The 144,179-nt window shown below is 43.9% G+C and overlaps 4 protein-coding genes across 7 annotated transcripts; 3 read left to right on the top strand and 1 right to left on the bottom strand.

Annotated features, from left to right (window-relative positions):
* The first annotated feature begins 12,396 nt into the window (after positions 1–12,396).
* Positions 12,397–28,887, top strand: SKIC8 (SKI8 subunit of superkiller complex). Its single transcript, XM_054041590.1, has 11 exons — positions 12,397–12,447; positions 18,199–18,244; positions 18,327–18,354; positions 19,404–19,509; positions 19,894–20,066; positions 21,317–21,465; positions 22,231–22,324; positions 23,110–23,203; positions 24,636–24,728; positions 25,509–25,587; positions 27,468–28,887. The coding sequence occupies exons 2-11, from the start codon at positions 18,233–18,235 to the stop codon at positions 27,555–27,557; spliced, it is 918 nt and encodes a 305-aa protein (XP_053897565.1). The 5' UTR covers positions 12,397–12,447; positions 18,199–18,232; the 3' UTR covers positions 27,558–28,887.
* A 697-nt stretch (positions 28,888–29,584) lies between these two features.
* DNAJA4 (DnaJ heat shock protein family (Hsp40) member A4) lies at positions 29,585–42,398 on the bottom strand. Of its 2 annotated transcripts, XM_054041586.1 has the most exons (8): positions 42,306–42,398; positions 41,858–41,995; positions 37,582–37,762; positions 35,547–35,651; positions 34,541–34,768; positions 34,130–34,360; positions 33,355–33,455; positions 29,585–33,266 (listed from the first exon to the last, which is right to left on the bottom strand). In XM_054041586.1, the coding sequence occupies exons 2-8, from the start codon at positions 41,987–41,989 to the stop codon at positions 33,054–33,056; spliced, it is 1,191 nt and encodes a 396-aa protein (XP_053897561.1). In that variant the 5' UTR covers positions 41,990–41,995; positions 42,306–42,398; the 3' UTR covers positions 29,585–33,053. The 2 variants fall into 2 exon arrangements, with proteins under 2 accessions (XP_053897561.1, XP_053897562.1); XM_054041587.1 differs by lacking the exons at positions 37,582–37,762; positions 42,306–42,398 and having other exon boundaries at positions 41,858–41,940.
* A 29,778-nt stretch (positions 42,399–72,176) lies between these two features.
* Positions 72,177–143,971, top strand: ACSBG1 (acyl-CoA synthetase bubblegum family member 1). Of its 3 annotated transcripts, XM_054041583.1 has the most exons (15): positions 72,177–72,365; positions 76,748–76,840; positions 81,253–81,335; positions 104,541–104,758; positions 108,508–108,596; positions 110,290–110,410; positions 113,612–113,692; positions 116,805–116,954; positions 122,326–122,502; positions 123,380–123,561; positions 128,283–128,516; positions 131,265–131,482; positions 136,473–136,612; positions 138,155–138,401; positions 143,659–143,971. In XM_054041583.1, coding segments are annotated over exons 1-15 (2,112 nt in total). In that variant the 5' UTR covers positions 72,177–72,363; the 3' UTR covers positions 143,736–143,971. The 3 variants fall into 3 exon arrangements, with proteins under 3 accessions (XP_053897558.1, XP_053897557.1, XP_053897556.1); XM_054041582.1 differs by lacking the exons at positions 72,177–72,365; positions 76,748–76,840 and adding an exon at positions 79,136–79,361 and having other exon boundaries at positions 128,286–128,516; XM_054041581.1 differs by lacking the exons at positions 72,177–72,365; positions 76,748–76,840 and adding an exon at positions 79,136–79,361.
* Positions 93,235–104,253, top strand: LOC128844145 (uncharacterized). The gene is made up of 3 exons (XM_054041584.1): positions 93,235–95,597; positions 102,143–102,266; positions 104,156–104,253. Exon 1 carries the CDS (start codon positions 93,496–93,498, stop codon positions 94,852–94,854), a length of 1,359 nt encoding a protein of 452 aa, XP_053897559.1. The 5' UTR covers positions 93,235–93,495; the 3' UTR covers positions 94,855–95,597; positions 102,143–102,266; positions 104,156–104,253.
* Positions 143,972–144,179: the final 208 nt, after the last annotated feature.

Below are 144,179 nucleotides of genomic sequence, written 5' to 3'. Positions count from 1 at the left end.
ACCACTAGTTTGGAATTCTCTGTGGCCACCCAATATACTAACTCAGACACTGCACTGTTTAGAAAATGAACTTTCCCATCAGAGCATTCACAGGACCAAATCCTGGCTTTGGATAAAACAGGAGGTGCAATGTTCATTGATGCCAAACTCTGGAGTGTCTTGTGCTGCTGGCAAGAACTCTCCACTCACTAGGGCTAATCCAAAGCCCAATGAAGTCAATGGCACTTTTTCCATTGACTTCAATAGGCTTTGGATCAGGCCCATACAGCGCAGGGACCCATGTACAAGAACTGCAATCTCTTTACACCTTCTCTCTCCCTAGCACACAGGGGTAGCCACCACCTGGCCCAGAACACATAAAGCCATCACTTTCTTCATGGTCAGGTATTTTATTAATTTTATAAACCTAAAAACAAACTGCAGTGGCCACCACGCTACTGGGGATGATTGAAATGATCCTGGCAAGAACTCACATTAGTGGGGACAAATGTACAACACACCAATATGTAGTATTTTAGGCACAGATTCAACACAGCATTTAAACACGTGCTTGAGTCCCATTAAAATAAATAAGATGTAAGTGCATGATTTGCTTCACCGGGATGGTTTGCTGAATCAGGGCTTTAAACAGTGCTTCCTATCTCCACATCCAGAGAAGGATAGCATAGGCATATACTAGTCCTGTAATAATATGTTTTGACGCAAGCACCTCATCTGAAGGCAGCTTAACATAATGGTATGTCGATGTGCTGAGCTCAATCTTGTTCCTCAGCACATCGACATACCATTACGTTAAGCTGCCTTCAGATGAGGTGCTGTCGGGAGCTTTGCCACCGACTTCAATGGGAACCAGAGCAGGCACTGCATTGGCATTTATCCTACACGGTAGCTCCTCTGTGCAAGTTTAATACTGTCAATAAAATTCACAAAGATGTGCAAGCCAGACAAACAAGCTGGAGAAGAATGAGCCTCTCTCACTTGGGGATGAGTACATGGAAGTGGTGGTTGCCCAATAAAGTTATCAAAGCAGACAGCATGAATGAGACAGTGTTGATGGAGACAAAAGTGGCATTGAAGGCTGCAATAATAAAGCAGTGCGGTGACACGGAGTTAAGTGGCAGAGAAACTGGCTGGTTGAGCCAAGTGTGTCTCCTTATATTCAGACTGCTAGCAACCTACAAAAATGGGCACTGGGTATTAAGGCTCCCTAGAGTCTATTTACTCTAGAAATAACCCACGTGTTGGCACAAAATACTGAGTTTACCAAATAAAACTGGGAGGCTTTTGATAGTGGCTGAGCTAATTATTGCAGCCTACCTTTGCACTCACTGCCAGTCAGTGATGGGCTCTAATTGAGTTTTTCTACACCGATCTTGATGTATGGCACATGCTGTGTGTCTTGGGCTGCTGAAGAGCGAGGTACTCTGGGCGCTGCACACAGATAGTCCACTGAAGTCAATGAGATGCCATGTTTGTGGGGTCAGATTCTGGCCCCCACCCTCAGCTGCTTTATACAAGAGACATGATCACATGCATTAAGTCACCCTATTACAGGAGAGTGCTTTATGAAAGGGACTCCCCAAGTGGCACAGAGCTAGTGTAGCTGCTCTTATGCTAGGATCCGGACCCAGCATCCAGGAACTGTAAAGGTAGCAGAAAACTACTTTTGCCTTCCTTTCCATTCCTGCGCTGAGTGCAGCTTGGCCAGACAGAGAATCTGGCCCAGGGTGGTTACAGGACTGCCCCAGATCCAGTCTAGTGTTTTAAGCTGTATGCCTGCAGAGGTCAGGCAATAATTCTCTCACTCTCTCCCTGCCCTCACCAGGACCCTACACATACAGGACCATGGGACCAGCCTGGCACAATGGTCCTGGGGGTAAGGTAATAGATTCACAGTAAAGACTGCTGGATTCTATCCCTATGTCTACCACTGACTGTGTCTGACTTCAGGTAACTCACTGAATCTCTTAGTTCCCCATGTGTAAAATGGGGATAATACTTTACCTCAGATGGGTGATGAGAAGACATCATGTAAGAAGCCAGCATACTACCTTCCGATACATGAAAGTTCCTTTAATGTCAATGCACATAAGACTCATCACAATGCGGGGATGTTTCATGATTAGTTTTGGATCACAGGCTAACATCTTGTGCCTTCTAAGAGCGAGTCACAGACACATTCCTGACATTTTCTTCTTCCAATACTAACAAATAAACACCAGATGTTTCTTTGAGAACTATTGCATTTTGCAGCAGTTCAGCATTTCAGGGCTAGGGTAGGGTGACCAGATGTCCCGTTTTTAAAGGGACAGTTCTGTTTTTTGGGACTTTTTCTTATATAGGCGCCTATTACCCCCCACCCCCGTCCCATTTTTTCACAGTTGCTATCTGGTCACCCTAGGCTAGGGGAATATTTTAAAAACCTTCTCCAAACCCCTTCTGCAAAAGTGGCTTTAAGTGAGAACAAAACCAAGTACACCCCCCCACAAGAAAGGACCATTCCTATCAAAAGCAATGAACAATGGAGGGAAGGTAAGAACAGAGGAAGTCTCCTTCCAGAAACCAATACTGGAAGGAGAGAGAAGCTGGGGAGAGAATGTTAGCCGGGCTTAGTTATCAGTAAGCACAGACTAATAGCTGGAAAGTATCTCACAAAGGAGAATGCTGCTCTTGGTACTTTTTGATCCTCTTCCAAAACAATTCAGCTCTTAAAGGCTCCCTGTGACCTACAAAGGCCATTAAACAAAAGAATGAAAGGCTTGCACTTCTGTCTGACCCTTTTGTTCTCCCTGTAGGAAATATTGGGGATATGGATGCTTCCACTGGAGGATGGAGTTTAGTTTCTAGGATTTATTTGTTTAATTAACTGTTTTATTTTCCTCTTTTCTTCCCAGGCCAAGCTGTTCAGTCACTCCAATTCCACTGTCCACATCAGTCCCTCTGATGGAAGGGACTCTACAGGCCAAGTTCTTCTCAGAGTCACACCCCATGCAACTACACTGCAGCAGGATTGCACACAAAGCCAGTCAGAGAATGATTTGTCCCAAGTGCCAAATACTGTGTTATTGTTGTCATCATTAGACACAGCTATCAATTTGTAGAGGAGAATGCTGGGGGGCGGGGGGAGGCAAAATGGGGAGAGAGGGGTAGAACAAAACTGTATCCAGCCCCAAATTCCTGGGTTCAGGGGTCCAAATATTTCATGCCTTCCCAGACAAGGTTCCCATCTCAATATAGTTTTCTGATATTATCATTTGCTAAGTATATTACAAAATGCTCTTCGTGGAGCTTCAGAACTTCTGGATAGTGGCATCCTATCATAATAAACCTTACTAATATTTTCCTTCCCCTGCCTCAGTTCCACCACCTGTAATATGGGCATAATGGTATGAAAAGTGCTTTGAGATCTGCTGATGAAAAGCATCATGTAAGAGTTAAGTAGTATTATTATTGTCTTGCTTCTGCCAGTCTCAGCGTCTGGGAGGTTCATTTTCTTTTTCATTGCTGTCTGCCCTATGTACTTGTAACTGCTTATTGATTGAATGGGAGGCAGGATTTGTCCACTGGCTGGAATCCCAATTCAGTAATCACTACAAAAAACCCAAACATATGCTTAAAGTTAAACACATGCATAAGTGCTTTGTTCAATCAGGGCCTAAAGCAGGAGACTGAGAAAAAAGACTCCTAGATTCTACTCTTGGTGCTGTCACTGACTCACTTTGTGACCCTAGGTATATCTCAAGCTTGATGGGCCTCAGTTTTCCCAATCTGTAAAATGGGGATAATGATACTTCCCTACCTCACAGGGTGAGGAGGCTGCATTGACATTTGTAATGTTGTTCCAGATTCATGGAGGAAAGGTTTCTATTATGTCATACTCCTGTTTGGCTGTGCCAGAACTTGAAATCGGAGAGCGACAATGGCTGTGGTTTCAAATCAGATCCTCTAGTATTCCATAATGTCTGTTATGACTGGACCAGGCACCACCATATGGAAGGTGTAGCCGCTTTGGCTAGTTTTAATGGTCTTGTGGGTAATCACAAGGTTGGGAAAAAGTAAGAGATGGGCTCAAAGCAAAACCCTAGTTCTGAACCTGCTTGAGCTTTAGAAAACTTCAGATCTGAACCTGGCTGCCAACTTTGTAGAAAAATCCTATAATAAAATAGCCTGGGAATTTTGAATGGACAAGGAGGGAGGGAGAAGAGTACAAGAGAAAAAATGTAGAGGAAGGAAGACAAAAAAAGTGAGCAGAGAAAGAAACAGGAAGCAAAGCCGCAGAAAAAAATTGAGGTTATTTTACCTCATGTCTGTCCCAACCAGCACATTTCAAAAGAGGAGCCATGGCTGGAGATTATGTCTGCATCCACAAAAATCTTCCTATTATTTTCATTTCCCTTGCTTCCCAAGTGTGTTGCAGTGCTGCTGGCTTTATGCTTGTACTGCACTTGTCAAGAAAGACACACGCTCTCTGCGTGACTATCCAGTCCTTAGATGAGACTTGCATGAAAGGGATAGATACCACTGAAATGAATGAGAAAGCAGTGCTAAATGTTGCCTCAATTCATTCCCAAGATGACAGCTCCTTACCCAGCAGGCGTGGGTTCCCTGGGGGCACATCAGGCAACTCCAGCAGAGGACTCTTTCCACCTGCCACAACTGGTCACAGTCTGCTTCTCCACTGCCAGAACACTGACAGTCTCGGAGTGATTAATGTTTCATTGTGAGGGCTGCATATGTGCTACCAGGGACAGCCTGAAATAATCTTGATAGTGCTGCCCCACAATGGGCAGCTGGTATAAATCTGCACTGTTTCTAAACATTGCATTTAGGAACCCTTTGTCACTGCCGTGGCTCCAGGGCTGGCTCCAGGCACCAGCTTAACAAGCAGGTGCTTGGGGCGGCCACAGGAGAGGGGCGGCACCTGCGGCAATTCGGGGGCGGCAGGTCCCTCACTCCCTCTAGGAGCGAAGGACCTGCCGCTGAACTGCCACCGCCGATCGCGGCTTTTTTTTTTTTTTTCCAATTGCAGCCGCTGATCACGATTTTTTTTTTTTTGCTTGGGGCGGCAGAAATGTTGGAGCCGGCCCTGCATGGCTACAGGTGCTACAGTTTCTGTCAATGGCCCCTTTCTGGTACGCCAAGCCCTCTCTAGGTAGGGAAATTGAACTTGAAACTGCTGGAATAGTTCATTGATTTTCATTGTCCGAGCTGACAGGAATGCAAGAAAGCTCACTTCACTCTGCTCATGTGTCGTATCCTTTCTCGGCCCCGACCTTCTCTGTCTTATCTATTTAGATTCTAAGCTCTTCAGGGCAGGGATTGCTGATGCTTGCCTCACAGCACATCCAAGGTGGTGAAAGTGACCTGGATGTATGGAGCGCTTGGTGTTGCTCCTCGCTCCCTTCTTTACAGCCCCCTAGGGGGGTGCAGAGGAATGTTGGGATGTGTGTGTGTGAGCAGTATCTGTATATCAGCACTGCTACTCCCATCCCACCAGGAGGAAGCAGGGAGAAATCCGGCACCCCCCCACGCGGCACTCCCCTGCCAGCCGGGAGCAGTATGACTCTACACCAGCAGTGCGCACCTTTGCGCTGCCGCACAGCGCCCCCTTGACCATGGCTCCCCTGGGCAGTTGGCTGGGTGGCCCACCCCTAAGGCCGGCCTTGCTCATCCCATTTACTCTCCACTGTATCTCTATTATGGGCTACACATTCATACAACCCACCACTCACTCTTCCTGGCCCACAGACTATCCTCTAGTTCACCTGCCCATTATTACCAATATAGCTCACATTTTACCTTTTGCATAAGAACCAGACTTGGGCCTGCCCAATCTCAGTTTCTGGTGCTGGTCAAGATGCTGTAGAGCTCCCCCTAGTGGTGAATATATATATAGCAAGTTACAGGGTATTCTTAAAAAGAACATGAGTACTTGTGGCACCTTAGATACTAACAAATGTATTCTTATGCACTATTCTTTGCATTTGTTAATACAACTTGTTCTAGTTCTGTGTGTCACACAGACATACCTACCTACCTCACACTGCTGTTCTCCCCACGGAAACCTAGAGGATGCTCCAAAGCTCACAACATATTTTACACACGTAGCCCAAAACCAAAATGTTCCCTAGCTACGCTCCTATGACCAGAATTTTCAGAAGAGCTGTGCTCCTATTAAGGTACCAAAATAAACAGCCAAAATTTCAAAACATTTCAGCACTTTGGGTGCAGAGCTCCTTTGAAAATCTGGTCCTTATTTTTAGGTGCCTTAGTGGGCCCAGAGCAGTTCTGAAAATCTGGCCCCCACTGTGAACCTGAAAATTTGCCCCTATCTGGACCAGATTCCCCACTCTATCCTTCATATTCACCATCCTGATAAACCAGAGTGACTGTGCCTTCCCGATACAAATCACATCCGCACTTCCATCCAACCTACACGGAGCTTCAAGCGCTATGTACATCGTTCAGCAAACCCCTTCACTAAACTAATTATTTACTATGGAGGAGAGAAAGGAGTTGACATGTCAGCTGAGTGGCTCTGCAGGGGTTGAGTTTGAATCCTGCGCACTTCAGCCAACCCGCAGAGCTGAAACTCCTGCGCACTTCAGCCAACGCGCAGAGCTGAAACTCCTGATTATCGAACCTGCTGATTTTATAAAGATTTCAGATACCTCCAAGACCTTAATAAATCAAAGTTATCTGCACATTTGTCATCTGATAAAGGCTAGGTAGGTAATTGTGATTGTTGCGCCTGTGTGGCGAAGAACTGCACATATCCTATTGTTTTTGTCTCCTTGTCTTCCTCAGCCCCAACATGCTTGTTTCTTTCAGCTATCTTTATGTCTTGTTTTCCAGAAAGTAAGAGCTTTTGGCCAGAGGCTGCCATTTGCTATGTTTGTACAGCACCTAGCACAATAGACCACAATCTATGGGGCCTCAATGTGACAATATACATGTTGAATAACAATTATAATAATACGTTTAAATGCTTTGGGTTTTTCCACTGTAACATTCCTTTAAAAATTGGCAGTTGAACACTCTGACAGTCCTAAATTATTATCCTCACTAGATTGAAAATAAATATCCATCCAATCACAGAACACATAGGTGCTCATGAATAAAGATAAAACAGATATAAAAATACCTCCAAACTCTGATATTAAAATCACCACGCTCTCAACAGACAGTTATAGCTGCAGATCAAATACATGACACATTTTGCTTCAGATTATCCCCTGATGCACCAATACATCCTCTAATCAGCTTTCACTGTAATGAATAGAGAAAGGATATCTGTATCAAAAAAGATATAAGAAACATCCCATGATCTCACTCCATGTGTACAGGGGAACACTAACAAACATTTGAAGAGGTAAGATTTCTTGGGTGTAAAGTGAATACCTACAGTAGGTTGGTAGTTTTCTGTATGATGAAACATATCTGGAGAGATTAGAAGTATCTGACTCCTGAGCATTATATTTTGATTCTGCATAACAATTGCAAAACCCAGTCCTGGTCATTTAGACAAAGGATAGTAACAGGATATTTTAAATGGATGATTTCTCAGATAGGAGAATCCAGGTTAGAAGAAAAGAACTATCCACTGCTCTGACTTTAGAAATACTAGATGAAATTAAGATTTCCAGTAGATTTATTCAGTATCTGCTGAAGAGGAAATAAGCCTTCATTAAGGATCCCTAGTCAGGGGCACCATTTCAGATGGGCGGGTGGGGGTGGGGGTGGAGGGCGACTTTAACCATGATTCCAGAGGCTACTTGGGCACCTGAAAACTCTCTTGTTTTTTTACAGATAATAACGTAGGTACAGTGCTCCTGTCAGATAATAATTTCTAATTCCTATATAAAGAAAGAAAATTAAATAAATATTAGACCCACTCAGCTCTAATACTAACATGTTCTGACCTCTTGTGTCAATTCACTTAAGGGACACTGGTTAGGTTTAAAAATGTAATGTATATTCCTACTTTGTTACTAACTCTTGAATACAACAATTGAAACAATTGTAGAAAAATCTAGATTACTTCTATCACTTTTTTGCAGTTCATCAAGCTGGGAATAGATCATTTAACTTTGAAAAACATCCTTCTGGGGCAAGGCCCCTTGAGTTTATACTGCACCTGCCTGGGGCTTTAGGGGTGTTATCTCACTACAAATAATGGACTAGAAACTGACTTTAAACAGGAGTGAAACTGACACTTTCAAGTCACTTTCATAGTATTGCCAACCCCAAATGGAAAAAAAATCATGAATCAGGCTCACCAAAATCATGAGATTATGTAAAAATAATAGATTTGGTGTGTTTTTTTATTTACATTCTGCTTTTTGAGCCTTTAAGGTGCACTGGGATCACATTTTGAAACTTTCTCCACAGCCACAAGGGCTAGAAACTTCATTTTTCTTTAAGGATGAAGGCTGAAATCATCATATATCCACTTGACTCCAGGAGCTGGGGCTTTAAGGAAACAATAATTATCATGTATCAGAGGGGTAGCCATGTTAGTCAGGATCTGTAAAAAGCAACAAAGAGTCCTGTGGCACCTTATAGACTAACAGACGTATTGGAGCTTAGGCTTTCATGGGCGACGAAGTGGGTATTCACCCACGAAAGCTTATGCTCCAATATGTCTGTTAGTCTATAAGATGACACAGGACTCTTTGTTAATAATTATCATGAGACTCATGACAAAATCATGAGAGTTGGTAACACTGCTTTCACTTCTGTTTAAAGGCTAGTTATTTTCCAGAAGGGTCTCAAACACAACACTACAGTGATTGAGTTGCAGTTTTCACAGGAGAGTATTTTAAATCAAATACCAAGAAAATTCCACGTTTTAAAGTTGGGGGGAAAAATTGAGACTTTTGAGGTATATCAGGGCCACTGCAGGCAGGAAAGGAAAATAAATAGGCACAGGAGCTCTGCGCAGCTCTTGCACTTGAAAGAAAGTTGGAGGGTCAAATCTTCTAGTCCTTAATCAAGTAAAACTTCTATTGCCATCAGCTCCTGCAGCCATGGATATTAACATCACAGTGAACATGTGATAACATGTGTGGTCAATAACTATAGGAGGTGGCACCTCCTCCTCTTTGTTTTTGTGGTTACAAACTAACACGGCTACCCCTCTGATACTATATACTTCATACTTAAATATCTGAGCCATCTTATCCCGAAAAAAGAAAAGAAGTACTTGTGGCACCTTAGAGACTAAGTACTCCTATTCTTTTTGCGGATACAGACTAACATGGCTGCTACTCTGAAACCTATCTTATCCAGAGTTACACATCTTATATGCATTGGCTCAGAGACTACATTTTCTGTCATATTCTGAACAGTGCTGAGCACACAGATGATGCCCAGTGAATAATACAAATCATGACAATAATTGTCGACTTTATGGACTCTGTGGATGCAATTTCTGTTCTGGAATTGGTCTGAGTACAGCTGAAACCCTAAGAATTTAATGTATAATCATATCTGATATTCATATGATGCTTTCTCATTCCTTCCTTTTCTCAAACTCGGAACAAAAAATGACAAAACAAAATCATTTTCAGTTAAAATCACACAGCAGGCATTGCTGTACAACCCAGCCCGGGGCAGAACCTGCCACCAATTGGCGGTTAAGTGCTCTCCTCTCATCTGACTCTCTCATTATCTTTCTTTCTTCATCCTTCCTGACCTCTGTGCTGCTTTTCATACTGCCAGCCATGACATCCTTCCCAAACACCTGGGACCAATTGCTGGAATCTGAGAGAACTGGTCTTCTTGGTTTTGCTCCCATCTGAGTCCTCTTTTTTGCAGCATGCAGCAGAAAGGCTGGTCCAGTGGATAGGGGGCTAGCCCTGAGAGACGTCGGGTCCTTCTCCCCCCCACCCCATGGACTTCTTGCATGATCTTAGGGAAGATTTTCAAATATTTTTAGGCACCCAAAGATGCAGCTAGGCATCTAGTGGGGTTTACAAAGCACCTAACCTTCTAGGTGCTTTTGAAAATCCCACTAGGTGCCTAAATACCTTTGAAAATCTGTGCCTTGCATAGTGACAGGTTTCAGAGTGGTAGCCATGTTAGTCTGTATCAGTTGTTTTTGAAAATCTGGCCTTTAGTCTGTGTGTCCTTCAGTGCCCCATCTATACAATGGGGATAATAGCACTGCTCTATAACCGAGGGGCTGTGATGTGTGGCGCTCAGATACTACGGTGATGGGGCCATATAAGTACCACAGGTAAAGTGGGAATTTCTCTATACTACTACTATCCCTTCCCTGGGTTTTGGCCTCTTCTTTTCATACACCCTTGGATCAGAGGGCTTAGCTGTATTTCTTCTGAGTCCCCTGCCTCCTCTCTTCAACACGCCCCCTCCCCCAGGGATTCCTGTTTTTCTGGATTCTTTTACTGCAGTATTGTGTTGGGACTAGGGTGACCAGGCAGCAAATGTGAAAAATCGGGACAGGGAGTGGGGGGTAATAGGAGCCTATATAAGAAAAAGACCCAAAAATCAGGACTGTACCTATAAAATCGGGACATCTGGTCACCCTAGTTGGGACAAATGCAAAGATCCTGCCTCTGTTTTTACTTTGCTTACTCAGGCAAAATTTGACAAGTAAAGACTGATTACAAATTGCAGAATGCTATTGAATCTTATCCAGGGGTTTTAACTTAATGTCCCAGTATAAGTTAATTTGGACAGTTTTTCCAGAATCTTAACACATGGGTGAGAGTTAGTAAACAAAATTTGGAAATGATCCAGCTTGTTAGAAAGAGTAGCATACCTCTTCTGTATGATCATAGATGGTTACCAAGGAAACTTCCTCTTCCTTCAGTAAAGTTAAAGAAGCGACAGTATTTTCCTTGGAGAAGCTGTCAGGTGCATGGATCCCACTACTAGAACATTTAAAAGAGTATGTGGAATCTCTATAGGGTGAACAGATGTCCCAATTTTATAGGGACAGTCCCAATTTTGGGGTCTTTTTCTTATATAAGTTCCTATTACCCCCCACCCCCTGTCCCGATTTTTCACACTTGGTGTCTGGTTGCCCTAAGTCTCTACTGCACAGAGTAATCAAGGGCAAGAATGACAGGTTTCAGAGTAGCAGCTATGTTAGTCTGTATCCGCAAAAAGGAGTACTTGTGGCACCTTCAAGACTAACAAATTTATTAGATCATAAGCTTTCGTGGGCTACAGCCCACTTCTTCGGATGCAGAAATTTCTGGACAAGTTCCTCCCCAACCCTGATCTTCACTACTTCCCCCTAACCATGACAAAAGGCAGCCAGGTACAACTCACAGCCAGCAACTCCCCAAACTGCTGAGTCAGCCTTTTAAGAAGCCACTCCCAAATCCTGCCAATTATGTCCTAATGAGGTTTAATTTTTGCTACTGTTTATTATTAACAAAAATGATTAGTTACTTTATTTGGAGCCCAAAATGTGCTAAGGGCTTTATGGTCAAATATGAGGGCAAGGTCCCTGCCCCAAGGAAGTTACAATCTCATTTGCAATATTTCAATGGAGAATGGGGGAAGGGATGTGGTGCGCAGCAAGTGACTAAGCAGTTAGGTTCAGCAGGAGTCTGGGTAGTACCACCGGTTTCACTATCATTTTTTGGAGAGGGTGATTAGGCCTCATTGAAGAAATGTTTTGCGGGGGGACTTACTTGACCAAGGAAAAGGAGGAAGCCAGGCCAGGGAGGGGTTCCAGGAACGGGGCAGACATAGAGGCAGGTGCAGAGAGGAGAGTGGTGGGACAGCCGTACCTAGCTAAGGGAGCGGTGAATGGCTGGAGGGAGCAGGCTGCTTGGCAGGTACTATGTGGGCAGGAGGCCAGGAGCAGGCGTCTAGGTGTGAAGTGGAGGCAAGGGGCTGGGATTGGTGAGAAGCTGGATGTGGCTGGGGAGGATTTTCACGGCAGCATTTTGGCTAGACTAAGGGGGGGGGGGGGGGCAGAGATGACAGGACTTTCCTGACTGGCCACAGCCCCGCATGGACCTGGCTGGGCCTGTGCGCAGAGGCACTCGCCTGGCACCCTGGATGCCCACCCACTGCGCCCTGCGGGCCAGGCCAGCCCCGCCTGGCTGCCACGCGGCCCTGGGCTCGGGGGAGTCACACTAGGGGCGAACAGGGCCCCTGCGCTGCTCTTCGAAAGGAGAGAGACCAGGCGAAGAGGGGCCAGCGGGGGCGGGCGGGGCGGCGCGGCGGGTAGCCGCCGAGGCAGGTGGCGGGAGGCTCAAAGGGCCTTCTCAGCTACAAGGTGGCAGCACGACGCTCTGGCCCCAGCTCCTCCTTCCTCTATGATCACTGCGGGGAGACAGGCCCTGAAGTCGGACGCTCCAGCCTTTCTCTCTATGGTAAGAAACCTCATCATAGGGCGCCGGCGTCGCTGGTGCTGGTTGGGTGGCGGCGAGTTCGCGTGGGAGGAGCAGGAGCGGCGCCCAGGTAAGAGATGCGGGGTCCCGAGGGGGTGGGGGCAGGGTCTCGGGGCGGGCGTGGCGCCAGCTGGGGTGTTAACTGGTGCGGGAGAGGGGAGCTGCCGCCGCGGACGGGGGGTGCTGGGGGGCTGCCGGGGACCCGGGAGGGGCGCTAGGGTGGGGCCCTCAGGCGGTTTCCGGGGAGGTGCAGGATGTCTAGGGTCGCATGTCCTCCGTTCCTCTTGGGCAGTGCCCACCAGCCTGCTGTTGCTCCCGCCCCCAGGATCCCAGTAACTGGCCTGGCCCAGACTGGTCCGTTTCCCCGTGCAGTTGGCAGCGCTCTGCGTAGTGGGTGTCACTTCCCCCCGTTTAGTTAGCCAGTTCCCCCTCTTTGCGTGAACCTTTCACCCATAGATTCATAGATTATAGGACTGGAAGGGACCTCGAGAGGTCATCGAGTCCAGTCCCCTGCCCGCATGGCAGGACCAAATACTGTCTAGACCATCCCTGATAGACATTTATCTAACCTACTCTTAAATATCTCCAGAGACGGAGATTCCACAACCTCCCTAGGCAATTTGTTCCAGTGTTTAACCACCCTGACAGTTAGGAACTTTTTCCTAATGTCCAACCTAGACCTCCCTTGCTGCAGTTTAAACCCATTGTTTCTGGTTCTATCCTTAGAGGCTAAGGTGAACAAGTTCTCTCCCTCCTCCTTATGACACCCTTTTAGATACCTGAAAACTGCTATCATGTCCCCTCTCAGTCTTCTCTTTTCCAAACTAAACAAACCCAATTCTTTCAGCCTTCCTTCATAGGTCATGTTCTCAAGACCTTTAATCATTCTTGTTGCTCTTCTTTGGACCCTTTCCAATTTCTCCACATCTTTTTTAAAATGCGGCGCCCAGAACTGGACACAATACTCCAGCTGAGGCCTAACCAGAGCAGAGTAGAGCGGAAGAATGACTTCTCGTGTCTTGCTCACAACACACCTGTTAATACATCCCAGAATCATGTTTGCTTTTTTTGCAACAGCATCACACTGTTGACTCATATTTAGCTTGTGGTCCACTATAACCCCTAGATCCCTTTCTGCCGTACTCCTTCCTAGACAGTCTCTTCCCATTCTGTATGTGTGAAATTGATTTTTCCTTCCTAAGTGGAGCACTTTGCATTTGTCTTTGTTAAACTTCATCCTGTTTAACTCAGACCATTTCTCCAATTTGTCCAGATCATTTTGAATTATGACCCTGTCCTCCAAAGTAGTTGCAATCCCTCCCAGTTTGGTATCATCCGCAAACTTAATAAGCGTACTTTCTATGCCAATATCTAAGTCGTTGATGAAGATATTGAACAGAGCTGGTCCCAAAACAGACCCCTGCGGTACCCCACTCGTTACGCCTTTCCAGCAGGATTGGGAACCATTAATAACAACTCTCTGAGTACGGTTATCCAGCCAGTTATGCACCCACCTTATAGTAGCCCCATCTAAATTGTATTTGCCTAGTTTATCGATAAGAATATCATGCGAGACCGTATCAAATGCCTTACTAAAGTCTAGGTATACCACATCCACCGCTTCATCCTTATCCACAAGGCTCGTTATCCTATCAAAGAAAGCTATCAGATTGGTTTGACATGATTTGTTCTTCACAAATCCATGCTGGCTGTTCCCTATCACCTTACCACCTTCCAAGTGTTTGCAGATGATTTCCTTAATTACTTGCTCCATTATCTTCCCTGGCACAGAAGTTAAACTAACTGGTCTGTAGTTTCCTGGGTTGTTTTTATTTCCCTTTTTATAGATGGGCACTATATTTGCCCTTTTCCAGTCTTCTGGAATCTCTCCCGTCTCCCATGACTTTCCAAAGATAATAGCTAGAGGCTCAGATACCTCCTCTATTAGCTCCTTGAGTATTCTAGGATGCATTTCATCAGGCCCGGGTGACTTGCAGGCATCTAACTTTTCTAAGTGATTTTTAACTTGTTCTTTTTTTATTTTATCCTCTAAACCTACTCCCCTCCCATTAGTATTCACTATGTTAGGCATTCCTTCAGACTTCTCGGTGAAGACCGAAACAAAGAAGTCATTAAGCATCTCTGCCATTTCCAAGTTTCCTGTTACTGTTTCTCCCTCTTCACTAAGCAGTGGGCCTACCCTGTCTTTGGTCTTCCTCTTGCTTCTAATGTATTGATAAAAAGTCTTCTTGTTTCCTTTTATTCCCGTAGCTAGTTTGAGCTCATTTTGTGCTTTTGCCTTTCTAATCTTGCCCCTGCATTCCTGTGTTGTTTGCCTATATTCATCCTTTGTAATCTGTCCTAGTTTCCATTTTTTATATGACTCCTTTTTATTTTTTAGATCGTGCAAGATCTCGTGGTTAAGCCAAGGTGGTCTTTTGCCACATTTTCTATCTTTCCTAACCAGCGGAACAGCTTGCTTTTGGGCCCTTAATAGTGTCCCTTTGAAAAACTGCCAACTCTCCTCAGTTGTTTTTCCCCTCAGTCTTGATTCCCATGGGACCTTACCTATCAGCTCTCTGAGCTTCCCAAAATCTGCCTTCCTGAAATCCATTGTCTCTATTTTGCTGTTCTCCCTTCTACCCTTCCTTAGAATTGCAAACTCTATGATTTCATGATCACTTTCACCCAGGCTGCCTTCTACTTTAACATTCTCAACAAGTTCCTCCCTATTTGTTAAAATCAAGTCTAGAACAGCTTCCCCCCTAGTAGCTTTTTCAACCTTCTGAAATAAAAAGTTGTCTCCAATGCAGTCCAATAATTTGTTGGATAGTCTGTGCCCCGCTGTGTTATTTTCCCAACATATATCCGGATAGTTGAGGGGAGAGAAGCATTTTTTAACAATCAGGAAAACATGATTATCAAACCCAGAGAAGTGGCTGGGGGGCCCAGGGTAGGTGTAGAACTTAAAAGTGTTTTAAGCTCGCTTTTAAAAATCAGCTTTTTCAAGTTTCTCTGCCCTGAAGTGTTTACAGTCTAAGGCAGGGGTGGGCAAACTACGGCACGGGGGCCACATCTGGTCCTTGAGTCGTTTTAATCTGGCCCTTGAGCTCCCGCTGGGGAGGGGGTTGGGGCTTGACCCGCTCCGTGTGTGTTGTGGCTCTGCGCGGCTCCTGGAAGCAGCGTCATGTCCCCCTTCAAGATCCTACAGGTAGGGCAGCCAGGGGACTCCATATGCTGCCCGTGCCCCAGGTGCCAGCTCTGCAGCTCCCATTGGCCAGGAACCGCAGCCAATGGGAGCTGCAGGGGCGGGAGCTGCGGACGGGGCAGCATGCAGAGCTGCCTAGCCGAGCCTCCGCATAGGAGCGGAGGGGAGACATGCTGCTGCTTCTGGTTGTTGCTTGAAGTAAGCACAACCCAAAGCCTGCACCCGTGGTCCCCTCTGCTGCCACAACCCCCTGCCCTAGCCCTGATCCCCTTCCTGCCCTTTGAGCCCCTTGGTTCCAGCCTAGAGCACCCTCCTGCACCCCCAACCCCTCATCCACAGCCCCATCCCAGAGCCTGAATCCCCAGCTGGAGCCCTCGTCCCCGCACCTCAACCCCCTCCCCCAGTCCAGACCCTCCCACAACCTGAACTCATTTCTGGCCCCACCCCAGAGCCCTCACCCCCTCCTGCACCCCAACCCCCAACTTTGTGAGCATTCATGGCCCGCTATACAATTTCCATACCCAGATGTGGCCCTTGGGCCAAAATGTTTGCCCACCCTGATCTAAGGCCTCAATCTTGGAATGAGCTCCAAGTGGGTTGACCCTCATTCCCATAGGATGCATATTGCAGGATCCATTGTCCTGGTCCCATGAACCTGTACAAAGTCCAGTTGATTTAATTGGGATGCCATACAGGTGGAGAGGTATATGGTACTGGATCCTGATGCAGGACTGTGGCCTTGGGGAAAAATAGTATCTCACTGCATATCAGAACATGATATGATTACTAGAGACTTCTTATTGCTGAAACTACTTTATATGCCATTGTTTGAATACCAAGTAGGTCTCAGTGGCAAGTCTTGCTTTGGACTTCTGCCATTTTAATTTGTTCTTGTGGTAAACCTGGGGGAAGAAAGGGGAAGGGTAAACTGTCTCGTGAAGATTTATTTGTATTCGTATTAGGACTATCAATTAATTGCAGTTAACTCACGCTATTTACTCAAAAAAGTTAATTGTGATTAAAAAAATTAATCACACTTATAACAGAATACCAATTTAAATTTATTAAATATTTTTGGATGTTTTCTACATTTTCAATATTGATTTCAGCTGTAACACAGAATACAAAATGCTCACTTTATATTATTTTTTATTACAAATATATGCACTATAAAAATGATAAAAGAAATAGTGTTATTCAATTCCCTTCATACAAATACTGAAGTGCAGTCTCTTTATCCTGAAAGTGTAACATAACTGCACTCAAAAACAAAACTATGTAAAACTTTAGGGCTACAAGTCCACTCAGTCCTCCTACTTATTCTGCCAATCACTAAGACAAACAAGTTTGTTTACATTGACTGGAGATACTGCTGCCTGCGTCTTATTTACTATGTCACCTGAAAGTGAGAACAGGTGTTCGCATGGCACTTTTGTAGCCGGCATTGCAAGGTATTTACATGCCAGATATGCTAAACATTTGTATGCCCCTTCATGCTTCGGCCACCATTCCAGAGGACATGCTTCCATGCTGATGATGCCCGTTTAAAAAAAAAAATAATGCATCAATTAAATTTGTGACTGTACTCCTTGGGGGGGAGAATTGTATGTCTCCTACTGCTTTTTACCCGCATTCTGCATATATTTCATGTTATAGCAGTCTCGGATGATGACCCAGCATGTGTTCATTTTAAGAACACTTTCACAGCAGATTTGACAAAACGCAAAGAAGGTACTGATGTGAGATTTCTAAAAATAGCTACAGCACTCGACCCAAGGTTTAAGAATCTGAAGTGCCGTCCAAAATCTGAGAGGGACGAGGTGTGGAGCTTTCTTTTAGAAGTCTTAAAAGAACAACACTCCGATGCGGAAACTACAGAACCCAAACTGTCAAAAAAAAGTCCAACTCAACTTTCTGCTGGTGGCATCTGACTTAGATGATGGAAATGAACATGCGTCAGTCCGTACTGCTTTGGATCGTTCTCAAGTAGAACTCATCATCAGCATGGAAGCATGTCCTCTAGGATGGTGGTTGAAGTATGAAGGGACATATGAATCTATAGCGCAACTGGCACGTAAATATCTTGCAATGCCAGCTACAACAGTGCCATGCGAATGCCTTTTCTCACTTTCAGGTGACATTGTAAACAAGAAGCGAGCAGCATTATCTCCTGCAAATTGTAACCAACCTTGTTTGTCCGAGTGATTGGCTGACCAAAAAGTAGGATTGAGTAGATTTGTAGGCTCTAAAGTTTTACGTTGTTTTATTTTTGAATGTGTTTTTGTTGTTCATAATTCTACATTTGTAAGTTCAACTTTCATGATAAAGAGATTGCACTACAGTACTTGTATGAGGTGAATTGAAAAATACATTTTTTTTGTTTTTTTTACAGTGCAGATATTTGTAATAAAAAAAATCAAGTGAGCACTGTACACTTTGTATTCTGTGTTGTAATTGAAATTAATATATTTGAAAATGAAGTAAACATCCAAAAATATTTAAAATAAATGGTATTCTATTGTTTAACAGCGCAATTAATCGCAATTAATTTTTTTAGTCACTTGACAGCCCTAATTCTTATTTCTGATCCTAACTTTTTCTTTTTGTTTCCAGAGTATTCCTATGCATATTCAGCTTATATTAAGAAATGACCACACAGGTAAATACTCAGGAGTAATTAAACTAATCTCTCTTGTTTGATTTGTGACCATTTTCATAACGTGGATGTTTTTTCATTTCAGTACAGTATTCTCTTCAAGCAAGAACAAGGTGAGGAGATGCTAACATGGTATTGTGCTGTTAATTTTTCTTACCTCACATCTTTATTTCCTTGGGTGATTTAAAATGAATGCTAACAGTTTTGTGAAACATTGCATTCTCGGTAAGTCTAAATCTGAGTGGGTTTTTCGGTGTTTTTAGCTGCAGTGATCATGGTAAATAAAATTGGATTTAATGTTGCATAGGCATGATCCAGAGCACTCCGAAGCCAACAAAAGGACTCTTATTGACTTCAGTGGGCTTTGGTTCAGGCCCTATGAGAACATTCCCAATCCATGTTACTTTTTCTAGACTGGTTCAGGTGTACTTGAGAATGCATGGATTCATAGGCAAGCCCATGATCCATTAGGCTGTTTACTGTGACCACGGCTCCCTGGATTCTGTGGTTCTACAGCATGTGCCACAGAATCTTGCAGCAGAATCCCATGCTTTCATGAGTGACAGTATTCCCAACTGCAGATACCATGAGCTTCCTCCCTGACAAATGTTCCATTGTAGTTATGAATTGTCAATACAAACATCTGCATCACATTTGGTTTACTGAGCTCCTAGATTTCTAACACAAAGAATACTATACGGATTTATTTTTCATTTTTGAATCTGATTGTTTTTGTTAAATTTCCCTGTTTTGTTTTGTAAGCTACCTGAACCTGCCACAGAATTTCAAAATCTGTTGCACTGAAATGCCACGGTAACCAGAAGCTTTGCTGCAGAATTTAGGTCCAGCTGGCTACATGGTTCACATGGCCTTGACCAGGACTTGCATTTTGCTATGGGTAGAGTCTAACATGGCTGCTGCTGTCAGATACCATGCGTGCTAGCAGCTTTCCATTCTGTTTTTTCTATTATGTATATGTTCTCAGAATGACATGAGAATTACAGGTGAGAGGGGAAGGTACTGTTAGTGGATTCCGCACGTTATTAGTGCTTTCTTCTGCTTACAGCAGGAAGTAAGAACAAGCAACTGCTGTGAGTAAAGACACCTGCTTGATTCCAAGAAACACCATTGTTTTCTCTCTAATATTTGTGCTCTCTTCCAGCACATGATGATGCCATCTGGTCAGTTGCATGGGGAAAGAATAAAAGAGATGGTTCTGAGACAGTAATCTCTGGATCTTTAGATGATCTAGTGAAGGTCTGGAAATGGTAAGTGAGGGGTTCGATAAACATTGGTTAAACTGATTAACAGTTGGAAATACAATGTAAACTAGTGCAGAAATACAGTATTCTTTCCTTCTTTAGCCCTCAGAACATCAGTAGCTGTGCACTGCACAGTAAGTAGCAGAGCACTTTGCTTTGCTGAAATGGGGGCTAGGGCTGGGGAAACAAGCTGGAAAAAAAGGTTGTAAGTAGTGCTACGCACAAACTGTCTGCTTTCACTCTTCACCTGCAGTCAGTTCTCCCCTTTTGCTGTGCAAAAGGTAAGAAATACTTTTTAAGAAAAAGAAAAGGGGGTGGGAAGCTGGAGGTGGGTGCAATACCTGAAATTACTCTTAATTAGTTTGTTTTTGTTTGTGTTTTTAACAAAAGGACTGATGAAAAATTAGATCTACAATGGACTTTAGAGGGCCATCAACTGGGTGTGGTATCAGTAGATATCAGCCATACAGGTACCATTGCAGCATCCAGTTCCCTAGATGCTCATATTCGTCTTTGGGATTTAGAAACTGGCAAACAGATCAAGTCCATAGATGCTGGTCCCGGTAAGATCTTGGTGGTTATATGTAATCTCTGCAATGTGTGTATTTATACAGTACAGTAGAGAACGAACATACTAGCTGGGAGTGACTAGCTTTTTTTATAGCGTCACAACAGTCTCCTTCCTTTTGCAAAACAAGGATATGAGATTAACAGGCATTCCCTTGCATATACTTTACCAATGCACGCTATACTGGTATAAGCCAGTGTTAATCTGATGTCTCTCTATTTGTTATCCGTGCAACCCCAATCTATTTAAAAACTGATTTTAGTTAAACTAGTGCAACTTCTAGGTGTTGACAAGGCTTTCATGTAATCCTGCTGGCTTTATTCACTGTCTCTGTTGTGACTATTTTTTGTTGAGGGTGCATAAGGCAGAATCGCATCCAGTTATCTCATAGGTGTAGTGATCAGAAAGTCTAGTGGTGGCAAAAAAAAAACTATTCAAATACACAGTGATGGCTGAGATTTGCATATTAAGAAGGCCCCAGGTTTGCTGCAGGTGCACTTTGAAATTCAGTACTGTGCAGAGGGTGCTTGTTTATGGAATGCATGGCTATGTCCAAAGGTGCAAATAAAAAAAAAAAAAAGGGTTTAAGTCTAGATAAGCCTTGACCAGCACTGAATTCCAATTTGGAGGGCACAAGATCTTAACCAAAGGATTTAAATATTATAGTAAGGAATGTTGGTAGATCAACCTTGTAGGGTCAGAGAATGAATGACTAAGCACATATGTAATAAATCTGTGAAGCACACAGCACCAGGCTAAGTAGATAACTGTAAAAAGTCACCATGTAATTCTATTTCAATGAATAATCTGCCCTGCACTCTTTCCTTCTATCTGTAAGTGCTTTCTGTCTCTGTTGCTGGGCCAGCTCTCCAGTGCTGCTTCTGACAAAGGCAACAGTTCTTTCTTCTAATGGTTTTCAAGCAAATGAGAGGATTTTTTTTTTTTTTTTTTTTTTTGCAAGGTCGTGATAGCTAATGCCATTTAACACTATTAATGTGCTGCTGTTCTAGGAGGATGCCCTAGACTTAAGATCTTCCTAGAAAATGTCATCTGTGATTAAGCTGAAAAACAAATACCTTAAGCGTTTATTCTGTCAGCTTTTGTTAGCTTGGTGTGAATTTAACGTTTGTGGCTGAAGCGCAGGGGAATAAACTATCTGTGAACAGGTATACGTGGAATTAACATTGTTGGCTAAAAACTATAAACAAGATTAAATATACCAAATATTTTTTCTTTTTTGTACAGTTGATGCCTGGTCGTTGGCTTTTTCACCAGATTCCCAGTATCTTGCAACAGGAAGTCATGTGGGAAAAGTGAACATTTTTGGTGTTGAAACCGGAAAAAAGGAATATTCTCTGGACACTAGAGGGAAATTCATCCTTAGCATTGCATATGTAAGAACTTAACTGATATTCTCTTCTGTTAAAGTATCATCCTTGTAATCTGCTGTAAATCACTCATTTTCTGATACTATATTCACAACCTTAACAGGAACTCTTATTTAAAAAACAACACCACAGACTTCCTACCTACACATCATTCACTTCTAGGCAATAACCTCCTAAAGAAAGCACTTTACTTCTGCTTATAATTGCCATTGGCCTTTCCTGTATGTATAATGGTCCTTTGTTCCAACTTAACTGATGAATTGGACCAGCCTTAAAGGTAATACAAGCTTTCTATAGTGCTCTTGCTCTTCCAGCAAGGATATCAGACCATTACAGATACCAATTAAATCTCTGAATTCCCCTTTACGAGGTATCTTTGATGGTGAAATTGAGGCATAATAAGTTTAAATGACTTTTCCTAGGTGAGACAGAAAACTATTGAAAAGCACACACTCTTCACTGTAAATTATTACAATAGAAAGTCCCCCATTGCTGTACATCAGAATGAATAATGCATCTAGTAAAAGAATCAGGCAGATAGTTTTCAAACTGCATGATGTCCTTAATGTCTATCTGGAAAAGTCGCTCCTGCTCTTGCTCATGTGCTGCTTATGAATTTCAGTCTTAGATTTTCAGATTTTTCGGAGCCCACCATACTAAATATCTTGCATGGCAGATTATTTTTGATGTCATCTTGTCTCTTTTCACCTTCCCCATCTTCCCAATACAAAATAAGAGTAATTATAAAATGTGTAACATATGTATTGTTAGAGTCCAGATGGAAAATATTTAGCCAGTGGAGCAATAGATGGCATCATCAATATTTTTGATATTGCAACTGGAAAACTTCTGCATACGCTAGAAGGTAAGTCTTGGAATGTTTGCAGTGTGCAAGTTATAGCTTTAGTCCTGATTAAAATGTTAATTAAGAAACACTTTAATATTGTATGATGGGCTGAAATGTCAGGTTAGTTTGTCCATCTTGAATGTTAGCTTACACCGATTGACAGTTTTCCAAGACAGTCCACCTATATCCGTGCTCTGATTTAGGCACCATCATTTTTATGGTTCTAAATGCTGAAGTATGTGTGGGATCCAATCTTAAATCTTCAACATGCACGATGGATGTGTCTTAGAAAGTATATCCAGTTATGCTTAACTGGATTCTTCCTAACAAATCAGTTTAACTTTCCTCAGTGCTAGCAAATGAAGCGGGTCTGTCAATGCTGCCTTACTCCTTCTCCCGTTCTCACCCCCCCCCCCAACATTGTATTGATATTAAAAAGTTAGTTCCCGTGGCTAGAAGAGGGATGGAACACCTTCCCTCTTGTTATAGAACGTTGCAACTCTCTAACAGGGATGAAGAGACTCTCTTAAGTAGTTTATGCAACAACGTGAGGGAGATGAGTGTTCAGGAACCTTCCAGATTCCTGATGCACTTACACTGACTGTATTCAGAAGAGTTTTGGGAGGCAAGGGCGGAAGTAGCCTAAGAATGAGGAGCTTAACAATCGTTCAAATATATAAACTGAAGAGTATCTCCTTGCTTTTTTTGAGGAAAGATATTATCCTGACTTAAACCCTCTCTAATAATTCTTCTTACCAATGATAGAGTATTTACAGATCAACCATGCCTATTCTGAATTTCAGGCCATGCGATGCCAATTCGCTCATTGACATTTTCTCCGGATTCCCAACTACTCGTTACAGCTTCAGATGATGGATATATCAAAATCTATGATGTGTAAGTTGTTTCACAAGACATGTGATGTAAAACTAATATTCTAAGAGGCTGTAGTGTCCCAGAACAGACCACTCCTGTGGGAATTCTGCACTACTGCGGGGCTCATTAAATATGCGCAGATTTCTAATTTTTCATACAGAAAAGCTTCTGCCATTATGTTGCTGCAGTGCTGTCCTTTGCCCACCAGAGGGCGCTGTGGCGAGAGAACAAAGTTGCAGCTCCCTGCAGCGAGGGGTCATCTAGGGTCTGCATGGGGGAAGCTTCCTAACAATCTATCCCTTGCCCTCTCTCTTCCACGCCCCCCCCCCCCCCCCAAAATGTTCCATACTTTTCCCACCCATACCTAACAGTCTTCCAAGTTCACACCCAGGCTCCTTCCCAGCAATTTACTTCCCTCTCCCTCAGCTCCTCCGTTATCCCTGACTCCCCCAAGCCTTTGCTCTGCTTCTGAAGGGTGTGGAAAATACAGTTCTGTATTGTAGTTTAAATGAATTATTACTCAGAGTTCTGTTTTCATATGCCAAGTAAGGAATCTATTTGTCAAAAAACATTTTCTGAATTTTTGTTGTTGTCTGTATTGTTACAGACATACTTGCTGACAGGTATTTTGAAATAACTGACCAAAAATAATTGAAACTGGTGTGATTATATTGTGTTATTTTGACAAATAAAATATACAGAATTTTGCAGAATGTTAAAATATTGTGTGCAGAACTTTAAATTTTTTGGCGCAGAATTCCACCAGGAGTAACAAACCAAGCATTCCGGTGTATGGAATTATCTTTAACTGTGTAGTTGAATTAACTATTTTTTAAAAATCTGACATTTTAAACTGTAAAACACTAAATCTGTGAGCTTGGACTCTTTTAAAAGGGTACAAATGTGGATGGCAGATCTGGCTCAGAAAATTGATGCCCACTTGCCATATTTGGTAGTTCAGTGTATACCTACCAGCCTCATTCTTATCCTGCATTCTATTTTTTTTTTTTTTTTGGTCCACCTTTAGAATTTCTGCTTTATGCCTAAGATCTGCTGCCTCATTCATTGACTTCACACTCCACTTAAGGCCTTGGCTTTCTCCCTATCGCTGCCCTCTTTTCCTGTAGTCTGTCACTCTCCTGACACTCTGTGGCAATACCTTCTTCCTCCTGCTATCTGGGCTTTCTTTGATTTCCACCAGTCTGGCTTCTGTCTTTCCCCTCTGCTGAAACGTCTCTCAAAATCACTACCTTCCTTTTCCTAGCTAAGTCAAAGGTATTTTATGCTCAAATCCTAGGCCTTGTTAGTTCAAGCATCCTGACTGGGGGAGAGGCTGTGTCTCAGATAACTGTGACCTAAGCCCCCAAGAACTTACCTGAAATTAGCACATGAAATGTTAATGCATTTTTTTTATTATATGGTGGCTTAACGCTAAACTTTTTGTCTCCCATAGACAACATGCAAACTTGGCAGGCACACTAAGTGGTCATGGATCCTGGGTATTAAATGTGGCATTTTGTCCAGATGATACTCATTTTGTTTCCAGGTATTTAGCATTTTTAATTTTTGTAGATTTTTATGAAGGAACTTAATCTTCCATTTATAAATTGAGGTTGATCACACTACCTACATAACTTAGAGTGGAACCTAGATAACTTGTATTAATGAGTGAAAGATCTGTTATAAATTACTATGGGCCAGACTGATATCCTTACTTACATAATAGTGCCTTATACAAACAATCTAATTGACATCAGTTGGGCTTCTTTTGCAGTTGAGGTACTTCTGCATGTAAATAAGGGTATCATCATCTGGCCCTAAATTTTTGTTAGGTATGTTCACTTACTTGCCACTTAACTGAAGGCAAAGATATTGATTCTCAAAATGCATGTTAATTTATTTTAATGATTGTAGCTTAGCTTCTCATTATTTAATTGATGCTTCATCCCATTGTACTATAGTATATTGTAAAAATAATATCTTGGTAATATTAACCCTTGGAACAGTGCAGACTAGTGAGAGTCTACTCAACTGTGCTTTCTTTAGCTAACTAATATGCTTCAGAGAACTGGTGATTGCTGTGTTTGGAATGCTCATTTATTTTACACGCTGTTCATATTAAAATAATTGCTAATTGAGGCCAGTGTTTCTAGAATCTGCTGGTAGATCTTCATTTGTTCTGTTGCTTTCCCCCTAATTTTGAGGTGATGTGTGTTTTTTTTTTTTTTTTTTTTTTTTTAAATACTGTAGTATTAGATCTTTGGTCTCTTAATTATAGTATAATCAAATTGCTACTAATTCAGATTTGATCTAAAATATTTTCCAGTTCATCTGACAAAAGCGTAAAAGTTTGGGATGCTGGAACAAGGACCTGTGTTCATACCTTCTTTGATCATCAGGATCAGGTATATTAAGAATGTAGAACATGTATAATTCTCATATCCAGTCATCTTATCTAGATAGATTTACTAGTATGAAACCTTCACTTAGGGCTTGTCCTTACAAATGCTTAGGTTTGCAGCAAGTTGGAGTGTGAACTTGCTGCACGCTAAGTGTCTGTGTGGACCCTGCTGCCATACACCAGAAGTTTCCTAGTGCGCTTTAATCTACTCCAGTTTTGAAACAGGCTAGGGTGGAGTTGATTTACACCCTGTCTTGCTGCAAACTAAGTGTTTTTATAAGCAGGTCCTTACATTTTTTAATTGAAATCCAGGCTCCATTGACGTCAAAAGCCCATTGAAATCAATGGGGCCAGGATTTCACCACTAGCCCTTGGGATACTGCACTAACATTTTAAAGCTTTGATGGTATTTGAGAATTCCTATCCTAGAATCCATTCCCCACCCCCAAACTCCCAGGCTGACCTTTTCTAAGTACTTTTTACAGCCCCAATCAAGAGGCACACTCTAGGGTGGTGAAATGGAATCTCATCAGTCTACATCAAATCAATACATCTTTGCTACCCTCCTATTTTGGTTCATAGCAAACAGGGTGTGTGTGCTCTGAATGTAAAGGAAAAAATATAGACGGTTAAAGGCAGTGGGTTGGTGTCTTTTTCCCTAATTATGTAGGAAGAAATCCTGAAAGCTTATTTCTTCTTGAGGTTTTTCCTCAAAAATCAGGATTATCAACTCGTTTGCTGGGAGGCCTTCTTGGAATTGGAGCTCTCACTGAAGTGGTAGTTGCCTTTGAGACCAGGCTGGAGCTAAATCTTTACCAAACTAACCTCTTTCCTCCCAAACATTTTGGGCATTTGAATTTGTGTTAACAAAACCAAACCAAAAAGGGGGAGGGGCGTGTATTTAATTTAAAATAAAATAATTAAAAACAAACCAACTCTTTCTTCCCTATTAGTCAGGTTTCACTTCCTTGGTAATTTGTGCTGTCAAATCTACTAATTACCCTGTTTTCCAGGGAGTCTGAGGCTTAACGGAGTTCTAATTTTAAAAAAAGTAAAATAAATGATATTTTTTTTCGTTTTGAGAACTGTCTGTATTGATGTTTTGCTCTCAGGAGGCTATCACAGTCGTGCCCATCCAGGTGTGTGAGAGGAGTGTTAATGAAAAGTGGTGGTGCAACTGACAAAGACTTCCCAAAATAGACTATTGAAGACAGAGCCCTTTTGGCAATAGCAGGCTAATGTGCTATTTTTAATTTTTTATCTTAGATCTTGTAACATGACTAGGAATAGTTTAAGGACTGACCAGATCTCTCTAGGGTTTGTATTAGTACTTAAGTCATTAGTTAGCTGTCTGGGTTACCTTCTGCTGAAGGTGGCCATCCTTCAGCCTGGTGCAACCCTCCATTTCCTTTCAGACTCGCATTTCTCATGCTTTGTTTCTTTTTCCTTTCCTTTCCTGAAATTACTATAAACTAGTTTGGCTTGCAATGGAATAGGCTAACACAGCTACTGAGAGAACCAAACTTGTTGAAATTGATTCACATTAGAATGACCATTTTGTACATATCACCTTTCATTCCTTACTCATCCAGGCTGTTGGGGAACAAACTGTATATTCAGCTAGATGGGTGCAGTAGGAAGATTATTGGGTTTTCATAGTATTTGACAATATCAGGGTTCAGAAGATGGAAAGTGAGGCTAGTGCCTTTTTCAGACAGATGGCAGTCTCGACTGTGCCTTGGTTATCTCAACAGCTTTGCATTAGCAGTGGAACTGATATATTTAAACTACCATCCCCACTACTTGGTGACTACTTAAAATGTGAAACAGTGGCATCTTGTTACCCACTTTAATGAGCTATTGTTTGCACTTTTCTATTTGCAGGTCTGGGGAGTGCAATACAATGGAAATGGTTCCAAAATTGTATCTGTTGGAGACGACCAGGAAATCCATATCTATGACTGTCCAATTTAAATATGCCAAGTCAGGTGTATTGGTTAATTATGTATGTACAGGTTTTCAGGATTACTACACTTCTCATATGTTGCCACTTACTTAAAGATGCTTCTGATTATTTTGTTAATGTGATAATGCATTTTAACAATGCGGAGCTGAATCTTGGACTCTATTGATACAATAGAAAAATCAAAATATACATAAGGTTTATATGTATCTTTATCACTTTACGTTTGGCATGAAAGAACTCTACATTTTAAAATAGAAGTTACTATTGCAGCTGCATATAACTTTACTGCTTTCTCTTACATACTGTTCCAGAGACTGCTTATTTGGAAATATGTACCCATGTGAAGTAACTGCTTACTTAAGCTACCTCCGTATTTTTCTTTCCAGAACTATATAAATAGATTTGAATCTGAAATTGTTGACTGGCTCTGGCTGAGGCTTAATTTAGGAAACATTACTGGCTCTTAAATCATGTCTACATGTCAGACATGGCAACCAGCATGCTGGTGCTAAACAGTTGTCCTGGTGATGTGGGACAGGGTCATTTAAGTTAAACATACTCTAGCACCTGTGCTCAAGGCACATGGTTCACTCATCATGGTGTATCAACTTTAAATTAAAAAAAAAAAAAAAAACCAAAACACCCCAAACTTAAGTTTTAGATTCTCTCTTTACTGGATGTGTATTAGCTGTAAACGTTTTAACCCATTTCCTAGCCTGGTGTCCTGACTGTGAACTGATTCTTGAGGGGTGGGGAATTCAATATGATACATGGAAAAATATTTCCTCAGTGTTCCAGTTAAAATTCAACTTTTTTTTTTTTTTTAAATCCATAAAACCAAAGCAAGCTGTGGAGGGGAAGTTTCCTTTCATGTCACTGCTTAGATGACCTGTTTCAGGGAGCTCTTTAAATACAGTCTCATTGTAGGGCATATGGTAGGTAAGCCATTGATGCAGAACCTCTGGATTATTTCAGCTTCAAATTTCCCTCCTGCTGTAGGTTTTACTCGAGTTTTTTCAATTCTATCTCCATGTAGAACAGTTGTATACAAAGTGTACCATTTCTTGCTTTCTAAGGTTGATGCTACCATTTGCTACTTCTATAAAATAAAAGCTTAATTTCATACTTTCTCCTATATCTTCTAGACAAGGAGAAATGTGTGGTCATATCCTGTGTGCTATCTACCAGTATGAGGAAATGCTAACAAACATTTAAAGGTGAGATGCTCTAACAGTTCCAGGCAGTATGTAAGACCATTTCTCAGTGTCCCTGTTAAGTTTAATCATTGACCCTAATGCTGTGAGTGTCAAAATCTTTACAGTAAAATAACTTCCATAATTTGCGTTCTACATATGTTGTTGTTATTCCCCCCTCCATGTAAAAACCCTGTTCCTAGCTCTATTGCAGGATTAGGTATAGGTTTTTAAGTGTAGCATCTATCCTGTGTAGTCTAATAAGTAGCAGCCTGCTTACAGTTCATGTTACAGGCATAGGCTATTCCAAATGTGTAAGACAGCTACTTAATTATAAAGTATAAAGTGGGCCAAAAGTAAAAGTTATAGTGTGCTTCATATAGTGGTAGACAAGTATTTACAAGCAAAGTATGGCACTCTGTGGTCAATGGACTGACTTTTTTCTCCTCTTCCTACTGTAGGGGTGGGCAAACTTTTTGGCCCGAGGGCTACATCTGGGAACAGAAATTGTATGGTGGGCCATGAATGCTCACAAAATTGGGATTGTGCGGGAGGGGGTGAGGGCACTGGTTGGGGGTGCAGGCACTGGTGTGGGAGCAGAAATGAGTTCAGAGTGCGAAAGGGGGCTCTGGGGTGCAGGTTCCAGGCAGCGCTTACCTCAAGTGGCTCTCAGAAAGCAGCAGCATGTCCCTTCTCTGGCTCTTATAAGGTGTGGCCAGGTGGCTCTGCATGCTGCCCTGTCCGCAGGCACTGCCCCTGCAGCTCCCATTGGAGTGCCAGAGGGAGCCATTGGAGCACATGAGCCAGAGCATGGCCATGCCGCAGCTTCTGGGAGCTGCGTGGAGTGGCCCTGACCCTGCTCCCTAGCTGGAGTGCTAGAGTGGAGCCATGTGGCTGCTTCCGGGAGCTGCATGGTGCAGACCCTGGCCCTGTACCCTGGAGCAGGTCCATGCAGCTGCTTCTGGCAGCCATGTGGAATGGCCCCCACCCTGCTCAAGTGCTGGAGCAGGGCAAGTCTGAGACCCCACTTCCCAATGGGAGCTTGAGTGCTAGCTTAAGACAGCTGGCAGGCTGCATCTGGCCGATGGGCTGTTGTTTGCCCACTTGTCCTAATGCAAGCAAGAGCTGAAGGTTCAAGTCTTTATTCTGCAGGTGGAATTCTTATGTAAGATCAGCTCTTGTCTTGTCTGAAGCTAGGAATTCCTTTCATGGAAAAGGCAGGTAAATAGAACGGAGTAGGGGGTTATACAGAAACTAAATCAAATTGTGTACAAGGGGTTGCCTTTTTATACCACACTGGCATACGGCCATATGTAGTGGTGAGCTGGAGCCGGTTTACACGAACCGGTTGTTAAATTTTGAAGCGGTTTTAGAACTGCTTGTTAACTGGCTTCCCTGCGGTGGGGGGTGCTGCAGCTTTGATGGGCTCTGGCCCCCAGGGAGCGCTGTGCTGCGGGAGCCATGTGGGTTGCCGCCTGGCCCTGTTGCTGCTCCTTGGACCTCTGGCCCTGGGGCTCCCGCTGCTGCCTGGTGGGTCCCTGGCTGCTCTACTGGAATTGTCCTGCTGCTTGGGCTGCTCTGAGCTGCTCTCCCCATGAGTGTATGCCACCCTACCTGCAGGCTGCCAGCCCCTGCTGAACCCCTTTGCCCAAAACCAGCCCCACACTCCTCTGTCTGCAGCCAACCCCTGTGGCCCTGCCTGAAGCCAGCCAGCCCCGCACTCCTCTGTCTCCAGCCCTGCCAACCCCCCCTACCCCAAGCCAGCCAGCCCCTGCCACACTCCCCTGCCCGCAGCCAGCCCCACACCCCTTGCCTTGAGGTAGCCCTGCCCCAGGCCCCTGTCTGCAGCTGGCCCCATGTCCACTGGTGCCCTGCAGTTCCCAGGGCAGTAACCCTAAACACCTGCTTCAATGAGGGGGGCAGGGAGCAGCTGGGACCTGCACATGTGCAGACCCTAGGGTGACCACACAGCAAGTGTGAAAAATCAGGACAAGGGGTGGGGGGGTAATAGGAGCCTATATAAGAAAAAGACCCCAAAATCAGGACATCTGGTCACCCTAGCACACCCCCAGGGAATGATAGGGACCCACACATGTGAAATAGAGCTCAGTTCTAGATCAGGCCCATCTTTTTAAAAAAGAACTTTAGGTAGAGTTAACATACATCCATATTTTCCCAGACATGTCAGGCTTTTTGGGTCTTAAATCGCCTCCCAGGAAAATATGTATGTATGGTAACCCTATTGGTACAACAAATACATACTGTGGAACATCCCTTAAATCAGAACTTTTTATAGGGAACAGTTTGTTAAAATTTTGGCAGCTCATCACTGGCCACATGCTTTTATGTAAACAGCAGCTGTATGGTAACCTCTAGTGCCACCTCAGGTCTTGCTAATTCTCTATACAAATACCCTTGGACCGAGCTGTATACTACTAAAAACACAACAAGCCCTATCAGCTGCATTAATAAAAACAGCTAGCTACTTTGAACTTAAACCTGACTGCTGTCATTCTGTGCTTGTAAAATTATGTATGAGGCCCTGCACATTGCTGTTAATTTACTACTGATTTCAATGAAATTTGAAAAGCTCAGCTACAGGAAGCATCCACTTTTCCATTCAGCAGTAGCCCGTAAATCCTACACTGATTTAGACAATAGAGCTCTCATGTAGCTACAAACTGCTAATGGATTGTAGTTACAGTGAGTATGAACAGTCTCTACTACTCAGAAATATAACTGACAAGTGCTGATAGCCCCTGTGCATTTAATCTGAATACAGTCTGGGCTTTTAGAACCAAGGGATTCTGAATAGGGATTTGTTTGATATGATTCCCCCTTCAGAAAACTAACTACTACTTCACGATAGGCTGCTGTAATCGGAAACAGTCCTAGCTTTGAGAGTGTCACTGAGCTAAGGAAGGACCTAAAACACAGGATAGGGAAACATCATCCACCTGAGGCTGGCACAGTAACACTAACATTTTACAGTTAATTATTTTAACTTGGTGCTGGAATAAAATCTAAAGAGATCACTATGCCAGGCAGGCTACTATAGTTACTCTACAGACTAAAGGAAGAGAACAGATCTTAAGGTGGAAGAGTAAATTTGACAGTATGGGGAGAAAAAAAAATAGGTACCTATTGAAAATACAGCACCTAAGTTCCCTTGGCCTGTTAGGGCAAGTAACAGATAAACCTAATTTCTCCACTCCCTCTAAAGGTACTGTGAATTACAGAAGGGATTGGGGGATGTCTCAGGGCCTTGACTCACTGTTTGAGGCAGGAGAGTGGAGGAAGTAGGGTCTTGTACTTGGTTTGTGGAAAAGAGAAAGCTGAGTTCTGGCTATAATGCCTCCTGTGGGTACTTATTCTGGTGGAAGTAGTCTTTTTTCCAATTTAGCTCATCATTTTGTAAAGTGTTTCAGCTAAACTGACATCACTTACTAGACTAAGTGTATTCATCACAAGGAATTATATTAGTAAAAAGCTTTTCCTAGTAGACTAACTTTAAGGCATAGTATGCCTTATCTTATTTGAGTTTTTGCTACTCAACCATACTTATGGTAGGTGGTAAGACAGGCAGACCAAGCTGGTGTGCAAGTAAATGATTAATGAAAAGCTTGTTTTGTGTAGCAGTATGTTTGCCCAGAATCCATTATACTTCTGGAAATTCCTGAGGCGGTAGAAAAATAGTATTATACTAAACAGTCTAATGGCTTATTTAAACTAAACCTTAAAGCCCTAGCCTGAACTGCACAGCAACAGAGGGAGAGATTTAGTTCTGAGATTGGCTGCTGGACAAAGACAGCCTCAGCTCAACATTTGGTTCTGGGCTGGCATACGGAACAAACATTTATAGACTCTTATAACAGGCTTAATGATGAAAGGAGCATAAGATTGTACTTTTCAGATAGATTTCTGCTTGGACCGAAGATGGTTTTTATTGTAGGAAACAAACTAACTTTACCATATGAAAAAATGTTTACATAAGACACTAAGCTGGTACTGCAAGAGTCTTACATAAATAGTACTGTTGAAGTCACTCTGCTTCTTGAGTGGTACTTCACTAAAGCTGTGGACCTTTATAACAACTTAGATATGCACAGTCAATTTTCTCAGCTGCATAACTAGGAAATGCTAAGTTACATATAAAGACTACGAATACTTAAATATGAATTGGTTACAAACATATGGGCAACACAGCAACTCAATTTGCTGAAGACAAAAAAAGAGGTAGTGGCTATTAAAGCCATGCAGTTTTCATTGTGAAAATTTACATTCCAGATGACTCATCCATTCCATGTCATTTTAAGAGGTCTGGCATTGCACTCCTGTTCTGGGGCCTTCATCTTCTTCATATACTTCTCTACTATTACGGCAAGTTTGCTCTTTTGGATCAAACTCTGTAAGTTCTACCTGATCCATGTCCTCTGTAATCATGACTTCTTCTCGTGGAGGAAGCAAAGCTTCCAATATAGGCAGTTTCTCCCTGGGAAGCCACTGATGCTCTGGAAACATGACCTACAAATAAAAATGTTTTCCCTGTAAGTAATTCCTTGCCTTAAATATTCCATTAAATATGAAGGTGAAGAAGAAGCAGTGAACTTACCATAAACTGTATAATTAAATAACCTTTGTCCAGTGGAGACTTGTAGATAGGCATCCCTTCATTAAGGATACATTTTAGATCACCATGCTTTATCACTTCACCTGCCCACAAAGAGGGATCTGGAATCAGTATACATTTTGGTATCTTTACATTTGGGTTTACAGCCATAAAAGCAAAGCTTTGTAACAGGAAACAATCCTGGGTTTATGAATTTCTCTTCACCATTGCTGTGAAAGCCCATACAAACACAAGGGACAGCTGACTGTACACAAAGTGTAATGAAAAAAATGAAGTCTGTTCTCCAATCTTAAAAGTAACCCTTAAAGAACAGTAGGTGAAAAATCCAAGGGGGAGAGTTTAAGTTGGTTTCCCTTTCTGGGATTTTCTTGCAGAAAAGTGTTTTAGCTCCACATGGAGTCAGGAGCTTCCTGGTTCTTTACTCCAATTTTTAACTTCATAAATGTTTGACTCCCATTTTAGTTTTGGCAAAATTATAAAGCAATCAAAACCAGGATCTTATACTGGAAAGTGTCAAGCAACCTCACCTACAGGCAGTGCTATCTGCTCCACCTGTAATAAAGGAAGCCAACAAGTTGGAGTTTGAAATAGAATGGGAGCAAGAACTGTAACAGAAGTAACTCAATCAAATCAGGGTTGACTGATTTCTAAAATCCCATTCCTGTAACAAATTCAGTGGAACCTTAAACAGTGAAGTGTGACTTTTGCCAACTAACAAGGAATTTCTAAAAGAACAAGCATAACTTTGAAAGCCTACCTGGTCTAGAAGTTATAATAAGGACTCTATTATCCAGAGTTTCAATGGTCCGTTTGAAGCCACATAAAGACTCAGTGAGGTGAATTTTCATTTTCATAATTAAATCATGTCCTCGCCTCTGAAAGACACTATGATCCTTCTGATCCAGTACAATTATAACATCACCAGGTTCCAGGTCAGGTTCCTGATCCCCTTCTCCATGAAATACCAACTTTTGCCCATCTTTCATACCTATAAAAGGTAATTTAAATTAATAGGCTTACTCTATACCTGTTTTGTTAGATACATATATTGTAACATGTTTTAAGAGCTCATTAGAACTTTAACACAACTCAATTTCTGGGACAAATCTGTATACTTCAAAGATTTACACTAAATTTGAGATTGAGCTACTATTTTAAGTATTCTTACCTTTATCAATGTGAACTTCTATGATCTTTTTCTCTCTGACAACTTTACATCCATTGCAGTTGTCACATCTGTCCTTTGGGTTTATTCGTTCACCTTGGCCTTTGCATTCTGAGCACATAGTTTGAATTTGCTGTACCATGCCAGGTCCAATCTGCTGAACAAGAACCTGCATTCCTCTTCCTTTGCACATGGGGCATTTTTCTATTGCTCCTTTCTTTCCACCATATCCTTGAGGCAGAAAGAAAATCTAAGGTCAACACCTATGGGAAAGCTGTTCATTCAATACTATTCTGGAATAAGATTGCTTGAACCCTAGTTCTAAGCATTAGAATTACCAAATTCACATTCTGAATTTAGTTCACACTCTCCCTCCCCATCCCCCCTTCCAAGTGTTACTGTATGTTAAATCAGACACATTTGGCACATTCCCAATTGCGCACACTTCATTTCACCCTCCCTTCACATTTCAGCAATTTTCAATGAATGATCAGGGTATCTATCATGTCTTGGAAATGGAGCCATTTGGCATTCCAGCAGCATTCTAAAACAAAGCTGTCTGCTAGAATTTTACATAACTGTCTACTGTCTTAACACTTCAAGATTTATGCTAGTCAACAAGACCAGACAATTATGTAAGCGTATGATGTTTAATGGACATATAAAAGAAGATTTTAAGAACATACATGGTTGGTTGTTTAATGTTCTAGATAAATGACCATCTTAACATCCTGTATCTTAATTTTATTATTGCTTGCTCCTTAGGGAACTAAGAAATCTAGGTTCTGTTCACTAATATACAATAAGGCCACAGTTTTATTTGAAAGGAATGGCCTTATTCGTGGGTAAGTATAGTGTAAAAAAGGTTTTCAGACCCTTTCATTGATGGCTAGGTGCCATGACAATGATGGGTTCTACAGAGACTCATGTAGCCACTCAGTGCTTCTTTCCCTTTGTCTATACTTTAAAAAGCTGAATTTTATATGATCCACATTACTGAAGTTCATACCTTTACACTTCTCACAGATTACATTCTTTTGTAGTGCCAACTTCCTTGTAACTCCATTATACAAGTCTTCAAGAGAGACACTCAATTGATGCACAACATTCTTGCCTTCAAGGAAAAGAATTTAGAAATATTAAAGGCCAATACCAACATTATTAATAGCAATTTCTTATTACAGGGTCTCTAAGCAGACTACTTGTTAGTATGTGTTCAGTCTAACTGAGGAATCTGTTTGTTACAAATTTTAAAAGCCAAATTCAAACCTGGTGTAAGCAAATGCAACTCCTGTTAGCTTCCACTGAGTTGCATCCACTTACATGCAAACTTAATTTGGCCATAAATTAGGCAGCCATTATTAACCTCATTTTGTAGATTAACTGAGACAGCAAGACATTATAGGGACATTGTCAACATGCGATCATGTCAGTTTAGAAGCACTTTAATACTAGACCTGCCTTCATGTTCCCTCATCAGTTTGTGGCATAATTTAAAAAAGTTTCTCTCCCCTATTACTAAACCCATAAAAAATGGGGGATAGGCAAAGACAGTAAAGCCAACTACAGGAACTCCTCACTTAACATTGTAGTTATGTTCCTGAAAAATGCGACTTTAAGCGAAACGATGTTAAGTGAATCCAATTTCCCCATAAGAATCAATGTAAATGAGGGGGTTAGGTTCCAGGGAAAATATATATATAGTTAGTTTAGTTAAGTCTTTTCCCTGGTGAAAAAAATTTCCCTGGAATGAACGCGTGCGCGCACACACACACAGACACTCTCTCTCTCTAAGTTTTAAACAGACAATTTAATACTGTACACAGTGATGATGATTGTGAAGCTTGGTTGAGGTGGAGGATTCAGAGGGTGGGATATTTCCCAGGGAATGCCTTACTACTAAATGAACTAGCAATTGACTGAGCCCTCAAGGATTAACTCTCACAATGCTCTACAAGGCAGCAGGAAAGGAGGGAGGGCAGACAGAGACACACACCCTATGTGTGAGAGGAAAAATGCTCATTTCCCCTTTAAGTAGCTGACCCTAGGCTTAAGTACACTGCCTTGTTAATTAAATCAGCTTGCTGAGACCTGAGAGGGCAGCTACTGCCTAGAAGCTCCCTCCCTCCCTTGTGTGTCCCCCCTGCTCTATGGAAGATGGGGTAAGTGGGGTGCAGGAGCAGGGGGGAGGGGGAGATACCCTGACATTTCCCCCTCTTCCCCCGTACAGCAAGCAGGAGTCTCTGGGAGCAGCTCCAAGGCAGAGGGCAGGAGCAGCACATGGCAGTGAGGGGAGGGACAGCTGCTGCACAGGGAACTTAGGGGAGTGGGGAGCTGATGGGGGGCTGCTGGTCCACCCTGGTTCCAACCACCCACCAGCTAGCTGCAACGGGCTGCTCTTCCTGCAAGCAGTGGACAAAACAGGTGGCTGCCAAACAGACGTTAGAAGGGAGCATTTCACAACTTTAAACGAGCATGTTTCCGAATTGATCAGCAACTTAACATCGAAACAACATTAACCGGGACGACTTTAAGTGAGGAGTTACTGTATACAGAAAGTGCCATCAAAAGCACACAAGAATTCTTAGTTTTTAAATTTTATTCCCCTTACCCCTTCCAATCTTTTGTTTGTAGTGTTAGATGTTACATGTAACACTTTGAAGTGTTATTTTCAAGTTCATAGTACCCTGTTAAGCAATTTGTCCAAGGTGTATCACAGTATCAGCAAGTCAGTTGCAGACCTAGAAATAGGTCCAGACTCCCATGCCTGTTCTAGCCAGTAAATTGTCTTTCTCCTCTATATTATCCATGTCCCACTTACATAACCTAACCATGTCACTGATATTTTTTAGTATCAGCTACATGTTAGAAAATTATTTCTATAATCAACAGATCAGCTCATACTTTACATGACCTATGCTGTTTCTAATAACAATATCCACACTAGATGCATTTTAATAAAAATAGCAATACTGCAGCACAGTTAGGTGTCTTACGCACTAGTGCATGTTAAGTTTCTACAACTTCTCTTTAGAGCTATGTACCTCTTCTCTCTCTATTCATTCGGCCTCCACCACCAAAGAACATGTCAAAGATGTCCATGGGTGAAGAGAAGTTGCTGCCACCCAAGCCTCCTTCTTTAATAGCCTGTTCCCCACCCTGGTCATAGATGTCCCTTTTCTTTGGGTCCGACAGAACTTCATAAGCCTGGGATATGAGCTTAAACTAAAAAAAGAGAAAGAGAAAAGCTCTGAGCAACTATGACCAATGGCAAGAATAATCTACAAGTGAATCTCAAGAAAATCTGAACTGCAACAAGATTTTTCTGTAGTACTTGTAACCTTTTGTAGCAGAAAGCACTGTCAACAGAAAGTTGGTTTAAAATGTACAGATACTACCTGTGTTTTTGCAACGTTTTCCCCAACACATATTAAGTGATTTCTATGTTGCACAAAGAGATGGTGAATACATACATGTTACAACAAACTCACATCAAGCCTTCTCAAATGTTTGCCACCTACAGCTATACATTCTGTTTGGGTGTTATTTCCTTCCATTACAGTTTTATCACAGAAGACTGAAGTACTGGCCTTTGATAACTACTTCACTCACCACTGACCTGCAACAACAGCAATGAAGGATTTTATATCCAGTTAAACCTGCAGGATTTAACCCTAATATTCTGGTCAAATTAAGCTTAACCACCCTTTTTTTATGAGAAAAGAAAGAGGTGCTTCATTGACATTAAGTGGTCAGAAAGTCAGTTTTATGTCTTGTCTAGAAGTGGACATATCCCTTGGTTTCAAGGGAGATTTTATTATATGAATCCAGACTTAAGTTCTCCTATTACTATGCAACAAGCTGAAGACAAAATGATGAACCATTTTTAAGCTTTTTTCTAGTGACCTGACTCTCATGTCAGTTCTTTTGACTATGAATTTTATGATCTGTGTTCCTCATGATCTGCTGTATGTCACCTGCAGTTCTTTTCCCCTGACCAAAACTCCACTGTAAGGCAGCTAGCATTCCTAAGTAAAGAGGCTAATCTTGCATTCTTTTTGATATGAGGTTAATTTCTTAAGAGAAATGACTGTCTACACTGTTCCTGAAAGGGTTTTTAATAGCTATGGAGCCAGAGGTGTTAGATTACAATGGTATATGCATTAATAAAATGGCAAAATTCCAAAAATGGAAGACACAGCAGACCACATTACAGTAGTTACATGCTAGACCCTACTATTTCAATTTTTGTTCTGCACACTGCTCTTTAAGACTAGAGATACTGATTTCACTTATGCCCTTTGTTAAAGCCATTTCCAGAAGCTTCACTAAATTCATAAGCCTGCTATTCAGAGTACAGCTAGTTTTCTGAGCATGTAACTATACTGCTCTTGTCATCTTATCAGATGATGTTTGAGAAAAGCGCTTTCCTTCTGCCCATCCACAAAAAAGTTAATTAATGAATTCCACATGGAGAGCTGACATGGCTCCCTCTGGACAATTAAGTCACACATCTCCATTGTCTTTTTTTTGCTGTTGCCATCACAAGCACAACTCCACCAATTGTAACAGTAGTATAGTACAGCAATACTGGTAGCAGCTGCCAGTGTTTTAAGTATCATACCATCTAGCACTGCACGGCAGTGATTAAAGTGCTCATAGCAGTCATTTGAGTCTTGTTTACAGCAGAACTAACACTGATTAACTGAATTTCTTAGCAACAGGATGCACCAACAATTCCGATAAATCAGAAGAGACTGTGTAGTAACAACAGTGGTGTCAATCTACTTCTTCCACAAGCTTGTGACAGCTGAGATAGCAATCCTCCCCCCCTTAAAGTTTATGAAAGCGTATGAGATTATATGCTCCAAAGACATTAGCAAAAAAGTTACGTCTCAAAAGAGTCTGGAAAATGTATTATGCTTAATTGGGAATACCCTTTACTGCAATAAGAACACTACATTCATTCATTAAATACAGAACAGAGATAATAGAAGAGAACCAGAACTAAATAATCCTTTACTCTGCTCTTGTCAGGGTGGATAAAAATCAATGATTTAAAAAAAAAATCTGATTTTTTTGATAAAATGCTTTTCGAGGAAAAAACTATCTTTTTTAATAAAGAGACATAGATCTCATCGTGGAATAGGATTATAAATTCTAATTCTGCAGTATGAGACAATATATTCATGTAATGTTTAAGAAAAGTTTTGTAAATTAGTTCCAATTGTTCATGGATTCCAATTCTGCAATTTCTCATTGGAGTCTTTTTTTGAATTTTTTTTGTTGGAGTATTGCGACTTTGAGGTCTGTCATTGAGTGAAAAGGGAGGTTGAAGTGTTCTCCGACTGGTTTTTGAATGTTATAATTCTTGACGTCTGATTTGTGTCCATTTATTCTTTTGCGTAGAGACTGTCTTGTTTAGCCATGCCACTCAATTACAGACCTCAAAGACGCAATACTCCAACAAATAACCTTCAAAAACAGACTCCAACGAGAAACTGCAGAATTGGAATTAATTTGCAAACTGGACACCATTAAATCAGGCTTGAATAAAGACTGGGAGTGGATGGGTCATTACAGAAATTAAAAACTATTTCCCCATGCTTATCCCCCCACCTCCTTACTCACACCTTCTTAACTGTTGGAAATGGGCCAACCTGATCATCACTACAGAAGTTTTTTTTCTCCTGCTGATAATAGCCTACCTTAATTGATTACTCTTGTTATAGTTAGGATGGCAACATCCTTTTTTCATGTTCTCTGTATATATACATCTTCCTACTATATTTTCCACTGCATGCATCCGATGAAGTGGGTTTTATAGCCCACAAAAGCTTATGCTCAAATAAATTTGTTAGTCTCTAAGGTGCCACAAGTACTCCTCGTTCATTTTGCCAATATTTTACGTTTCTCATGTTGACCTGGCTGACATAGTCGATTTAATTTTTTTTAAAATATTTCATGTAACTATTTTAGTTAAAAACAATTTTAACAAAAACAACCCTGATTTTAAAAAAACGTGAATGTTTAACTAAATTCAAAAATTCATGTTTGTTTTGTTAAAATACTCTGTTTGCTGTTAAAGAAAAAATCCAGAATACATGATGTTATTGTTTTAGTTAACAATTTAAATGTCTGTTTGGTGATGTTCTCCTCCTAATACAGCACGGCAAGAAAATCCTCCAAATATTAATGTTGAACTGGAGATAGTTCACCTCCCAATGACTTCATAAATATCTGCTTCAATTACCTTTGGTAAATGAAATAACCAAACAATCATTCATTTTCTGATATAGCTGTAAAACTAATCTGAAAAGTTTTTAAAACAAATCACTGTAAAAATGTATAGCCTGTACCTTCTGAAAATGAACCCTACATCTATCTCTGAGTTGTGAAGAATATATATTAAGGTTATAACAACCAACAAGAATGCATTTTTATGTAGAAATCCATGATTAAATTGAGTCTTCCTGACTAGTGATTTAATTCAAATCCATTCTGGCACTTGCAGAAAGCATCTGCTATTTACAAGGGCAATGGTCACTCATCTGCACATGGCTAAATATAACTAACTTGCTTTTCAAGGACCAGTCTTGATACCCAATTGCTCTTCTTTTGATACCATAGACATCAAGATACTGGACAGTTGAGCCATTTGTTTAAAATGTAACTGGCATCATTCATGTGACTCAAGGCAAAGCCCTAGACACAGCCAAGTAGGTGGTCCTGTGGAAAGGTTTTCATGTAGAAATGCAGAACCAGGTTATAAAGTTAGTTTTCATGTGAGCACAACCGTTTTGCCCATCCTAGAAGCTTGCCGACAGCAGCATTTGTTATGCCGAAACTGAAACATATTTTTCAAAAGAGCTTTTTAATTACAACTGGCTTTTCTGAACACAGCGTCGGAGGGGAGGCAGTCCCCACGCTGCAAAGCCTCACCAGCTGGAACACCAGCAGCCACGCAAGTCCCTTTGCAGCCGGCGGGCTGAAGGGTCCGTCCCTGGCCCCGCTGGCTGCTAGGGCAGAAGTGACAGCACCTCCAACACCAAGGCTCCGGCCGCCCGGCGAGCCAGGGGTAAGCAAAGCGCTCCCCGCGCGGCAGGTGCTTCCCCGCCTTAGCAGGGTCTCTCTAGCCGGGCCCTAGATTCATCAGTGAGACTTTACACCCCGCCTCCGGCTCTGCCAGGCCCGGAGAGCCACTGGGCAGGGGGCCGAGGGGTTCACAGCCTGTCGCAGGGCGCCCCCCGCGCAGCCCGTTGAAGCGAAGTGGAGCCCTAACGCGTGCCCGCCCAGAGCCGGGCGCGCGCCCTCACGTACCCGCTCGCCCTCGCTGGGGTTCTTGTCGGGGTGATACTTCAGCGCCAGCTTGCGGTACGCGCGCTTGATCTCCTCCGAGGAGGCGCCGGGCTTCACCTGCAGGATGTCGTAGTATCCCGTCTCCTTCACCATGGTGCCCTGGGCGGGAGAGCGACACCAGCGTTAAACTGGGGCTGCGGGCCGGGGACCAGCGCCCCCGACACGGCGCTGCCTGGCCCGGCCAGGGACCAGCCCCCACCCCGACCGGACGCCGGCACGGCGTTGCCTGGCGCCGAGCTGGGGACGGCCGGGCAGCTGGCGCCTAGGGCAAACAGGACGCTGGCCGGGAGGCGAATGGCTCCCTCAAGTCAGGCACCGGCTTATCCTCCCAGCCCCCAGCAGACCTGCCCTGTGGGCATCCCTGATCGCCGCCGCGCCGCGCCTCCCGCCTGGGACCGGCCGCTCTTACCGCTATCACACTCACGAGCCCCCCCGCACGCAACTGGTTTAGTGCTAGTTCGTAGCGCAGCGCGCGACCGGCTCCGCGGCTTTTATAGCGGCAGCGCCGAACCTTCTGGAATGACGCCACCCTATGTCACAGCTCTGGAACGGTCTAGAATTCCCGCGCGTGACATCACCGCCCAGCCCTTGTAGTAGGAGGAGCCGGGGCGGGCTTTGCAGGAGCCGCCTGCTGTTACTAGGCAACCGCTGCTACTACCGGCGCTTACGGTACTAAAAGGGACTTACCTGCGCCCCCTACCCCGATACATCGCACAGCCAACCCCCTTCCCCAGATAAACCCCCCACAGGGCCATCTCCGCCCCTCCCAGCCTAGACTGACCACGCGAGTCACTCCGGTACTTACACAGTCCCAGCACGCCCTTCTGCTTGCTTGCGCACCACACCCCCTGCTAAGCCACTTCCAGGGCTGTCCTGCCCACAAGACAGCCCAGCCTCCCCTCCACCTGAGACATCCCCACCTGCCTCCTCCTTCTACCTGCCCTACCCCTCCCAGATAAGATGCTCCTGTCACACCTCACACACCCTGCTGCTACACACACACACACACACACCTCACATGCCCTACTGCTCTACACCCTCCACACCCACCCACCTACCTCCAGGAAGCACTCCACACCGAAGGCAACTCTTCCATGAGATATTCCTTGCTCTTCACATCAGAAGAAACTGACTCTTTCTGACAAACCCATGCCCAGTACTCTCCACATTTCCTTCCCTGAGACACCCCAGACAGCCCTCCTACCTGAAAAAAAAAATCCTCCAGCATCACAATGCCCTCTGCATTGCCACAATGTCCTGCTAATCCCTCAGTCCACAACACAACACAACCCCAATGCCACCCTACCCCAGACACACACTGCCATTCCTCCAATATGCTTCCTCACCCACATGTAACTCCCCACTGAGACACCTTTAGGTCACCCCCTCCCCCTAAAGACACACCTGTCATTCCCTCCTCCAAAACCTCCTAGGCCTCAATGCAAAACACAACCCCCGCTGCTTCCCCATGAATCACTTTACACCCTTTTCGGAGACAACCCCTGGGGTGCTCCCCTGAACACACCCACGCTGCCTTTTTCATGACTTATCCACATCATTGAGGTACTCCTCTGCATTCCTCCCAGTGCCCCCTGAGGCTTCTTCCCTGCCCTCCCATGTCACCTACCCCCTCAAGTCATTATACCACTGCCCTGACACTCACCTCTCATACTGCCAGAAGTCCATCTCCCACCTGCCACATCAATACCCCACGTCTGTCACTATCCCACTTCCACCCACTGCATTGTCCATCCACCTCTAACCTCACCATCTCACCTATGTCCACTACATCACCTCCCCTCTGACATCACTCTCATTTCTACCACTCTTCTGTGCCTCAGTTTTGTGATCTGTTTTGTGACTCGCTTTCTTCTGGCATCCATCCCTGAAAACTGGGTCGCACACTTCTCACTTGTAAATCCCAACACTGAATGATGAGCTGCACTATTTATAGGTTAGCTGCAGAGGAAGGAACCTTGAAGAGGAAAAACTATGTCCAATTCCAAAGTTCCACCATTCAACAGTGAACTGTTCCTAGAGCAGTAATGGATGGAAAAAGAAGAGGTGAGCATGCAAAAAGGAGAGATGGGTGGGGATGGGAGGGAGCTACCCCTTAAAAACACAATTTTAAAAAAAAAGATACAGTGCACAAGACAGAATTTTGATCCAGGAACAAAATAATAAAAATAAAGATGAAGTTAATGGTTGCACAAAGCACATGGAATGTCTAATAAAAAATTCTCCTGATAATAATCCCAATATATCATGATAAAAGGCAAGACATCTAGTGATAAATTCATCCCTGTGGTTGTGCAGAGGGGGATGAAAAGTGGCGTGTACTTTCGTAATTCTTGGGCTGCTGGGGACCAGTTCAATCCCTAGCACTGGCTAAACTGAGTCCTGGTTTTGGAGTATCTGTGAAATAGCCAGGGTGCAGAATTGTCTGGGCTGCAACTCCTCCTGCTGAAACACCCTCCTCCACCTCCTACTCTGATCAACCTCTAGTTTGCCCTGAAATGTCCCTTGTGCCAGGGGCTTCTTTGGGAGTGGCACAAAGCTGTTTGGCGTTATTCTGAACCAGGGAGTATTCACTGGTGGGGCCATGCAGTCTCAGGGCCTCAGCAAATCAGGTTCTTATGCCAAATTCTGCTCTCTGTTACACTGTTGTAAATTCAGAGGGCCTATACTGAAGTCGCCGGTGTAGAGCAGAATGTATAGTCTTAAATGAATGTACATTAAAATATTTTAAAAAATCACGGTCTTCCCCAACTCTTCAAAACTTCAGGATTGTGAGTTTTGTAGCAGGGATGTTACTGGAAACAGCACTGTTCAAGAGAATACTCATGGAAATTTGTAAACATGAGTATTCACACACCAAAAACCTGCTTCTACGAGTTATGCTCAACCAACCAGGAAACAGAACAATACCACATGCCCTGTGTACCCAATTGAAATTAACAGAAACTCACAACAAACTACTCATAAATGCTGTACAGACTAAACATTATTCATAGATATTACCTATGGTTTGGTCTGGATAGCATTGTAAACCTCCCTCCCCCGCTTCCCACTTGGGCACTTCCTTGTAGGAGACGGCTATATATTTGATGCTGTAGTTGGCACACCTGTCTGAGGATAAATTGTCTTGGAGTTAAGGCACAAAACTTGTAGTCAGTAGAGCTGGTCCCGTTTCTGATCCTTTCTGCGCTTGGCCTGCTCTATGTAAACGTAGGTTTCAGAGTAGCAGCCCTGTTAGTCTGTATCCGCAAAAAGAAGAACAGGAGTACTTGTGGCACCTTAGAGACTAACAAATTTATTAGAGCATAAGCTTTCGTGGGCTACAGCCCACTTCTTCGGATGCATATAGAATGGAACATATATTGAGGAGATATATATATACACACATACAGAGAGCATAAACAGGTGGGAGTTGTCTTACCAACTCTGAGAGGCCAATTAATTAAGAGAAAAAAAACTTTTGAAGTGATAATCAAGCTAGCCCAGTACAGACAGTTTGATAAGAAGTGTGAGAATACTTACAAGGGGTGATAGAATCAATGTTTGTAATGGCTCAGCCATTCCCAGTCCTTATTCAAACCGGAGTTGATTGTGTCTAGTTTGCATATCAATTCTAGCTCAGCAGTCTCTCGTTGGAGTCTGTTTTTGAAGTTTTTCTGTTGTAATATAGCCACCTGCAGGTCTGTCACTGAATGACCAGACAGGTTAAAGTGTTCTCCCACTGGTTTTTGAGTATTTTGATTCCTGATGTCAGATTTGTGTCCATTAATTCTTTTGCGTAGAGACTGTCCGGTTTGGCCAATGTACATGGCAGAGGGGCATTGCTGGCACATGATGGCATATATCACATTGGTAGATGTGCAGGTGAACGAGCCCCTGATGGTATGGCTGATGTGATTAGGTCCTATGATGATGTCACTTGAATAGATATGTGGACAGAGTTGGCATTGGGGTTTGTTACAAGGATAGGTTCCTGGGTTAGTGGTTTTGTTCAGTGATGTGTGGTTGCTGGTGAGTATTTGCTTTAGGTTGGGGGGTTGTCTGTAAGCGAGGACAGGTCTGTCTCCCAAGATCTGTGAGAGTAAAGGATCATCTTTCAGGATAGGTTGTAGATCTCTGATGATGCGCTGGAGAGGTTTTAGTTGGGGGCTGAAGGTGACAGCTAGTGGTGTTCTGTTATTTTCTTTGTTGGGCCTGTCTTGTAGGAGGTGACTTCTGGGTACTCGTCTGGCTCTGTCAATCTGTTTTTTCACTTCAGCAGGTGGGTATTGTAGTTTTAAGAATGCTTGATAGAGATCTTGTAGGTGCTTGTCTCTATCCGAGGGATTGGAGCAAATGCGGTTATATCTTAGAGCTTGGCTGTAGACAATGGATCGTGTGGTGTGTCCTGGATGGAAGCTGGAGGCATGTAGGTAAGTGTAGCGGTCAGTAGGTTTCCGGTATAGGGTGGTATTTATGTGACCATCGCTTATTAGCACAGTAGTGTCCAGGAAATGGACCGCTTGTGTGGATTGATCTAGGCTGAGGTTGATGGTGGGATGGAAATTATTGAAATCATGGTGAAATTCCTCAAGGGCTTCTTTTCCATGGGTCCAGATGATGAAGATGTCATCAATGTAGCGCAAGTAGAGTAGGGGCGTTAGGGGACGAGAGCTAAGGAAGCGTTGTTCTAAGTCAGCCATAAAAATGTTGGCATATTGTGGGGCCATGCGGGTACCCATAGCAGTGCCGCTGACTTGAAGGTATATATTGTCCCCAAATGTGAAATAGTTGTGGGTGAGGACAAAATCACAAAGTTCAGCCACCAGGTTAGCTGTGACATTATCAGGGATACTGTTCCTGATAGCTTGTAGTCCATCTTTGTGTGCAATATTGGTGTAGAGGGCTTCTACGTCCATAGTGGCCAGGATGGTGTTTTCTGGAAGATCACCGATGGATTGTGCTAATAAGCGATGGTCACATAAATACCACCCTATACCGGAAACCTACTGACCGCTTCCATCCAGGACACACCACATGATCCATTGTCTACAGCCAAGCTCTAAGATATAACCGCATTTGCTCCAATCCCTCGGATAGAGACAAGCACCTACAAGATCTCTATCAAGCATTCTTAAAACCACAATACCCACCTGCTGAAGTGAAAAAACAGATTGACAGAGCCAGACGAGTACCCAGAAGTCACCTCCTACAAGACAGGCCCAACAAAGAAAATAACAGAACACCACTAGCTGTCACCTTCAGCCCCCAACTAAAACCTCTCCAGCGCATCATCAGAGATCTACAACCTATCCTGAAAGATGATCCTTTACTCTCACAGATCTTGGGAGACAGACCTGTCCTCGCTTACAGACAACCCCCCAACCTAAAGCAAATACTCACCAGCAACCACACATCACTGAACAAAACCACTAACCCAGGAACCTATCCTTGTAACAAACCCCAATGCCAACTCTGTCCACATATCTATTCAAGTGACATCATCATAGGACCTAATCACATCAGCCATACCATCAGGGGCTCGTTCACCTGCACATCTACCAATGTGATATATGCCATCATGTGCCAGCAATGCCCCTCTGCCATGTACATTGGCCAAACCGGACAGTCTCTACGCAAAAGAATTAATGGACACAAATCTGACATCAGGAATCAAAATACTCAAAAACCAGTGGGAGAACACTTTAACCTGTCTGGTCATTCAGTGACAGACCTGCAGGTGGCTATATTACAACAGAAAAACTTCAAAAACAGACTCCAACGAGAGACTGCTGAGCTAGAATTGATATGCAAACTAGACACAATCAACTCCGATTTGAATAAGGACTGGGAATGGCTGAGCCATTACAAACATTGATTCTATCTCCCCTTGTAAGTATTCTCACACTTCTTATCAAACTGTCTGTACTGGGCTAGCTTGATTATCACTTCAAAAGTTTTTTTTCTCTTAATTAATTGGCCTCTCAGAGTTGGTAAGACAACTCCCACCTGTTTATGCTCTCTGTATGTGTGTATATATATATCTCCTCAATATATGTTCCATTCTATATGCATCCGAAGAAGTGGGCTGTAGCCCACGAAAGCTTATGCTCTAATAAATTTGTTAGTCTCTAAGGTGCCACAAGTACTCCTGTTCTTCTTTTTATGTAAACTTAGGAATTATCCCTGTATGATGTTGATGGCACATGCTCAAATCCACACTGCCACCACTCTCTGGCCACCCAGTTCTGAAGGCAGCAGTGCAGAAGGGTGAAATGTATGGTATTGCCACCCTTACTTCTGCACTGCTGCTGGCAGGGCACTGCCTTCAGAACTGGTCATCCAGCTAGTAGCTGCCACTCTCTGGCCACCCAGCTCTGAAGGCAGAGGAGAAGTAAAAGCAGCAATACTGTGACCCTCCTACAGTAACCTTGCAACCAGTGTTCCCTCTAATTTTTTATGTCCGTGTGCGGAATGAATTTTGTTATGTGCACCAATATGGAGGTGTTGTGTGACACATCACCTTCATATTGGTGCACATAACAAAATTCATGTAATGGGGGTGGGACTGAGGGGTTCAGAGTGTGGGAGTGGGTTCAGGGCTGGGGCAGAAGGTTGGGGTGTGAGGGGATGAGGACTCAGTGCAGGCTCTGGGGTGGGGCTGGGGATGAGGGGCTTGGGGTGCAGGAGGGCGCTCAGAGCTAGGATAGAGGGTTGGAGTGTGGGGGGTGAGAGTTCTGGCTGGAGGTGCAAGCTCTGGGGTGGGGCCGGGGATGAGGGTATCAGGATGCAGGTTGCCCTTGGGGTGCAGGTTGCCCCCAGGCTGCGGTGGGGAGAGAGGACTCCCCCCAGCCCTCTCTCGCTACAGCAGCTCGGGCCGGGGGAGAAGCGCCTTTCCCTGGCTGTGGCAGCTCTGGCGTGACTGGACTGGGCCGAGGGAGGGGCTTCTCTCCCCAGCCCGTGGCAAATGCAGGGCAGATCCGTGCTTGGGCTGGTGGAGAGGGGTGCCTCTCCCCATCACGGCAGGTCTGTGCTTTGGCCAGCAGGGAGGGGTGCCTCTCCCTGCCATGGCAAATTCGTGCTAGGGCCGGCGGGGAGGGGCACCTCTCCCCGCTGTGGCAGGTCCGTGCTTTGGCCGGTGGGGAGGGGCGTCTCTCCCCGCCGCAGCCCTGAACCCCTGCGTGGGGCTTAATAGGCTTGCAACCCCCTCCCTGCAACCCCCTTTTGGGTCAGGACCCCCAGTTTGAGAAACGGCGGTGGTCTCCCCCATGCAATCTGTATAGTATAGGGTAAAAGTACACAAAAGACCAGATTTCACGGGGAGAGACCAGATTTCACGGTCCGTGATGCCTTTTTCACAGTACTGGCATAACTCCAGTGAAATTAGCAATATTTTACTGTTACTCCAGGATGAATATAATCCATAGGTTTTTATTTGTTAAATCTCTGTTCGCTATTGTTTTCAAACAGCAGAAAATTTAGCCACAATGAATCCTTTGTGCATTGTTTAATCAGTCATGCTAAAATAATATAGACTGATACCACAGAATATTAACTGGGATTTTTAACATAGAGAAAGGACCCGGGGGCTCACAGTGCTCGTATTAGTGCAGATGAACAGCAAGGAACATTCAGAGTTAGTATCCTCTATTGCCTGTATATAGTATTTGCAAGTTATTGTAGTTCATACACAACACTGGCCTATCAAGAGCAGGAATCAGAGAGCATGCCGTCATCAGCAGTTTCATGCAAATTACATAAATGTACATGTTAACTATCTCTATCTAACTATCTAACTATCTCCCCGCGGCGGGGAGCCCAGAGCCCTTTAAATCCCGCCTGCAGCTCCGGCGGCCGGGCTGGGGCTGGGATTTAAAGGGCCCGGAGCTCCGCGGCGGCTGGAGCCCCGGGCCCTTTAATTTGCCCCTGAGCCCTGGGGGCTCCCAGCCACCTATGCAGCTGGGAGCCACGGGTTGATTTAAAGGCCCTGGGGCTCCCAGCCACAGCCGGTGCCCCAGGGCCTTTAAATCTTGAGAGGCCCCGCCTCTTCCAGTTGAGGCCACACCTATGCCGGATGAGGCCACGCCCCTTCAGGACTCCGGCAGTACCGGTAAGTCCTGTAAATTACTTTCACCCCTGGGAGAGGGAATCCTATAATTTTTTTAAGCAAAACTATCCTTTTTATCACACTGCTCCTCTGAAAAGCTCTTTGAGTCCAGTTTGTGTTTCAGTGGAGATAGGGACATAGTTTCTATCTCCCCAAATGTCCCTCTTTATAGCTTTCATAGATGTACATAAAACAGTCCAAGAGTGTATTTTCCACTTGTATTTTCCACATATAGGGTAGCTCTCATTTTATTCTGATGTCTGCTGTTTAGATATCGTGTTGATAAAATAAGTGCCTTGGAAATATCTAAAATGGACAGATACAGGTATACAACAAAACGACCAAGCTAGTCACATAACATAGACTGTTGCATGTAAAGAGTGAAGATGCAGGTCCTTCCTTCTTGAATGCTTCAAGTTACCCTTGTTTGTAAGGAAGTATTATTTAGTACAACTGGAAGAGGAGCTAGAAATGTGGTGTAGGAACTGCACTGGCAAATTAAGTACAGATTTGTATTGTTCATACTATTACACGGTCATGTTCATGACACTCTAATTAGACTGTCAGGATGTGACGAGTTACCTCTCAGCCAGAGCCGTGGTCTACACTACAAACTTTGTTGGTATTACTTTGTTGCTCAGAGGTGTGGAAAATTAACAGCCCTGAGTGACACAGTTATACTGACCTAACTCCCAGTGTAAACAGTGTTATGTCGATGGGAGGTCTTCTCCCGTCAACATATCTACTGCCTCTCAGGGAGGTGGAGACTACCTACGTTCATGGGAGAAGCTGACCTGTCGGCATAGGTAGAGTATTTACTAAGTGTTGCAGCTATGCCGCTGCAGCCCTGTAAGTGTAGGCAAGCTGAGATTCTTAAACCTGAGTTATCTGTGAGCCTGAGCCTTCTTAAACCTTATGAATCATCCCTCAGGCCTGGTCTACACTAGGCGTTTATGTCGAAGTTAGCGCCGTTACATCGAATTAACCCTGCACCCGTCCACACCGCAAAGGTATTTAGTTCGACATAGAGGTCTCTTTAATTCGACTTCTGTACTCCTCTCCGACGAGGGGAGTAGCGCTAAATTCGACATGGCCATGTCGAATTACGCTAGGTGTGGATGGAAATCGACGCTAATAGCTCCGGGAGCTATCCCACAGTGCACCACTCTGTTGACGCTCTGGACAGCAGTACGAGCTCGGATGCTCTGAACTGCCACACAGGAAAAGCCCTGGGAAAATTTGAATTTGAATTCCTTTTCCTGTCTGGCCAGTTTGAATCTCATTTCCTGTCTGGACATCGTGGCGAGCTCAGCAGCACTGGCAACGATGCAGAGCTCTCCAGCAGTGATGGCCGTGCAATCTCAGAATAGAAAGAGGGCCCCAGCATGGACTGATCGGGAAGTCTTGGATCTCATCGCTGTGTGGGGCGATGAGTCCGTGCTTTCCGAGCTGCGATCCAAAAGACGGAATGCAAAGATCTACGAGAAGATCTCTAAAGACATGGCAGAGAGAGGATACAGCCGGGATGTAACGCAGTGCCGCGTGAAAATCAAGGAGCTGAGACAAGGCTACCAGAAGACCAAAGAGGCAAACGGACGCTCCGGATCCCATCCCCAGACATCCCGTTTCTACGAGGCACTGCATTCCATCCTCGGTGCGGCAGCCACCACTACCCCACCAGTGACCGTGGACTCTGAGGATGGGATAGTGTCCACGGCTGGATCCTCGGACATGTTAGCGGACGGGGAAGATGAGGAAGGAGATGAGGAGGACGAGGCAGTCGACAGCGCTCACAACGCTGATTTCCCCGACAGCCAGGATCTCTTCATCACCCTTACAGAGATCCCCTACCAACCCTCCCCAGCCGTTACCCCGGACACAGAATCTGGGGAAGGATCAGCCAGTAAGTGTTGTAAAAATCTAAACATTTATTTGTAACAGAACAGGAATATTAACAATTTAAAAAATGGGTTTCTCATGATTAGTTTGATTAGCTTAACGGTTCAGTCATGGGCAGTGCAACTATTGAAAAAAAATCTAGCAATGTCCGGTTTTGCATGATTGTCCTGCCCAAGCCGCTCTACTGGTTAGTCACTGCTACAGCAGTACAGTAAAATGCGGTCTATATGTCCGGGGATGGAGCAGAAATCCTCCTGTGACATCTCGAGGAAGCTCTCCTGGAGGTAATTGGAAATCCGCTGCATTAGGTTCTTGGGGAGAGCGGCCTTATTGGGTCCTCCGTAGTAGGACACGTTGCCACGCCATGAGACTATCAAGTACTCTGGAATCATTGCTCTGCACAGCATGGCGGCATACGGCCCTGGTCTTTGCAGGCTTTCCCGGAGCATTCTCTCTTTCTCGCTGTCAGAGATCCTCATGAGGGTGATGTCGCTCATGATGACCTGCTTTGAATGAGGTAGGGGAATGTTAGTGTTGGGACTGCTTTGCCGTTCCTTTACAGAACTGTAACCGCTGGTTTGCAGCCACGCGGTGGAGGCGGGAGAGGGGCAGCCGAAAGGGATCGTTCCCGGTGACAGCTGCGAGGGTGTGGGACAGGAGCAGACTTCCTGCTTGCCGAATTGCTGGCAGCAGGGACCGACATTGATTTCAATGTGAAATGAGGCCATTGCTAATATTAAAGTTTTAAGCTGCCACAAGTCTACGGCTTACCATGTCTGCCTGCAACAGAAATTCCGTTCTCCTGAGAGGCTTCTCAAATGTGCTGTAGAAGACCCCAGGCACTGAATGCGAAGGCCGAGAATTCGACCTTGTGCTGAGTGCGCATGTGAGAGGTGCTGTGCATGGTCTTGTTAACAGAGAAAGACTATGTTCTTTGTTCACAACTACATTTATCTTTCTGAGGAATTCACTCCCTTTTTCCCATTCCCACAGCCCCATCTGCGACTGTCTCACAACCTAGCCTGTCATCACACTCCCAGAGGCTAGCGCGGATTAGGCATAAGAAGAAGAGGACACGGGAGGACATGTTCTCGGAGCTTATAGCCTGCTCCAGAGCCCAGGCAGCACAGCAGACCCAGTGGCGGGAGAACTTGACCCGAATGCACCAAGCCAACATGGATCGGGAGGAGAGGTGGCGTCAGGAAGACCAGCAGGCGACTCAAACCCTGCTTGGACTAATGAGGGAGCAAACGGACACGCTCCGGCGCCTTGTGGATGTTCTGCAGGAACGGAGGCAGGAGGACAGAGCCCCGCTGCAGTCCATCTCTAACCGCCCTCCCCCGCCACCAAGTCCCATACTCCCCTCACCCAAAGTGCACAGAAGGAGAGGCGGCAGAGTCCCTGCTAACTCTCACTCCACCCCTGCAGAGAGCTCGAGCAGCAGAAGGCTCTCATTCCCCAAAATTTGACAAGTTCTTTCCTTCCCGCCTGACACAAGCCCCCGTCCAAGTTTCACTTTCCCAGTTCCATGTTTGGTTGATAATAAAAAATACGTTTCTGTTAACTACTGTTTCCATCATGTTCTTTTGCAGGAGGGGGGGATAGGGGGTTGGTAATTCGACAGGACAGTCACCTTTGGCAGGGTATATAGTCGGGGGCAGGCACAGCAGCAGGGCACATACATAGTGCAGTGATGCAGTGACTAGTTACCCTGGTTAGTCTGGGAGGTTGTTTTCATGTTATGTGGTGGGGGGTGGGTTGCTCTGTGACTTTGTGGCAGGGGAGGGCAGTTACAGATCTTAAGCGGCGGTCCTTAGGCAGGATCACAGAGCCACACAGCAGGGGATCTGTAACCGTCCTCCCCCTGCCACAAAGTCACATAGACCCCCCCATACACACAGTCCCTATCAGGAGGGGTGACAGGCTCCGTTGAAACAACCATCCCACCGCAGCGGAGCCTGTCAATCCTTGAGTTTAGAAGCTGCATTCGCGCCACTACACTACACCCGCTCCGCACCACAGTCTGCGTCCCAGTTTTAAAAAATTCCCGCGAATACAGTATTAAAGAAAACGGTGTGCTTTAACAAAGTAGAACTATTTTTATTTTGAAACGTGTGTTGGAAGTGGGGTGAAGGGGGTATGTAACTGGATAGGATAGTCAACATTAACTGGGCAAAGAAATGGGGGCAGGTTTAGCTTCTCAATACACAAACTTTAAAGTCACAGGTTACCCTGCTCACTCAGGAACTTTGCTTTCAAAGCCTCCCGGATGCACAGCGCTTCCCGCTGGTCTCTTCTAATCGCCCGGCTGTCTGGCTGTGAGTAATCAGCAGCCAGGCTATTTTCCTCAACCTCCCACCCCGCCATAAAGGTCTCCCCCTTGCTCTCACAGAGATTGTGGAGCACACAGCAAGCTGCAATAACAATGGGGATATTGGTTTCGCTGAGATCACAGCGAGTCAGTAAGCTTCTCCATCTCCCCTTGAGACGTCCAAAAGCACACTCCACCACCATTCTGCACTTGCTCAGCCGGTAGTTGAAGAGTTCTTTTTCAGTGTCCAGGGCGCCAGTATAGGGCTTCATGAGCCAGGGCATTAGCGGGTAGGCTGGGTCCCCGAGGATGACTATAGGCATCTCCACATCCCCAAGAGTTATTTTGTGGTCCGGGAAGTAAATACCTTGCTGCAGCCGTCTAAACAGACCAGAGTTCCTGAAAACACGAGCGTCATGAACCTTGCCCGGCCATCCCACGTAGATGTTGGTAAAACGTCCCCTGTGGTCCACCAGTGCTTGCAGCACCATGGAAAAGTAGCCCTTTCTGTTAATGTACTGGCTGGCCTGGTGTTCCGGTGCCAGGATAGGGATGTGAGTTCCATCTATGGCCCCACCGCAGTTTGGGAATCCCATCGCTGCGAAGCCATCTATGATCGCCTCCACGTTTCCCAGGGTGACTACCTTTGGCAGCAGTACATCAACGATTGCCTTGGCTACTTGCATCACAACAACCCCCACGGTAGATTTGCCCACCCCAAACTGGTTCGCGACTGACCGGTAGCTGTCTGGCGTTGCAAGCTTCCACAGGGCTATGGCCACTCGCTTCTGGACAGTCAGGGCTGCTCGCATCCGGGTGTCATTGCGCTTCAGGGCAGGGGACAGCAACTCACAAAGTTCCAGGAAAGTTCCCTTCCGCATGCGAAAGTTTCGCAGCCACTGGGATTCATCTCAGACCTGCAGCACTATGCGGTCCCACCACTCAGTGCTTGTTTCCCGTGCCCAGAATCTCCTTTCGACGGCATCAACATGACCCATTGCCACCGTGATGTTCTCGGCGCTGGGTCCCCTGCTTTCTGAGAGGTCTGTGCTACTCTCAGACTTCAGGCCATCACCGCGTTGACGTAGCCTCCTCGCCTGACTTTTCTGCATCTGCCTCAGGGAAAGGTGTATGATAAGTTGCGAGGCGTTGAGAGCGGCCACAACTGCAGTGATGGTTGCAGCAGGCTCCATGCTCGCAGTGCTGTGGCGTCCGCGCTGTCACTGACTAGAAAAGTGCGCGAACTGATTTCCCGCCGGCGCTTTCAGGGAGGGAGGGCGGGAGTGATGGACGGATGACGACAGTTACCCAAAAGCACCCTGGACACCTTTTTTTTACCCAGAAGGCATTTGCGGCTCCACCCAGAATTCCAATGGGCAGCGGGGACTCCGGGAACTGTGGGATAGCTGACCACAGTGCACCACTTCCAATGTCGACGCTTTCCCCGTTAGTGTGGACTCACAAAGTCGAATTACTGTCCTTAGTGTGGACACACACGTTCGACTTTGCAATATCGATTCCAAAAATTCGATTTAAGTAAAATCGAACTACTCTCGTAGTGTAGACAAGGCCTCAGTTACCTCTCAGCCTAAACCTGCTTATGCCTCAGAGTTATCCTAGAGCCAGAGAGTGTGATGAGTAATTAGAGGCAATTACCTGCAGCTCTTGTGATAGACCCTTCCCCATTCAGCCAGGGTTCACCCAGTCCCCCGTCAGGGCTGGTGATCCCAAGGGAAACAGTCTCTTTAGGCTACTCAAATGTGACTACTTGGCAGAGTGGATAAAAATCTATGATTTTTTTTTTTAATCAAAAACATCGGATTTTTTTTATTTAAATCCGATTCTTTTGATAAAATGCTTTTTAAGGAAAAAACCTATCTAAAGATAATTTTTATTAAGATACATTATAGCTCAAAGATATCTCATCATGGAATAGGGATTATAAATTCTAATTCTATAGTATGAGACAATATATTCATTTAATGTTTAAGAAAAGTTTTGTAAATGAGTTCCAATAATTCATGGATTAGGGACCTAATTTTATGGGATTCCAGGGGCTTCTGTATAGATTATTTAGGTTAATCTTTCTGTCTACCCAATAGGACTCAGTGCTCATCTAGAAGCTACCATCAGAGATACTTAGTTTTGCAGTTCTCAAACTGTGGATTTGTGTCTCCAGAGATAACATGCTTGTTAACAGCAAAAATGTTTTAAAATACATAAATAAAATATAGAGGTGAGAAATAACAGACTTCAACTCTGTTGTCCCTCTGCAAATTTGTGAACCTCTCTCTAACAGTGCAAAGTTTCTAAAAGTTCAATGACTAGAAGATTGTTGGGGACGGAATAGATCTGGACAAGGAGAAGAAGTCTTGAGATAAATGTGAGAAGGGAGGGACAGGCAGTAGAAACAAAAGTGAAACTGTTTGAGCAGCATATTCCAGAAATCTTGAGGTCTTTCAGAGTGTAGCCTTCATTGATTTGAGATCTACCATACCATTCTCTCACTTGAAGGGAAAACCTATAATGGCAGCAGGCCGTAAAAGAGACCCAGTTTGGGAATATTTTAATGAAGTTCCTCTACCCTGTGGGTAAGACAGGCATGCGTGCAAAATGCAAACAGTGCAACAAAGAAATGCAAGGCCTGGTTGCCCGAAGGAAACAACATCATGAGAAGTGTTCCTTCTCAGGAGGAAGCTGCATTGAAGATGATGAAAGGAACATGTCTGAACATGCAGAATCTTCAGGTTGGTAAACTTTTTTATTTCATACTTCTTTCTTAAGGACTGCTTGTCTTCCTTCTAGACTATTCTTGAATTCTTATGTTTGAGCAAAAAATATAGTTGTTACTCTATGGTACTATCATTTTAGATGCAGTTGTGATAAAAAATAAATAGCTGAAATAGGCAGATCTTCCTTTTACAATTTCACCTTTAAAGTAGTACTGAGTGTCAGTGAATGCAATGAGTAATACTAAATGAGCAGTATGGTAATAATAATTAAATAACTGCATTGACTTATTTTGTTTAGGAAAATCCATCCTCAACATACAGGATTCACATTCAAGATCATTATTTTCTATAGTTTCAGAGTTATCTGCCAATGATAGTGTTTCAGTCACATCATGTATGTCACATAGCCACAGTATATCACCTGTAGCAAAAAGAAAAAAACCCTCCATCATCCAGAAACAACCATAGATAAGTTTGTGATAAGAAGCAGCAGATTACAAAAAGAGGTAATAGATGAAAAAATTGCCCGGTTTGTTTATGCAACAAATATCAGGGTTGGAAGGGACCTCAGGAGGTCATCTAGTCCAACCCCCTGCTCAAAGCAGGACCAATCCCCAACTAAATCATCCCAGCCAGGGCTTTGTCAAGCCTGACCTTAAAAACCTCTAAGGAAGGAGATTCCACCACCTCCCTAGGTAACCCATTCCAGTGCTTCACCTCCTAGTGAAAACGTTTTTCCTAATAGCCAATCTAATCTAGTAACTTCTGCTAGTTGCCGATATTCTATGATTCTATGAACTCTCCTTTCATATGATTGAGAACCCACACTTCATTAACATGGTTCAGTCATTAAGACCAGGATACAGTCCACCCAGCAGCGCAGATGTTGCAGGCAAATTGCTGGAAAAAGTGTATGAAAGAGAAATTGAGCAGTGTGCAGAAGGTCTAGAGAGTGAAATTGTTAACTTGAGTCTTGATGGGTGGAGCAATGTCCACAATGATCCTGTTGTATGTGCTTCTGTGACAACAGAAGAAGGGAATGTCTTCCTGTAAGGGAGTGGACTCACCCCTGCAGCACCTCCTGCTGGTCATCCATGGGAGTTAGCTCCTCCTAGCTCCGGAGTGCCCTCTGCAAGCCTGTGATCCGCCTGCCCCTTGGCCCCCATGTCCCTCCCAGGACCCGGAGCACCTTTATCTGGGGGGCTGCCCCCTGGCAGTAACCCCTTTCTCTTTGGGTCTCCCCTCCCCTGGGAACCCCCACCCACTATCCCCATCTCGCCTCAGAATAAGGCCACTGCCAGTCACCAACTATCCCCTGTTCCCTGGGGCAGACTGGAGTATAAGCCATTCATCATCGGCAAGGTTGGGTTTGGTAGGGTTACCATATTTCAGCAAGAAAAAAAGAGGACGGGAGGAGCCCCGCCCTAGCCCCGCCCCTGCCCCTCCCACTTCCCGCCCCCCCAGAACCCCCAACCCTCCCCTCGTTCCTTGTCCCCTGACTGCCCCCTCCTGGGACCCCTGCCCCTAACTGCCCCCCAGGACTCCACTCCCTATCTAAGCCTCCCTGCCTCTTGTCCCCTGACTGCCCCAACCCTTATCCACACCCCCACCCCCAGACAGACCCCTGGGACTCCCACGCCCCATCCAACCACTCCCCACCCCCTGACAGCCCCCCCCTGAACTCCCAACCCATCTAAACCCCTCTGCTCCCTGTCCCCTGACTGCTCCGATCCATCTCCCCACCCCTGCCACCTGACAGCCCCCCCCAGAACTCCCAAACACTCCCCCCCTGCTCCTTGTCCCCTGACTGCCCCCTCCTGGGACCCCTGCTCCTAACTGCCCCCCAGGACTCCACTCCCTATCTAAGCCTCCCTGCCTCTTGTCCCCTGACTGCCCCAACCCTTATCCACACCCCCACCCCCAGACAGACCCCTGGGACTCCCACGCCCCATCCAACCACTCCCCACTCCCTCCCCAGAACTCCCAACCCATCTAAACCCCTCTGCTCCCTGTCCCCTGACTGCTCCGATCCATCTCCCCACCCCTGCCACCTGACAGGCCCCCCCAGAACTCCCAAACACTCCCCCCCTGCTCCTTGTCCCCTGACTGCCCCCTCCTGGGACCCCTGCCCCTAACTGCCCCCCAGGACTCCACTCCCTATCTAAGCCTCCCTGCCTCTTGTCCCCTGACTGCCCCAACCCTTATCCACACCCCCACCCCCAGACAGACCCCTGGGACTCCCACGCCCCATCCAACCACTCCCCACCCCCTCCCCAGAACTCCCAACCCATCTAAACCCCTCTGCTCCCTGTCCCCTGACTGCTCCGATCCATCTCCCCACCCCTGCCACCTGACAGCCACCCCCAGAACTCCTAAACACCCCCCCCTGCTCCTTGTCCCCTGACTGCCCCCTCCTGGGACCCCTGCTCCTAACTGCCCTCCAGAACCCCACCCCCTACCTAAGACTCCCTGTTCCTTGTCCCCTAACTGCCCCCTCCTAAGACCCCCCCCAACTGCCCCCCTGGACCCTACCCCCTACCTGTACCCTGACTGCCCAAAACTTTCTCCACTCCCCCCAAAAAGCCCCCCCCCCGTTTCTTGACTGCCACCTCCAGAACCTTCCTGCCCCCGGTCCCCCTTACCCTGCTGCTCAGAACAGAGTGTTGGGCTCTGTGCAGCCGAGCCGGACACGTGGCTGAGCTCCCCAGCACAACAAAACCCGGTCTGGCCCTGCACAACAAAACCCGGTCTGGCCCTGCACAGTGCTGCTGGACTGGGCTGCAAGGGAGCTGCCGGCTCAGAATGCAGGGCGGATCCGGCTCCTCTACAGCTGGTCCTGAGTCCAGCCCGGGACTTCCCTGCAGCCCTCCCAGCCGCTCGCTCTGCTAATCCCGGACATTGTGAGTGCTTTACAAATTCCCCCCGGACGCTATTTTTAGCACACAAAAGGAGGACATGTCCGGGTAAATCCGGACGAATGGTAACCCTAGGTTTGGACCTGCTGCCTTTGCCTACCCCTGGGCTGCCCTCTGCAAACCCCAGTACCTATTTGCCTTTTGCTAGGCCGCAGCCTGGGGCTTTCCAGGCTGGAGCTCCCCAGCTCCTCTGCCTTTCCCCAGCCCTGCTCCACTCAGGTACCCTGTCTCTAGCTCCCTGCAGCCAGGCTCATCACCCTCTACAAACAGAGAGAGACTGTTTGGCCTCTGGCTCACAGCCTTTTTATACCGGCCAGCTGTGGCCTGATTGGGGTGTGGCCCAGCTGCAGCTGCTTCCCCAATCAGCCCAGCTTTTAGAGCTGCAGCCCTCTCCAGGGCTGCTTTCCAGCACTCCCAGGCAGGAGCGGGTGTCTAACCCGCTACACTTCCTTACAGAAACAATTGATACATCAGGAAATGCACACACAGCAGAATACTTACAAGAAGTAGCAGTAAAAGCTGTAACAAACTGTGAAAAAAAAATCAAATGTCTAGTACACAGCTTGGTCACAGACAATGCTGCAAATGTATCCAAGATGAGAAGAAATTTAGAAGAGAGTGAAGAGAGTCCCAAGCTAATAACATACGGTTGCAGTGCTCATTTGATGCACCTCTAGCCAAAGACTTCAGTGTTCCAGAAATAAAGGCTAATGTTGCTGAAATTGCAAAATACTTCCGTAACAACCACTTTGCAGCAGCTGCTCTGAAAAAAGTGGGAGGAACCAAGCTAACTCTCCTGTAAGACGTGCGATGGAACTCAGTAGTGGACTTTTTGAGCACTATATCCAGAACTGGCCTAATCTGATGACAGTTTGTGAACAAAATCATGAAAAAATAGATGGAACTGTCACAGCCAAAGTTCTCAACATTGGGCTTAAGAGAAATGTTGGACACATGCTGAGTATCCTGAAGCCTATTTCTGCAGCCTTGAAAAAATACAGGGAAATAGCTGTTTTATTGCTGACGCTGTTGAAATTTGGAGGGAACTGAGTGAGATCTTAAAAAGAGAAATATGCAATGACAGAGTTAAATTACAAGCTGAACCCCCACAAACAAAAGCAAAGGGCCCACTTGGTCTGCGATGGCCTGCTGCTTCGTTACATTCTACAATAAAAATTATACAAGCTGAAACTAACATATAAGGTTTCAGCCCAGGAACCCCTTTGAAAACTGTCACCAAACTGAAGGAAGAAGTAGGGAGATTTCTCTGGTGCTGATGGATTTTAATCACCCTTGACAAAAATGCTTATTCCTGAATCCTAGGCCTCATAAATATACACTTTTTTGCCTTTGTAATTTTTCATATTGTGCTATTACATATTTTCAAACAAATTTCTGGGGGTGGTTAGGATGAGACATCTTGGGACCCACCTCCAAGGTTCTCTCCCCCCACACCCCCATTTCAAATGGCACTTGATAGAATGATACTTATTGAATACTGTGCTGCATTGTCAATGTGCTGGGGATATATTTCAGGAATAATACACTTCTAGCAAAGGGGATAATATAAATTTAGGAAAGGGTCAATATAAATTTATTCACCAAGTGGCCAAACACAGTTTTCTTAAATTCTGGCGGGCTATTAGTTAAGTGACGAGTAGAATCCTTTTCAATATGTATGGTAGGCCTGGTCCTGTGAATTGAAGTAAAAAGGAGCTGTTGGCACCACTTACAGGAATGGGTTTCTTATGATTGACTTGAAGGTCAGAGTCATATCCTAATTTAATTAATCTGCATTTTCTTGGAGAAAATAGTTTACTTGGATGCTCTACTTTGAAACTAGAATTAATAAGAATTGCTTCAGTTGTTGTAAGCTGTGAACTGATTGGTTAGATATCCTAGCAAAAGAGAAAATTTGCATCTTAAAGAACTATGGTCTCATTGAAATTCTTCTCATGTATAATTACAGAAAACTGAATAAAAAAGAAAAGTTTTAACAGTAAGCAACTGACCGGCACTGAGACATTTCAAGCATGTTAAAATCAGAGAGAAATGGAGCTTTAGTCTCCTCCTCCTGCATTACGTCTTTATTTGAACAAGTATCCTGTTACTGTTAGTTTCTTAAATGGTCTCCGTAGCTTATTTATGCCTGATCCAGACAAATTTTTAGCATATTTGTTGTGGAGAGCTTGTCAGAATGGCTGGCAGTGAAGAGACCCTTAAGAAAAAATTGCAAGATGAAAATGAAGTTTCAGAAAGCCACAAAACCAGGTAAAGTAACTTGAGAATTTATACTAACAAACAATATCTTTAGTTCACAAACTTTAAAACTAAGGACCTGATTCTGCTCCCACTAAAGTCAATGAGAACCATATTCACTCAATGCTAACTTTACTATTTAATGCAGAATGACAAAAGTCCTTTGTTGAAACTAGAAAGCAAGAAAACTGTGCCAATGATTCTGAATTGACAATCTCCTTTGCTAATTCATAGACTGTCTGAATTTTATTGCTACTAGCATTATTCAGTTCAGACTATGTCCTATCCACAGTATCATAATTGTCAAAATTTTACTAATTCTGTTCTGGAAGTAACACAGAATGTCCCTTTGTAGTGAGTGTTGTACATTTATTTACAAAAATGGTCAGTTTGCAGTCTCTGGCTTTTTTATTTTAACACCTGTGTCCAGTGGCATAGTGTTCACTGCATAAGACAGAAACTTAAATCCAGAAACGGGTGCAGCAGTGATTGGGGGCAAAGCAGTGATCTGAATACTGACGTGAAGATTTGTAGTTCTACAAAAATTGAAAACAGTTCTGAAAAAAAGAGAGTATAAAGTTGAAAAATGGCTTAAAAGTTACTTCAACCTGAGGGCAGCAGTCACTCTCAGCGTAATGTGATTTTTTTTTCTCCTTCAATATACATATATGTGAAGCGAGGCAAATAGTACTGTAGAACTGGCAGCCTTAATTGTCTCGATTTTTCCAATACATGAGAAAGCTTGGTTCCTGATATTCACCTTATTCTAGACTCACACTAAGCACTGACAAATCATTATCAGCACCTTAAAACTTTGTTTAAATAAGATTCATTTGTATTTCCCTTTTATGATTTATTTTTCTTCCCACCCTTTAAGTTCTTGTTTATTTTTCATCTAGAATACATGACTGCTAATATTTCTAGAGGCAGAAGTAGTGGTTCTCTCTATTTCACACTTGATATCAGAATACCTGGTGTGGGTAGCTTAATGTAACTTGTGTTTTTAAATTTGTACATAACTGAGTAGGGTAGAATCCTGGCTCTGTTGAAGTCCATGGAAGTTTTGGCATTGACTTAATAGGGACAGAATTTCACACCAATCTGCCATGGCAACAAGCACTTGATTAAATATATTTGAAGGAAATTCAGGTTAGGAACCTATCAATGGACTTAAATATTCCAAGCTGGCATTAGACGTATCACATGAGGGACTTAGTCTCAAGGGTGGATGAAATCACCATCCAGCCACACCATTCTCAATACGCACCTTATTAGCCAACCTGTTGATGCAATGTGTTTAATGTTTAACACGAAATAAGGTTTTAAAAACGTTTCGCAAAAAGGCTATCTTTACTACATTCAAAATATTTACCCATGTTCCATCAAGATGCAGAGGACTTGGGATTCAATAGATAAACTATAGGTTCAGGTTTATTACAAATGTACCAAACGAATGGCACAAAATCCAGGAAATATAACTCAGTGCATAAAAACATAAAAACAGCCATCCTGGGTCAGACCAGCGGTCTATCTAGCCCAGTATCCTGTCTTCAGTGCCAGATGCTTCAGAAAGAATGAACAGAACAGGTCAATTATTGAGTGATCCATACCCTGTCATCCAGTGCCGACTTCTGGCAATGGAAAGCAACTCAATACATTGCATTGTAAAAAATAAAACAAAACAAAAAACTTCCCCACAAGCAATAGCTTAGTCCAGGGGTTGGCAACCTTTCAGAAGCGGTGTGCCGAGTCTTCATTTATTCACTTTAATTTAAGGTTTCACGTGCTGGTAATACATTTTGATGTTTTTTAGAAGGTCTCTCTCTATAAGTCTATATATTATATAACTAAACTATTGTTGTATTGTAAAATAAACAAGATTTTCAAAATGTTTAAGAAGCTTCATTTAAAATTAAATTAAAATGTTGATCTTACGCCGCCGGCCCACTGAGCCCGCTGCTGGTCTGGGGTTCTGTTCACCTAGGCCGGCAGTGGGCTGTGCGGGGCCGGTGGCCAGGACCCCAGACCGGCAGTGGGCTGAGCGGCTCAGCCCATTGCCGGTCTGGGGTTCTGTCCGCCGGCTCCTGCCAGACAGGGTCCCGGCTGCCGGCCCTGCTCAGCCCGCTGCCGGTCTGGGGTCCTGGCCCTGCCCACATAGAGTGGGTACCTACCTTCTCCCTGGTTCTGGCCCATTCTCTGCCTCTCTCTCTGCACTGAGCTGAGGGCGGGAGTGCACTGAGCATTGGGCTGGGGTGAAGGAGCAGGCTGGGGGTTGGGGTGTAGGGTCTGGCCAAGAGCTAGAATGAGGGAGAGGGCTCAGGGTTGGGGCAGGAGGTTTGGGTGTGGAGCACTTACTTGGGCAGCTCCCATTTGGTGCGAGGGGTGCAGGTGGGAATGTGGGTGGTGGTGGTGCAGGAGCTCCCGTTTGGTGCTCAGGGTGGGGGCGGGGATGTGGGGGATGCGACAGTCAGGATGTGGGGGGTGCATGGGGTGGGGAGGCTGGGTATGGGGGGGTGCAAGAGTCAGGGCTGGGACCGTGGGGGGTGGGTGAAGGAGGCAAGCAGAGGGCTGGATGTGTGTGAGGGGGGTACAGGGCTCAGGGCAGGGGCCTGGGGTGTGTGCAGGGCTGCAGGACTCAGGGCAGAGGGCTGGGTGTGTGTGTGGGGGGGGTCATAGGGTGCTCACGGCAGGGGGCTGGATAGGATATGACCCTATTCCACCACCCCTGTTCCCCAAAGCCCTGCCCCCGCTTCTTCTCTGCGTCTGCCGGGAGCAGCAAGCACGCTGACTCCACTCCTCCCGTACTCCTTCCCTCGCAAGGGTCATCAGCTGGTTGGCCAGCAGGGAGGGAGGAACGGAGAGGAGGAAGAGGGGCAGGAACCCAGCACATTGCGGGAAGAGGCAGGGGAGCCAGCAGGACCAAGCTTCTGCCCTCTGTCCCTTGCCCCCTGCCCCCACAGGAGGGGGCGGAGGATGGAGAAGAGTGGGCCGGGCCGGGCTGGGCAGGATTTTTAATGGCACGCTGCTGCCTGCCGGGACTCCGGCAGGCAGCAGCGTGCCATTAAAAATTGGCTCGCGTGCCGTCTTTGGCACGCATGCCATAGGTTGCCGACCCCTGGCTTAGTCTAACAGTTCTAAAAACTCAATTATGATTCAGACAGTCAACTGCAGAAATTCATAGCTAACTGCTAGACAAAGGTATATAATTCTATGTGCCTTTCCCAGATCAAAAATTTTAGTAAAATGGAAATAAGTTTGTATAATTAATTTGTTAAAAGAATCTTTATTAGAACCCTGCACTGAAAATCTTCTGACTTTTTGACCATTTAATGGTTAAACCCAACTCCCAAGTGTCTGGAAATAGGAAATGCACAGTTAAGACAGTCCAGAAAACCTTAACTGTGCCCCTGTACCATTTTCATGTATCTTTGATTTATAGAATAGCAGCTGGGAATATTTTGAATCCCTCCCATTCCACTCCGGGCTGTGAGAAGTCCATATTTATTGGGGTAGACATATTACAGTTCATATACTTTTCTGGTTTGAATGTGGACTTTTGGAAATATCCAGACTGTGAATGTGGATAACTGAAACTAGACCTTTCCCATCTTGCCTGTTTAGATGAATGAGCCCTGATTTTGGATTTTGTTCTGTATTCAACAACACAGTTAAGTTCATGTTTAACATTACAGTCAATAGGACATAAGTACATACTTAAATTTGTGTGTTTAAGTGCTTTGCTGAACTGGGGCCTGTGTGAGTGTCTACAGAGTGGATGGGAATATGGGTGAATATATGATTCTCTGAGAGTGTTGTTATGTGTGACTAACAGGATGCAGTGCCAGCTCTTGTGATTTTTGTCACAACTCTAGCAATTTTGGGGTGATTTTTTTACCTTTCATGTGAAAACATGAGGAAAGATTGCTAACTCATGAATTTTCACGTATTCAAAATGGCTACCACCTCCATTACTGTCAATGGGGCTGAAGCTAGCAAGATTGCCATCATTTCCCTGCAGCTCGTAGAAGTGAGACTTCAAATGTGAAGTTGCGGAACTATTAACTATGGTTTGTAACCTGTCCTTTAAATCGGCTTCTGTACCCAATGACTGGAAGATAGCTAATGTAACGCCAATATTTAAAAAGGGCTCTAGAGGTGATCCCAGCAATTACAGACCAGTAAGTCTAACGTCAGTACTGGGCAAATTAATTGAAACAATAGTAAAGAATAAAATTGTCAGACACGTAGAAGAACATAAATTGTTGGGCAAAAGTCAACATGGTTTCTATAAAGAGAAATTGTGTCTTACTAATCTATTAGAGTTCTTTGAAGGGGTCAACAAACATGTGGACAAGGGAGATCCAGTGGACATAGTGTACTTAGATTTCCAGAAAGCCTTTGACAATGTCCCTCACCAAAGGCTCTTACATAAATTAAGTTGTCATGGGATAAGAGGGAAGGTCCTTTCATGGATTGAGAACTGGTTAAAAGACACGGAACAAAGGGTAGGAATAAATGGTAAATTCTCAGAATGGAGAGGGGTAACAAGTGGTGTCCCCCAAGGCTCAGTCCTAGGACCAATCCTATTCAACTTATTCATAAATTTTCTGGAGAAAGGGGTAAAAAGTGAGGTGGCAAAGTTTGCAGATGATAGTAAACTGCTCAAGCAAAGCAGACTGTGAAGAACTGGATGGAGAGTTGGATTTCTGCTGCATAGGTCAGAAGGAAGCAAGCTAGTCTATTCCAAGATCATTCTAGGTTATGTCATACACCGTATCTGCTGAATAAAGCCTTTTTTGACTAAAAAGCTTGATGTATTATTCATTCTTCTCCATGCTCTCATATAGTTTTTAATCATATGCTAAATTTGTCTGCTTACCAAACTAAAAGGAAAACAGTCAACTGATTCTTGATTATATTTAGTCATTACAAAAGAGATTTTGGTCCTTTTCTTGCAAATCAAGATAGCCATTTCCACTTAGGATAGGCTATTGTTGGTAGCAGGAGTGTAGATTTGGGGGGTATGTAGAGGTGTTGTCTCCCCCAACTATATACAATGATTTTTTTTTCAGTAGTTTACAATTCAGACTTTAAAAAAACCCATTTGCTATGCACCCGTGATTCCTAATGTGAAGTAGAGCCCTGCAGTGGGACTGGGAGCTCATGGGTCTTGCAGGACCCGCTGCCATAATAGCAGGAGCAGGATAAAAATTCAAGAATCAATCCGGGAATGGGTGGGAGTGGGCATTGGGGGTGGGGTTGGGAATGGGATTAAAAATATAATCCTCCCATGCCACAAACACATGAACACCCCAGCCAGCAGCTGCCACTTTCCAGCCGCCCAGCTCTGAATTTCTGCTGGCAGCGGCACTGCTTTCAGAGCAGGGTGGCTGGGGAGTGGTGGTTCCTGGCCCCCCAAAATATAGAAGTCAAACTATCCCTATGATTAGCAGCCACCCTTTTATAAAAACTATCAGCTGTGAACTTTAGTAGGCAGTAATAATGTTTTTTTATTGTATTTTGTTCTTTAAGCTTAATGTGGCTTTTACATTACATTAGTAGTTTGAGAAAGTTTGGTTCAGTATTTATGAAAAACAAGTTTGCACAGTCAGCGATAAATACTCCTCCTCCTCCTACTAGCTTATAAATCAGTGGCGCCTGTTGGCAGTTAGGATTAGTAGGGGTGGCTCTTTGGACAAGTGCAAGTGTGAGAGAAGCCTATTTAGCATAATTTTGTCTCCTCCATAGAATCTAGCCTGGATTTCTTATAATTTATTTATCTTGTGGCCAATATGTGGGTTTCCTCCATTACATTTGTGATGTTGCACTCCATATGTTTTATGGAAATATGCTTATGATGTGAATATGATGTAACTGGAATATGCTTTATGCAAAAGGTCTCTTGTAAGGTATCATAACAAAGGTAATAACCTACTGAATATTTCTCCTATTTGTATGTATCATTCTTGTATCTGAAGCTAAAAATATGAAGTATAACTCTGAGGTCCTATTGTAATTATGCGAAGGGTGGACCATTAATGCTGGTTTGGAATCTTGATGGCTCCCATTGACTAGGAAAATTTGTTGTAAATGGCTCTGTTTACTTTCAAACCTTCCTGTTTACGCATGGGCCAGCCCAGGAAGAATGGAGGCTGGGATTTCACAAGACATGTGATCATGTCACCTGATGCTGGAATCCATCCTAAATCTGGTACTTTTCCATTTAGAAGGAGGGGTGGGGACCCAGAGAGACAAAAGATTCCTGCCTTGTGCCAAAGCTATAAAAAGGGGTGAAGCAGGACAGAGGTGGCTGCCAGTCATGAGAACACCCCACTTTCCACCTAAGATGTCTGCTGGAACTAACAAGAACTGTACCAGGGGAAAGGATTGGGCCCAGACTAGGAAGACATCTAGTCTGTGAAAGAAGCTTATTGGAACATCTCTGAGGGTGGGATATTATCTGTAATCAGTTTCCTAATGTATTAGGCTTAGACTTGCGTGTTTTTGCTTTATTTTTCCTGGCAACTTACTTTGTTCTGTTTGTTATTACTTGAAACCACTTAAATCCTACTTTTTATACTTAATAAAATCACTTTTGTTTATTAACGAACCCAGAGTAAGTGATTAATAGCTGGAGGAGCAAACATCTGTGCATATATCTCTGTGTTATAGAGGGTGGACAATTTATGAGTTTTCCCCGAATAAGCTTTATACAGAGTAAAATGGATTTATTTGGGGTTTGGATCCCATTGGGAACTGGGCATCTGGGTGCCGGAGCTAGGTGACCTGCTAAGCTATTTTCATTTAAAGCCTACAGCTTTGGGGGCGTGGACTAGACCTGGGTCTATGTTGCAGCAGGCTAGCATGTCTGGCTCAACAAGGCAGGGTTCTGGAGTCCCAAGCTGGCAGGGAAAACCAGCTCAGAGGTAATCTCAGCACGTCAGGTGACAGTTCCAAGGGGGTCTCTGTGACCGAACCCATCACAACATTATTTATGTCCATTGAGTTCAGTCATTGGCACAAGTGGGTGCATTCGCAGCTTTCCACGTCCTGAGGGTGTATTCTCTGGTACCATAACCCACTTTAGTGATGTGGAGTCACAGATTTCTCTATATTCAGCGATGAGATAAAAATAAGGGGTTATACAACTCGGGAGCCTCAGGGCCATATTCTCATCTCGCATTAATGTAAAGCTAGGGTGACTCAGCTGTCTTGAGTGTTTAGAATTCTTACTGCAAACTTGTGGTCTTTAAGCCACAGTCTGAGGAGGGGCTAACATTACAACAGGAATTACCAGGAAGAATTCAAGATGAGTCAGCCACATTTCCTCCTGGAATTACACCTTGCACTACTTGTACCTTCATAAAGATGGGCACAATTGAGCCCTTAATATTATCTAAAGATTCCAACATGTTTGTGTATTTATTTAATGTATCTAAGGGCTCAAGGCTGCCTCAGTGGCAGTTGAGAATGTTTAATACCTAGTAGTAAAATTGGGTGAAACTTTTTTGGTGAATAGTAAATTCACCGAAAAATGCATTGTCACAGGGTGGCACTGGCCTTTTGACTCATAAGCTGCTTCCCAGTTGGGTTTCAAGGGATGGCATCTGAGCCATAAAAATGGGGAAAGACTGAGATAGTGGAGGGTTCAATCTGGAGAAGGACAGGTGAGAGCTTCATGAGGGTGAGAGATTGGCAGGTGAGAGCCAGGAGACTATAGAAAGAAGCTGCAGGAGGCTCCTGGGGGAAAGCTGAAGGTAGAAGAGCAGCAGAGGGGTTTGCTGGCTGATCCCTCTTAACCAGAGGCTGGCCAACCAGGGCTGGAGATGGCTGAAGGCCAGAGAGCAGCAGAGGAAGTTGCCTGCTGACTTCTAAGCTGGAGAGCCAAAGCTGAGGGCCCGAGAGGGCTGATGGCAGAGAGAACAGTGAAGGGATTTATCCACTGATGTCTCCATGCTGGAGAGTTGAAGGCCAGCGAGGGTGAGGGATGCTCCCCTGGTGAGGATGAACTCCAGCATGGTGCACTCCCTGGCTTGAAGTGGTTCCATTATATACAGAGTTTACTGTTTGGTTTAATGTCTCTCAGTATCCCAGCTGTAAAAATTGTTTCAGCACTCGTGGTCCTGGTTGAAAGATAGGAGAGGACTGAAAAAGAGCCCACCTGTGGTGGAAGATGCTGGAGCATGCTAGGTGCTTTGTCCATGGCTGACCTCATGAGTGGGGACTGTCCTGGGCACCATGGTCAGGGAGTGCCATGGTCCAGACGCAAGATTGGGGCAGACCTCGATTGCAAGGCTGTGGAAGCGAGCTTAGGGCAATGGGGCAGGGGAAGCAGTGGAGCCTAGGGGCAATAGAGGGTTGGGGAGCCTGAGGAGGCAGTGGGGGCCAGGGCGGGAATGGGTGGAGAGCCTGCAGAGCTTAATTTGTTCCAGGGCTTGCCAGGGCTGAGCCCTGGCATCTCTATGCTTGGCAGTTAGCCCCAGCACCTCTGGGCTTGCCGTGTCAGTTACACATTACTCAGCACCCGGAGGAACTTCCCGAGCCTTGGCACCCCTACTTGAGTCCTGGCACCTCTTACATTACAAATTAAGCACTGGGATCCGGGGAGGCATCTTGGGCCAGGGGGGATGGGTGGGGAGCAGGGATGATGTGGGGGATGGGTGGGGGGCCAGGGGAGGCAGCGGGTCCAGGAACAAGGGGCGTGGGACTGGAAAAGGCAGCAGGGGTTGAAGGCAGTGAGGAATTGGATGGAGAGGATGGGTGGGGAGCCTAGGGAGGCAATGGAGGCAGGGTGGGTGGGGGAATCCGGGGAGGTGGTGGGGGCTAGGGGCAATGGGGGTGGGGTGGGTGGAGACCCTGGGGAGGCAAAGGGGGCTGATGCACCAAAATGCAAGTTCGCCCAGGATTCCATTTTCTCTGAGGCCAGCCCTGGCTTTGTCAATAGTGTAAAGATTGTGGGATATTAAGGACTGCATAAACTGGGTGTAAGAAATGGACTATGTGTGGGACTTCTAGTAATAAACTGGTCCCAAAGAGGGGAAGTATTGAGGCAAGAGAGCTGTTGTGGAGTTATTGGGGACTCTGAAGAAAAGGAAACTAAGGCAGTCCCTTGTTCTGCCACAAGAGGGCACTTCAGGCAGGCTTACCTTATTACATACATTTTGGGGGGCATTGAAAGTTATCTGCATTTTGGGTCAAATTTGGCAAATATTTTTGGCTGAAAAAAACTGGAAAGAAAAATTTCAGAAATGTCGAAAGGTTTTTTTTCCAACATTTTTCTAAATGAACTGCTTTGACAATGTTGATTCAAATCAATATTCAGAACTTTTCGTTTGACCCAAATTAGTATTTTTTGGTTTTTTGTTTCTCCAAAAATATTTTTTTAAATCCAGTTTTGGTTTGAAACTAACCAAAAATATTTATTTTTTTTTAATTTTTCTGTTCGACCACCGAACCAAAAAATCAATTATTTGCTCAGCCCTATCTAGTGAGAGGCACTACAGACCTTGCAGGTTTGGCTCCAGATATTCTACCTGATTCTACTGGACTGTGAATAGTGGAATGTACATAGAAAAGAAATGTTGGGGAACGTATATACTAGGAGCTTAACTGATGTCAAATGATATTTTCTTAACAATTGATCTTTTGCTGTGTTAGGACACACCAGCCAGGGAAATTGGATTCATGGGAGAATCTTTTTCATGTATTCTAGTATTGGTCTCTTAAATCATTTTGGTTTTTGAACAGTTTGAGAGATTTAGTATTTCAAATTGTCCTCAAGAGAAGAAAGCAGTGGGATAGGAAAGCCATGTTTGATCAAAAAGTTCTGTAGTGGATAAAAAGGGCATATTTTCTAATTTAATTTCATTCATTACTAGGCAAGTTATACACACATGTTCACTCATGCCAGGAGCCCCACTGAAGGCAACAGGAATGCACATATGAAGAAAGACAAACAACTAGACATTGCACAATAATTCAGGTACGATAAGGGAGTGGAGCGATTAAGGCAGAGGAGGAACACCTACTGTTAACAATATATAACTATCAGTAGTCAAAAGCTTACTGCCTTTAGGAAAGCAGATTGTAGGGTGAGATAGTAAATGAGCTAGCAGCAAGAGCTGCTGAGTAAATGAAAGAGCTGCTGCACTGTGGAACCTGATGTGAGAAAAACACAAGCAAATCTTTCCGAGTGGAGAAGCAGCTGTCCCCCAGGAGGAGCAAACAGAATCACTTCTAGAAGAAACATGTAAGTGAGAGAAGAAATTTGTGAACTGGGAGACTGAGACACTCCACACTAGAGGCTCGAACATTCCAACTTAACCCATCTTCCGGGTAATGTAATTTAATACAAAACAAACAAGCAAAAAAATCCCCACACTGGTGCAAGGATAAGGTTACTCTAGTTAGAACTCAGCAGTTAGGAAATGGCAAATGTTATGGTTGACCATGTAGCCTCAACTCTGCTTGTTTCATATACAGTGGGGACTGTTAAAATTAGACATAATATCTCTTTCTCCAATAACATATGTATGCAATATCTCAGCTTAGTATAGCTAAGTAAGACAGGATCAATGCCTTCTGAACTGTGGGCAGTATGCAGACATTGGGAGGTGTGAGTGGAGAAGCTATGCTGGGGAGGGAAGTCTGTATATCACCTAAATGCTGGGGATGTGAGGCACGCCATGCTTGGTCCAACTCAGCTGGTGTAGAGGCTAGCATTGTGTATGACCCAAGATAAGGACCACTTGATCAATTTATGGCTCAGAATACTAATGGTTTGGGAGGTGGATTAAATCCCCAAATTCCTGCAGAGTTCTCATACAAAATCTATTTACTTGGTCTTTGTGTGAAGGGCGGTGAATTTGACCAACAGTGACCAGTATTGTGTTGGGATGTATATATAAGGAGTTACAATTAAATACCATGAAACTTTAGGTAAGTACGACACTGTCAGTTCTACATTAACATAACATTTAATACAATTAGGTATTTAGCACCTGTAAACACACATACTTTCTTGACAGTTTATAGAAAGTCGCATGTCATGGTTGTTTAATTTGTAACAATAGATGTATAGGGCCAAATCTTCAGCTGGTGTAAATTGGTATAGCTCTTGCAAAGTTACATAAATATCAGGATATGGGAAGAAAACAGGAATGGTGGTGGGCTAAGAGGCTAAAGTGCAATATTCAACATGCAAACCAAGGTGCTTAGCAACCCACTCCTTTTTGAGGTCTTACAATAACTGGCATGCAGCAGCAATGCTCTTTTTAATTCAGGAATGGGTTCCTCTACGCTGCCTTACCAGTTCAGTACTTTTTACCTTATGCTTATTATGCACAGATCTTGGGAACTGTAGTACACAAGAATAAATCAAAAACAGAAAGCAGGTTGAACCTAGAATGTACAATTATTTGTAATGTGTTTGCTCAAATTAAAACTCAAAAGAATTCTCTGGGACATTCTGCTATGCATTCTTTTTAAAGATGGAATCTCTATAAAACTTCATATCTAAATGAATGTGTCAAAATCTATCTGTGATTAGTGTCCTAGATTTATGTGCATAGATACGTTTTGGTTTTGATCCCTATGCACTATAGAACTTTTCTATAAGGGGAACGTTAGAAGAGAACATATGACCTGACTGCTTTAGAGATCTGTTTTGTTTTGATTGGGGGAAAAGGAAATTACTTAGAAATCACAAACACAGGATATGAAAGAAATCCAGAATCTATGGGAACCAAGGGCTTGAACCAAAGCCCTTTGAAATCAATGGGAGTCTTCACTTCATTAGTGACTTCAATGGGCTTGTAATCAGACCCTCAGTACTGGTATTATAGTAGTAGAAACTAATCCTGACCTTCCGATGCATATAATTCAGCAGACCAACATTATCACACAATAGGACTGATGGAGTGATTTGGAACTTCATCAGACTCATTAAAGTGCTGTTCTATTCTGAAATGACTCTAAAAACAGCAATGCAAGGTTTTACATATTCCAACTGAGTCCACCAAATTTGCTCAATTTATGAGGTTTTTTTTTTAAATCACCTTTTTGAAAATTGCTAGCACTCCAAACTCATGCTGCATACTTTCCTTCTTGCGTATCATCACCAGTACCAAAGGTTCTAAAGGACTGTTTGAGGTATCAGTTACACTTGTGCAATCCCATTATCTTCACATTATACACTCAGTAACACCTGTGCAAACCCATTGTCCTCCCTGGGTTTGCACAAGTGTAACTAACTAATTAGAACTTTGTTAATTATTCTGTGGGCTAGGCACAAGAAAGAAGGGAATTCAGCTCATTCTCTCTATAGCAGTGTCCCCAACGCGGTGCCCGTGGGCACCTTGGCGCCCACGAGGGCATTTATGTGCGCCCGCCTAGTGCCCAGCAGGGGAGAGAAGCCGCAGCCCTGTGCCTGACGGGGACAGAGAACTCAGGCTGCAGGCACGGTGTTCTCTGTTCCCGGCAGGCGTGGGGCCCGCCTAGTGCCCAGCAGGGGAGAGAAGCTGCGGCCCCACGCCTGCCGGGGACAGAGAACTCAGGGGCTGCAGGCTGCGGGTGCCGGTGTTCTCTGTCCCCGGCAGGCACGGGGCCCACCTAGAATACCCCGGGGCTGTGGGCGCCGGTGTTCTCTGTCCTCGTGGCTTCTCTCCGGCTTCTCTCTTCTCTCTGGATTAATATATTATGTAATATTAAATATGATGTTTTTTGTATTATTTAATGTACAAATACAAAATAAGCCTTGAAAAATTGTTGGCGCCCGCCACACTCTTCTGAAAACATGAATGTGCTGCTGGCCACAAAAAGGTTGGGGACCACTGCTCTATAGGCTTGTCTTTACTGAAGAGTTAACTCGAGTTATCTCTTTTTGAGCTAGCTCAGGTGAGAGCAGCCACACTGCAATAACTCTTGACCAACAGAGTGGTTGTGTTAACAACCGACAAGTGCTACTCAAACTTTAGCCTAAACCAGGGGTCTCAAACTCAAATGACCACGAGGGCCACATGAAGACTAGTAGATTGGCCGAAGGGCCGCATTACTGACACCTCCCCCCCGCTGCCCTCGGCCCCGCCCCCACTCCACCCTTTCCATGAGGCCCCACCCCTGCCCTGCCTCTTCCCACCCCTTCCCTGCCCCCATTCCAACCCCTTCCCTGAAATCCCCACCCCAACTCTGCCCCCTCCCTGCCCCCAGTGGGAGCAGGAGGGGTGTGGGGTGTGGCAGGGGCTCAGGGCAGGGAGTTGGGGTATGGGGTGCAGGAGGGATGAGGGGTGCAGGAGGTCGGGGTGCAGCAGGGGTGCGGCAGGGGGCTCAGGGCAGGGAGTTGGGGTGTGGGGTACAGGAGGGGTGCAGGGTACGGCAAGGGGCTCAGGGCAGTGGGTTGGGGTGCAGGAGGGGTGTGGCAGGGGGTCAGGGTGCAGCCGGGGGCTCAGGGCAGGGGATTCGACTGCAGGAGGGGCTCGGGTGCGGGCTCGGGTGCGGGCTCTGGCCCGGTGCGCACCGGGGGCAGGGCAGCTCCCTGCCTGCTTGCCCTGCCCCTGCGCCGCTCCGGGAAGTGGACGGAACCTGGGGGAGGAGGGGCGTAGGGGTGTGTGTTGCTGTTGCTTCAGGCACCGCCCCCAGCATCTCCCATTGGCCGGGAACGAGCCAGACCCGCTCTAGGTAAATGCTGGGGAAGGGCTGGGGGGCTGCAAGGAGCTCACGGGTTGCAGAAAATAACCTTGTGGGCCACGTGTTTGAGACCCCTGGCCTAAACCCTATCATGGGCCAGCCAGCTCAAGGTAAAAGTGCCAGCACACTCAGATTCAGGTGGACAGGACTTGAGTAAGGAGCAACACTGGAGTTAACTGTATAGTGAAGACAAGCCCTTAATAATGTTAGGCATGGTTAAAAGGAGTAACAGCAGTAACAATGTCTCTATTCTAAAGTCAGCAACTATGACATTGAAAACACACCAGATGTTTTTGAATAGGAGAATGCCATTTTTACAACTGCATTTTTCAGAATAGAAAAACACTCAAATTAGGACTATCCAAAAAGGGAGAGCAACTGGATTAAGTTTATTGAGCTACTTAATTTAGCACTCCTCTGTCCTGTAGATGCATGCAGTTCCTCACAAAGACAAGGGAGGTTTGCATGCTGAGGTAATGGAGGAGCCGGCCCAAGGATCTGGACAATAGTTGTTGATTGACACGTCTAGTATAATAAGAATCATCTAGAGAAAATACTGTAAATCTGGACAGTGTCTTGTATTAAACAGGCAGGAACAAAAAGTGACCAGCCCCAAAAAAGGGCTTCCCACACTTAAGATCCCTGAGAATGATGGTTGTTATGAATCTTAACTAGAATTGAAACAGAAGTTGAAATGAGGCATTGAATAGGTACAACATACTATTTTGCCACAAAGTTAAGCAGAAAGTCACTGTTTAGCACCTACATCCAGAAGCTCTTGGCACAAGGTAGGTGTTTAATTACTTAGGGGTCCACATTATCCAGAGGATAATGATTTGGGTATCCAAATTCTGTAGCTGAAATCTGCAGTGCTACCTAGCATCTGTGGTTCCAGCCCTCCCAAAGCTATTGACATTCTAATATCTATTGCTTTGACATTAATCTTAGGTTCCGGAAAAGACTTCTACTTGCTGGAATTGTGAATGTTCGAAATATCATTTTGAACACATTGCAGCCGAAAGGAATAAATATACTAAGAAGGTAATTTACAAAGAGGATCATTTTTCACATTTGGTTTGGAGGTCTGGAGTAAACTACAAGATGTACAGACCTAGGAGCTACATTACAACCTCTTCTCTATTCTAATGAACACCTGATTCTTGATTCTTAATCTAATTTCCTTTTAGCCTTGTATTTCTGATATCCTGCTACTCAGATCTGTGTTTTCTGAATGGTTTTTGCTATTGGTTTATGCAATAATGAGGAACATTTGTAACATTCAATTACCTTTTTACTAAGACTTAGTTTTTGTTTGTTTAAATTTTGTTTCTTGAGGTAAAATAAATATGGTTTAAAAGATCTTAGTATTCAAAATATATTTAAATATAAAAGAAATTTTATTGAGCAACATTTTTAAACTTAAAATATTTTGTTAAAATGTGCTAACAAAAGAACTGTCAGCAATATATTTTAGATGTTTTGAAATTATGGTACTATACATATTTTAAAAATAGTTTATTACTTATTCTTAGTTTTTAAATACATATGTTTCAATTGCTACAGTCATCTTCCTGGTCCATCACTCTGTTTATGTAACTAGAGTTGGCTGGAAAAATTCTGACAAAATATTTTTTGTTGTAATTTTCCGGTTCATTGTAATAAAAATATTTTGTGAAGACAGTTCTATTTTGACAGAGTTCCCACAGAACCCAGACATGGTTCTGATGGAAAACCTGCCTCTAGGATCTTAGACTTTGAAGCAGCCCACCATGCAGACTGCCCCAGAGCAGGGGTTCCATTTCTTTTTGGGAAGAATTTTGAAACTTTTGGTTTTTCTTCTTTACAGGGATAAAACCAAATTTCTAAATATTCATATCATCCACAAAATGGAAGTATATGTAACCTCCTCCCCCCTTTCTTTAAGTCCCTCCATGGACTCCTCCTCTTCCACTGCATCGAATATAACCTGTTATCTCTACTTTCAAAGCCTTCCACAATCTAGTCCTACCATACATATCTGACCTTATCATAGGATCTCCCACCTTGTGTAGCTGATGATACCAATGCTTCTCAGACAAGTCCTTTCATGCTTTCTCACATGTTGCCCTTTAAGAGTGGGAGAAAAACTCCCAGTCAATAAAAAATTAATAAAGCCACTTCCTTATCCTCAAAGTCCCTCCTTAAAACTCATCTCTCCTGTGTACATATAGAAAACTGCAAACTGATAATGGCTAAGGAGGAAGTGAGCTGTGATCACTATTACTGACAGGCAAAGAATTGGACACATTCTATTATATTTCTTAACCTGTCTCTCACATCACATCTTGGTCCACTTCTTTGTCTCATCCACGTGTTATAGCTTGTCATTTAAATGATAAACTTTCCAAGATAGGAACTTTCATTTATATGTTTGTACAGTGGGGCCCATCCTGGTTGAAGTATTTAAATGCTACCTCATCGTGAATGATAAAAAAATAGTAAAAATGATTTCCAAGATTATCATATGGTTGTTCATTGTATTATAAAGTATGATTATCAACATAAACGATATTAGTCACTGAGATAGGCAGTGAACAGTAGGACTGAACACTGGCTCTGTGCTACATGACAAGGGTATCTGAAATTCACTCATGCATTGTTGGGTGGTTTTTTTTGTTGTTGTTCATTTGACTTTTAAAACAAAATTATGTCGTGTGGGGTGGAGAGTGCTTCCAGTGCTCCTGCAGTGGTGGAGGGAGTAGCTAAGCCTGTACAGTGCATACTGCTTTCAGGGCTCATGGATGTGGGTGTGTGAATACAGAGGAATGGGTTTTTGCAACTCCTTTAAAAAACTAGCCTGCGTTTCCTTCAGTCCTCTCCTGGTGGATCTGTCCAGAGGGTGAGAATGGAGTAGGGTTAAGAGATTCTTAGTAACACAGTTCAGAATTTGAAATATTAATAAAATCGGAAATACACAAAGCTATTAAAAATTCTCTGTAATGTATTGCATTGTGCAGTCAGTCACTTCTAAAGCAGGGGTTCTCACAACAAAATTTTTGGTGGCCTCAAAGTGCAGCCACCAACTCTTGCTGGTGGCAGCTCTGACAATTTTTCCTAAAAATCTTAATTAACTTTAGGAAAAACAAATAAATATACATACATATACATGTCCAAATCATTACAATTTATTTATTTAGGGTATTTTTTTGTAGACTCAATAATAAAAATAATATACAGTTGTCTTTAGTCTTCACTGGACCTAAACAAATAAGGTGCTTTGCACATTCTTGTCTTTTTTTGTTGTTATTGAGAAATGCTGTTCTAAAGGCTCCACTCATTGACCATTCAGAGTTCTGCTCATGGAGACCTGTACAAGAGTTTGCCGGGGCTCGACCCTCTCCAGGGCGACGGGGAGCCACACTGACTCACTACCCACTGGGGCTGGGCACTCTGTCTGGCGGCAGGGTTTCCCCGGCGGTCCTTGCTGTCCTGAGAGGCACGATAAGCCCGACGCTAGCTTCGGGCGGACACCAACGTTATGTCCGGGCTCAGACCCTCAGTCGGGGCTGAGCAACAGTAAAAGGTATTTCAGCCCAGGCCCTAGGTCAGGGTGGGGCAACAAACACTGGGACAGGCGCTCAGGCCCTCAGTCAGGGCTGGGTGGCAGGGGGGTGCGCAGGCCGTCCCACTCCACTGCGTCCCAGCCCGGGGCCCTAGCAGCGGCAGAAGGCCCGCTGCGTAGTCAGTGGGGATCCTGGCTGCAACACACTGACATAGGCTCCGGTAATACTGCAGCCAGACTGGAGTCGGCTGCCCCCGGGCTACTTCCACTCTCCCCCTCTGGGCCTACCTGGGGGCTGTTGTTGGCCTCGGGGGGGTCCTGGACCATGGGTTCATCCAGCCAGGCGTCGTTCGGCAAGTCCCGCAACTCCTCCAGGTAGTGGGCGTAGGGCAAGCCCGGTGGCTCCTCGGGGTAGCGGGCGCAGGGCAGGCCCGGCGGCTCTTGTCGTCCGCCCTGGGTCACCGAGGTTTCCCCGCCCCGAGCTAGGCTGGGGATGTCTGGTCTCTTCGGCAGCTGGGGCCTGATTGAGTTCTGAGGGCCAGCCTTTATGCTTCCGGGTCTGACCCTCTGAGGGGCGGGCTCAGTGCTCCCTGGCTCCGCCCACTCTGACCTCCGGATGGGCTCTTCCCTCTCCGGGGCTCCAGGGAGACACACCGACTCACTACAAGACCCTGCAGGCTGCTGAGGTTTAGCTACTACATAAGCTCTTTCTCAGTGGTGAGAAAGAGATGGGAATCCTGCACTGCTGCTTGGAATATCTGGCATTAGGAGAAAAGTAATACTTACTGGCATTATTCTAATGTTTCTAAAACCATTTTAGTAATGTTCATGAATCATTGGACACCAAAGATTTTTGCTCCCAATTTGGATTGTCTGTGGGGTGTTTTTTTTTTAACTATAAATATGAGCATTGTTGCTGACATCAATTTTTACAAAGTACTGCACTATACCAACTACGCCAGCCAGCAGATCTGGCTAGGCACACAGGAGAGCAGATACTGCAACTTCTCCAAGTGTGATGCAATGGGCTTGCAGCTTGTGCTTGCAGCTTGTGCCATCATTTACACCTGTGTAACGTGGGCATAAAAAGCTCCCAAATTCAAAGCCTCCACTCATTTACGATGCCATCACTGGTATAATGAGGGAAGAATTCTGATTCTATAGCATTGTGCATCCACCTGGCACAAGCATCAAGGACTACACAAGTGTGAGGCAATGGAGGATCAGTCTCATTGTGCCTGAGTCAGTCACAGGCCTCCTGGAGCAGGGTCTTAAAGGCTCAAATGAACCCTAAATACTTGAAGTAGCCAGTTGGTTTTTGTTCTGGTGGCCATTGGTTTTACGTGTGTGCAAAGGCGAGTACACGTTGTTTGCAACACTGCAACAAACTTCTGTGGAGGGGTAAATTTCATCCTTGTGATAAAGATTCTGGTGCTTTGACAACTTTTTTTTATTGTTTGTAACAGGTGCTAGATTAATAGTACTTGGAACTAAGAGTCTCTTCCCCTTGTTTTTAATCCCTTTAACAGGTATAGTACAGATATCAAGAGTGAAATCTTCCACATACTGTATCGCCAACATGCTCACAATTTATACTCATACAATTCATGTCCGGGACTGCCGACAACATGTCAATTAGTACCCAGTGTGATGATGTATTTGGTGATATTAACTTTATTCTGTAGATTTGGACTGAGATTTTATAATCTACACCATGTGAAATGAGAATATCAGCCATCAGATAGGAAATGCTTTCAGTCACTAATGTGGTCATATTAGAACTAGTGACCAAGAGGCGAAAAGGCTCTCCATTCCCAGGAGCCATATAATCTCTCCGTTTTGTAGTATGTAGTAGCTGATTTTTAAAGGTACTCTATAGATAACTTTTTTATAACTGTGTCTTCTGTCTTAGAACACTGACAGATAAACAGAACATCTCAAAAGAATCACTGACTTATTCTGAGAAGATCCAAGAAAAAGGCAAAGAACCCCCAGGTAAGCAAATAAAGGATATTTGTTTGAAAACTTGGGTCATTGCAGCTTGTTTCAGTTGTTCCAGTGATAGTAGGGACTGGAGAAGTCATGATATTCTGCATGATTTATTAAATAGGGAAAGAAACCTGAATTGAGAGAGAAATTTGCATTAGTAGCATATTATGGGTAGTGGTAGCTGCTCCATATTTAAGGTCTGGTTGAGGGATCCTTTTCTAGTAATCTCTAGTGTGTTCATTTGGCCTTTGTGTATTCTTGTAAATTGTATTGAATAAAGTTCAAGGCTGGGTGTGACGTGCATGGCTGATGGGATAGGGGGAGTGATGAAGAATGAAAATAAAACTTGAACTGTGGTAAATCAGGATGACTCAAAACTGCTGGAAGGTTTGTGTAAACCCATGTGATCAGACCAATTTCACCAGGCTCTAGAGTGGCCTTCATCTGGTTTGGAGAGAATTACTACATAAAAGTGAAAAAAACTAATCTAATTGTAGGCAGAATCTCACAGGGATCCCCTGTTAGCTTTACCACTGCAGCCTGTTCACAAGTTTTGAAATAATAGGGAACCTTATAGGATTGTGTGTGTTAGGCAATAACATTAGGCTGAAAAGATGAAGAAATGGCAATGCTCCACAGCAATCTTATATGCAGATTTTTAGCTACAGAAGCCATTCTAAGCTCACACAAAAGGATTTTTATTTAACAAAGGCATGGACAGCTGGCAGATTCATTCTGTAAAGCCAATTACAAACCAGAATAGTCAAATGTGATCGCTAATTGTCCGATGTTCAGAGTTCAGAAGTATTTGATGGGACCTTTTGGGACACAGATTACATGTATAGATAGTTACTAAGGCTCTGATTTAGCCAAGTACTTGGCATGCGCCTGACTTTAAGCTAGGGTGACCAGACAGGAAATGTGAAAAATCGGGACAGCGGGTGGGGGGTAATAGGCACCTATATAAGAGACAGCCCCAAATATCGGGACTGTCCCTATAAAATCGGGACATCTGGTCACCCTACTTTAAGCACAAGCTGTCCAAATACCTTGCTGAATCAGGGTCTTATGTAAGTTTTTGTTAGCTTTGTTCTGCCATTTGTGTCAATGAACCTGTAGCAGGGTCCAGAGTCCATGTTAACTTTCTGTTTGACAGATAACAAACTTCATGCTTTGAGATCATACACAAGTACAAGTGCTGAGTCACAAGGCAAGGTTGGGGACTGAATGCTCAAGAATGTTCTCAGAAGTTATATAGGAAAAAAACTATGACAGTCACATGGTAAGAGAAGAAAGCCTTTAAGAAGGGAGAGTACCACACCCAGTTGTTATGGTCTAGGACTAGGCTGTATACCTAGACAGTAGGAGGGAATCCTGTCTGTTTTCTAGTAGAACACTTTTGTGAGTTTTTCTCTTGTTGTAATCAGTGGACAGTGAAAGTTCAGAACTATAACCTTGAGGGATAAAACTGCTGTTTAAAAGATGGATTAATTTTTTATTGCTGAGCCAACAGATCCATTCCATCTTGTCTACACAATCCCACAGGCTATGGGGCGAGGCCCAGATTTTGATATCCATTGAACCGATGTAAATCCAAGTAACCACTGAAGTCAGTGAGAGTTGCTTACTGGCTTAAAACTTATGTAAGTGGAATGAGAATGGGGTCCAATTCTAACATAATTGGCCTGATTCTCCTCTCATGAATGCCAGTTTTACATTGATGCAACATAATTGACTTTAGTGGAGTTACTACTGATTTACCTCAGAGTGGGACCAAGATCCAGTTAAAATTTGTCTTAATTGTAAGAAGCCATCCAACTTGACTAATGTAATATTATAAGATTTGTTTTTAACTTATTTGCATCCCTTCCCAATTCCCCTTTTTTCGTAGGGCTACAGAGGTTCTCAAACTGGGGGTTGTGACCCCTCATGAGTCGCAAGGTGGTTACAGTGGGGTCGCGAGCTGTCAGCTCTGTGGGGCTGATAGCCCCAAGCCCTTATTAAATTGAATTACCCTCCCCACATTTTTAATTTATAAGGGCGGGAGGTGTCACACACAGAGGCTTACTGAGTAAAAGGAGTCACCAATACAAAAAGTTTGAAAAACACTGGGCTACTTAATGGCAGAGTCCAAATGAGATATTCTGTAAGGGATTTCTTTATTTCAATGCTTATAGACAACCTTTGCCTTAGTAGTTCACTGCAGTCAGTGAACAATGCATTCTATTATAATTTGCTAATGCTGCATTTTCCCCCACAGGAATAGATATAAGGAGATTTCACATGCTGAAATATTTTCATACTTTTAGCCTAATTGAAAATGATGTCTGCTGTTTGTTAAATATATTTGCTTTTGGAGGCTAGAAAAACCTCTGTTTAATTTTCCAGGCTACAGGCTTATAAACAGAGGATTGATAAGATAGCAGTAGGGGCTAAAAGGAATGGTGCAGAGACAAGCAGCAACTTAAGGGAAGTATAAGGGCTGGTGAATACAGAACAGAGTATTCTTTCATGAGGGCCACAGTTAGTAAAAAGGTCTTAAGAGAAATTTAAACCAGGGAAATAACACTTTGCCAGCTTGTTAAGCCTCATACTTTGTTGTAGGGGGGTTTATGGTTTTGTTGATCAAACCATATTAGAGGAGAATGGATGGTCTCTTGGTTAAGTCTCAGTTCTGGGAGTAAAAATAATTCAGTTCTAATGCCAGCTCCATCACAGATTTCCTGTTTGAAGCTGAACCAGTCCCACTGGGCCAAATACTGCTCCTATTCAAGTCAATGCCAAAACGTGTGTTGACTTTAACAGCCCAATCCTGTTCTGACTGCTCTCTCAGGCCTCAGTTTCCTTTACCATAAAATGGGGATAATTCTTACTCCACAGGTGTGTTATGAGTCCAACTTAATTAAAGCTTGTAACATGCTCTGAGATCCTTGGATGAAAGCTGCTGTAAATATGGGCTTGGCAGAATTAGATTTGTATTCTTTTATACAGTAGAACCTTGGGAATGGAGGTTGTTCATAACTCTGAACAAAACGTTATGGTTGTTCTTTCAAAAGTTTACAACTGAACATTGACTCAATACAGCTCTGAACCTTTTCTATGCAAAAGAAAAATGCTACTTTCCCTTTATTTTTTTAGTAGTTTATGTTTAAGACAGTACTGTACTGTATTTTGTTTTTTTTGTCTCTGCTGGCTGATTGTGTACTACCACTTCCAAATAAGGTGTATGGTTGACCAGTCAGTTCGTAACTCTGATGTTCTACTGTAATTTCAATAGAAATATCAATGTTTTTTTTAAGCATTTTTTCTATTTTTAAATTTTCATAGTTGCAGGAACTAAGGGCGGGGGAAGAGTCAGACAATTATTTAATGACAGATGTTGCATTTGAAAAGTTAAAGCTTTATAACCATTACAATACAAATTATCAACATCACATGTCAAAATAGACAAAATAAATAGCCTTAAATCGGACTCTGATATGTTCTCAAGCATAATTTCTTACTTTGCCTATTTGTAAATTTCAGTGATCATTGATGGAAATATTTTGTCATTGGTTTGTGTGTGTAGGGTGAAATGATGTTTGTTAACATTTATGGATAAAAATTGAATCTTTACACACCTATATAAATGTACAAAGTACTATTATATATGCAGTGCTTTTAATCTTAAAGGCATTTCACAAATTGACAAGCATGTGCATGGGGATATAGTATTTGTGGTCAGAAAAAACATAATTTAGAGGGCTGTTCAAATTTGTTTTATTGAAACTGTTTTTCACTGGAGAACTTGGTTTTCAGCTAAACAAAATTTTTCATAAAAAAGTATCTGCTTTCCATGGAAAATTATTATTTTTTTTGTTGAAAAACCAACTGTCTGAAAACTGAAATATTTGTATTTGGATCTGCCACTGTGGTGCCTCGAGAGCTGCAGTTAATTTGCCTTATGTCTCCCATTCGCCTCTGGGATCAGGCTTCCATGAATCACTGCCTCCCCACCAGAGGGAGAGACCAGGGTACATCCCAGGAAATTTAATCCAACCAGGGAGCTCAGCCCATAGAGGAGAATGGGGGAGGGAGGGAACATGAGGCACCCAAACTGCAGTTCCTATAAGGCACCGCAGTGGCATATCTGAATCAAAATATTTTGGTTCTCATTATTTTGGGGGTGGAAATCCTTCCTCAGGGGAAAAAAAATTCTGACCAGCTCTAATATGCAGTGAATGATTCAGCCAGCTGTCCCCAGAATCCAGACAAGTCATCTTAATCAGTGTCATGCTTCAGTAGGGAAAAAGTGACGCAGGAAAGTGCCAAAGGGGGCAGGAGCAATCAGAGCTGCAAGAAGAGGGCACAAAAACCTTTCCATCTGCTGCACCAAGGAATTTTAGGCTGCACTTAGTTGTGCTAACCCCTTTGAGATGAAAAGGTCATTTACTTTGCTGATGGGCTCAACGTATCTACATATACAATTTGCTACGTCATAGTGCATTTAAAAAAAAAAACAATATGAAAGAGTCGTTTTTTAGTTCCACATTGGTTCCAGTTAGTGCTCTGAGTTCATCACCCGTCTATACCTCTAATACAATTTGATCTTCAGACAATGCATAGTAGTTCTTCAACTATGCGTGGTACTTATTTTGCTTTTCTGAAAATGAATAATCATCTCATTCAGCTGTTAGCCAGTAGTTCCTTCCCAGGCTCTTTCTATGTCACCACGTGCCTCTGCTATGTGAGAGCAGAAAAGTTGTTTTCATTTGCTGCTGCTCTTACAAAGCCATCTAGGAAATGGAATAATCAGCTCCTTTAGAATCCTTTGGTTTATTTCCAGGATGCAGAACTATTTTCAGTTATTCTTTTTCTCCAGGCAGTCACATTACAGACACTGAAAGGGTATTCAAGTTCACACAGCTATCCTGTATACATGTGTAAGGGACCGGGATGTAGGCAGTCATGTCTAGTGGTCACAAATGGCCTGAGGCCTACCCACCAGGAACAGGAGTCACCAGGCCAGAGTTGGAGGAATTGCAAGGTCAGGTCCCATAAACAAGACTCAGGGTCAGAGTCAGGCCTGGTCAGAGACTGGCATAGGCGACACATGGGGTCACATGCACCCCAGATTTCTGCCAGGATGGGAGTTGGGCTGAGCAATGCTAAAGGGACGTGCCTGGGAAAGGCACCAGCCACGAGCACTCCTGCTGAACCCTACTATTTGTCGCCCAGAGCAGGGAAGCGAGACTGGACTGACAGCACAGCTCTCCGCCAGAGGGGGCACGGGGAGATGGATGGAGGTTTGGGGGAGGCAGCTGGGGCCAGGGCACCAAAATACAAGTTCTCTCAGGGTGCCATTTTCCCTAAGGCCAACCCTGGCAGGGCTGGTCTTAAGGGTGGGCAATCACCAAAGATGCTATGGTCAGGGGGGTGCCAGGGTCAAGAGGGTGTTGGTGAAGAGTACCTTGGCAGTCACCAGGAAGTTGACCATGGCAAGGGGAGGGAGGTTCTGCCATTGTGTCCCCTGCCCCCAATCAGCAGTTACCAGTCACTTATGGCTGGAGATCAGAGGTAGTATCAGGTTAGACTCAAAAGACAGGAATCAGGGTTGAAGTCAGGCTGGAGTCAGAGATCAGGCAACAAGGCAAAGTCTGGTGTTGCAGCAGGCCAAGGTCTGTGTGATTACCCAGACAACTTCCTGGGGCAACTCCTGGGGTTTAGTAGAGGCACTTGGCCAATCAGAAGGCAGCAAGATACAGTCACTCTGGGTCGCATAGGTGGTATTTCCTGCAGCACCTACTCTCCACAATGCTCCCTGACCATGGCCTCTTGGTGGCACTGTGGAAATATTAGCTACCGCAGGCTCCGCAGATCTGGTTTCCAGTCCCTGGGCCTTAGAATATGTCATAGCACTGCAGTGACTCAGCCTAATCTCAGTGAGCCTGATTCTGTTCTCAGTTATGCTGGTGTGAATCAGAAGTAGCCACACCAAAGCCAGTGTAAAACTTGTACAAGTAAGAGCAAAATGAGTCCCAGTAATGTTCTGAAGTACATTTTAGTTGGTGTGGACAATAAAGAGTGTAATGTGACATTTAACACTTGTTTTTGGAGAACTGTTGAGCTACATACCATGTCTGCAGTGGGTAGAAATTTGGATTATTCTTTTGAGACACGGATCTAGAAGTGTTGCTAACATGTTCTCTTCCCTTAAAGATCTCTGTGAATACAATAGATTAGAAAAAACATATTCTGGCTCTGTATTGCCTGTTTTTTCTTCCAACAAGGAATCAATCTGCTCCAGAAGTCCAGCTCTTCTTCACCTGCTTGAAAACCAGAACACAGTATAGTTGTTCTTTCTCCTATATGCTTGTGATATGTAGCAGCAGGAGACCCATAATTGCATAATCAACAACTTCCTAAGTGGCCAACTCCAACAGATAGGAGAAATGAATTAAACTGGCAATAAAGATTATGACTGGTGGAGAAGAAACCCTGAGTCTTGCATCTTGTCAACATAGACATGAGGTTGTACCTTTCAGTGTTCTCCCTGATGGTTCGAGTATATAGTACAAGAGCGTCTATTGATTTAGAATGTCCAACTTGAGCAGATGTTTCATCAAGTTAACTGCTTCCTGAAGTTTCCTGGGTCAGAATTGTTCTGCCCTTGCAGGATGTCAAGATGCTCTTAGGTTTTATGTGTCATCCAATCCATTCAAAGAGCACGGGTATCATGTTGGAAGTCACGAAGAGTTTACGCATTCTGCAAATCATGCTTAATCTTTAGCAGGTATCAGCAATGATTGACACCATTTTATGATTCAGTGACTCCAGGAATAGAGGCACTTTCCAGATTATGGCACTTCTACAGCAAGATGTAATGGAGGACTCCCCACCCAATTTTTAAATAATTGGTTTTGTAATGAATACCCATAAAATGTCTAATAGTGCTGGATGCTTTAAAAAGAGTTTGACAGAGTTGAACAGGGGACATTGGAATTGTGCTATAAGTGACTCTCTATTGCCTACTTCCTTCTGCTTTTGAATTAGTCTTCAGAACATTGCTTCATAGAGCTGTGTCATAGCCCTCTCTGGAAAGAGCGTCCCAAGTGAAGTGTGGGGGCACAAATCTACTGGAGTCTTGCTGTTTATTCAAAGTAATGTTAATTTGAATTTCCAGTCTTCTCTTTGAATAATACTTCCTATTCTGTTGATATTTGTACAGCGGATAATATGCATTGTTTTTTGCACTAACTTATTACATCAGACTGAAAATAAACATTGCCAGAGCACAGATTCACAATTATGTCTCAGGCAACAATAGACTTTGCAAGAGTGACAGCACAAAATGTAAATGAATAATTGAGGACGAACATTTCTGGGCTGTAAGGGACAACCTTATGATACTATTTTGTACTTCTATTGTGCATCCATGCTTTGAAGATGTCAAAGCATTTTTGAGGTAGGCAAAAAATATTATCCTCATTCTGCAGATATACCAAACCACAAAGAGATTAAACCCAAGGTCACCAGGGCCATCTCTGGCTTTTTTGCCACCGAGGGCAAAAAAGCCACCCGCCGCCGCTCCCCCCCCCCAGCGCGGCAGGGAAGGGTGCTGAGCCCGGCTGTGGGTCCGCAATCCCCGACCGGCCAGAGTGCCGGGGGAGGGCAGAGAGCCCCAGGTGGCCGGAGCGCCGGGGGAGGGCGGCGAGCCCGGCCGGGGCTCTCCGCTCTCCCCGGCAGCCAGAGCGCCAGGAGCAGAACGGAGAGCCCCTGGCGGCCAGAGCGCCGGGCGGTGAGCCCGGCCGGGGCTCTCCGCTCTTCCTGCGGCCAGAGCGCTGGGAGCAGGGTGGAGAGCCCGGCCGGGGCTCTCTGCTCTCCTCAGTGGCCAGAGTGCTGGGAGCAGGGTGGAGAGCCCGGCCAGGGGAGGGCGGAGAGCCCCCGGTGGCCAGAGCACTAGGGGGAGGGCGGCGAGCTCGCCGCGGCTCTCTGCTCTCCCCGACCGACCGGAGCGCCGGGGGGGAGGGTGGCGAGCCCGGCCAGGGCCCTGCTCTCCCCAACCGGCGAGCCCGGCCGGGGCCCTGCTCTCCCCGACCGTCCAGAGCACCGCAGGGAGGGCGGTGAGCCAAGTCGCAGCCCAGCTCTCGGGCCGGAGCGCCCCGCCGTGCCGCCCCCCTCCAGGCGCCGCCCCAAGCACATGCTTGGTGGGCTGGTGCCTGGAGCCAGCCCTGAAGGTCACACAGTGAGTTAGTTGGCAGAGCTGAAAGAGAACCTATGAGTCCAGACACACTATAACCACTAGATGATATATTCATATTTTTTATTTTATTATAGCCTGTGGTAGGTGTAACTTGGGGATAGTATTGGTCATTATTCTCCTTGATTTTCCATTTTTCATGACAGTTGAAATTTTTGACATCAATCTTCATTTTGATTACTAATTTCAATGTTTCTGATGCCTTTTACCCAGTGATCTCAAAGCACATTACAAGCTTTAATTAATTACATTTCAACATCTCTGAGGTGTAAGGATTATTATCCTCAGTTTACAGATGGGGAAACTAAGGCACATAGAGGTTAAACAACTTGCTCAAGGATGAAGTGGGTATTCATCCATGATAGCTTATGCTGCAATACTTCTATTAGTCTTAAAGGACCCTCTGTTGCTTTTTACAGATTCAGACTAACACGGCTACCCCTCTGATACTTGAAGGTCATACAGTGTGTCTGTGACAGAACTGGGAATAGAACTCAGATGTCCTTCCCCTACTCTAAAAACTAGATATATGAGCTCCCTTTGTTAGAGATTAGTACCATGTAATAGTTAGCTAAGGACTTGAGATAGAGAGAGAGAGACAAGGAAACAGTAAAATGAGTGAGTATATTAATATAATAGGCACCACAGAAACTTGGTGGAATGATGATAAGCAATGGGACATGGTAATACCAGGATACAAAATATATAGCAATGACAGAGTAGGTCGTGCTGGTGGGGGAGTGGCACTATATGTGAAAGAAAGCATAGAATCAAATAGAATAAAAATCTTCAATGAATCAAACAGTACCATTAAATCTCTTTGGATAAAAATTCTCATGCTTGAATAATAAGAATATAGAAGTAGGAATATACTACCCACCACCTGACCAGGATGGTGATGGCAATTGTGAAATGCTCTAGGAGATTGGAGAGGCTATAAAAATAAAAAACTCATAATAATGGGGGATTTCAACTATCCCCATATTGACTGGATACATGTCACCTCAGGATGGGATGCATAGATGAAGTTTCTTGACACCATAAATGACTGCTTCATGGAGTAGCTAGTCCTGGAACCCACAAGGGGAGAGGCAATTCTTGGTTTAGTCCTAAGTGAAGCACAGGATCTGGTTCAAGAGGTGACTATAGCTGAACCACTTGGTAATAATGACCATAATATAATTAAATTTAACATCCTTATGGAGAGGAGGGACACCAAAGAAGCCCACCACAGTAGAATTTAACTTCAGAAAGTGGAATTACACAAAAATGAGGAGGTTAGTTAAACAGAAATTAAAAGGTAAAGTCCCAAAAGTGAAATGCCTGCAAGCTGCATGGAAACTTTTTAAAAACACCATAGTAGAGACTCAATTTAAATGTATACCCCAAATTAAAAAACATAGTAAGAGGACAAAAAAGTGCCACCATCATTAAATAACAAAGCAAAATAAGTGGTTAGAGACAAAAAGGCATCCTTTAAAAACTGTAAGTTAAATCCTACAGAAGAAAGTAGCAAGGTGCATAAACTCTGGCAAGTCAAGTGTAAAAGTATAATTTGGCAGGCCAAAAAAGAATTTGAAGCTAAAGACGCAAAAACTAACAGCAACATTTTTTTAAGTACATCAAAACCAGGAAGCCTGCCAAACAATCCGTGGGGCTACTGGATGATCAAGGTGCTAAAGGAGCATTCAAGGAAGATTAGGCCATTGCGGAGAAGCTAAATGAATTATTTGCATTGGTCTTCACTGCAGAGACTGTGAGGGAGATTCCCACACCTGAGCCATTCTTTTTAGGTGACAGATCTGAGGAACTGTCCTAGACTGAGGTGTCAGTAGAGGAGGCTTGGGAATAAATTGATAAATTAAACAGTAATAAATCACTAAGACCAGATGGTATTCACTCAAGAGTTCTGAAGGAACTCAAATATAAAATTGCAGAACTACTAGCTGTGGTATGTAACCTATCATTTAAATCAGACTCTGTACCACATAACTGGTGGATAGCTAATGTGATGTCAATTTTTTAAAAAGGCTCCAGAGGTGATCCTGGTAATTACGATAAACCAAGAAAGAACAGAATTATCAGACACACAGATAAACACAATTTGTTGGGGAAGAGTCAACACGGCTTTTGTAAAGGGAAATCATGCCTCACCAATACATTAGAATTCTTTGAGGGGGTCAACAAACGTGTGGACAAGGGTGATCCATTGGAAATAGTGTACTTGGATTTTCAGAATGCCTTTGACAAGGTCCTTTGCCAAAGGCTCTTAAGCAAAGAAAGCAGTTATGGGTTAAGAGGGAAGGTACTCTCATACATCAGTAACAGGTTAAAAGGAAACGAAGGGTAGGAATAAATGGTCAGTTTTCAAAATGGAGAGAGGTAAATAGTGGTGTCCCCCAGGGACCTGTACTGGGGCCAGTGCTATTCAACATATTCATAAATGATCTGGAAAAAGGGGCAAACAAAGAAGTGGCAAAATTTGCAGACAATACAAAATTACTGAAGATAGTTAAATCCAAAGCAGACTGCAAAGAGTTACAAAGGGATAAATGCAAAGTAATGCACACTGGAAAACATAATCCCAACTATACATACAAAATGATGGGCTCTAAACTATCTGTTACCACTCAAGAAAGAGATCTTAGAGTCATAGAATCATAGACTTTAAGGTCAGAAGGGACCATTATGATCGTCTAGTCTGACCTCCTGCACAACACAGGCCACAAAATCTCACCCACCCACTCCTGTATCAAACCCCTATGTCTGAGCTATTGAAGTCCTCAAATTGTGGTTTAAAGACTTCAAAGTGCAGAGAATCCTCCAGCAAGTGACCTGTGCCCCACGCTGCAGAGGAAGGCGAAAAAACCCCAGGGCCTCTGCCAATCTGCCCTGCAGGAAAATTCCTTCCCGATCCCAAATATGGGGATCAGCTAGTGTGGGCAAGACTCACCAGCCAGACACCCAGGAAAGAATTCTCTGTAGTAACTCAGATCCCACCCCATCTAACATTCCATCACAGGCCATTGGGCATATTTACCGCTAATAGTCAAAGACCAATTAATTGCTAAATTAGGCTATCCCATCATATCATCCCCTTCATAAACTTATCAAGCTTAGTCTTGAAGCCAGATATGTTTTTTTCCCCCACTGCTCCCCTTGGAAGGCTGTTCCAGAACTTCACTCCTCTGATGGTTAGAAACTTTCATCTAATTTCAAGTCTAAACTTCCTGATGGCCAGTTTATATCCATTTGTTCTTGTGTCCACATTGGTACTGAGCTTAAATAATTCCTTTCCCTCCCTGATATTTATTCCTCTGATATATTTATAGAGAGCAATCATATCTCCCCTCAGCCTTCTTTTGGTTAGGCTAAACAAGCCAAGCTCTTTGAGTCTCCTTTCATAAGACAGGTTTTCCATTCCTCGGATCATGCTAGTAGCCCTTCTCTGTACCTGTTCCAGTTTGAATTCATCCTTCTTAAACATGGGATACCAGAACTGCACCCAGTATTCCAGATAAGGTCTCACCAGTGCCTTGTATAACGGTACTAACACCTCCTTATCTCTACTGGAAATACCTTGCCTGATGCATCCCAAGACCGCATTAGCTTTTTCCATGGCCATATCACATTGGCGGCTCATAGTCATCCTGTGATCAACCAATACTCCGAGGTCCGTCTCCTCTTCTGTTATTGTCATTGTGGATAGTTCTCTGAAAACATCCACTCAATGTGGTGCAGCAATCAAAAAATCTAACGGAATATTAGGAACCATTAGGAAAGGGATAGATGATAAAACAGAAAATATCATAATGCCACTATATAAATCCATGGTACTCTTACTTCTTGAATACTGTGTGCTCTTTTCATAGAATCATAGGACTGGAAGGGACCTCGAAAAGTCATCTAGTCTAGTCCCCTGCACTCATGGCAGGACATTCACATAAAGAATCGGACACATCAGAAAAGGGCAGACAAATAAACAGTGACAAGTTTTTAAAGTGCTTGTACACAAATGCTAGAAGTCTAAATAATAAGATGGGTGAACTAGAGTGCCTCGTGATGAAGGAGGATATTGATATAATAGGTATCACAGAAACCTGGTGGACTGAGGACAATCAATGGGACACAATCATTCTGGGGTACAAAATATATCGGAAGGACAGAACAGGTCGTGCGGGGGAGGGAATGGCACTATATGTGAAAGAAAATGTAGAATCAAATGAAGTAAAAATCTTAAGTGAATTCATATGTTCCATAGAATCTCTATGGATAGTAATTTCATGCTCTAATAAGAATATAACATTAGGGATCTATTATCGACCACCTGACCAGGACGGTGATAGTGATGATGAAATGCTAAGGGAAATTAGAGAGGCTATCAAAATTAAGAACTCAGTAATAGTGGGGGATTTCAATTATCCCCATATAGACTGGGAACATGTCACCTCAGGACGAAATGCAGAGTCAAAATTTCTCGATACTTTAAATGACTGCTTCTTGGAGCAGCTGGTACGGGAACCCACAAGGGGAGAGGCAACTCTAGATTTAGTCCTGAGTGGAGCGCAGGAGCTGGTCCAAGAGGTAACTATAACAGGACTGCTTGGAAATAGTGACCAAAATACAATAGCATTCAACATCCCTATGGTGGGAAGAACACCTCAACAGCCCAACACTGTGGCATTTAATTTCAAAAAGGGGAACTATGCAAAAATGAGGGGGTTAGTTAAACAGAAATTAAAAGGTACAGTGACTAAAGCGAAATCCCTGCAAGCTGCATGGGTGCTTTTTAAAGACACCATAATAGAGGCCCAACTTAAATGTATACCCCAAATTAAGAAACACAGTAAAAGAACTAAAAAAGAGCCACCGTGGCTTAACAACCATGTAAAAGAAGCAGTGAGAGAGAAAAAGACTTCCTTTAAAAAGTGGAAGTCAAATTCTAGTGAGGTAAATAGAAAGGAGCATAAACACTGCCAAATTAAGTGTAAAAATGTAATAAGAAAAGCCAAAGAGGAGTTTGAAAAACGGCTAGCCAAAAACTCAAAAGGTAATAACAAAATGTTTTTGAAGTACATCAGAAGCAGGAAGCCTGTTAAACAACCAGTGGGGTCCCTTGATGATCGAGATACAAAAGGAGCGCTTAAAGACGATAAAGTCATTGTGGATGTAAGCAGAGTCAGGATGAGCTCTACCCTGACATCTGGTGGTGAATTATGGCGAGTGTGGAAAAGAACTCCAGGGGCTGATCTGGTTTGCATAGGCACACCCACCCGCCTGGCATGAAACAACAGCAACTGAAAGTGGTTACTTTGGCTGGGGTGGGATCCCCAGTTTCTCTGTTATTGGGGCAGGAAGAATAAAGTTTTGTTACCCTGATTCTGTGAATCAAGGCCAGTGGAACTGTTGTATGACAGAAGGACTGAGTGAGTCCTTCACCATTACCTAAATAGCACTTGCTTGACAAGGGGCATGGGTTACAAAACTCAGGGAATTGAAAGAGGATGGGGACAGGTATTTGTACCTGATGGTATGGCTGCCCTCTCTCCCTCTGAGGGCTTGAAACACCAATTGCACCACCTCCTCTCTCCACTGTTGAATGTCAGAGCTAACTTTGATTCCATTAGGAGTCTAGTTACAGGCTGCTGAGCTGAATTCACTTTGGGCCAATGGTGCACCAGCACTGGGGCTCCCCTACTCTGAGCTGAAATCACAAAAGAGTTAAAGTTATAAAGTGCTGTGTTAGCTAGTGGGGGAGCCTGAAGCTATATTGCTAAGCAGCTGGCGGAGCAATTTGTGGGGATGACTGGAGGAGCAGCGAGCGGTGCAGAGCCTTGCGGGGACGGTTGGAGCGGCCCAAGGAATGGTGAGTGGAGCTGTTTGCGGGGATGGCTGGAGCGGCTCACAAGTCGGTGAGCGGAGCGGAGCAGCTTGTAGAGCGGAGCGGTTTGTGGGACGGCAGGAAGTGGACTGGCTCGTGGTGAAGGCTGCGGCGGAACCCCACGGAGAGACGGCCAGCCTTGGATCACGTAAGGTGCCCCTTAACACCCTGCGTGCCCCCCTTTTACTCTGGGACTGCACTGACCAGGGACAGAGACTTTGGGGGTTGTGGGACTTTTGGGACTTTGGGCAGTTGCTGAACTCAACAGACTTTGGGGGTGTTGGACTTTGGGGACTCTGGGTGATTTTTGGGTTGCTGGATTCAAGAACCAAAGGGGAAGGACACAGCCCAATTTGCTGGGGTGGTTTTTTTTTGCTCATGGTTTGTGTTATGAATCCTGTTTGTGGTGTTTTTCCAATTTAATGCTGATGTCGTTTACCTCATGTTATTAAACATTTTCTGCTACACTCAGACTCCGTGCTTGCGAGAGGGGAAGTATTGCCTCTTAGAGGCACCCAGGGGATGGTATGTAATTGTCCCAGGTCACTGGGTGGGGGCTTGAGCCGGTTTTGCATTGCGTTATTGAAACTGAACCCCTAGATACAGAACCCGGCCCTTGTTGCTGCCAACTTAGATGGGCAGAAGGGTTACATGGAGAAACTAAACGAATTCTTTGCTTCAGTCTTCACGGCTGAAGATGTTAGGGAGATTCCCAAACCTGAGCCGGCTTTTGTAGGTGACGAATCTGAGGAACTGTCACAGATTGAAGTGTCACTAGCGGAGGTTTTGGAATTAATTGATAAACTTAACATTAACAAGTCACCGGGACCAGATGGCATTCACCCAAGAGTTCTAAAAGAACTCAAATGTGAAATTGCAGAACTATTAACTAGGGTTTGTAACCTGTCCTTTAGATCGGCTTCTGTACCCAACAACTGGAAAATAGCTAATGTAATGCCAATATTTAAAAAGGGCTCTAGAGGTGACCCTGGCAATTACAGACCGGTAAGTCTAACGTCGGTACCGGGCAAATTAGTCGAAACAATAGTAAAGAATAAAATTGTCAGACACATAGAAGAACATAAATTGTTGGGCAAACGTCAACATGGTTTCTATAAAGGGAAATTGTGTCTTACTAATCTATTAGAGTTCTTTGAAGAGGTCAACAAACATGTGGACAAGGAGGATCCAGTGAACATAGTGTACTTAGATTTGCAGAAAGCCTTTGACAAGGTCCCACACCAAAGGCTCTTACGTAAATTAAGTTGTCATGGGATAAAAGGGAAGGTCCTTTCATGGATTGAGAACTGGTTAAAAGACAGGGAACAAAGGGTAGAAATTAATGGTAAATTCTCAGAATGGAGAGGGGTAACTAGTGGTGTTCCCCAAGGGTCAATCCTAGGACCAATCCTATTCAAATTATTCATAAATGATCTGGAGAAGGGGTAAAAAGTGAGGTGGCAAAGTTTGCAGATGATACTAAACTGCTCAAGATAGTTAAGACCAAAGCAGACTGTGAAGAACTTCAAAAAGATCTCACAAAACTAAGTGATTGGGCAACAAAATGGCAAATGAAATTTAATGTGGATAAATGTAAAGTAATGCACATTGGAAAAAATAACCCCAACTATACATACAATATGATGAGGGCTAATTTAGCTACAACAAATCAGGAAAAAAATCTTGGAGTCATCGTGGTTAGTTCTCTGAAGATGTCCACGCAGTGTGCAGAGGCAGTCAAAAAAGCAAACAGGATGTTAGGAATCATTAAAAAGGGGATAGAGAATAAGACGGAGAATATATTATTACCCTTATATAATCGATGGTACGCCCACATCTTGAATACTGCATACAGATGTGGTCTCCTCATCTCAAAAAAGATATACTGGCACTAGAAAAGGTTCAGAGAAGGGCAACTAAAATGATTAGGGGTTTGGAACGGGTCCCATATGAGGAGAGATTAAAGAGGTTAGGACTTTTCAGCTTGGAAAAGAGGAGACTAAGGGGGGATATGCTAGAGGTATATAAAATCATAAGTGATGTGGAGAAAGTAGATAAGGAAAAGTTATTTACTTATTCCCATAATACAAGAACTAGGGGTCACCAAATGAAATTAATAGGCAGCAGGTTTAAAACAAACAAAAGGAAGTTCTTCTTCACACAGCGCACAGTCAACTTGTGGAACTCCTTACCTGAGGAGGTTGTGAAGGCTAGGACTATAACAGGGTTTAAAAGAGAACTGGATAAATATTCATGGAGATTAATTCCATTAATGGCTATTAGCCAGGATGGGTAAGAATGGTGTCCCTAGACTCTGTTTGTCAGAGGGTGTAGATGGATGGCAGGAGAGAGATCACTTGATCCTTACCTGTTAGGTTCACTCCCTCTGGGGCACCTGGCATTGGCCACTGTTGGTAGACAGGATACTGGGCTAGATGGACCTTTGGTCTGACCCAGTACGGCCATTCTTATGTTCTTATATGTTCTAAGTATTATCTGGACCAGGGGTTGGCAACCTTTCAGAAGTGGTGTGCTGAGTCTTCATTTATTCATTCTAATTTAAGGTTGTGCATGCCAGTAATACATTTTAAAGTTTTTAGAAGGTCTCTTTCTATAAGTCTATAATATATAACTAAACTATTGTTGTATGTAAAGTAAATAAGGTTTTAAAAATGTTTAAGAAACTTCATTTAAAATTAAATTAAAATGCAGAGCCCCCCGGACCGGTGGCCAGGACCCGGGCAGTGTGAGTGCCACTGAAAATCAGCTCGCATGCCGCCTTTGGCACACATGCCATAGGTTGCCTACCCCTGATCTAGACCATTCCTGACAGGTGTTTGTCTAACCTGCTCTTAAAAATCTTCAATGATTTTTGGTCACCCCATCTCAAAAAAGATGTACACCTCTACCCTGATATAATGTGGTCTTAGGGAGCCAAAAATCCCTACAGCCAGGGCCGGCTCCAGGCACCAGCCCTCCAAGCAGGTGCTTGGGGCGGCACCTGGAGGGGGGTGGCGCTCACCCGGGGAGAGCGGGGGCCGCGGCCGGGCTCATTGCCCTCCTCCCGGCGCTCCGGTGGGTCAGGGAGAGCCGGCCCCAGCCGGGCTATCCGCCCTCCTCCCGGCGGCACTCCGGCTGTCGGGGAGAGCGGGGCCTGGGCCGGGCTTGCCGCCCTCCCCCCGGCGCTCCAGCCACTGGGGAGAGCGGGGCCGCGGCCGGGCTCGCTGTCCTCCTTCTGGCGCTCCGGCCAGTCGGGGAGAGCGGAGCCGCCCTCCCCCGGCGCTCTGGCCGGCCGGGGAGAGCGGGGCCGCGGCCAGGCTTGCTGCCCTCCTCCCGGCGCTCCGGCCGGTCGGGGAGAGCGGAGCCGCAGCCGGGCTTGCCGCCCTCCTCCCGGTGCTCCGGCCAGTCGGGCAGAGCGAGGCCCCGGCCGGGCTCGCCGCCCTCCCCCCGGCGCTCCGGGGGGAGGGCAGCGAAGCCGGGCTCGGTGCCCTCCCCTGCCGCGCTCCCCGCTGGGGCGGGGGGTGGGCGGCGGGAGGCTTTTTTGCCTGGGGCAGCAAAAAAGCCAGAGCTGGCCCTGCCTACCGCGTTATTGGTGAAATACCGTTATATCAGGGTAGGGGCGGCAGGGCTCCAGCGGTGATTTAAAGAGCCCAGGGCTCCAGCCGTGGGGAGCCTCAGGCCCTTTAAATCACCGGCAGAGGCCCGCTGCCGCAGCCCTGTCTTATGTCGGGTCACGTTATAGCGGGGTAGAGTTGTATTAGAACTGGAAAAGGTACAGAGAAGTGCAGAAAAATAATTAAGGGTATGGAACAGCTACCGTATGAGGAGAGATTAAAAAGATTGGGACTTTTCAGCTTGGAAAACAGACAACTAAGAAGGGATATGATAGAGGTCTACAAAATCGTTAATGATTTGGAGAAAGTGAATAAGGAAGTGTTATTACCCCTTCGCATTGTTGTCAGATGCTACCGGTGTGGTGCTCTGCTTTCTCCTATGTTGATATCACTTGGCTGCGTGCGTGTGTTCCCTCTGTGTGCTGCCCCAGCTCTGCGCAGATAGCTGACACAGCAGACCCGAAGAGGACCCCAAATAACCAGTCTAGTAAGATGCAAAGTCACGTCGACTAGGTTTATTGCGACCTTGGACACAATTGCAGTTCCCCATAGATTACTTAGTCTACCAGGCATACTATGAGAAAGTGCCTCTTGGCAATGGACCCGGCTCAGTGGCGGGACTTTCCACTGCCCCCTCGGCCGGACAAAGACATCCACTCAGGGATGCATTCTTATACGCAGATACAAACAAGTTACACATCACTCCTGACGTATTGAGGTGCAACCCCTCTACGCAGCAAGGTACAACCTCTCTACGTAGTAAGGTGCCGCCTCTCACCTTGTATATGTTGGTTCGAACAAAACAACACTATCCATCATATTCCCCTTTTGGCCCTGTCATTGGGATGGGTCAGCCTGTTCCTTGTTGTGCGTGGAATATACAAGTATGTGAATGTTCTGATATCTGGTGTCCAGTACCTTTTAGGTATGTCTCTTTTTGCAGCATCAGCCCTTTCCTTGTCAGCTTCTGTGAGCAGGGCCTGTCTCTGGCTCACAGCTTAACTTTGCTTTATGTTAGCAAAGTCTTGACCATTACTTTAGTTCAGGCCTTAGGCCTCATACCAGGCCGCTGATACCAAGGTTTATATCTCAGGGCCTCCTGTTACTACACACATAACACAAGAGACAGGGGTCACCCAATGAAATTAAGAGGCAGCAGCTTTAAAACACAGAGAAGGAAGTACTTCACACAATGTACAGTCAACCTGTGGAACTCATTGCCAGGGATGTTGTGAAGGCCAAACGAATAACGGGGTTAAAAAAAGAATTGGATAAGGTCATGGAGGATAGGTCCATCAATAGCTATTAGCCAAGATGGTCAGGGATGCAACTCCGTGCTCTGGGTGTCCCTAGCCTCTGATTGCCAGAAGCTGGGAGTGGATGACAGGGAATGGATCACTCGATGGTTGCCTGTTCTATTTATTCCCACTGAAGCACCTGGCACTGTCTACTGTGGTAAGACAGGGTACTGGGTTAGATGGACCATTGATCTGACTCTGTATAGCTGTTCTTATGTTCTTATATAAATTTAAATGACACAGTTGTGTGGTGCTGCCTTATGATTAATGTGGGATATGCTAGTTAAATATTATGGCAGGGGTTACCAGCTGGTACTGTTACACATAGTCTTACAAGATTTTTTTCTTAGAATGAGAGCAAATTTCTAATCAAGAAATGCTGTATTGTTGTGTTGTTTTGTTATGTAGTGGTCCTTTGAGAGAAACTGTGGCAGATAACAGACAGTTTTCATTCTGCTTTACTCTCTGTTTGGAGCCAATTCCTGAGACAGAGTAGCTTCCTGGGAACTGGATATTGGTGTATCTGCTCCTGCCAAGCAGGAGGTGACACTGGTGTCAGAAGTAATACACTGTTCTTGGAAGAAGAAGAAGAAGAAACAGTATATTAAATTAACACTATGGCAAATGACTAACTTTTTAGCAATGTTTAACATTTTTCAATCAGTGATTGCTGACTTCTCTTTCAGGCCTCACGGCCTCCTTCAGTGACCTTTCACTTCTTGTGAACTTGAAAAGTCTCATTAACTTAATTTCCTGTGCAGTCTTTCTTTATTCTCTACTTTTACCTTTATCTGTAAGTTTTATCATTCTCTACAGCTAGGCTGGATCCTCTGGTCTGATTAAGTTGGGCTCAGCATGGAACCAAGGAGCAAAGTCAGTTTTATGCTACCGTTATGGCTCCTCAATCCATATATCTCAGTTGTACCTTATTTAAAGAGACATTGCTCATTTTAGTTCCCAAGCTAGCTATGCTGCATACCTATTTGGTGTCCCCTTACTTTTATTGCTGAAAGTTATTTATATCAGAACTAAAGAATCATGGAACTGAAGTTATAGCCTGTTTACACTTATTTTGAAGTATTTATAACAAAAATTGCTAGCTGAGTGTTAGGATTTATAATAATTCATGCCAAATAGCAACCTACTGTTTACTGGCCTGTGCCAGTCGTAAGCTAGTATTAAGAAGAGAGCAGACTGATTTCCATTCTCCGAATCTTGTTTGATAGTATATACAAAACAAAATGAGTATCAGATACTTCCTCCAATTCCAACTGACATGAAATAGCTCCTGTTGAGGAGGCTGTGATGCTGGCAGGCCACCTGCCAGCCACACTGCAGTCATTAGCTAAGACCTTACAAACTCATAGCTGGAAACCAGATCAGTTCACCTGTATGTTAATTTTGCTCAAAATAGGTATTACTCTTATAAGAATATATTTAGTATTTAGACTCTATGAAATGATTGTAAGTTGCTGCATGCATTAATCTCACATATAATGTCAGTATTCCATGCTATAAGAAAACATGTACGTTTTGCTTTATGACTTTGAGAATGTTTGCTCTGAACTTGTGAACCCAGGCATGGGACTTGTTCCCTGCCCTTCCAAAAGGACTATCAAAATCAGTTGGGCCATCAAGGAACATTGCAATAAAAAAGATTGGTTAATGGCCCTATTGCACCAGGAAGTGCTATGTGCCCTGTGTCTTAGAAGCTGAATGAAAGAAATAAAACAAAGTCACATGAAAATTTTCCATCTTTCTGGCTGTTTGAACTCTGACAGGGCTAGAGACACCAAACTGAAAACAGAGATCCCCTGGGGCTGCCTCTTGGGTCCACCCTGAAAGAGACTTTGAATTGACAGATCACTAAAACTCTGGCACTCTTAGGATTTAGATAACTCATTTGTGAGTATATGTTTGTTTGCTTTAACCTACAAATAGCTTTCTTATTTCTTTTTCCTAGTTAATAAACCTTTAGATAGTTTTTTATGGGATTGGCTATCTGTGTTGTCTTTGGTGTAAGATCTAGAATACCAGTTGATCTGGGGTAAGTGACTGGTCTCTTGGGACTAAATGTGATGTGATCTTTGGTGTAAGTGACCATTTATCACTAAGTCCCATCTGTCTCAGTGGAAAGATAGACTGGGGCGTCTAAGAGGACTGTCTGTGACTCCGTGGTAAGACTGGTATAGTGATCCAGGAGTTTACAGTTTTTGTTGGCTTGGTAAAATCTAATTATAGAATACACCACCAATTTGGGGCGTCTGCCCTGTTTTCTGACACTCTGCACTGAGGTAGGCACTCACAGCTGTGAGCTACTCCAAACAGCATGACAGAAGCATTGAGGTATGAGTGTCCACAGACTATATTTCATTGACAACAGTATGTTCTAGTTCACTTAAATTATCATCCAAAGGACCATAATGGGCATCAGAGGATAAGTCAGGTCTCCCAGGAATAACTGGACCTATGTCTACACCATTAATGTCCACAGTAGTCCTCAGTCCTTTTCCCATTAATTTAAATAGAACTGACTTCTGAAAGATCCTAGCATTGTGAACCCTTCTAGACCAGCCTGCACTTACGTCTGTAAACCTACTGCAGTGGTCAACCAGGTCTTGAAGCACCATGGTTAAATACCCCTTTCTTGATAATAAATTCTGCATCCTGACAGGAGGGGGCATGCTGGAGTGTTTGTATCAAATGATAGGCACATAGGTTCTGTCAGTTGCCCCAGAAGAGTTTGGGAACCCATGCATCCAAAGCCATCAATAATCTCTGGAGCACTACCCAGCTTTGTCCTGGCTGGACAGCACCTTATCAGTGGCATAGGACCTGCATGAGAATGGCCCCAGCAGTTGATCTCCCCATGCTAAACTGGCTGACTACAGACTGGTAGCATTCTGGGGTGGCCAGTTTCCAGATGGCAATGGTGACCTGCTTCTCTATGGGTATGTTGGTACTATAGTACTGGTAGCTGCAGCTCGGGGTCACTTCTGCACAGATCACAAAAAAGGTAGTCCTTCCTACCCTGAAATTCTCTCGCTACAGCTGGTTGTCCCAGGTCTGCAGAACGATCCTCTCCCACCAATCCATGCTGGTTTCCCAGGCCCTGAAACAGTGCTGAATGCCATGTGGCGGATCCAGGAACCAGTATTTCTAGTTCCAACAACTTGGCATTGTCCTATTCTTCTTCATCCTGCTGCCATCGCCTCAGGGTGTTCTTCTGCAGCTGGAGAAGCTGCTGCAGCTGCCATAGAATAGTCTCCTGCTCCCACATAATCTGCTCAGTGGTGTCTCGGGCAAAGTCCGCTGCTGAATTTGTCTGGCTTTGACTGCTGTAATACAGCCCAACCAGCCTCTGCATATGTGCTTGTCACCATAACAGTAGGGAGCATTGTTGGGACCATGCTAGAAGATAGCAATTCAAAAATGGTGTGAAACTGCCCAGAAAGGATGTATGGGGGGAAGACAGTGGAAACATGGGATTTAAAAAAAAAAAAAAAAAAAAGAAATCACCTGGCTTCGCACAAATCACAGCGAAAACAATTCTAGGATGCATGTTGGTCAGCTGCGAAATAAAGGACCCTGGGATACTCACCGAGGACACTATGCCCTTAGTTCTCAGCAAACCACTGCCATATATTCATACCATGTGAGTTGAAAATGGAACAGGTGTTCTGTGTGCACACTATAGGTGTGACTTACATTCTGTGACTTACCTGACTCTTGTCAAAAAGCTTTCACTGAACCCTGTGTAGGTGAATCCAAAGTGTGTTTCCATCTCCTTCTAGTTTCATGTCCACGTACAGCCATCTACTGCTACCAGTTACTCCATTAGCGTATGTCATAATGGACTATGCTTTGGCTTTAAAGATCGCAACTCTGCTGATGAATCATGTGGAGGGTGAATATGGTTCTACATTATGACTTTTTATTCCAATTTTAAGTTTTCTAAAAACTTAGGAAATTATACATTTAAAAAAATATCCTATGTTAAAAGAACTTTAAGGTTGCAAAGTCAAGCATGCAGAAGTTTAGAAATGCCAGAATTAAGGTCGCCCATGTAACCTTAATTTGATCCTTCGTGCATATGCATTATAATAGTAGTCTTTAATTACATGATCACTTACTATTTTTTTCACTGATCTACTATCTTGATAATAACTTGCCTTTCAGAGCCTTTATGGACTACATTTGCTGATAGTGTGGTCAAGCTCAGAATAGATCAATCATGTTCACAAACTCCAATAACAGTTCATCAGATGTTCAAAGAGACTGTGGATAAATATGGGCCTCTCAATGCTATGGCCAGCAAAAAGAATGGAAAATGGGAAAAAATCACATTTGCGGAGTATTACAATCTTTCCTGGAAAGCAGCCAAAAGCTTTTTGAAGGTAAGTGTTTAAAAAAACAACAATCCAAACTCATACTTGTTATACAGGTTTTTTTATTACAGATTATAGCATGAAAGTGTTCCTGTGGGTTTTCAGTCCTTATGAAGAGTAGCAATCACATGTGACTTCTAGAATCTGCATCACAGCCTTTATTGAAATACCATATATACTCGTTCATTAGCCCATTCATTTATAAGCCGACCCCCCAAGATGGATAGGTAAAAATAGCAAAAACTGTATGACCCTTTCATAAGCCGACCCTATAATTCAGGGGCTGGCAAACTTTGGCTCCTGGCCCATTAGGGTAAGCCGCTAGCGGGCCTGGACATTTTGTTTACCTGGAGCGTTCACAGGCACGGAGGCCCTCAGCTCCCAGTGGCGGTTTGCCGTTTCCAGCCAATGGGAGCTGCGGGAAGTGGCGCCACTTCCCGCAGCTCCCATTGACTGGGAACAGTGAACTGCGGCCACAGGGAGCTGAGGGCCTCCGTGCCTGTGAACGATCCAGGTAAACAAAATGACAATGTATTAGATATTCAATTCAATGATTTCATAGAGTTTAAAATCATCAAATTTTGGTGTAGACCCGTTTATAAGCCGACCCCCGCTCTTTGATGCATCACTTTTTTACCAAAAATATTCGGCTTATGAATGAGTATATAAGGTAAATCTCTCGTAACTGTACCATTCAAATATTAATGAGACCCTCTCAATCCATAGTAGAGGATCAGTGTCATCCTGGAATGCTTCATGGGATTTACCTTCCTTTTAAGTGTAGTATATTTGATGACCCCAACAAGTTGTGTCTCTTAAATTTCTGAATTGCCTAGCAATTTTCTTTTTTATGATTGACCAAGGCAATGAGAGGCAGATTAGTAAATATTTCTATTTAATACACTATATTGTTATAGTTATATTTATTATACTGTTTTAGTTGTATATCAGACAGATACTAATATTTTCAATGGTAGCAGATGGCACTGATGCCTGTGTTTGCAAAGGTGTTGGCAGAAACAGTGGCAAAGTCAATAGGTGAGACTCTGCTTGTGAAAGCAGTTGCAATCAGGGAGACAAGGGTGGTAGTCACAGAGGTGCAACAAAAGAGTCTTGGGTGACTGTCTTTTTAGAGCCTGTGATGCAGATTGTTGGCATGGCCTTTAGATTATCTTTGGATGCTAAAATGTCAAGTGAGTTAGTTTTCATTATGTTTTAGAAACTAGTGCATATTTTTCAGAAAGAGTTCAAAAGAAAATAATGCCAACAAAAGTTGGCACCGGTGGCATCTGTCACTATAGACAGTAACAGAGCAGCGCTACATGAACACCTAGCTTGTTCTTTGTTCCCTCATGGCCACAGGGGGAGTGGCTGCTCCCCTTGAGCACATTCCCCAAAAGTGGCATCTTTTTAACTCACTCACCAAAAAATGCGCCACCTGGTGTGGCACGGTCTTCGGCGGTGGGACCTTCACTTGCTCCGCGGGGCTTCAGCGGCATTTTGGCGGCGGGTCCTTCAGTGCCGCTGAAGACACCCGGAGCTAGTGAAGGGCCCGCCGCCGAAGACTCGGAGTGCCGCCCCATCAGTAAAAGCGCCGCCGGGTGAGTAAAGCGCCGCAGCAGGCGGTGCCTTTTTTTGTGAGTGAGTTAAAAAGGTGCCACCCACTGCGGCGCTTTTACTCACCCGGCAGCACTTTTACTGACGGGGCAGCGCTCCGGGTCTTCGGCGGCGAGCCCTTCACTAGCTCCGGGTGTCTTCGGCGGCACTGAAGGACCTGCTGCCGAAATGCTGCCGAAGTCCTGCGGAGCAAGTGAAGGTCCCGCCACTGAGGTGCCTCCGAAGACCCGGGTGAGTACAAGCACTGCAGCAGGTGGCGCCTTTTTTTTCTGATCGCTCCCCCTGTTCCCTCCACCTAGCTACACTACGGTGCTCCTGAGAATGGGGACTAGCTCCTGGGGGCTGCAAATTACATAGAGGGTCATAGAGAGGGGTGATTCATGGCCCACCTTGCACAAGCCCACAGAGTGGGCTGGGCATGCAAGGAGAACATCCTTAAGGGATAGAGCAGCATGCATATTTCTCCCTGTTCTTCAAGGAACTTGATGTATAATCCTTCATAGAGCTGACCCAGGGCCATACAGCTTAGGGTGACCAGACGTCCCGATTTTATTGGGACTGTCCCGATATTTCCTTGTTTGTCTCGCGTCCCGACCAATGTTAGGTCGGGACACTGGACAAACAAGCAAATACTCCAGAGCCTGGAAGTGCTCGCGCCCTCTCCCCCCCCCCCGACTCTGCCCCCACCTTCCCCCATTGGCTCCCTCCCCGAATCCCCGCCTCTTCCCCAGGCTCACCATTCCTCCTCCCTCCGGCACTTGTGAAGGGAGGCCCGGGAGACGCAGGGAAAGTTCGGGGCCAGGGGGAGTGAGAGTCCGGCCTGGCCCCAAGTGCAGGCAGGACTCAGTCGGACGGTAGGGAGAGTAGGAGGGCGGCCCGCGGGGCCAGGCGGCGGCTGTTCTCCCCTTTGGGCAGTGGGACTCGGGAGCAGCCGCTGCTGCAGCTCCCACTGCCGCGGGGGGAGGAAGCGGCCGATGGCCCAGCTCGGCGGCTGCGGCTCTGGAGCCCGAGCCTGCTGCGGGGACCCAGCAGTGCGCACGCTGCGCCCAGCCCCTGGCCAGTCGCGTCTGGGCTGCTGCCCAGCTGGTGCAATCCCACGGCGGCCCCGGGGCGGAGGCATCGGCAGCCCAGCCCCATTCGTTCCCCTGCAGGACCCGAGCGGGACAGGGGGGCTGGGGCCTGCTGCCCCCACTCCGGGGTCGCAGCGGGATTGCACCAGCTGGGCAGCAGCCCAGACGTGACTGGCCAGGGGCTGGGCGCAGCGTGCGCGCTGCTGGGTCCCCGCAGCAGGCCCCGGCTCGGGGGGTTCGGGGGCTCCAGAGCCGCAGCCGCTGAGCTTGGCCATCGACCGCTTCCTCCCCCCGCGGCAGTGGGAGCTGCAGCAGCGGCTGCTCCCAAGTCCCGCTGCCCGGGGGGGAGAACAGCCGCCGCCTGGCCCCGCGGGCTGCCCCCCTACTCTCCCTACCGCCCGACTGAGTCCTGCCTGCACTTGGCGCCAGGCTGGACTCACACTCACCCCGGCCCCGCGCTTCCCCTGTGTCTCCCGGGCCTGCCTCCAGTGCTTGTGGAGGAAGGGGGGGGCGGTTTGCCCTGCTTCCCCCCCACCACGTCCGTCGCCCCACCCCCCCGCTCTCCCCGCGTCCCGATATTTGACTTGGGTGATCTGGTCACCCTAATACAGCTATGCAACACTCCTCATTCGGGGCTATGTACTAAGTCCACAATCTGGCCCCAAGTATAACTAAACAAAACTAATCTGGCAAGATGAAAAGGATTTAGTAAAGATTCTGAGTATGGGATAAGTCTAATATTTGTTGAACTGCAGTTCATGTTGCAAAGCCCTTCTGTTTTTCAGACCTTCTTTGAGGGACTGGGCTGGGCTGGGAATTTGGGTGTGAGGGGTGGGAGAGTCTTATGTTTGCATGAACTTAGGGAGTGTTAATTGCAGACAGTCATTCCATTTGTATTGTGTATATGGTCTATTAATACATTTTGCACAAATGCCTAGAGCTATGGATGGGTCCATTTTTTAAATGCATAAATAATAAAGAACTCCAAATCTATTTTTGTGTGTGTTCACTATATCTTTCTCTCTAATATGCCTGCATTACATAACTCAGTGTTTGCTCTTTTGTTTTAAGCTTGGTCTTGAACGATTCCATAGCGTAGCAATACTTGGATTTAACTCTCCAGAATGGTTCGTTTCAGCTGTTGGGGCTATTTTTGCTGGGTAAGTTTTGGATTGGTGCTAGGCCTAGTAATTAATATTTTCCAGTGTAGCATTTGGTTCTGTAGAGTCTGACCATTCCCTCCCGTAGAAAGGGGGAGAAGAGAAACCACATTTCATGCTCCTTGTGCACTCCAAATAAACTACCTCTTTTCTCTTTTAGCCACTGCTCACTAAACATATTAGAGCTATTGTCAAGTATCAGAGGGGTAGCCGTGTTAGTCTGAATCTGTAAAAAGCAACAGAGGGTCCTGTGGCACTTTAAGACTAACAGAAGTATTGGAGCATAAACTTTCATGGGTAAATGCCCACTTCATCAGACGTCTGTTGCTTTTTAGAGCTATTGTGGCTCAGTGCCTCAGGGGGTGAGTTAAAGACCCAGTAAACTATGACCGGTAGTATTGTTTCATTTGCAAATATTACCATCTCATAAGTATGTTCAGTCACATGGTGGGGACCTGTTACTTTCCCTGTATCTAAAGTAAAGCAATCCAAAACCTCACAAAATGAGCCTCTTTGCTAAAGCCCCAACTGCATTAGACACACAATATACTGTATTGTCTCTTATCTCTGTTCCTTGAGCGATATGGACCAAAGCCCACCAATTTCCTGTCAGTGTAGCTGAGCCTGCCCATGAACTGATTCCTGCCCTGATTCCAGTGCAGAATATGACATTGATGAAGTGACAAGCGAAGCACTAACCAGCCGAATTCTGTCTGTTGCAGTGTCTGTCTAATTCCAATAATCAGTTTCTAGATTTGGTCTTTGTGAGGGTGCACCTACACCAGCAAAATTCAAACTGATAATTCACCATCAGTGCAGCTCCGTCAGTGGCAGAAATAGTGGAGGATGTCCTGTAAAGAGGACTTAGGCATTTTTCCACTGCATGGTCTAAGCCTATTCTAGGCAACATGTAGGGTAAAAGTACTGAGTCCTATACTACAGCCTCCACTATTATTGCATCAATTATGAATTTCCCTAGCGTAGACAAGGCCTTTGGTGCTTCAGATAGTCACACCACCACATAATGGTGCTGTTTTTCAGACTAAGTGCTGAACTCTTTTCTTGTGTCTGTTACTGTTAGCTGTGCAGATACCTGGGGCAAGCCGGACAGCCACATTTATGCTGCACACTGTGTGTACCCACCCCCCTATGCACTCCACTGGGTTTCATCCAATCTCAAATTCTTCTCCCCTTTTGAACAACTGTAGCAAAGGTGTCAACTCTGGTGGTGCTTCGGGACTTAAGCACCCATAGAAAAAAAATAGTGGGTGCTCAGCACGCACCGGCAGCCTGGCGTATCAGTTCCTTCCCCTCTCCACCCAGCCCTCCTGCCTGCTGGCAGGCCCCGACGATCAGCTCCATTCCCTGGTGGGTCCCACTGATCAGCTCCACTTCCTCCTTCTCCAGCACATCCCGCCTGCCAGTACCAGCTGTTCAGTGGTGTGCAGGAGGTTCTGGGGGAGGGGGAGGAGCAGGGGCGGAGTGGGGGTGGGAAGAGGTGGGGCGGGGTGAGAGTTTTGGGGAAGGGTGGAGTGGGGACAAGGCCTGGGGTGGAACAGGGGTCAAACACCTCTGAGAACTGGGGAAGTTGGCACCTCTGAACTGTAGTATGAAGGGAAAAGTGTATCGTGCTCTGTGTTTTCCTACTTATCCATCAAGTTCACTTTTTTTTTTTTTTTTTTTTTTTTAACAGGGGAATTGTCACAGGCATCTATACAACCAACTCTCCCGAGGCCTGCCACTACATTGCTTATGACTGCAAAGCCAATATCATTGTGGTAGAAAATCAAAAACAATTGGACAAGATAATGCAGGTGTGGAGGGTTGCTTCTGTAACTTCTGAGGTGTAATTCCACTGCTCATGATGCTGTGAAAGGCCAAATATCAAATATTTTAGCTGTATAATGGTCATTTGGAAGGTCTCACAAAACTAGGGACAGAACTAATATTTTTTGTCCTGAAATCACAGGCCTCTGCCACTTGAGATATTTGAGCAAAAGGATAATCTCCATAGCTATTAAAAAAATACAATGCCTGTGACACACAACTGATCAGTTCTCATTCTATCCAGTAGATAGTGCACTAGCCAGTTTATTACAGTGTTATCTGACAAGCCATTTTCTGATGATGAGCATCATATCTTAATTCTTAGTGGGATATCACAGTCTGCTTCAATGCAAGTGATTAGAATGGCAAAAATTCATTGCAATAACAGTTTCACTATAGGATTAACTGGTGTAATAATGCTGAGTTCTGATTAACAGGGTGACCTTTTATGGGCTGACACATTTCATGTTATTTGCATCTGGATTTCAGGAATCACAGTGGTGACTTCTTACGGAGATAGTATCAGGGAGTAGCCGTGTTAGTCTGTATCTACAAAAACAACAAGGAGTCTGGTGGCACCTTAAAGACTAACAGATTTATTTGGGCATAAGCTTTCGTGGGTAAAAACCTCTCTTCTTCAGATGCATCGAGTGAAAGTTACAGATGCAGGCATTATATACTGACACATGGAGAGAAGGGAGTTACTTCGCAAGTGTAGAACCAGTGTTGACAGGGCCAATTCAATCAGGGTGGATGTAGTCCACTCCCAATAATAGATGAGGAGGTGTCAATTCCAGTCACTATCATTGAACAAAAAAACTTCAGAAACAGACTTCAAAGAGAAACAGCAGAACTAAAATTCATTTGCAAATTTAACACCATTAATCTGGGCTTGAATAGGGACTGGGAGTGGCTGGCTCATTACAGAAGCAGCTTTTCCTCTCCTGGAATTGACACCTCCTCATCTATTATTGGGAGTGGACTACATCCACCCTGATTGAATTGGCCCTGTCAACACTGGTTCTACACTTGCGAAGTAACTCCCTTCTCTCCATGTGTCAGTATATAACGCTTTCACTCTATGCATCTGAAGAAGTGAGGTTTTTACCCACGAAAGTTTATGCCCAAATAAATCTGTTAGTCTTTAAGGTGCCACCAGACTCCTTGTTGTTCTTACAGAGAAGTTACTATTTCCCAACACAACTTCACTATCATTGGAGATTTACCTCACTGTAACTGGAATTACAACCTAAACATTGCAGAGCAATGAAACAGACCAGGGCTTTCATTCAATCCCAGTGAATTTACTCCATTTAGACTGAGCCAGCTTCAGTTTCCATTGAACTCTGTGGTAAACCCAATTGGTCTCCAATGAGCAAATGAAATATTGGTTAAAGAAGAGACTATCATACTGGAGGAAACTTTTAAGTGCATCCATTTTATAACAGACATCCAGCCAATTATTCAAGATATTGGTGTTTAGAGATTGAATCTTCCCTCTCCAGAACATCATCTCTTCCTGCTTGTAATGTTAACTATTGAGGCAGGTATGAACTGCAGTCCAATATCATGGTGACTAACATGATATAAACACATGGACAGATTGGGAAGCTCTTTATTTAAAATGAACGTGTCACAATTTTGGCAAAATTCATTGGAGGCTACAAATAGGACCATGCTGCTTCTCCATATGGGGCCTGATCCAGTGACCCAGGAAGACAATGTGATCTTTCCACTGACTTCAGTGGGCTTTGGATTGAGCCCAAGTGAACAACATTAGGTCAGGTGTTTCTTTCGGTGATATGCTTGAGGAGGCTCTTGGGAATGGAGGAGAAGTCCCTGAAGTCCCCTTGCTGAAAATGAAAAGTGTGTTGATTGCTCTGCCTCTGATGGAGTTCGCCCCTTTTCTGGATACTCCAAGATACTCCCCTTGGCCAGAGATAACATATCCCTGGGTCTTGTCAAACATACTTCTGATGAGTATGACATCATATGGTTTAAAGGTACTGAAAGGGAGTGTGACCAAAGACAAACAGGGATTTTACATGTACTGCCTCCACCATGGACAGTGTCCAAGTCTCTGGCAGTAAGTTCAGGAGGAAGGTGTGATGTTGCACCCCATAAGGCTTTATGGAAATATGCTTATGACTGTATATATGACATAACTGGAATATGTTTTATGCTACATAAGCTATGTAACATATCAATGCAAAGGTTATGATCTACTGAATCTATTCATCCTATTTGTATGTATGTGTCATTTTTGTGTTTGAAGTTATGAATATTGTCTGTGTACTTGCTTGATTTCTAAGTAGCCTTAGTAAAGCATTTGGTCAGCTTCTTGAGAAAGGAATGAAGTAGTCTTGGCACATCAGTTGGCAGCCCCAAGGGGGTTTCTGTGATCCAACCCGTCACACACTAACCATTGCTATTCACATAGGTACAATTTCACCAGTTCAGCTATCCATGGTTCAGGTCAATAATGTAGGTGCAGCTTTGGCTGGCAATGCACCATGATGCAATTAAATGCTTCTGGCAAGGATAGGCAAAACTACAGCATGGGAAGTGAAAGCAGCAGCACTGGCATCTAGTGGTGAACCGAACATTTTTACAGGCTAAACACACCAGCTACGTATTCAGATACAATAGCGCTCTTTCAATTTTTTCTATTTCTTTGAAATTGCCAAATTGCTGTTATTTTTTAAAATTATATATGTTTATATATAAAATGTTTAAAATGAGGCAGAACATTGTAAAAAACTTAACCAAGGCTTGGCTACTTTAGAGACCACCTCTGTTTTCATGTGATAACCACAGCAGCTGTAATCCGCTCACATCCCACCCTAAAAGCATCACTCTCACTGGTTGAAATGCAAAGAGGCTGGTGGCAGGTCATTTTAAATTAAGGTCCTCAACTCAGGAGGGACCTTAGCTGGAGCACCTTGGCCCGACATAGCATGAGTATAGTCTCCTCCAGAGCATGCTGCAAGGCTGTGTGTTTCCCCAGGGGCACTGGGATGGACTGGGTCTGAGTAGCTTTAGGGAGGAGTATTATTTGTGGTGGGTTTGAGGGTTTTTGTGGATATCAGTCTAATTCAATTTTTGGAATCTTTTGCTAGACACTTTTAATTAAATTAGAAACAAGTGAATAATAAATTATATGCTGCTGTTTTTTAAAACCCCAACAGATCTGGAGTCGTCTACCGTGCTTGAAAGCAGTTGTGCTATACAATGACTCTTTGCCAGAGAGACATCCCAATTTATATACGGTATGTGAATTTTAGAGCAGTGTAACAATTCATTCATCTGATGTAGTTCACCTTCTTTTCTGTCTGTGGAATGTCTGCCAGAGGATCACAATGTTTTCATATGTGTTTGCCCTTCAAAATACTTCAGTGTCATTTTTTATTAATTTCATTGACTCTGCAGCTTGTTTGATAGTAGATATTCAAAATTAGAGCTGCATTGGTTGACTGGCTTGGTCATGTGTTATTGTTTCAGTTACTAGATCGGATTAACATAATATTTACCAGACTTCTGGTGAGACTATACTTGCAGATCTTTTATTGTTGTTGTTTTGTTAATACATTGTCTGCCCCGCTCTACTGAATTGTGGTCAGTTATGCTGGATCTGGGAACTAGAAAATGCTTGTGCCTTCACAATCCATTGTCAATATTTTGTTGTCCTATGGAACCTCCTATTCTGCTAATCTTTGTATTTGTAGCAAATATTTCTATCCACAAGCAACTGTTGAATACAAGCAACTATTACATATGCAAAGAATAAAACACTTGTTCTAGTGTATTCAGGGTCTTCCTTAGCCCATGCAGTACTTAGACAGCAAGATTAGGGACAAGATTAAGGATCAGACTCACTGTCAGCTATAGGCCCAAAATGTAGGTTTAAAAATAGGGTTTTACAATACCTAATATGTGTAGAAGAATTTTCATTATTTATTTTTTAAATGTCACTGAAGACAATTTTCTAATGTGAACATTGAAATCCGCATTGTGCTTGGAACTGACTGTGAATTAACAATGGAAATCCCCTGCTTAGTTTCATTGCCCGTGCTGAATGAATTGCAAAAAGAATACACAGCATTTAGTAGAGAGTGACTAGTAGACAAATCTCCTAAAGCTTCAGATATCAAAACGGAAAGTATTTTACTAGTAACAGAAGTGAGGAGAAAATGTTTAGCATATTTATGCCGACATTATTCCTTCTCTCTGTATTGATTTTCATAGTATAAAACACTTAACTATACAAAGGCACATAGATATATAGGCACAAAATGCAGTGCAATAATAAGAAAAATTAATTTGCAGTGTAAAGAAGAGCTTATTTAATCATATACATTAGTTATTAAATAACAGTAAACAGTAGAGATTAACTCACACTGAGTTCCAAGTGTCTGAGAACTTTGAAAGAGATAAATGACATGAAGTTTATATTTTCTAATAGTGGAGAACAAAATGTAACTGAAAATGCTACTGATCTAGTGACAGATCTGCCACCTTTTTTCAGTGAGAGGATAATTGTTACATCAGTTGTGATGATAAGAATTGGCAGTTGCCATGTTTGTATTCCATACAGAGACACCCAGAGATCGAATCACCAATGGTAGAGATAGTTGTTTATTAGCTTTGATACAAACCCAGTCACATAAAACACAGGATGATAGGAAAAGGTTTTTGTGTAATATATTGACAGTTGAGATAATTGTACAGTAATGAGCAGTTGCTGCAGCTACGGCAGACTTTACCCTTCAGTCTCTGTGGAATGGAAACACTATCCTAGTGCAGGTGCTGTTCAAGTAAACAAAGCCTAGGCAACAGGCATACAGAGATTAATGCCTTGTGGGATGAAAGAGAGGAAGGTCAAGAATACAAAGCATGAAGAGTCAAGTTATATAGGAATAAATCCTGACCCTGCACCATTGCCAGTTGCCAGTGGAATTGATACAGTCCACTATTTGGGGAGGAGCAGGATGTGAGGAAACCATGAAGGGGTCCACATCCTCTATATGCATGAAAGTGTGCTCTGTGGTGGGCTCCTGCATGCTTTTACAGGTGGAGGGTTGGAGGAGGGATGGGGCACGAGTGGTGTGTCAGTGATTAAAAAGGAATCCCAAGACAGACTCTCCCATGGAGGGGCAGTTTCTCTACCATGAAGAATACTGCAGGTTAAATGCTGAGGTAGTGATCCCAGAGTGCATCCTGAGGGGAAGGATCCATTCTTCTCAACTATGTAAACTCTCCCTTGCTACCGCCACCCTAAAGCCCAGTTGCTGATTACTGGCTTGGTGCAGTGTCCAAGATTTGCCCCCAAGACAGTAATGGGGAGATTCCTTGCCAGGTATAGAACTGGTGTGCTGCCCTCAGTCACTGCTCATGTACAGCTGTGTAAACATTATATGAATAATCCAGTCTCAATGGGAAAACAACCCTTTTTGGTTCTCTTTCCCACATGCTGTGATTACCCCACTCCATCACCTATTAACATTGAAATAATGGGATCTTAATGTGTACATGTTACATTCAGACCCATATAAATGCATTCTATCTAGACATATCTGATAGTAATCAATAGAACATATTGGCCCAGATTCTCCATTCTGCTAAGGCAATTTTGGGTTGCACAAAGGGACCATATGCTTGCGGCATAAGTTAGACTAGAACCCCTCATGCTCTCCCTTGTTCAGGGACTGGACAGCCCTGATTCAGAGAGCTTCAGCCAGCTTCCTGCATCTGCATCTTCCCTAGGTAGTGGAGAACTAAGGCCATTGTTCACACATTTAAATAATAAGAATACTTGGCTTTTACATAGAGCCTTTCATTCTAGAATCTCAAAGTGCTTTGCATATAGAATAGACAAGAAATAATCTATTGGAAACCCAACAAAATGGAGCAGTTTAGTTGGTGTTTTAATTATAAGCTGTGATACAATTTACTTTAATTATGAATCAAAACCATTTCTAACATGAGGTCTGAATTGCATTTTCAGCCCACGTGACTAGAAAAGTGAATAGGAATGTTATTCCCTAAGTAGTCACCAAAATAATTAATAAAACTTCACTGCCTTTGCACACTCCACTTCTAATAGCTGTATGTTAGTGGTGCTGATTCACAAACTTTTGGGATAACTAATAGAGAAGGGACTGTGTGACATACAGATCAAAACTGTGGTCCTATATTGGGCTTAGACCCCTCAGACAGGCGAAATTCCAATTTACCCGAATGGGAGTTTTGCCTAAGAAAGATCAGAAGAGCCAGGCCAATCTTAATTTTTCTGTTCTTTTTCCAGACTCTTAAAATGTTGCAATTTCCACACTTGCTATTAGCTGATTCCTTCGATCGTTTTTTCCCCATTTCATTTTGTAGATGGAAGAATTTATGGAGTTGGGAAATGAGATACCAGATGCTACACTCAATGACATTATTAGCTCTCAAAAGCCAAATCAAAGTTGTGTGCTAGTGTACACTTCTGGAACAACCGGGAAGCCAAAAGGAGCCATGCTGAGTCATGACAATGTATGTACTCTAGACACAGCTTTATGATAAAGATTCTTAAAGCAGGAGGGTGTTTATTTCTGTGCTTTAGAAAGAAATGGGATCATGGTGAAGTCTACCAACAATGGTGGCATTCTGTTTTAAGGACGGAATAGCAAAAGAAACTATATCCAAACTATATATTTCTGAAAAACTACAAGCTCTTCTCATAGCTGAATTTATAAATGACATTTTTTGGTTCATGCAGTTGATTGTGTGATAAAATGCTATTACCACAAATATCTTCAAATGACCTCTCAAGATCATCTTCAAAAGAATCATACACCTTAGCTAGCCAATGTCACAGCAGCCTGATATAGAAGCTTTTGCAAGGTTTTATTAAACTTGGCCCTTTATCTGTCACATTATTACCTTTCCAAATTACATTTGTTTTAGTTCCTCCTAATTTAGTAAAGAATAGCAAAAGTTTTGTATATTCTACAGCCCTCTTATTCACAAAATCTGTGTCTATGTTGCTGCAAACAGCCAACTCTCTAGTGCCAAAGAGAGGCAAAAAGTCAAGTGCAAAAAAGACTTTACACAAAAGTCTGCGCACCAAGGGCTAGAATGTGGTTGGCCCTTACATGGCTATGCAGTGTGGGAAAGGGTTAAGGAACTTGCATGAACACTTGCGTAGCCCATAAAAGGGCTGGCTGGAATTGCAACTTCTGCTCTTGATGGAGCACAGGAACTGATACTGAGAGCAGTTCACCCTAAAGTAGGGAGTAGACAGAGCAATATCTGGAAGTAGGAGGGATACACTGGACATGATGGACCAAAGCTCTGATCTGACATGGCAAATCCTGTGTTCTTCTGCCTCAAAGGAATCTGGTATAGTTTCTATTTTGCTGTCAAACTATTTCTGGCTACTGTGCACAAGCAGGCTATTTTTATGCTGATCAACACAGTGGAAAACATCCTTTGCCTGCTGTGCTGCTGCCTTCTTTAGTCAAAAGACATTTCTCTCTGCCCTTATTCTAAACCTGTGCTGGGTCAGACCTTCATCCCCACCCTGATCTGACGTGTGAACATAATTGTGTGTTGAGGAATTTTTGGATGCTAAGCAGATAATGCAGCTACATATCTAGAAAATATCTTGTCAAGCCTCTTTGTACTCTTCTTCCACAAGCACTTGCCCAATATTGCCTTCTGCATCTAGGGCAGCATCCCTGAACCTATACACCATGGCTAGTAATCCTAATGATAAATACCATTGGTGATACTGAATGACTTTGTGTAGGTAAATTACCCTTTCTGTCATGTGAACTCACTGTTCTATAGTATTTATTGCTGTTTTGTTTCAAATTGCATCCTAGAAATGCTTTTCTGATGAAAGGTGACAGACTGACCTTCCTGGACACTGGAGTCCTCTTTACCCATAGCAGGGCAACACATAGGCGCCAACTTTTCAAAGTATTGGGGCGTGTTGGACCCCTAGCTCTGCCCCAGGCCCTATCCCCACTCCACCCCTTCCCACAAGGCCCCACCCCATCCTGCCTCTTCCCACCCCTGCTCCACCCCGCCTCTTCCCGCCTACTTCTGCCCCCTCCCTTGAGCGTGCCACATCCTTGCTCCTTCCCCCCAGCCTCCTGCACGCTGCAAAACAGCTGATTGCGTTAGGTGGGAGGTGTAGAGAGGGAGTGGGAGGCGCTGATCCGTGGGGCCTGCCAGTGGGCGGGAGGCGCTGGGGGGATTGGGGGAAGCTGATAGGGGGGCTGCCGGTGGGTGTTCAGCAGCCACCATTTTTCCCCGTGGGTGCTCCAGCCCTGGGGAAACTGGAGAAAGTTCAGAAGAGAATAACAAAAATGATTAAAGGTCTAGAAAACCTGACCTACGAGGAGAGATTGAAAAAATTGGGTTTGTTTAGTCTGGAAAAGAGAAGACAGAGGGGAGACATAACAGTCTTCAAGTACATAAAATATTGTTATAAAGAGAAGGGTGATAAATTGTTCTTAACCACTGAGGACAGGACAAAAAGTAATGTGCTTAAATTGCAGCAAGGGAGATTTAGATTAAATATTAAGAAAAACTTCCTAATCATTAGGATAGTTAAGCACAGGAACAAATTACCTATGGAGGTTGTAGAATCTCTGTCATTGGAGGTTTTTAAAAACAGGTTAGACAGACACCTGTCAGGGATGGTCTAGTTAATATTTAGTCCTGCCTCAGTGCAGGGGACTGGACTATATGACCTATAAAGATCCCTTCCAGTCCTATATTTCTATGATTGCCTTATATATTAAAAATGTACACACTTGGACAGAGGTAGAGATGGACATAGGAGACGGAAGTGTTGAGAGTCTCTGGGTTAGGCTTAAAGGGGCAAAAAACAAGGGAGATGTCATGCTAGGCGTCTACTACAGGCCACCTAACCAGGTGGAAGAGGTGGATGAGGCTTTTTTCAAGCAACTAACAAAATCATCCAAAGCCCAAGACTTGGTGGTGATGGGGGACTTCAACTATCCGGATATATGTTGGGAAAATAACACAGCGGGGAACAGACTATCCAACAAATTCTTGGACTGCATTGGAGACAACTTTTTATTTCAGAAGGTTGAAAAAGCTACTAGGGGGGAAGCTGTTCTAGACTTGATTTTAACAAATAGGGAGGAACTCGTTGAGAATGTGAAAGTAGAAGGCAGCCTGGGTGAAAGTGATCATGAAATCATAGACTTTGCAATTCTAAGGAAGGGTAGAAGGGAGAACAGCAAAATAGAGACAATGGATTTCAGGAAGGCAGATTTTGGGAAGCTCAGAGAGCTGATAGGTAAGGTCCCATGGGAATCAAGACTGAGGGGAAAAACAACTGAGGAGAGTTGGCAGTTTTTCAAAGGGACACTATTAAGGGCCCAAAAGCAAGCTATTCCGCTGGTTAGGAAAGATAGAAAATGTGGCAAAAGACCACCTTGGCTTAACCACGAGATCTTGCACGATCTAAAAAATAAAAAGGAGTCATATAAAAAATGGAAACTAGGACAGATTACAAAGGATGAATATAGGCAAACAACACAGGAATGCAGGGGCAAGATTAGAAAGGCAAAGGCACAAAATGAGCTCAAACTAGCTACGGGAATAAAAGGAAACAAGAAGACTTTTTATCAATACATTAGAAGCAAGAGGAAGACCAAAGACAGGGTAGGCCCACTGCTTAGTGAAGAGGGAGAAACAGTAACAGGAAACTTGGAAATGGCAGAGATGCTTAATGACTTCTTTGTTTCGGTCTTCACCGAGAAGTCTGAAGGAATGCCTAACATAGTGAATGCTAATGGGAAGGGGGTAGGTTTAGCGGATAAAATAAAAAAAGAACAAGTTAAAAATCACTTAGAAAAGTTAGATGCCTGCAAGTCACCCGGGCCTGATGAAATGCATCCTAGAATACTCAAGGAGCTAATAGAGGAGGTATCTGAGCCTCTAGCTATTATCTTTGGAAAGTCATGGGAGACGGGAGAGATTCCAGAAGACTGGAAAAGGGCAAATATAGTGCCCATCTATAAAAAGGGAACTAAAAACAACCCAGGTAACTACAGACCAGTTAGTTTAACTTCTGTGCCAGGGAAGATAATGGAGCAAGTAATTAAGGAAATCATCTGCCAACACTTGGAAGGTGGTAAGGTGATAGGGAATAGCCAGCATGGATTTGTGAAGAACAAATCATGTCAAACCAATCTGATAGCTTTCTTTGATAGGATAACGAGCCTTGTGGATAAGGGTGAAGCGGTGGATGTGGTATACCTAGACTTTAGTAAGGCATTTGATACGGTCTCGCATGATATTCTTATCGATAAACTAGGCAAATACAAATTAGATGGGGCTACTATAAGGTGGGTGCATAACTGGCTGGATAATCGTACTCAGAGAGTTGTTATTAATGGTTCCCAATCCTGCTGGAAAGGCGTAACGAGTGGGGTACCGCAGGGGTCTGTTTTGGGACCGGCTCTGTTCAATATCTTCATCAACGACTTAGATATTGGCATAGAAAGTACGCTTATTAAGTTTGCGGATGATACCAAACTGGGAGGGATTGCAACTACTTTGGAGGACAGGGTCATAATTCAAAATGATCTGGACAAATTGGAGAAATGGTCTGAGTTAAACAGGATGAAGTTTAACAAAGACAAATGCAAAGTGCTCCACTTAGGAAGGAAAAATCAATTTCACACATACAGAATGGGAAAAGACTGTCTAGGAAGGAGTACGGCAGAAAGGGATCTAGGGGTTATAGTGGACCACAAGCTAAATATGAGTCAACAGTGTGATGCTGTTGCAAACAAAGCAAACATGATTCTGGGATGCATTAACAGGTGTGTTGTGAGCAAGACACGAGAAGTCATTCTTCCGCTCTACTCTGCTCTGGTTAGGCCTCAGCTGGAGTATTGTGTCCAGTTCTGGGCGCCGCATTTTAAAAAAGATGTGGAGAAACTGGAAAGGGTCCAAAGAAGAGCAACAAGAATGATCAAAGGTCTTGAGAACATGACCTATGAAGGAAGGCTGAAAGAATTGGGTTTGTTTAGTTTGGAAAAGAGAAGACTGAGAGGGGACATGATAGCAGTTTTCAGGTATATAAAAGGGTGTCATAAGGAGGAGGGAGAGAACTTGTTCACCTTAGCCTCTAAGGATAGAACCAGAAACAATGGGTTTAAACTGCAGCAAGGGAGGTCTAGATTGGACATTAGGAAAAAGTTCCTAACTGTCAGGGTGGTTAAACACTGGAACAAATTGCCTAGGGAGGTTGTGGAATCTCCGTCTCTGGAGATATTTAAGGGTAGGTTAGATAAATGTCTACTAGGGATGGTCTAGGCAGTATTTGGTCCTGCCATGCGGGCAGGGGACTGGACTCGATGACCTCTCGAGGTCCCTTCCAGTCCTAGAATCTATGAATCTATGAATCTATGATTCTATGAAGGTGTAGTTGGGTTCCCTTGTCTGTTCAGTCCATGGGCCCTCTGGTGAGGTTAATCATATCAGCAATACCAATTGTGTATGTAAGGCAGGAATTGTAGTGTGCACAGTGCAGCAGGGGGAAAAACAGACTGCCACCATTTCATTATATTCCTTGCAGTTCATTTGCTCTAAATAGGCCTTATAGATGAGTGACAATCTGCATGTTATTAAAGGTAGTGATATATCTAAACAGATGACATGCATCTGACGAAGTGAGTATTCACCCATTAAAGCTTATGCTCCAAAATGTCTGTTAGTCTATAAGGTGCCACAGGACTCTTTGTCGCTTCTAACAATACATGTGTATTATACAGACAGATTCAGAGTTTATTAATATAACAGGACTGGCTGCTTAAATGGTATTAAAATAAAACAAAAATAATATTTAACATCTTGTTATTTATGTGAACAGATAACCTGGACAGCAGCACATGCCAGCAGAGCAGGGGATATGCAACCAGCAGAAATCCAACAGGAGATTATAGTCAGTTACCTCCCGCTCAGCCACATAGCTGCTCAGATATATGACCTCTGGACTGGAATCAAGTGGGGAGAGCAAATTTACTTTGCTGAGCCGGATGCTTTAAAGGTACCTGTAGTACTTTACGTTTAAGTTAATTTTTTCACCAGCAGAAGCACTAAGTAGAGCATTTGGTTTTAAGGAGCTGCAGAAGATAATTGCAAGTTTTGTGTAACCATTCTGGAAAAGTGAATTCATTGGGAGATGTAGGCCAATACTCCAGTGCCTTAAGGCCTCATTTTACCCTAACCCGGAGCCATGACTAGAACTCTGATCCGTCAGCTCCAAAATCACAGGCTTCTATCACTTTATAATATAATATATGGAGATATACTTATCTCATAGAGCTGGAAGGGACCCTGAAAGGTCATTGAGTCCAGCCCCCTGCCTTCACTAGCAGGACCGAGTACTGATTTTGCCCCAGATCCCTAGGTGGCCCCCTCAAGGATGGAATTCACAACCCTGGGTTAGGCAGGCCAATGCTCAAACCACTGAGCTACCGCTATCTCTTCCCCGCCTCCTTTAGCTAAAGAAGAGTTCCTGTAACTGATAGTAATAGTGGGTCTCTCACCCTCTCTGTACACAGTTAGTTCATTACATTATAAAATGAAAAAATAATATGGCCAGAACCTGAGCCCTTTTTAAGGCAGCAGCTTGAGGATTCCCCTGGCACAGGAGGGAGTGTAAGCGGTGTTTCAGGTAGGCAGGATCAGGGGGGACAGAAAGGAGGAGTAAAGCCAACTGTGCGCACCCCCCCACACACACCCAGCACACACATAGTTGTGTCAAGCATTGGTCTAGCTCACCTGGGGATCTAGCTGAAATAACAGGCTCTGACTTCAATGATATTATATGTATAAGTGCTGCAAGACTTAGTCCATTAGGAAGAAAAAAACCTCCATAACACTAATCCTGACCTTTGCACTATATTCTCTTATTTTAACAGGGCAGCTTGGTCAATACACTGAAAGAAGCACAGCCAACATCTCATATGGGAGTTCCACGAGTATGGGAGAAAATCATGGAGAAATTAAAGGACACGTCTGCTCAGTCAGGATTTATGAAAAAGAAAGTGTTATCATGGGCCATGTCCATTAGCTTAGAGAGGAACCTAAGCTGCTCAGGAAGGTATAATTACAGTAACTCCTCACTTAACGTGGTAGTTATGTTCCTGAAAAATGTGACTTTAAGTGAAACGATGTTAAGCGAATCCAATTTCCCCATAAGAATTAATGTAAATGGGGGGTTAGGTTCCAGGGAAATTTTTTTCACCACACACACACACACTCACTGTAAGTTTTAAACAAACAATTTAATACTGGTACACAGTGATGATGATTGTGAAGCTTGGTTGAGGTGGAGGAGTCAGAGGGTGGGATATTTCCCTTACTGCTAAATGATGAACTAGCAATTGGCTGAGCCCTCAAGGGTTAACTCTCTCTATACACAAGGCAACAGGAATGGAGGGAGATATGCGCATTTCCCTTAAGTACACTCCCTTGTTAATTAGATCAGCTTGCTGAGACGCAGCTGCTGAAAGCTCCCTCTGTCCTGAGTCCTGGTGTGTCCCCCCTGCTCTATGGAAGATGGGGTAAGTGGGGTGCAGGAGCAGGGGGGGAGGGGGACACGCTGACATTAACCCCCCTCTTCCTCCCCTCCCCCCCCCCGCACAGTAAGCAGGAGTCTCAGGGAGCAGCTCCAAGGCAGAGGGCAGGAGCAGCACATGGCAGTGGCGGGAGGGACACAGCTGAATTACAGGCAGCTGCTGCACAGGGAACTTAGGGGAGTGGGGAGCTGATAGGGGGAGCTGGTAGGGGGGCTGCCAGTCCACCCTGATTCCAAGCCCCCACCAGCTAGCTGCCACGGGCTGCTCTTCCTGCAAGCAGTAGACAAAGCAGGTGGCTACCAAACATTAGAAGGGAGCATTACACAACTTTAAATGAGCATGTTCCCTAATTGATCAGCAACGTAACAAGGAAACAACGTTAATTGGGATGACTTTAAGTGAGGAGTTACTGTAGTAACAAATACTACTTTAGCTATGCCCCTTATCTGCCCTCAATTATCCCTGAGTAGCCCCATTGACTTTAGGGGGGTTGCCTTTCTGTTCTCACTAGCATAGATATTTTGCTTGGTAATTTGCATTCAGCACTGTAGTTTTATATTTTGGTACAAAATTTCTTTGGGGAGAAAAGATGCTCAATAGCATCTCGTAAAACTGATCTTGGATTCAGTGTCTGCTGGGGTATCTAGTTTTGACTGAAATTTTAAAGATAGGTTTTGTGTCTGGCACAAACTATCCCATGTCTTGCATCCAAGGTTCTGCTCTGGGTTTTACTGTAGTTTTCCACTGGAGATTTTCTCCACCTTTGTTGCACGTTTCAGGCTTTGGCATCCATTCCCAGTGTATCAATGCATTTTTCTCTGATTTTCCAAGGTCATAAAACTCATTGCCAGGTGATGTTTTGAAGGCCAAAACTATAATGCAGTTAAAAAAAAATTAGATAAGTTCATGGAGGATAAGTCCATCAATGGTCATTGGCCAAAATGGTCAGGGATGCAACACTATGCTCTGGGTGTCCCTAACCTTTGTTTGCCAGAAGCTGGGAGTGGATGACAGGCGATGAATCACTTGATGATTGCCTGTTCCGTTCATTGCCTCTGGAAGACAGGATACTGGGCTTGATGGAATCATAGACTCATAGAAGATTAGGGTTGGAAGAGACCTCAGGAGGTCATCTAGTCCAACTCCCTGCTCAAAGCAGGACCAACCCCAATTAAATTATCCCAGCTAGGGCTTTGTCAAGCCGGGCCTTAAAAACCTCTAAGGATGGAGATTCCACCACCTCCCTAGGTAACCTATTCCAGTGCTTCACCACCCTCTTTGTGAAATAGTTTTCCTAATATGCAACCTAGACCTCCCCCACTGCAACTTGAGACCATTGGTCCTTGTTCTGTCATCTGCCACCACTGAAAATAGCCAAGCTCCATCCTCTTTGGAACCCCCCTTCAGGTAGTTGAAGGTTGCTATCAAATCCCCCATCACTGTTCTCTTCTGAAGACTAAATGAACCCAGTTCCCTCAGCCTCTCCTCATAAGTCATGTGCCCCAGCGGCCTAATCATTTTCGTTGCCCTCCGCTGGACTATCTCCAATTTATCCACATCCTTTCTGTAGTAGGGGGCCCAGAACTGGATGCAATACTCCAGATGTGGCCTCACCAGTGTTGAATAGAGGGGAATAATCACTTCCCTCGATCTGCTGGCAATGCTCCTACTAATGCAGCCCAATATGCCGTTAGCCTTCTTGGCAACAAGTGCACACTGTTGACTCATATCCAGCTTCTCGTCCACTGTAATCCCCAGGTCCTTTTCTGCAGAACTGCTGCTTAGCTAGTCGGTCCCCAGCCTGTAGCAGTGCATGGGATTCTTCCGTCCTAAGTGCAGGACTCTGCACTTGTCCTTGTTGAATCTCATCAGATTTCTTTTGGCCCAATCCTCCAATTTGTCTTGGTCACTCTGGACCCTATCCCTACCCTCCAGCTTATCTACCTCTCCCCACAGCTTAGTGTCAGCTGCAAACTTGTTGAGGGTGCAATCCATCCCATCATCCAGATCATTTATGAAGATGTTGAACAAAACCGGCCCCAGGACAGACCACTGGGGCACTCCACTTGATACCGGCTGCCAACTAGACTTCGAGCCGTTGATCACTACCCGTTAAACCCGACAATCTAGCCAGCTTTCTATCCACCTTGTAGTCCATTAATCTAATCCATACTTTTTTAACTTGCTGGCAAGAATACTGTGGGAGACCTTATCAAAAGCTTTGCTAAAGTCAAGATATATCACATCCACCGCTTTCCCCATATCCACAGAGCCAGTTATCTCATCATAGAAGGCAATTAGGTTGGTCAGGCATGACTTGGCCTTGGTGAATCCATGTTGACTCTACCTGATCACCTTCCTCTCCTCCAAGTGGTTCAAAATGGATTCCTTGAGGACTTGCTCCATGATTTTTCCAGGGACTGAGGTGAGGCTGACCAGTCTGTAGAGTCCCAGATTCTCCTTTTTCCTTTTTTTAAAGATGGGCACTATATTTGCCTTTTTCCAATTGTCTGGTGATCACCACAAGTTTTCAAAGATAATGGCCAATGGCTCTGCAATGACATCAGCCAACTCCCTCAGCACCATCGGATGCATTAGATCTGGCCCCATGGACTTGTGCATGTCCAGCTTTTCTAAATAGTCCTTAACCTGTTTTTTCACCACTGAGGGCTGCTCACCTCCTCCCCATACTGTGCTACCCAGTACAGCAGTGTGGGCACTGACCTTGTCTGTGAAACTGAGGCAAAAAAAAGCATTGAGTACTTCAGCTTTCTCCACACCATCTGTCACTAGTTTGCCTCTCCCATTCAGTAAGGGTCTCACACTTTCCCTGACCTTATAGTAATATATGGAGATATACACCTATCTTCTAGATCTGGGAGGGACCCTGAAAGGTCATGGAGTCTAACCCCCTGCCTTCACTAGCAGGACCAAGTACTGATTTTGCCCCAGAGCCCCCCTCAAGGATTGAAATCACAACCCTGGGTTTAGCAGGCTAATGCTCAAACCATTGAGCTATCTCTCCCCCCTTTATTGCTAACATACTTGTAGAAACCCTTCTTGTTACCCTTCACATCCCTTGCTAGCTGCAACTCCAATTATGTTTTGGCCTTCCTGATTACACCCCTGCATGCTCTTGCAATATTCTCCTCCCTAGTCATCTGTCCAAATTTCCACTTCTTGTAAACTTCCTTTTTGTGTTTAAGCTCTTTGAAGATTTCTCTGTTAAGCCAAGCTGGTTGCCTGCCATATCTGCTATTCTTTCTGCACATCAGGCTAGTTTGTTCCTGCACCCTCAATAAGGCTTCTTTAAAATATAGCCAGCTCTCCTGGACTCCTTTCCCCCTTATATTAGCCTCCCAGCGGATCCTGCCCATCAGTTCCCTCAGGGAGTCTGCTTTTGGCATAGGTCTGACCCAATATGGCTGTTCCTAGGTCCTCATGTTATCTACAGAGCCCTGAGGATTAATCACTCCACTCCCCCACCAAAAAGAAACAGTTTTATAGAGGCCTGAGGCGTGATAGCACTTGATTATGAATTTATGTACAGCAGAGGAGAAGATCCTATAGGATAGGTCTACACAGCAAAGAAAACCTTGCAGCTGGTCCATGCCAGCCAACTCGGGCTCACGGGGCTCAGCTGTGGGACTGTTTCATTACTGTGTAGATTTCGGGGCTCAGGCTAGGGCCCGGGCTCTAGGACACTATGGGGTGGGAAGGTCCCAGAGCTCAGGCTCCTGCTGGAGTCTACACAGCAATGAAACAGCCCCTCAGCCAGAGCCCCATGAGCCCGAGTTGGCTGGCATGGGCCAGCTGCAGGTTTTTCTTTGCCGTGTACACATACCCATAAAACATTGCATGTCTGTACTGATTTACTTGTCTGATTTTTCAGTTTCCCAGATAGGTTTCTCAAATTGCCCAGACAATGAGGCTCTTGTTATCTTAATTATCATAGATTTTGGTGGAACTAGCACATATTTAAGTGATAAAGAATCAAGGAATAGTGATCTCCACAATGCATTTCACCAATCCTTCATGAACCTGCAAAATTGGAACATCCCTGGTATTTGGAGTTAGTATTCAGGGAAGGACATCCTGTAAATGATACAAATGGGAAATAATGTGCCTAGACATCCAAAACCAAATGATGAACGTGTAATTGAAACACAAAGTTGGTTTGTTTTGGAAATTATTTACATTTCCTCTGGATTCCCCTGTCTTTCTCTGTGTGTTTTCCACTCAGCAGTGACTTGAAGCCCTTTCGAACAAGATTAGCAGACTACTTAGTACTTGCAAAAATCCGCAGTGCTCTGGGATTTTCCCACTGTCAGAAGCATTTCTCTGGTGCTGCTCCTCTCACTACAGAAACTCTGGATTTCTTCTTGAGTCTGAACATCCCCTTGTACCAGGCGTATGGGATGAGCGAGACCACAGGCCCGCACTGCATGTCTGGGCCATATGTTTACAGACGTCACAGGTAATTTTACAGAACCTTTTACAAGCAGAAATGAAACAATCCTGCCAACATGAGAATGCCCATGATGCCTCCTGTTCCCACTGTTTTTCTTTCCCACTCCCTCTTTCACCTCCTTGTTTTTATGTCAGTTTCTGGGTAATTAAGTCATGGTATAGAATTACACAATATTAAGTGAATTTGCCAAGTCTTTGTCTTCACTTTTAGAGTCAAAATCTGTGTATTTCAGTGTAAATAAATACACAGTAAAAACAACATCCTATGAAACACTCTTTATAAGGCTAGTAAATGTCCTTCTTGCTTAAACCTGGCCTCTTGATTCTTCCTCAGCATTCAGCTTTGTTGAGTTCTTTGTAAAAACCAGACTGCTGTGTGCACCCAGACTATGAGATGACCTGTCTGTAATAACTTTGCAAAGAAACTATTGATTTTATCTAGCTTTCATATAAATATTAATATGTAAACCTTGTTTAAAGCAGTAACACCAGGCATTCTGCAGAAGCCCTGCATTAATGCAGATTTGACTCATTCTGTTACATGTATGATTATTATTGCTGTAATTTTAACTGTTGAGACCCAATAACACATCTGTGAAGTTAACATAGTCCCATTATTAAAAGGCTAACACATGGTTTGCTGTACTAGCTTTACAAAAGTTTGATAGGTGGTACTTGTCCTTCACCCCAAACCCTTGCCCAACCTTTGAGGCACCTGAGTAGAATGATTGTATAGGGGCTGCAGGCCCAGGACGTGAGCAGACCAGCCCTGAATATGTTGATACAGAAAAGAGTGTTGGGCTGGACAGTGGAAGAAGCTACTGGGTCTTTCTTCCCAGGTTCAGTTGGCCAGGAACCTTATATAGGCAGAGAAAAGGGTGAGACTGCCCTGGATCAGGGTGCGTTTTTCCCTCCACTTCCTGAACAGGGCAGCTACGCAAAGCCTGATTGATCAGATTTCACGCGAGATTATGGAATTCATTCCTGTGTCATTTATGCTGCTGAGTGATTTAGTGAACTAGGTGCCTTCCTAGAACCTTATTTTTCCAACCAATTATCCTAAATGTAAATGAAAGATTAGAATGAATGTGGAGTGACTCTCCAAGAGTTCTTTTCTCTTATAACCAGTATTATAAACAATAAGAAATTATTTTCAAAAGTATGAAATTACCTTGACTGTGTGTTTTTTGTACTTTTTAATCTGCAACAATTTTCTCCTTCTGTCAATTCTCCAATTCTCTCCCCTTTCCTGTCATGTTTTCTTTTCATCCAGGCGATGGCATTAATATTCTAGCACTACAAATGCCGTGATTTCACAAAGGATGCTGTGATTTTTAGCGGGCTTGGTCCAGCTCTAGTATACAGCAGTGTTGAGCAAGTTGTGGAAAAGGACATTGATGCAATAGTGGTAGAATGAAGAATCAGTTGTGCTCTGAAAAAAATCTAGTATAAATGTTCCAAGATGCCAATACTCTGGATATTCTGTCTGATATGATGTTCACTAGCATACGAATATCAGACTTCAGGAAAGTTTCAGTCCAAATGCAGCACTGCAATACATTTTTGTTGCCTCTTTGGGGCCCAAGAGAAATTGAGTGTTCAGTGAATACAGAATCAGGCTTTTGATATACAAATTACTAGCAGATATCAGATCCCAAAGCAGATATGTTCTTTAGCATCTGTCAAGAAGAGATGAGTGCAGTCAAGTTGTGTGCAACAATGTAGTACATCAGCAAATTCTGAAAAAATCTGGAGCTGATAGTCTGCATTCTTAATTATTTATATCTCTGGCTAATGTATATCCACACAACTATCAAGTACTCTGTAGTTTCTCCAGACTATTAATTCTCACCCTCCTACTGATTAATTTAAAGAGGCACAATTCCAACATTGAGACTGTTAACTGCTTCATTGCCTCCCACATCTACTTAGGTGGCAAAAGCCCTTATTGCACTGGACCCAGCTGCTAAAACTTCTAGTTTCACCCTTGTCAATTTCTACCACATATTTATGCATTTTTACTACAAAAGTCTGCAACAAATTGAAAACAGAAAATTGGGAAAAGACAGAATGAATTGAATATCAAATATATATGTAATTCAGTAAAATGCTCTATTTTTAATGTATGAAAAGCTGCTATAGTATTTCCAGGTTGCTTTACTGTAAAATTTAGATTCACTTTGATACGGTGTCCATTGAGCCTTGAACTTGAGAGGCGGTGTTGTCTAGTGGATATAGTGCTGGACTGAGACTTGGGAGATTTGGTTCTCTTTGTTCTTTCCTTTACTTCCCATCTTCAAGGCTCTGTGTTCCAGCTCAAGACAGTCTTCATGCCAGAAGCTGAGCATGTTGCTTCCACCACACTTTGGCCCAGGGCGTCAGTCAAACTCAGTCTCTTGCATGCTGTGCAGAGCACAACTATTAAACCGAAGGGCTGGCCTACTTAAGAGGGAATAATGTGCAAATGTGAAATTTCAAGCAGAGAAGTGTTTTAATGCTCCAGAAGAAACAAAAAGTACACTTAAATAGCAACACAGGGCAAAATCCTCAGCTGGTATAAATGTGCAGAACTCCACTTACACTGCTGCTTTACATCAGCTGAGATTCTGGCCCGTAACTTTCTAACAATGATGGGAATGTGTTTGTTTATACCTTCTCAAGGTCTTTGAGATGAGATATTGTAAAGGTTCGCTCTATATTTTATCTGGCTTTTCTAGCATTCCATATGAATCTTTTCCTTCTTGTTCCCTTGTAGCTGTGGCAAAGCAGTGCCTGGCTGCAAAGTGAAACTGGTGAATGAGGATGCAGACGGCAATGGAGAAATTTGTTTCTGGGGAAGAACTGTTTTCATGGGTTATTTAAATATGGAGGATAAAACAAAAGAAGCCATTGATGATGATGGGTGGTTGCATTCTGGAGACATAGGAAGACTAGACAAGGATGGCTTCCTCTATGTTACTGGAAGAATTAAAGGTAAAAAGCAGTCTCCTCCCAACATTTTAAAGTAACTATTCAGTGTTGTTCAGTCATATAACAGATAAGCACATAGGAATGTCTTATTGGATCAGGCTTGTGGTCCACCTGGTTGAGTGTCTCCAACTCCAGCGCCAAGTGCTTCAGAGGAAACCTCACAATAAGTAGATGTGAGAGAATCTGCTCCCAGGAAGGTCTCATCCTTCGAGATTGGCTTAAGCATTGCAACATGAGATTTCATCTCCCTTCCAATATTCATTTTGTTAGCATTAACAATAATTCTGGATATTTTGTTATCCATGTAAATGTTCAATCCTGATTTGAATCTTGCTAGGTCTTTTGCCTTACTTACTGATCAAAATATTCAGACAATAATGTTAGACAATCACTATGTTTTGTATTAAGTTATGAGTCATGGGGCTACATGCTAGAAGAGGGTGCCTAATGAAATAGGAAAACTCATTGTACCCTTACTGCCATGTGGGAGCTGGACATCTGAGATGGCTGTAAGCTCCATGTTTCCAGACCATTTGAACAATACCCTCCTAATTTTTGAGGGTAGAAGGATAAGTTAAAACAAAGAGGAATAGTTGGGTCTGGTGACAGTATTTTGCTTGAAATGTTGCCATGGGAAGGTTTCGGTAATTTGTTTGCCTGGACGCTCTCTTCCAAGATACATACTCAGAAGGGAGATATTTTGTCACAGTTCAGATGCTTCCTAAACTATCTTGTGTAATGAGTAACTGTAACCCCAGAAGACAAGATGAATCAGGAGGGAAGTAGATGCACTTGCTGGTGAATTTGTAACAGGATAACATTACCATGTGCAGTTAGTCCTGGCGGGCTTTATTAGATGTATAATTAGCCTGCACTGAATGTGATCATTTTGGCCTCCCTTAATTCTCTGCCTTTTCCTTTTCTGGTTACTTTTCCTTTCCCCTCATTGTTATTCTTTAACAAAGTGGCCCAGTTCGATTTTCTTAATGTTTGCATTGCACTTATACCTTCAGTGATGGGAGTGCCATTTAAAAAATAAATAAACACTGTAAATTAAAGATAAGTTAAGGCTAAGTGAGCCAGTTTGGATAAAATAAATACTGCCTGAATTTCCATGCAAACTTCAAACCCAAGTCTAAACCATTTAAAATATGTTGGAAGGTCAGATAAATCCCCCCTCTCCCATCATCTCTCCTCCATTTGCTGAAATCCATCTCAGCAGGTCTGGCTGGTGTCTTCAGTTCTCATGAGTTCTGGCAGGACTTTCAATGCATCAAGGATGAGAGGGACAAATTATGCTGTTTTGTGATATCTCTGACCCAGAGTAGTTCTTAAGATTTGAATAATCACATGTCAGAGACAGCTAGATAAGAGAACCCCCTTAATGGAACCTCATTGTGGGTGGGGCAGAAGCTGTTATAAAATTACAGGGGCTCTGGCGGGTTTGGAAAAGTTGAGTGAAAAGTTGAGGGAGAGGAAAACTCTAAGGTTTAGATCAACATCTGATTTGTGGAGGGGTAGCCAGACATTTAAGATATGATAAAGCACAGTGTAATCCCTCATCCTAGAAATATAAATTGTACTTCATAAAATAATTCTGTACACACATCATATTATCCAGGAAAATAATTGTGCAGTATTGACTGTGCCAGTTTATGTGGATTTAGCCGATGGCTATTGTATATAAAACACACACGGGCAGGGAAAGTATATAATAGACCCTATTGCCTCCAAAGCTGAGCCTGAACACTAGTGAAGTTAGGACCCAAACCTGTGAGTAACAATTTCCCCTGAGTTCCCTCAAGTGCCACTGAATTGAATAAAGCTCAGTAACAAATGGGATCAGGTACTAAGCTATTGAATTGTGCTACCTTTGTTAAGCTTTCCCCCATTCAAGTTTTTAAAAAACTTGCTAAAGATAACTATTTTTGTATCACAGAGTATTAAAACACTGAGACACCAGATTATCGCGATTAGGGAGTTTGAAAGAAATGCTGATCTATGACGTATCGGATATCTCAGAGGGGGTGTGTAAGGAGCAATAAGCTGGTTTAAAAGTAAACACTGAACCTCAGAGGTCACCTCTTTCTCCTCCCTATTCTACTTTCTCCCTAGCTCACAACTCACTGCCAAATGGTAGTTTTACCATAACACAGCACACAAGTCAGACAATCTAGTGTTTCTTGTAAGAAACAAGACACGTCAGTTTTCCATAACCTTTTCTTTCCTTCTCATTTCCTCTGTTTCCTTCTTAGACTAATCTGTTTGCCAGACTTAATATCTACTCAATATGCAAATTCTGATAATCTAGAAAAACATAATTCCACTGAAACAGTCAAGTTTCTATCATCTTATTGTATTCAATACCACAGATTTTGGCAAAGAACCAAATTAAAATACAGACAAGAAGCCTCTTAGTTAATACTGAATATGTTACTGGCAACTAAGAAACTGATTCAGCAAATACTTACAGTTGCTTACCTTCATGTGCAGCAATAGTACCATTGACTTCAATGGAAGTATGTAAGCAAAGTTGAGTACTTCCATATAAGTGTTTCCAGGATCAGGTCCCTTAATGTATGACATTCAGTTACAATAGTACACATAAGTCCATTTGTCTGCACTGTTCTGTACAGAGTACATTATTTCTTAAAATGTTTTATATATTTAAAAAGACATATTTTATTTTAGGCACAGGCAGAGGACACACATTTAATGCAGTGGAGCACTCGTAGTTTGCTTACGGGATGGTGCAAAGTATTAAGAATTGTAATAGTCAAAGAATTTTACTTTAATTGACAGACATTCAAATAAAAATGCACACTCCTTCCTTATCAAGAGGAATCAGCAAAATAGCACAAGAATGATGCACTTGTTTGGTATTTTTAAAGTTATTTTTAGACATACTCTGAAGGTAGGCACCACCTCCTGGTCCTCTGGACTAGAGTTGGGTGCAATTTTTCAGTCAAAACTTTGTTTTCTATGAAGGATACAGATTTGCTACACAAACATTCTGTGAATTTTGTCAAATTTGGCAAATTGTTTTGGTCAACTTTCCCCACCCCCAAATTCTGAAAAAATCAAAACATTTTATGAATTTTATGGCCGGGGTCCCAGGGGACCCACACTGAGGTTACTTAATTAAACATAAAGAATGGAGCAGACAATCCCCAAAGCTGGTGGTCATTCCAGTACTTAGATTCACCAAGTTAGCCTCAAACAGCTTCTATAATATCTTACTGGATACCCAGAAGCCAAAATACAGTTACCTTAAAGTAACTCAGCCTTAGGCCTCCACCCAACACCCAAGTCAAATATGATGAAGATTACTAAAAATCTTATTCATCATACAAGAAAGTGAGATCGGACACATTACCTCCCAGGTTGAGGACTATTTCAGATCTTATCCAAATACAGGCTTACAGCCAATTCTTATTAACTAAACTAAAAGTTATTAAAAAAGAAAAGAGAGAGAGAGTATTGGTTAAAAGTTCAGTATACATACAGACATGAGTACAGTTCTGAGATCAGATTCATAGTAGAGATGCTGAGCTTTGTAGCTGCGAAGAGTTCTTTCAGAATTAGTCCATAGGTTTAGTCCAAAGTTCATATTTAGGGTGATTCAGAAGGACTGGAGAGCTAAGTCTTACGACTCAAGCTTCCCCTGCATAAAGCATCAAGCAGATCTGAGCTGAAAGGATCAGTTCCCAAGAGTCTTTTAAACAGTTTTCTAGCAGCTTCTTGACCATACAATCCTGGGTGAACAATAGGCTTTTAATGTAACCTTCTGTTTCCCAAACATCACGTAATCAACTACCTGGATTAACATAAGGTAATTTATCCATTAAACAGTTCATATACATTTTACCACAAACTTTAAAGGGACATATAGACAATGACATTATTTCACCCAAGATTCGTCTAAATGTTAATATTCCCTTTGATCGCTGAATCAATAGCTATAGTGATAGACAGGAATTGTCTGTTTACATGGCTAACATCTAACAAGATATAAGTATACATACAATTAGTATCACCTCTAATTTTCTAACAATACAGGTTTGCATTTCAAAGTTCTAGCCTGTCTCTAAAGGTTGACCCTGGGTCATTTAACCTGCAAGCTACTTAACCCTTTCTGGCCATGTCACAGACTTTTTTTAAATCATTTTTTAAAATTTGAAATGACTGTTTACTTTAAAATGTCCTTTGTTTTTCAAATAAAACTAATCAAAAACATTTTAAAATGGTCAAAAACAAAACAAATCATTCTGATTTTGAAAAAAACGAAATGTTCAGAATGGAATGACATTTTGTCTTGATTTGCTGAAAATTTCAAAAAATTTAGTTGTTCATTTGACCCTAAACAATTATTATTATTTATTTAATTGGTTGCAAACCAAGAAATCCATTATTCATCCAGTCCTACTCTGGACTGCCTAGTTACTCCCTGGCTGTTCTGTGCCGATCTGCTTCTTCTAAAGATCCCGCTCCATGTGCTTGCTTGTGCTGGCCTGCCCCCTCTTGGTGGTTTTAAGATTGCTTTTTATTATGGTGCCTGCTGTGAAAGGGCTTTTCGCAGCTTAGCAACACTAGAGCACAAAGAGAATGAATGCTAGATAGCACTGAAGGGAGCCTAACTGCTGAAAATCCCAGGTTATCAGTAACACCTCGAGAGTCATAATTAATCTTCAATTAACCAAGAGTTTAGGTTATCTGCAGTCTGGTATAAAGGGTTTTGCTTTGTATGCACAATAGTGTGTGTTTGTGTTTATTAGAGAGAGCAAGAGAGCGCCCTCTAGGGATATTGCAAAGGATATATCTGTCTTTCAGGAAGGTTAATTTTCACATCTAAACAAGTTTTGTTCTCTTTGAAAGCTATTGGTATTCTTGGTATCTTCTATTAGGAGGAACGTGATAAATGGTTCAGCCCACCCCTTAGATAGCCGTGAGGAAATTATTTGAATTCAACTAATAAGTTTCTTTTTATGCCCAGAGTTAATTATTACAGCTGGAGGTGAAAATGTGCCTCCGATCCCAATTGAAGATGAGGTCAAAAAGGAATTGCCCATTGTTAGCAATGCTATGTTGATTGGAGATCAAAAGAAGTTCTTATCAATGTTGCTGACCTTAAAGGTAAACTACTTTTACTGTTGATTTTGAAAAAAATCACACCCCACTAAACTCCTGAGATCTAAAACCTTCCAAATATGTGTGTGTGTGTGTGTGTGGTTCCACATTGGGAAAAATGTTCAAATTACAGAGCAAAGTGTGCTGGCTTTACTCACACGGGTAGATTTGCTGTGAGCAAGCAGGATTTGGCCCTTATGCTATATAGCAGAAGAAATACTTCACATTCATTTCTAATATTCTTCCATAAACAAAACATGACTTACTTTCAGTCTAAAATTCAAATTCACTTTCATTAAGAAAAACCTGAAAGAGCAGAAGTGAAGTCTCCATGAGAGAGTACAGCATTTGCCTTCTCTATACCGGCTGTTGTCACTCTGGACAGGCAGAGTCCTTAGAAGTTTAAAGTCTCAATACATAAAAAACCAAAGGCAACACAGTTTCATAGCTATTTACACAAGAGGCTTTTTCGGCCATGTTTGCTCATTACAATTTTTGCTTAAGACAGAGAATGTTTGCTTTCTCACAGACCCTATTTTCCACCTATTTGTTCCTTTAGGGAAGAAATCTAAGAATGAATTTAGGAACAAGATTATGACTAGCTGAGCTACAGGATCAAGCCCAATGGAAAGATCATCCTTTGTTAAAATGCAAATATTATAGTAACAGAATGAAAACAAGGGCCCAGTATATTATTATATAAAACTTCTTGTCTCGGGTGTCCCAGCCTTAGTCACCCTTTACATTTATTATCTCTGTCACTGATTCCTCCCCACCACCAAGTATAAAAAAAATATTTTTTTCTAATTTTAAACAGCAGCCCTGACTTGAGAGATCAAACAGAACTATACAATTTTCAGTAACTATTTTGTAAATAGCATCTTGAATACATTTCTTGAAATAACAATGCAATTGATTTGGAAAAACACAGGATATGTCTACAATGTGATAAAAAACCCACAGCACCCAGTCTGAGAGCCTAGATCAGCTGACTTGGGCTCCAGGGCTTGGGCTGCAGGGTTAAAAATAGCAGTGTAGAGGTTTGGGCTTGGGCTCAAGCCCAGGGCGTGCGACTCCCTCTCCCTCACAGGGTGTCAAAGCTGGGCTCCAGCCCAAGCCCAAATGTCTACACTGAAGTTTCATAGCCCTGCAGCCTGAGCCCTGCAAGCCCGAGTCAGCTGACCCAGGCCAGGACTTTTAATGCAATGTAGACACACCCACAGTGGTAACTTATTCAAAGTATATACAGAGCTTTTTCTATGTTAAATATTTTAACATGTTTCAAATGTGATAACATCACATACATGACGATCACATATTAGCCAGCATGTTCACATTATGTGGCCAAATTGACAAACTATCTTATCTAGCAACAGTCTACAAATGGTCCCATTTTGTAGACTTAGGACTGCAGTTTGGACTGTTTCACTTAAGTTTTGATATTCTGAGCTGCCCTCAAATTCCACTGATTTGAGTGGGGATTGAGGACACTTAGTGCCCTATAGAAGCAAGCCATTAATACTGAAACTCTGTCACTTGATATTGTAGAGTACTCTGGACCCAGAAACATCCGATCCTACTGACAATCTGAGTGAGCAAGCCAGAGAATTCTGCCAGAAAATTGGCAGCAAAGCCACTAAAGTGTCAGAGATTGTGGCAACAAGAGATCAGGCTGTTTACCAGGCCATTCAAGAAGGAATCGATAGAGTCAACATGAAGTCCACGGCCAGTTTTCAGCATATTCAGAAATGGACAGTCCTGGAAAGAGATTTCTCCATTTCTGGTGGAGAATTTGGTAAGACCTCTGCATACTAATCTATACTGAGATACTTAGTGAATACAGGAGGGGTGTGGAGTACTGTAAGATTGGGATGACTATTTCTCAGGAATGGTGGAGCTGGGAGTTATATAGCTCTTCCCAAACAAGTGGCAATTATCTGATAGCAATTCACACTGTCAGATTACAGAACAATGATATTGATACAATCTTAGGGATCTCAACCACTCCAAGATAAAATCAAATCATATTACAACTTGAAATTTAAACTATGGTTTGTGAAATATGGGAGCTTCATAAAAACCTTCATATAACATACTAATAAGTTATCTTTGTTCCGTTTTTTTTAAATTAAGAAATTCAAGAAGTCCTACAATTCTGGTGTCGGTGAAAGAATCAAAAATACAAAAAAAAAATTATATAATCTATATGCCAATCTACTTAATAATCGTTAATTGTGTCCACAGCTTTTTCTCTTTTTAGAAGATGGTCCAATGAAGTCAGTTTAATCAGAGAAAACAAAATCTTATTGTAAACCTTGCATAAAAATTAACCAGGAAATCAAGGTCATTTGGCAGCCAGAGCCTGTCTTTTGTGGGGAGGGAAAATTATGAGCAATAATTAAAGATCTGTTGGTGAAAGATGTTCTAGTTTCTTGCTTCAGCAACTTTAACTTCTAACTAATGAAATACAGAATATTTATGTGGACTCCTGTAAGTATTTAAAGATGTATTGTGTGACCAGGATCCCAGGGGAGCCACACTGAGATTACTCAATTCGGGCAAACTGCAAAGAATGGGGCAGGCAATCCCCAAAGCTGGTGGCTAATCCAATACTTAGATTTACCAAGCCAGCACAAAACAGCTTCTATAATACCTCACTGGTTACCCACAAGCCAACAACACAGTTCCCTTAAAGTAACCCAGCCTTAGGCCTCCACTGAGACACCCAAGTCAAATATGATGGGGATTACTGAAAATCTTATTCATCATATAAGAAAGTTCTACCAATCCCAAAAGATCAGACACATTACCTCCCAGATCTTCCCCAAATACACGCTTACAGCCAATCTTTATTAACTAAAATTTATTTAAAAAGGAAGTATTCGTTACAACAGGGGTGGCCAGCCTATGGCCCCAGAACCGCATGCGGCTCTTCATAAGTTAATATGTGGCTCCTTGCATAGGCACTGACTCTGGGGCTGGAGCTATAGGTGCTAACTTTCCAGTGTGCTGAGGACTGCTCAGTGCTCAACCCCCTGCTCTGCCCCTGGTCCTGACCCCACTCCACCCCTTCCCCTGAGCTTGCTATGCCCTCGCTCAACCCCAGGGCCGGCTCCAGGCACCAGGCACCCAAGCACATGCTTGGGGCAGCACCTGGTAAGGGGCGGCGGGGGGAGCGCGGCGCGGCATTCCGCGGGGGGGGGCGCTCCGGTGGCGCGGCCCGGCACTCGGCGGGGGGGCGGCACGGGGGCAGCGCTCCGGGGGGGGTTCGGTGGGCTCCGGCGGCGCGGAGCTTGGTGGGGGGGGCAGCACGGGGCTTGGCGCTCAGGGGGGGTTCCGGCGGCGCGGAGCTCGGCGGGTGGGGGGGCAGCACGGGGCTTGGCGCTCGGGGGGGGGTTCCGGCGGCGCAGAGCTTGGTGGGGGGGGCAGCACGGGGCTCGGCGCTGGGGGGGGGTTCCGGCAGTGCGGAGCTCAGCGGGTGGGGGGGCAGCACAGGGCTCGGTGCTCGGGGGGGGGTTCCGGCGGCGCGGAGCTCGGCGGGGGGGCAGCAACGGGGCTCGGCGCTGGGGGGTTCCGGCGGCGTGGAGCTCGGCGGGTGGGGGGGCAGCACGGGGCTCGGCGCTGGGGGGGTTCCGGCGGCGCGGAGCTCGGCGAGGGTGTGTGCAGGAGGGCGGTGCTCTGGGGGGGCGTTTCCGGCGGCGCTCGGCAGGGGGCCTCAGGGGGCGGCGCTTTTTTTTGCTGCTTGGGGCAGCAAAAAGCTAGAGCCGGCCCTGCTCAACCCTCCCCCCACTCCCCCACCAGAGCCTCCTGTGCACTGTGTAACACCTGATTGCAGTGGTCGGGAGCCATGGGGAGGGAGCGGGAGGCACTGATTGGTGGGGCTGCCGGCGGGCAGGAGGCGCTGCAGGTTGGAGTGCGGGGAGCTGACGGGAGGCTGCTGACATATTAGTGTGGCTCTTTGGCAATGTACATTGGTAAATTCTGCTCCTTCTCAGGCTCAGGTTGGCTGCCCTGGGTTAAAAGATCAGTATACATACAGACATGAGTACCATTCTGAGATCAGTTTTATATTAGAGATTATGAGCATTGTAGTTTCAGGCCTTCTCTTGACAGGAGTCCTTAGGTGAACAATAGGCAATCGTAGAGACTTTGAAGTAGACCTGTTTCCTAAGCATAATTGGTAATTAGCTACATGGATTAACATAAGGCAATTGCCTGTTTTCCAACATTCACAGGCGATTTGTTATATCCTTCAAAGAGAGATGAATACAGTAATATTATGTTTACAGTTCATTTGAATGTTAAGATCTCCTTTTGATCTCTGAATTAACAGAATACAGCATAGATAGGAACCATTTGGTTACACTGTTAACCTCTAACAAGATATAAGTACACACACACAATTAGTATCACCTCTAATTTCTAACAATACAGGTTTGCATTTCAGAGTTCTAGCCCATCTGACAGAGAGTGGCCCTAATTACCATTTACATACTTTTCTAACATGTCTCAGTCTAAAGGTTGAATTTGGGTCATTTATCATGCAGGATACTTAACCCTTTCTGGCCCTGTGTCACATATTGTATGAAAGATTTACATTGTTGCCAAATACACAGAACCTCTAGTAAAGGAGGAAAGGGAACATGTCAAAGGTGGTAGGCTAATATACTTGTGGGGGGCTTGTTTTTGTCAGTGTTAGTTTCTTCCAGGTTATAATCTTTGCCTTGAGCAGCATCTTGGATACTATCTAGGGGTAAAAATTTAAAAAGTGCCAAAGTCACGTGCCAGTTGTCCAATACCAGAATGATTTCCTATCAAGTGAATTTGAACTGTGCTGGTGGATGAAAAGTTTGAGATCTTGATTCCTTTAGCCACAACATTATTTCAGAACAGCAAAATTCCAAATTCTAGTTTGTGGCTGAACTGAGATGTCAGAAAAATAGCAGTGTGGTATCCATTAAATTCTATTTCTTTAATACTGCAGACAGCATGTCATCCTTCCTCTAACCAAATAGGGTTATAACAATGGGGTATCCTTTATAGGAATGGGGTTCATGTTTACCAAGTAGATAGATATGACTTTTTCCAAGCTGATTTTTTTTTTTAAAGGAAGTGTCTTGGGCATAAATGAATTGTGGGGCCCATCTAGTGGGGCCTACTGCAAGTTGAGGTAGTTGTTTGGGAAATAATGCATCCACTTCTGCAGCCCTGATGACTAATTTCTTTCCACTCAAATCCATCCACACTGTAGCTATAGTTACCTTCCCTGTCCACTACATCTCATCCCACTGACTTAAATCCCTCCAATAGTTTCTTGACTCATTTTGTCTCAGGTTCAAATTAAGCTTCTCCTTCAAGGCTCTGTACTTATATCGTCAATGATTAGCTACACCAATTATACTCTTAACATGCATCCTATGCATGTGAGATTGGATCCTTTTTTGATAGCAGTATCCGCTATGGCTGCATCTGCTTCCTTCCACCCTCCTGACTAGTGTAGCTGAGGGCATACTCAGTTTCTTCTCTCCAACCATTTTGACTCAGCTATCCCCTAAGCCTCCGTGAGTGAAGGAAGCCTATATCTCCCAACTCCCATTTGAGCCCTGGCTACAGTAATGCTGAGTTATTACATTCCTTGCTCCTTTCAGTATTATAATGATTCTGTCTTTAATGCATATCACATGAGATTGGGGGAGAAGGGGATAGAGAGAAAAGTAAACAAACAAAAAAAGCTTCACCCAAAGCAAGATGCAGTTTTTGAGAAGACCCTGTGAGTATGTTACTCAGGATTATTTGAATGCAAAACTATGGTAACTAATCTCTGTTTCCCAGGTGGGGTCAGGAAACAAATCAATGGGGGGGACAGCACCTCCCTCTGATAAATTATTGGTAAATACACAAATGCTTCCACCCCAAAATCCTTGTTTTTATTGAGTACAAAGCATACATCTAAAATAGAAATAACCTAGATCACCCCAGAATATAGTTACCCGAAGTCTGAGGTGGTATCCAGTGACAGCAGCAGGTTTCTGGTGGCTGGCCTTCCTCCTAGGTGCTGGGGAGGTAGATGTCAGACTGCAAACTCATAGAAATCCTCTCAGAAGAACTTCTCCAAAGTACACACACTATCTAAACTCTTATATGTAATTCAAAACATAGCATAACTCAAAATAACCCCTAATGGGCTGACCGTTTCCCTAGCAACAGCAAAGAACTCTCAATTTCTTCTTATCAGTAAAGCAACTCTAGCAAAAAACAAACAAACAAAAAAACAAAAAACTTAAGAGACAGACACCCAGACCAAGGTCAGCTATCTTTAGTAGCACTGCAACTGTGCAGATGTTTTTGTCTGCCTAAGCAAGGCCAAATTCTTTCTCACTATGTGGTGTCCTCACTTCCAGCCCATGGTGGCTAAGTGCACAGATGGCTGCAGGTTATGTCAAGTCCAGGGCTCTTGTAATAAATAGATGCTATAGTGTGTCTGGTGAAGATGCTCTATGCCGACGAGAGTTCTCTCCCATCAGCATATTATCCATCTCGGCAAGAGGCAGAAGCTATGTCAGTGTGAGAGCCGACATAGCGCTCCTGCCGACATAGCGCTGGTGTGAACAGCACTTAGGTTGCTATAACTTGTGTCGCTCGGGGGGATTTCACACCCCTGAGCAACACAAATTAGATTGACTTAAGCAGTAGTGTAGACCTGCTGTAAGAGAGGGCTCTTTAACTGAGGGCATTAAGGGAGAAAGCTCAATTAGTCCTCTTAAAGTATTATTAAACTGGGAAGTAGCTACTTTGTTACCTCTGCTCATGAAGCCTGACATTGCTTTGTCCACAAGTCCTTTGGACTGAACTCTTCTGTTTCTGCCCCAGCTATTCTACAGTTCCTATGAGAGATCAGCCATTGAAGCAACGGACACATCTACTAGTCAGTCCCTTTGGAGGAATGATGTACTAGGACTCATTAATCCTCCAGCTAGGAAACTTTGTTGTAATTTCTCTCTCCTCTTGTAATCAACTTTGGTTTGTTTTTTGGTGGTATGTTTTTTTTTTAGGTCCTACGATGAAATTAAAACGACCTGCTGTGCTTGAAAAATACAAAGATGAAATTAATTCATTTTACAAAGAATAAAATTAGTCTTCGTGCCAAGTATTGTCTGCAAGTTTCCCAAGAAGCAAAACAAATTCACCAACTCTGTGTTACAGGAAACAGCTCCCAACAAATGCATTTGAGGATTTACTTTTCTAGGCAAGCACACCTATCATTTGTTTTGCACCCTATGCAACAGGCATTAGAAGAGAAACATCCATATAAAGTTCTAGTTGTAATTCTGCCTGCAAAGTAATAAAATTTCTTGCTACAGATAAGTATTCCTACTGCCCTGTCATTGTGAATATTTTACTTTTGGTCTTAAATGAGTTAAACTTAATGACATACTAATGTGGGTGTAACTGCTTATTGTAAGGATGTAGCTCACATTCTTATAGGTTGGGTAAAAGAATAAGATAAGACTAAGCAACACCCTAATCGATATTTCCTTACAGTTTTTATAGTTCTGTAATAGGCTAAATATAT

This window comes from Malaclemys terrapin, chromosome 10 (assembly GCF_027887155.1).
Source record: "Malaclemys terrapin pileata isolate rMalTer1 chromosome 10, rMalTer1.hap1, whole genome shotgun sequence".
In the NCBI taxonomy this organism is placed as follows: domain Eukaryota; kingdom Metazoa; phylum Chordata; order Testudines; family Emydidae; genus Malaclemys; species Malaclemys terrapin.
The sequence above is the reverse complement of the archived record's forward strand: the minus strand, read 5'-3'. Positions and strand labels throughout refer to the sequence as shown.

Coding starts and splice junctions, on each gene's coding strand:
- SKIC8 (XM_054041590.1), top strand. Junction 19,510..19,893: donor CTAGTGAAGGTCTGGAAATG/GTAAGTGAGGGG, acceptor TTTTAACAAAAG/GACTGATGAAAAATTAGATC. Junction 23,204..24,635: donor TATATCAAAATCTATGATGT/GTAAGTTGTTTC, acceptor TGTCTCCCATAG/ACAACATGCAAACTTGGCAG.
- DNAJA4 (XM_054041586.1), bottom strand. CDS start 41,989: ATGGTGAAGGAGACGGGATACTACGACATCCTGCAGGTGAAGCCCGGC. Junction 37,763..41,857: donor ACCCCAGCGAGGGCGAGCGG/GTACGTGAGGGC, acceptor CTCTTTTTTTAG/TTTAAGCTCATATCCCAGGC. Junction 35,652..37,581: donor AATGAATAGAGAGAGAAGAG/GTACATAGCTCT, acceptor TTTTCCTTGAAG/GCAAGAATGTTGTGCATCAA.
- ACSBG1 (XM_054041581.1), top strand. CDS start 79,138: ATGGAGACCTGTACAAGAGTTTGCCGGGGCTCGACCCTCTCCAGGGCG. Junction 113,693..116,804: donor GACATCCCAATTTATATACG/GTATGTGAATTT, acceptor TTCATTTTGTAG/ATGGAAGAATTTATGGAGTT. Junction 136,613..138,154: donor CAATGTTGCTGACCTTAAAG/GTAAACTACTTT, acceptor TTGATATTGTAG/AGTACTCTGGACCCAGAAAC.
- LOC128844145 (XM_054041584.1), top strand. CDS start 93,496: ATGGCAGGACATTCACATAAAGAATCGGACACATCAGAAAAGGGCAGA.